Source organism: Lygodium microphyllum, chromosome 11, assembly GCF_053477565.2.
Source record: "Lygodium microphyllum isolate KBCC chromosome 11, Lygodium_microphyllum_v1.1.10, whole genome shotgun sequence".
Classification (NCBI taxonomy): Eukaryota; Viridiplantae; Streptophyta; class Polypodiopsida; order Schizaeales; family Lygodiaceae; genus Lygodium; species Lygodium microphyllum.
The window spans coordinates 29,825,848-29,970,026 of NC_141145.1; the positions used below are offsets into that span (position 1 = coordinate 29,825,848).

At 43.0% G+C, this 144,179-nt stretch overlaps 1 protein-coding gene across 1 annotated transcript; it reads left to right on the forward strand.

Annotated features, from left to right (window-relative positions):
* The first annotated feature begins 23,071 nt into the window (after window positions 1-23,071).
* On the forward strand, window positions 23,072-102,883 carry TTN1 (ARM repeat superfamily protein). The gene is made up of 17 exons (XM_087687460.1): window positions 23,072-23,521; window positions 75,223-75,764; window positions 76,537-76,639; window positions 77,606-77,782; window positions 79,610-79,843; window positions 79,978-80,094; window positions 80,514-80,618; window positions 81,158-81,328; window positions 81,897-82,112; window positions 84,756-84,954; window positions 85,136-85,341; window positions 85,471-85,698; window positions 85,798-86,379; window positions 86,633-86,920; window positions 101,491-101,535; window positions 101,650-101,835; window positions 101,956-102,883. The coding sequence occupies exons 1-17, from the start codon at window positions 23,342-23,344 to the stop codon at window positions 102,244-102,246; spliced, it is 3,870 nt and encodes a 1,289-aa protein (XP_087543586.1). The 5' UTR covers window positions 23,072-23,341; the 3' UTR covers window positions 102,247-102,883.
* Window positions 102,884-144,179: the final 41,296 nt, after the last annotated feature.

The window sequence follows — 144,179 nt, forward strand, 5'->3', positions numbered from 1 at the left end:
TTCTTGGATGTGGCTAAAGTTCTCACAGATGGAAGTTTGGCACAAAAGACTTGGCCATATGAATCAAAAAGGCCTTCAAATTCTTTCTTCTTTAGGGAGATTTGATGTAAAGGGCTCTGGTCTCAACTTTTGTAATGATTGCATATATGGAAAACATGTGAAGTCTTTGTCACTTTTATTGATGATTTCAATAGAAAGTCATGGGTGTATGTGTTAAAGAGAAAAAAGAAAGTGTTGGATGTCTTTAAAAGGTTTCGTGCTTTTGTTACCACATAGAAAGGGCTTAAGTCAAAATCTATGAGAATGGATAATGGGAACAAGTATGTCTCTAATAAGTTCAAAAGTTTTGTGAGATGCATGGCATTAAGAGGGAGTTGACAGCCTCTTACAATCTTGCATCAAATGGTGTGGCTGAAAGATCTAATCACCCATTTTGCAAAAGAGTTAGATGCATGCTATCCATTGCCAATCTCCTTTGGTAGTTTTGGGGAGAGGCTCTTAAAATAATAGTTCATGTATGCAATCACTCTCCCAAATGTGCATTGAAAAATGGCATTCCTATAGAAGAGGTTTGGTCTAGCAAACATGCTTCGTATGACCATTCACGTGTCTTTGGTTGTGATGTCTTTCTACATGTTCCTATAGATTAGACAACTAAACTAGTCATGAAATCCATCAAGGGCATCTTCATGGGATATGGAGAATGAGGTAGAGATGGGTTATAAAGTTTGGATTCCTTATGGCAAGAAGATACTACGTAGCTAAGACATAGTATTTAATGAGGCAAAGTTGCTAAAAAATGTTAGCATGAACAACTAGTCATTCTCGACAGTCAAGCTAAAGATTTTGTTCCTTTCGATGCTAAAGATGAGCAACAACCTATTGTGCTACAGCCAAAAGATAATGGATAACAAAAAGATGCACAAGATGGAATAGGACATCAAGCAGAACATGCTAAAAACAAGTTATAACAATAAGAAAATGGTGCAATTCAACCACTAGGTGATAGTGAGCACATACCCAAGAATGTAGGCCCATTGTCTAACAATACAAATCATTGGGTAATAAGGTCTGCACGTGTCATAAGGTAGCCAACAGAGGTTTCATCCATCTTTGGATTGCATTTTATTGACTGAGGAAGATGAACCTCTAACATTTAGAGAGTCACAGTCATGTGAAAATAAGAGAAAGTGGGAACTTGCTATACAAGAAGGGATGAAGTCTTTGTATGCAAATAACACATGGGAGCTTGTACCTTTGCCCAAGGATAGGAAAGCTATCCCTAACAAATGGGTTTACAAGGTGAAATGTATTGATGGGAAGTCCAAGTATAAGGCATGTTCGGTTGCTATGGGCTATACACAGAAGGAAGGCATAAACTTCTAAGAGATTTTTCACCATTGGTGAAGAAAACTGCACTTTGTGTTTTGTTTGCTCTCGCTACATCCTTGGATTTAGAGATGGATTAGATGGATGTGAAGACTACTTTTCTTCACGGTGACCTAGATGAAGAGTTGTATATGAAATAGCCCGAAGGATTTGCTATTCCAAGGAAAAAGCATTTGGTTTGTAAGCTCAAACATAGCTTATATGGGCTAAAGCAAGCCCCTTGAGAGTGGTATAAAAAGTTTGATACCTTTATGCTCAATCATGAATTTAAACGCAATCATGTAGATCACTGCTTATATACTAGAAAGGTTGATGATGGAAGCCTTAATGTGCTTGTCTTATATGTGGATGACGTTGATTGCAGAAAAGCGTAAGAGCACTTTGAATACTCTTAAAAGGTAGTTGAGTTTAGTCTTCTCAATGAAAGATTTGGGGGCAATTGAACACATTTTGGACCTGCACATTAAAAGAGATAGAGGGCAACACTTCTTATTTCTCTCATAGGATATACATCATCAAAGTACTTGGCAGGTTTAATATGGTTGATGCTAAGTCTCTTGGTGTGCCTTTACCGCCACATACAAAGCTTAGCAAAGCTAATTGCCCAAAGGATGATGTAGCTGCTAGTGCTATGAAGGGCATAGCTTATGCATCATCTTGTGGTTCTTTGATGTGTGCCATGGTTGCAACTCACCTTGACATTGCTCATGTAGTGGGAGTTGTTAGTAGATTCATGCCTAACCTTGGCAAGCCACATTGGGAAGTAGTGAAACGTATCTTTAGATACTTAAAAGGTACACAACAGAAGTGTATATGCTTTGGAAAGCGTACACTAGAGTTGCAGGGATTCTATGATTCGGACATGGAAGGAGATCTTAACACTAGAAATCTACTAGTAAATATGTCTTTACTTTGGCTACTGGGGCTATTTCTTGGTGTTCAAGGAGGTTGTAGAAGATTGTGGCACTGAGTACTATAGAGACTGCACATAAGATTCTAAGGAAGCTATTTGGCTTGGCCACTTGGTCAAGTATTTTTCTCTCTCTTCACGTACTCCATTGCTTGGTTATAATAGCCAAAGTGCCATATGTTTGGCTAAGAATGCCATGTTTCATGCACATACCAAACACATAGATGCTCAGTACCAATTCATTCAACAGGACTTGGATGATGGTCTTGCCACACTAGCTAAGGTCAAAACCCAGGATAACCCCATAGATGTTCTCAGTAGGAGTCTTGCAAAGGCTCAGCATGAGCATTGCATCCAATTAGTGGGAGTTGGCTAGTTTAAAGGTACCACTCCGGGCCTTTAAGTGAGAGGTTGTTGTGTGTAAAGTCCCTTAATGTCTGTGTGTATAAACTTATATGGGTGTGAACACACCCTTATTTGTACCCTAACATATAAATATATTTTATTCTTTGTGTACCATGACAAGCTAGTACACTCACCTTGGGATTCTCTCACTCTCACACTCAACACTGCTCTTGCTCCATTTCTAACTCACATTCCCGTTGTGCACTCATCCCAACAATTCAATCAATATATGTTCAATATCATAAATGAATCTTACTCTTTGTAGTTTCTCAAGCTCTTCTCACACATGGTGTGTGTAATAAGGATTCATGGGGTAGGGTCCTTTTTGAGTGGACCTTGCATCGGTTTTTTAAGGAGCAATATGTGTTTGCACTTGAGATAGTATACCCCTCATGTGAGAGTAATTCCAAGCAAACACATTAGGATATCCTTAGGTAAATAGAGAAGTTGATATTCATCTTCTGCACTAAGGTCCTTGGCTATCTAGATTGGTTTAGGGGGTTTTCCCTTAGTTCAACAAGGTTGACCTCCTTGACCTTTGTGAGCCCTCAAAGGGTTCACTGGTCTGCCCTTCCCTCTTTGTGCCAAGCAAGACAATGACTCAATCCCATTTTTTGTATTGCATAAATCATTTTGGGAGATCCTCGACTTCTTCTAGCTCTTCATTTTTGACTCATTTTCAAGTGTGATGTGTTTAAGGTGGTTGCATCTACTAAGACGAATTGGGAGTTTTGTTTTGCTTCATGAGACTAAGATGGTGGCAGTGTTTCAAGATCTAAATCATCGCTCCCATCTATTTATAAGTTAGTACTCTCTATCAATGGAGTGTTAAAAGCTCGATTTCTTTCCTTATCACCCAAGAGTATTTCAAAATTGGGAATCAATTCGATGGTTTGATATCCCATTCGTTCATAGCTAATATATATTGGAACTACAAAGAGAATAGAGATTACACAAAGAAGGAGAGAGAGAGAGAGAGAGAGAGAGAGAGAGAGAGAGAGAGAATGCTACGTTTGTGGTGCCTCCAATAGGTCTCTTATGAGTAGCACCTTATTGACTTGCATTAACTCAATGCATTACATTATGTTGCTACAAGTAATAAAGAAGATGGCTATGATCCCTACGCTAAGTATGGTGAAGATTATTGCATGGCAACATATGCAAACAAAAACAAATAGGGGGCAATTGTGTTGATGTATGCAATGATGAAGGTTATGTTGCTCTTGCTCCTCAAACGATGGTGTTGAAGACCATGCTACAAATGCTACTACAATTTCCCATGCTTTGTAGATAATGATGTTGATGCTAGTTATGATTTGACAATTATGATGATGACTAGGATGACAATTTTTTAGGAAATGTGGTGCACGAGAAAATACAAGGTGGTGTGATGGAAGGTAGCCAAGAATAGGGCAACCACAATAGGGCGCAACCTTGCTAATAATGCTAATGATGATGATTGTGATGGAGATTATGTTGGTCTTGTTGCTACTATTGATGTTAACCAAGATGGCATTTGTTGTGTTGCCAAAGATGATGATGAACATGATGACAAATTCACAAGGTAGTGTGTGCATAGCAAGGTGGCTTGCAATAAGGCGGTGTGGGGCAAGGTGACAAGATGCACAACATGATGCTAATGAGGATGTTTATGATGATGATTACGAGTAGTGACAATTATGCTCATAATGATGATAGTTATGATGGTGTTGTTATTATGCCCTATGCTGAAGGTGATTATCATATTGTTGTAGATGGTGCATATGAACAAGGCACTTTGAAGGGCATGATAATGATGATAAATAGGAAAGCACTTCAAAAAGCATGCATATGCTTTTTTTATTTCCTACATTTTCATTCTATTTTCCTCTTTTTCTACAATAGAAGAATTTGAAAAAACTAATTTGGAAGAACTCTATGTTTATCTTTCAAGCTCTCAAGCTCGTCTCCCATGGTGGAAGCATTGGATGTGATTGTAATCCATTAAAAAATGCAATATATATTTCTTCAATTTTATCCACTATTACTTTATTTGTGCACATTATCATTCTCCATAAATATATTTATTGCTCTTTTATCTCACTTTTATTTATTCAAGTAGCATGAATAACATTTTGAAACATGAAAATCTAAGGCTATGACAATCTAAGGCTATGACAGTTCCCATGTTTTGAACTTAGCACGTAAGTACCATATCATATTTTGTGGTTTGATGCACATGAGTGACTTTTTCATCGAACTGCCTAAGGTTTGGGCAATGGAGCCAAAATGTCATGCTATGTGAGCTTGATTTCATGACCATTGGCTAGCAAGGCATGCTCCACAATCCATTTATGGGTCCTTCTATCTCTCTTGCCTCCTTGCTTCTAATGTAGCTTAGGTGCTTGAGAGGAGTATCACAAATGAGAGGAGACGAAGAGATGAAGAAGAGATTTGCATTGTGCATCCCTCACTCCCTTACAAGTTGACACTACACAATCTAGCTAAATATCTCAACTCACAATGAAGGGATGGACATGAAAAGGAAAGAAGAGAATGGATGAAGCTTCACAATCTAGAAGTCCCTCACTTCACACAAATGTTAAGTGGTAGCACTTACTATTATGCAATGCTACATTAGATGGGTAAAAATATTAAAGGTAACACCTCACTCAAGAGGGGATGTTGAGAAAGTAAGCTCAATGTTTGTGGATGTGGGTGACAACACCCCAAAGATGCAAGGTGAGTGGATAATTATTGATTATGGAAAAGTCAAGATAAGGATGCCACCTAAGATGGGTAATTGTATGAGTGAAAGGGCAAAATGCTATCTATTAAAGAAGCCTTGTATTGTATCATTGTGGAGTGTGGAATATCAATTATCCTTATTGAGTGTGCAATCTATTTATCCTCTTCCATCATTAATCATGGAGTTCCTTGTCTATCACAATCCACCATGATTATATGCTATATTTGTCATACACCATGATTAACCCCACATTGGGTTTGTTAATATAGTAGTAGAATGGGTATGGGTTCTTAATCATGGTGTATTTATGTAGGTAGGCTATATCATTTATGTTCTTTTATTAGATTCAATATTAGTGTGATATAGCTTTAAAAAATAACTACATCCTCGTTATCATTATGATTGCATATGAGGTATTTTTCATTGGATTCAATATCAGTATGATTTAACATCCTTGCTTTAAAAAACAATCGCACTCTCATTATCATTATGATTGCATATAAGGGAGTTGAAATCGTTTGAGGACTATGGAGAGGCCATCAACATCAAGTGAATGAACTTTGTATTATGGAAGCTGAAAATGGAGTTGTTTAGCAAGTATAAGAAGTTATTGTTATCAAAACTAATGTCATGGAGTTAAAGAAACTATAATTTTTATCTCAGACTTTGATTTCTCAACTAGTAAACGAAAACTATGTGTGGTGACATTATGAATCCGATGGCTCTTGCAAGGTCAGGTACGAAGATACAAATGCTTATTACCATCAAACCACAAAAGTAGAGTAAGAAAGTCAACGTTGTGATTAACATATGATAGCTATGTACCTCATCACTATGCATACATGGCTAGGGTTATGTAAGATGTGGAACCCACTTGTTTTGAGGATGCAGTGGGTAATAAGTATTAAGATTATGCTATGGATGAAGAAATGGCTACACTTATGGATAATGACACATGGGAGTTAGTACCCTTACTTGAAGGCAAGAAAGCTATTAGCTGCAAATGGGTTTACAATGTCAAGCATAAATCAAATGGATCTATTGAGTGTCATAAGGCATGGCTCATTGCCAAAGGGTGTACGCTGTCGGAGGGGTTTTTGTCGAAAGGTCGAATCCACCAGGGATCAGAAGTAGAAGGAAGTAGAGATAAGAGATGGAAGAGAAGATAGAGAATATCCAAGTGGTAAACACTACAAAAACAAATTACAATGAATTGAAACAATATGTATTGAAAGAACATGGAATCTTTGCACTACTCTGAAGCAATCTCCAGGCATTAGTTCTCTTAGAGCTCCTTCGTAGACCAAAAACGTGGATCAGAAAAATCAGCTCTTTCTCTGCTGCTGGTAACCCAAATTTGATGGCTCCGTTGGCTCCGAAAGGGGGGTAAAACCCGAGGACACCTAATCACGGATCTCCCAAATCACTTCTTCTTCTTCTTCTTTCAATTCAATCTGCAGTTTTCAGCTTGTTTACAGCAATCGTGACGCGCGTGATTTCGTCCATCTGTCCTTCTTGTGAAAATCCCCTAATTGGCTGAAAAAGCAATTAGCTTTTTGCATGCCATCCTAATCTAAAAGCTTTTCTAACTTTTGTGGATTTTTACAATAATTAATATCAAAATTAGACTAAAATTATCCAAAAATCTAGTATTTTCGGATAATCCATGCAACTCACACTAGTACTAATGGCTCAGATCACATTGACTCTCTAGATCAATAGAGAAGTCGGATGATGATGCATTCCATACTTTTTCACACTGTGTCCTCATAACATCACAACATTCACCCCCTTTAAACCTGCACATCCTCCGGTATGTGCCAAAATCCTAGTTGTCACCGGATTCTGAGTCCTCCTCATCCTCTGCAACCATATCCTTTACTTCTTTATCTTCCTGGCTAGCCCTTGTATCATGGCCACTATTTTCTTCCAATTCTGGCAACTCATAGGTAGTAGATTCCTGCCTTTTGAATAATTTGATTCTTTTCCCTACTCTACCAAAAGTTTTATGGCTGTCCCATCTAGCTCATTTAATGCATAAGTAGCATTATCAAACACCTATCTTACCACATAGGGTCCAAACCATCTTTTGGAAACTTTACGCATGGCACTATGATGGTTATCTAAACTGCTATCATAAACCAATACCCAATCCCCATCTTGTATGGTTCTTGGTCTTCGTCTATGTCTTTTGTCAAACCGTTTCTTGATCTGTATCCTTGCTGCCCTTAACTTTGCAATTGTTGCCTCTATGTCTTCTGACTTTCTTTCCAACTGTCTAATGCGTAAGGCCAACAACTCCTCTCGATTCAACTCAACACACTCCATGTGACTGTCATCTCTTCTATCTACATGATAGGTTTTTGACTATATATCAATTCTGCAGACATATATCCTATAACAGCACTATGAGTTGTTCTGTCAGCCCACAAAGCATAAGGGAGCAATCGTGGCCACTCTTTTATCTTCTCTCCACATGCTTTTGTCAATGCCTTCATAATAGGTGGATGACCTCTTTCACTTTTGCCATTTCCTTCAGGGTTATAGGCTGAAGTTAAAGCAAGCTTTATCCCCAATCGTGCAAAGAAATCATGAGCTTCATCTACATCCAACTCACCCCTATCTGCTGTAATTTTTCCCACATAGCCATATCAACAAAAGATCTCTTTTAAGAGAAAAGTACATACGGCACTTGTCGTCTTAGTACGTAGAGCTCTCCCTTCCACTTGATTAGTCAAGTCTTCACGAGCAAGCACAAGATACCTCATTTGCCAAAGACCTATAGGCATTGTGACCAAGTCCACCACCCACTTAAAATGAAGAGACCATGGATATGTGGGTTCCATCCCGATATCTCACAGTTGAATACATTTGACATGTCGTACATGTTTCCAGAAAGTGAGCAACATCCTTATACATACCCTACCACCAATATCTTTCTTTGATCTTTGTAAAAGTACCCCAAACGCCTCTATGACCAGCCCACAAGCTTTCATGAAATTCTTGCATTAATTTTACTTGTGAAGCTCTGTCACCCAAAACTCGCAATGGCATACCCTGTTTCTTTTTAGCATGTTTCCATAAGTATCCATCTTTTAAGAAAAATCCATAGGCTTTCCTCTTGATCTTCTTAAACTCCTCATCTGACCATTCATCTCTCTTTGTTAATGTACTGAGATATTGACCAATTCTCAGCCACTCTCCTGCATATTTGTCTTCCAGAAACACTTCTACACAAGATGCAAAACATCTAAAGTGTCTTCTCTTTGTTGTCCAAGCTTCTGTTAATGTTGTAGCAACACCTTGCATTACTAAATTCACTCTTGCAACATCATTTTCAGCCATAAGAAAGTCATCTTCTTCCTCCTCATCCATCATCCCATCTTCATTCTCATAGCGTGCTCGAGATAACATGTCTGCCACTGGGTTATCTCTTCCTGCAATATGCTAAAATTCAGGGTTCAAAGATTTGATGTATGCAATCCACCGAAGCATAGCAATGTCCGGGGTAGCACAACTAGTAACCATACCCAATACTGGCAACAATCAGTCTTAATGACTACATGAGCACCCATAAAATACTCCTTATCACATTTAAGGGTTATCACAATTCCCCATAATTCTCTTTTTACTTGTGGATATCTTCTCTGTCGTTCAATCAATACTTTTGCACCAAAGCGTATTGCATATCTTTGCCCTTCCTCATCATCTTGCCCAATTGCCCATCCAATCCTGATTAGGCTTGTATCAACAATAATAATGATAGGCTTTCCATGTGAATAGTTAGCCTTTCTCAACATAGAAGCAGATTTTAAGAGTTGCTTCAATTTCTTCATTGCTTTCTCATGCTTCCTTTCCCAATGAAATTTTTTTACCTTTTCTTAGAAGCTAATAAAGAACATCGGCTACATGTGCAAAGTGAGGAATCCATATCAAATAAAACACACATGCACCCAAGAATCTACGCACCTCTGATACATTCGTGCATACATCTTGCATTCTATCAAGACCATCTATTTTTTCTGGTGATGGCCTTCGCCCATAAGACCCACACATATGCCCAACAATCAAAGCCTCTTCAACTCCAAAGACAGACTTTTGTCCTAAATGCACCTCTTCTAGACGTGTCAAAATCCTCTCACAATCCACAATATGATCTGCAACAAACTGTCTGCATCCATCTCTTCATTCTTTCATCCTCTGCACACCCTTTGATTGGAACATCATCCAAGAAGGGCATAGTCAATTGTGGTATAAAATCCATGAGTACCCTATTCATAGCATTTGTCATGTGTGCCACTGAGCTTGTTGCACCCTGTGGGAGAATACACATCCGTACTAACCCTAAAGAAGTCTTCATGGTTGTGATATCCCTGCTTTCAATTGCAAGCTGAAATTGATCATAACCCGAGTAAAGATCACCCAAAGAATAGATCGCTCTGCCTGTAAAAGCCTCTGCAAATTCAGCAAGCACACAGGACCTGCACCCACATTTCTTATGGTCACTTTATTGACTGGTTGCATGTCTTGAATAAATCTCAAAGCCCCATTCTTTTTGGGCACAGTAAACCAACGATTTGAGTACGGGGCTAAAGAAGGCTCCAAGATCTTCATGCGAATCTTTTCATTTAGCAAATCCATCAGCTTTGGCAAGTAAGCTTTAGGCACTGGAATAGGCCTCAAGTTCCATGGTACATGTGGCACAGTAAATATGACCATAGGAGAGACAACATTTGGATCCACACAACCTATTTCACTTGGTTGAAATGTAAATGCCTTCCCATGTCTAGACAACATCTGCATAAAACAGTTTCTCTCAGCAGGCAAAAGAAACCCTTCTGCACCAAACTGTCAATTCCTGTAATGTTTCTGATATAAACTGATGACCTATATCTTTAGATCCCGTAAGCTTGGTTGCCTTGACACTTTTTCATACATACCCTCACTCTTTGGTGGAAGTGGCAAAGCAATTGGTTTCACCTTTTTGTCAATTGTCTTATACTTTGTCTCCACAAGTGCTTCAGCCCATTGTAATCCTTCCTGCTGAGCAAACAATGCTATAACATCATACATATCCAAAGAACATACTGACAACACTCTGTTTTCAACCTCATTTTCTGCATGTATAGTTGCTGAAATTTCAGCCATAGTGAGTAATATTCAGCCCATAAAAGATGCCTGATATGCCATCATTTTCAGCTAACAACCCCAATGATCTCAGTTTCTTAATAGCCCGTTTCATAGATATGCGTTCAGCCCTACACATAGCTTCCATAGGCTTAAACCAACATGAACTGTTTGCTGTAAACTGAGAATTACCAATAGTAAATACATGCTTCATTTCATCAAGAGGCAAGTACACCCTCTGAATAGCACTACTGTAGCCCCGCATTACAGCAGTGCTTAATGAAAATCCAGGTCTTTGAATTCCATTGCATTTGGAACCAAAGGAGACTCTCGAAGCGTATCACGATTTCTAGGATGATTAACACAAACAGTAAAAAATTGGATTGCTTTCCTCCCATCTTTGCTTCTGACTTCCATAAGCAGAACCATCATCAAGTACCTTTGTTTCCATACGCACTCCTGTAATATAGGGCTATCCCAAAATCATTGCATATGAGGAATTATCTTACACAAAGAAGTGTTGCTCTTCCTATACATCACTAATTGTCACTTTTACATTAAGACATGCAGCATAGAGCTCCCCTGAAGAATTATTTGCAGCCCTCATATGCCAACCATAATCAGTGTCCAGGCCATGTACCATTTTCATACAATCCCCGTTCAATGACATTTATCTCAGACCCATGGTCAAGTAAAGCAACACAAGGAGTTTCACGCTCCCCTATTTTCACAACCGTTTCAATGGTAGCTCTAGCCTAATGATTTCTTGTGTAGTGCCTTCAAGGAATAAATCCTAGAGTCTCTTCTCCATATTGTTGCATTTGCCTTACTCCACTATGCATATTGCTACAAGACAATGCATTTTCAACCACTTTCTTCTCTTTTCCACATGTTGTCCACTGATTAGTAGCATCCTGCATAGATAATCCAGTACTTACTTCATGCTCATATTTAGCCCAAATACCCAACAAACCAGTTTCCTCTTCAAATTGCAGCAATGCACTAGTGGTATCACCAAGAAACTGACGCTTCCTTTTATGTCAATGATCTCATCATGAAATTCTCTCTTGGCAATGCCAAGCACCTCTCCCAAGGTAAATTCCACCCGACTATTTAAGATCCGTTCTTCAAGAACCTTCTTAAGATCTATGGCTGTCTCAATGTCAGATTGCAACTTATATCCTGGCTACTTGCCCTTCTTTTTGCCCTCTTGTTTGTTATCCTGTTTTTGCTTCTGAATGACCTCTTCCATAACATGCTCGGGAGGTGGCTGATTTGTAGCTTTAGGCTGATCCACACTTCTTCCTATCATTCTTTTAGATGTCCCTGCAATATCTTCATCTCTTTTTCGTTTTTCTTCCACAAGTACATCCGTGTTTTGTACCTTTGCTAAATATGCATACACTGAATATGCATCTGCTGGTGATTCCCAACCAGTTATGCCACGAATGTCTTGCCCTACATGAGACATTTCACTATCAGTGACCTTTCTCTTTTCAGCTGCATGTAAAGCATGTGTCCATATTTCATCCTTTGGACAAATTATCACTTGGCCATGCATTCTATCCAACTGTAGACCAAAAGTAGAAGCATGTACTGCCGCATAAGCATTTCGGACAGCCAAGTCTTCCAACAACTTCTGCATACATCTCTTTCCAAAATTCAAAGCAAGAGGCAATCCCGTTTCTTGTGCATGGATCTTGCCATCTTTCCAAAAGATAAGCTGTCGTGCCAAGGCCTCCTGATAGCCTGCACAATCCTTTCTCTCGTGCTGCAAACTGCCACACCATATACATCTTTTTCCAAGCTTAGGGGCTGTTGTCCCCGTCCCCTTTCCTCTTGTCCTTTTTCATCAAATTTTGCAACCTTCAATTGAATATCCCGCATCCCTTTGACCAATTCATCTAAGACCTCTTCCCTAGCAGAGGGAACAATAGCAGGTACAGCCATAGGGTTAGCCACAGAAGTAGATGGCTTACTGCAAGTGTAATTCAGTAATCCATGCTTTCAATTCATGAACAGTAACACGTACAAAATACTGGCTCCATGCAAATTGAGCCACTCCAAAGAATTCCATCTTCTGAGCATAGGTATGTACATATACAGATACATTCCTAGCATTGAATAACTTCACCTCACGCTCAACTGCTTGCAAAGCATTCATCACAACACTTTCTGTTTGAGCTGAAGCTTGCATCACCTGTTGTTGTTGTTGTACCTGCATAAGCATATTCATATTTTGCACCAACTGTTGCAAAACATCACTAGAGATTGTATTCGAAGGTTCTCCCATATTATCTTTCCTTCTTATATGACGACCTTTCACGTCAGGTTCACCAATGTCGGAGGTTTTTATGTCGAAATGTCAAACCCACAGGGGATCAGAAGTAGAAGGAAGTAGAGATACGAGATGGAAGAGAAGATAGTGAATATCCAAGTGGTAAACACTACAAAAACAAATCACAATGAATTGAAACAATATATATTGAAAGAACCTGGAATCTTTGCACTACTCAGAAGTAATCTCCAAGCATTAGTTCTCCAGGAGCTCCTTCGTAGACCAAAAACATGGATTAGAAAAATCAGCTCTTTCTATGCTACCCGACACCCAAATCTAATGGCTCCGTTGGCTCCGAAAGGGGGGTAAAAACGTAGCACACCTGGTCACATATCTCCCAAATCACTCCTTATTTTTCTTTCAGTTCAATCTGCAGTTTTCAGCTTGTTTACAACGATCGTGACGCGCGCGATTTCGTCCATCTATCCTTCTTGTGAAAATCCTCTAATTGGCTGAAAAAGTAACTAGCTTTTTGCATGCCATCCTAATCTAGAAGCTTTTTCTAACTTTTTCAAATTTTTACAATAAATAATATAAAAATAGACTAAAATTATCCAAAAATCTAGTATTTTTGGATAATCCATGCAACTCACACTAGTACTAATGGCTCAGATCACATTGACTCTCTAGATCAATAGAGAAGTCGGATGATGATGCATTCCATACTTTTTCACACTGTGTCCTCATAACATCATGACAACGCAGACTCGTAGTATTGATTATGAGGAGACCTTTGCTCTAGTGGCTAAAATGGCCACTACAAGGGATGTCATAGCAGTGGCTACAAAAGGTTGGATCATGCATCAAATAGACATTAAGAATGTCTTCTTGCAGGGGGTGTTGCAAGAGTAAGGTTATGTGGAGCAATCACCTAGTTATGTGAACGAGAATCATCCAAATTATGTATGTCAACTTCGTAAGGCCTTGTATGTGCCAAAGCAAGCACCTAGGGCATGGCATGTCATGATTGTAGAATACCTTATCGATATTGGATTTCGCAGAGCACAAGCTGATCACTCACTCTATATATGTGAGAGTGATGTATGTATTGTGGTCTTTACTATATATGTGGATGATTTGATCATTGTGGGTGATATTGAGATAGAGATTGACAATGTGAAGGGTCTTGTCAAGGTTGAATTTGAGATGAAGGATCTATGCTCTTTTCTTGACATAGAGATCATTAGGATTCCAAAGGATATATGGTTGTGACATAGGCAATATGCATTGGATATGTTGAAGAAGTATGACATGGCTAGTTGCAAGCCTATTTCTATACCTTTGGATATTAATGCTAGGCTTAGTACACATGAGGGTGACTTGATTGAGGATGTCAATATGTATGGAAAGATTATGGGCAGCCTTATCCATTCAATGATCACTAGGCCAAACCTATACTAGACATTTGTTTTGGAGAGTCAATTTATGGAGCTTCCACAAAAGCTACATTCAGATGTAGTGTGGTGCACATTGTGCTATGTCAAGTCCACATTAGACTATGCCTTATTCTATGATACAAGTGTACCATTGGACTTACATGGTTACATAGATGCAAATTAGGCTGGTAGTATTTTAGACAGGAGATCCACTAGTGGTTTTATGCTATTGTAGCCTCAAGAGGGTGTGACAACTATGCTTTGTGATATTGTTGATGAAGTGAGGTTGCTTTAGGGAGATGTGCACGTAACTAGGCAAACTCAAGGAGAAGATCACACAAATATGTTTATTTAAGATTGGCTTTTAGCCATTATTCATTTAGATTCATAAGGTGTGTGCCAATGTCTACAAATTCCACATGTTGTTGATTGATTTGTATGGATGATTTTCCTCTCCCCAAGAGGTTGGTACATTGGGATAATACATTGGTGATGGACTTCTTGCACCATGAGTTAGTGTGAAAGTCTCATCTTGACGAGGGAAAAATGTTGTTTTAGTGATCACTAAACTTAAACACACATAAGATAAAGAGGTTAATAGATTAACATGCTCCAAAAATAAAAATCCCACTTCCATTCAAGGAAACTTTTGCACGAAAGATGTATCATTTATATCACTTCAAGCTATGATAATACTCCTTATGTGAATATAGGCTCAATGACACTATTTTATGATTTAGAATTATAAAACCTTAAAATGCGAGTGTCACGTATATGTGTTCTATATATGCGTGTACACATATGTATCTATCTATCTATTCTATATATTATTTAGAGGTTTGCCTTGGGGATTCCGAACCAACCAAAAGCCACCCAAGCCTATGTGGCACAGGGAGAAGAAGTTTGATATTTAAGAAATAAAGATGCCTTTTTCTTGAAGGTTGAGTGTGGGTTATATTTATTTTCTATCATCTCTCAATTGAATACATGTACATACACATGCTCTTTTAATTGAACACACATACATATTTTCACTCTCTCTTTCTCTTTTTAAATTGAATGTAGGATGTGATTATGGAAAGGGAAAAGGTGGAGTATTTGAAAAATGGTTTGTGGCTCTCTCTCTCTCTCTCTCTCTCTCTCTCTCTCTCTCTCTCTCTCTCTCTCTCTCTCTCTCTCTCTCTCTCTCTCTCTCTCTCTCTCTCTCTCTCTCTCTCTCTCTCATGATATGATATTTTAATGGTTGAACATGTGTATGCAATGTGTACATACTCTTAAAACATTCACAAATGCACATATACTATAAAAAAAGAGATAAAATTTTAAGAAATTAAACAAGTGGAATGAGATACTAATTATAATAGTTGACCATATTCATACAATGTATAGAAAATGTATATGAGAGAGAAAAAATGGAGAGAAAGAGAGCATAGGAGACAATGGATATACACTTAGAAAATACACACTTACATACATGTATATATATGTGTATTATATACACACACATGTACAAGATCATACAGATAGACACACACATTAAACACACACATACATACATACATAAATATGTATGTATGTATGTATGTATGTATGTATGTATGTATACACACACTCACATATAAGTGCATGTGTGCACACAACATTGGGAAAACAATAAGTGGCAAAAAGAAAAATTGTGCGTGTGTGTGATTTGGATACATACATACAAACACATGCATGTATGTGTGTGTGTGGGTGAAAAAAAATAGAGAGAGAGAGTAGAGGAGAGAGAATGTATATACACTCATGAAACACATACTTACATGTATGCACACACACATGCATACATATATATACACATGCACTGTCGTGTCATTACGCGGACACATTGTGAAAAAACATGGAATGCATCATCATTCGGCTTTCTGATTGATGTAGAGAGTCAATGTCATCTTAGTCATCAGTTCTAATGTCCATGGTATGGATGGTTCAAAAATACTAGATTTTTGGATAATTTTAGCCTATTTTTTATATTTTGGATATTACTTCTTGTAAATATCCTTAAAAACTATGGAAACTTCTAGAATATGGTGACATGCAAAAAGTAAGCTGCTTTTTCAGCTATTTTAGAGATTTCATGAAAAAAAAAAGATGGGTGAAATCACGCGGGTTGTGATTGCAGTTTACAAGCAGTAAAGAACACTCCGAATGGGAAAAAGAATGAGTGATTTGGGAGAATTCTGATCCAGCGTCCTAGGGTTTCACCCCCTTTTCGAAGCCAACAGAACCATCAAATTTGCGGTCTAAGTAGCAAAGAAGAGGCTAGTGTTTGATGCACATTTTTGGTCTACAAAGGAGCTCTAGGAGATCTAATGCTTGGAGATTGCTTCTGAGTAATGCCAAACAAGGAATTTGTTTATCTTCTCAGATTCTATCAATACATGGTGCTTTGATTCATTGGGCATTGTCTTTAACTTGTGTACCTCTTGTCTATTCTTTTTTTTCTCTTCCATCTCCTTTTCTCTACTTATTTCTATCTCCGATCCCTAGTGGATATGACCTTTCGACTAAAACCCCTTCGGCATTGCACATTCCTTGTCTGGCACTACTCAAAAGCAATCTCCAAGCATTAGATCTCTTGGAGCTCCTTTGTAGACCAAAAATGTGCATCAAACACTAGCTTCTTCTTTGCTACTCAGACCACAAATTTGATGGTTTCGTTGGCTCCAAAAGGGGATTCAAACCCCAAGACGTCGGGTCAAAATTCTCCCAGATCATTCCTTCTTCTTTTCCGCATTTGGAGTGCTCTTTGTTGCCTATAAAGTGCGATCGCGACTCGTGCGATTTTGCCCATCCTTCTTTTTTCATGAAGTCTCCAAAACTGGCTGAAAAAGCAACCTGATTTTTGCATGTCACCCTATTTTAGAAGTTTCCATAGCTTTTTAGGATATTTATAAGAAATAATATCCAAAATATCAAAGTAGGCTAAATTTGTCCAAAAATCTAGTATTTTTGAACCATCCATACCATGGACATTAGCACTAATGACTAAGATGCCATTGACTCTCTAGATCAATAAGAAAGTCATACAATGATGCATTCCATGTTTTTTCACACTATGTTCATGTAGTGACACAACATCCACCCCTCTAAACCTACACATCCTCTGATATGTGCCATCGATGCACCACCTGGGTCAAATACCCATAGCACCAACTTGTTGCTCATCATGCACATAAGAAGGCATCCCCTTGGATTGTAGATCAAAATACTTAGTATCTGTAGAACTCTTGAACCACACCTAGTACCCCCTCTAGGGTCATAACACCTTGGGTGCATATCATACACTAGAGGTTGTTAAATCTCCATATACATGCTATCAATGCATCCATCAATAAATGCATAGCAACATGCTTGCTCTTTCAAAGTCGAGCGCATGGGAAGTTGCTTCTGATAACCTTTTTGCTCCATATCCAACATAAACTGAGCCTTACTTGCATTCAACACATTCTAACCATCACCAAAAATAGTAAAGCATTCCATATCTTGAAGCATCTTAGAATTGCCTATTAAGGCCTTTGATAAAGCATCTAAAATAGTTTCCAATTGTGGAGCATCATATCTAACATCCTTGAAAGGTGTATCCTCGAGCTCATGAATTGTCTCAAAAATGATAACTATATCCTGCAAATCATGTGCATCCAACACTTCATCAATCTCCCTTTGATTCCCTGCATCAAGTAAAACATGATCTTCACAAACCTTTTTAGATGCATTAAGAAAATCTATAGATACAATGGTTGACTCTTCCAGTACATGATCTTCCAAGGCATTTGTGGTTGTCTCAATATCAAACTGCAGCTTATATATTGGCTGCTTGCCCTTCTTTTTGCCCTCTTGTGTTTGCTATCCTGTTTTTGCTCCTAGTTGACCTCTTCCATAACACGCTTGAGAGGTGGCTAATTTGCACCTTTAGGATGATCCACACTTCTTCTTGTCAGTCTCTCAGATATCCTTGCAGTATCTTCATTTCTCTTCTGTTTCTCTTCCACAAGTACATCCGTGTTTTGCCCTTTTGCTGAATATGCATGCACTGAATATGCATCTACCAGTGATTCCCAACTAGTTATGCCATGAATGTCTTGCTCTTCATGAGACATTTCTCTTTCAAAAACTTTCCTCTTTTCAGCTACATATAAAGCATGTGTCCATATTGTAGCCCTCGGACCAACCATCACTTGGTCAGGCATTCTATGCAACTATAGACCAAAAGTAGAAGCATGTACAGTCGCATAAGCATTTCAGACAACCAAGTCTTCCAACAACTTTTGCATACCTCCCTTTGTAAAATTCAAAGCAAGAGGAAATCCCGTTTCTTGTGCATGGATCTTGCCATCTTTCCAAAAGATGAGCTGTCGTGCCAAGGCCTCCTGATAAGTAGCACAATCCTTCCTTTCATACTGCAAACTATCACACCACAAACATCTTTTCCTTGCTTTAGGAATTGTTGCCCATCCCCTTTCCTCTTATCCTTTCTCATCCAATTTTGCGACCTTCAACTGAAGATCCCACATGCCTTTGACCAATTCATCTAATACATCTTTCTTCCTAACATTTGGAATAGTAGGTGCAGCCATAGGATTACCCATAGAAGTGGATGGCTTACTAGATACATCAACTGTATTTTCCGTAACAGTGGGCAAGCTAGATACATGCAATCTTTCTCTTCTTCTATGCTTTTCACCAGTGTAGTAACAACTTCCTTAACATACCTCCACTATGTTTTAAGCCATGTCTCTGTAGTTTAATCCTCTAACAAATCATTAAGCTTCTCTTGAAGCTCGCGATCTGCTGCTTGTAGAAACAATTCAAATTTTTGACTTGCAAGAGCTTATTGTTTTGCAAGTTCTAGTTGCTTAAACCAACTTTCAAATTCTCTTAATAACTATGTAGCCATGCAAGACCCTTATTGGGTTGTAGAACCCACTCTTAGAAAGTCTTACGAGTAATCAAACTAGTGTCCTCAATATAAAATTCTTCCTTGAGTATGTTCTTAAAAGCTACCCAGTCAACAGCATCTTGCATGTAGAATTCAATAACTCGGGCTTTCAATTCACGTACAGTGACTTGTACAAAATACTAGCTCCATGCAAGTTGAGCCACCCCAAAGAACTCCATCTTTCCTTACTACAATTACTTGCCCATGCATGAAAAGACTGGTGGTGAGCATGCCAAGGTTGAGATTAGGCGTAATGTTTGAGTTATCACACAAGTTGAAAAGAGGAAGTTTCTGTGCATATGGCCTAAGAACTTGAGGCTGGAAAAAGAGAAAAAAGTGTGGAAAAGAAAACAAGGGTAGCAACATCAAAAAAATGTAATTGAGTTTTGGAGCTATTGGAGAGGCCTTCATAGCTCATGAGAAAGCTGAAACAAGAGAGAAACTCAATGAAAGTGGACCACACCCAACGACATATATGGGAGTTGTTTGATGCTTAGAAGTTGGATCTTGGATAGTATATGTTGCTGTAATAACAATAACAGTAGGGTATTTGCTATTGTAAAGCATTCACAGGGTGATTCTATGTTTTCCAAGGCATCTCCTTTATGTATATGATGCTCTACTACTGTTAGATCATTGATAGAATAAGAATCTATGGCTTTATGAAGGATTGGAGGAGCAAAGACTTGCATTTTCACTACTATAATAACAACGATCAATAGGGTATCTATTGTAACAATGGTTTCTTAGGGTGTTCCAAGGCCTTTAGAGGCATCTCCTTCATGCATCTAGTGCTCTAGGGATGATAGAACGTTGTTACAATAAGAGTACACAGCTTTATGAAGATATTAGATAGCATAGGGATTCTTTTTTTATGTTGTAATAAAACTATCATAATAGGGCTAAAGCATTAATTTGGTCCCCGTCATGGTTTTAGCAAGATCTAATGTACGCTTAAGCTTGGCAGTATGTGCAATTGATAGGGGTTGCCATATATGACATTGTTTTATAGTTTATGCATAGTTTTGGAGCCAAAATCATTTGACTAAGCCTATATAATGCAAGGTTATGTCAGTGAACTAGGTGTTTTTTGAGTCAAACTTTGGGAACTTGGGATATGTGCTTCTACTTGAGTGCATGCAATGTTTGCATCTAACAAAATCTATTATACAAAGATTGAATCAAAGGATTTTTAGAGGGTTCCTATCTTGATATTCTACGTCTGAACTTGATTTCGTTCCTCTCTTTTCTTATTCTTTTCAATCTTAAATATTTGTACCCTTCTTGTCGTAACCCTTGCAGTTAAGGCCTTTGACAGTATATGCTCCGATAGCACACTTATATATATTATGCATATACGTCCATACGTATGTTTATATATATATTACGTATATGTGTGTCCTTGTGATCCATTCAAAATAGAATCTCCATACATCTTTTCACACACACACACACACACACACACACACACACACACACACACACACACACACACACACACACACACACACACACACACACACACACACACACACACACACACACACACACACACACACACACACACACACACACACACACACACACACACACACACACACACACACACGCATCATTGCCTTGACTCCTCCAACCAACCTCATTGAGCTTCCATGGCCTATGCTTCCCCTTTCTTTTTGATACCTCTAATCAAGTAGCCCTCTCTATTCCTTTTTTCCACCTCAGATCTTTGTCCAACCAAACTCATTGAGCTTCCATGGCATGTGCTCCCTCTTCCTTTTTGCCATGTCTAGTCAAGTAGCCCTCCCTCTTCCTTTTTGTCCAACCAAACTCATTGAGCTTCCCCTCTTCCTTTTTGCCATATCTAGTCAAGTAGCCCTCCCTCTAACTTTTCTATGCTTATGATTTGTCATCATTAGGCCTGAGTAGGAGTTGATGGTGGCTGCTAGTGTGCCATCAGAGAGATAACGTTGTAAAAAGAAGGAGGTGGTCATAGGAAGTTATAGCCATAGAAATTTTCTACTCTTCATAACCCAAGACATACATTAACAATAGAAATTATAGCCATAGAACATGCATCACAAACAACATCCTAATGCGATGCTTAAGACTATCCCATATATAGTTCAAATGGGATGGCTAATGTTCTATTTGCATTGCACATTTATATACAAGTATGCCTCAAGTGGTGACATCGTAAGAGATATACATTTAGGCTTTCATGCGTTATTAAGAGATTTGTGTATTTGTGCATATGTTATGCTTACACATATTCTTTGTGTATGCGTGTAGTGAAAAGAGCATGGGAAATTATAGTTAACACATTGAAAATATGATATTGATCATGGGCTTACACTTAAAAATCTTAATGTAAACCACATTGTGGGTAAAGATATATTTGTAAGGTTTGTTTGAAAAAATAGGAGGCAAAATGATACATCAATTGTTTATGAGAGAGAGAGAGAGAGAGAGAGAGAGAGAGAGAGAGAGAGAGAGAGAGAGAGAGAGAGAGAGAGAGAGAGAGAGAGAGAGAGAGAGAGAGAGAGAGAGAGAGAGAGAGTGTGTGTGTGTGTGTGTGTGTGAGTGAGTGAGTGAGTGAGTGAGTGTGTAGCGAAGAGCCATTGCTAAATCTAATGCCATTGCATCTACATGGTTGTTATATTTGCTCTAGTTATGATGATTATAGTTGAGACTTTGATATAAAATATCCATAGTCATGAGGGAATTTATAAAATATCCATAGTCAAGTATTGGCATCAAACTAAGTTATCTATTTCCATGACACACTTTTCATGTTGACTTTGGCAAGTAGAGACATTTGCAACATTGATGGTAGACACATTGCAAGGCATTGAACATTAGCCTCATTTGGTTCTTGGTTAGGGCAATAGTATTCTAGTCTATCTTACATTTTTTGGAAAATGTGAAAATCAAGAAAGGGGAAAATATGGTGGTCATTTTTTAGCTTTAGGTGATCCTTTACCTCTTCTTAATAGGAGGTTTTCAATGAAGTCATAGTTCTTGAGAGTTATAATTTTCCATAGATATCATTGGCAATAAACCATAAAGTACATTGAGCCTAATCTAAGTGGCATACATGGTTTACTTTTTTTGAAATGAAACTTAGATAATTTACCTTTTCTCTTGCAAAATGCATGATATTTTTATGCTAAATAATGAGAAAAGGTAATACGCTATTTTTATATTGGAAGAAGTAAGTTCAAGGTATAGTTAATAGGGAAGGTGTTTAGAGAGAGGAGGGAGGGGGTTTAAACACAATTGCTTTACATGCATCCTAATGACTTGCGCTTGTGCAAGTCCTAGTGGGAAGTGCTAGTTCACACACATACACACATAATATTGGAGAATGACCACCAATAATAAAATATTGCTTGGTGTTGTCGGGGCCTATAAGAAAACAATTTTTGGTCAGTAAAAACACATAAATGTGTGAGGGGTAAGTGGTTAACTGCAATTGGCTACCCTGTTGAGTGGGGATGTGGGTTCAAAATCATGTTTCATCACTCGGTCACCATGTCGAATGATTGGCCTACTTGCGCTTCAAGATAAAGGGCTTGTTTTTTTTTTTTACAGGGAATTCATATTTGATGCGCGATGCAGTATGATTTGCCATCGTGAGAGTGAAAAATTGTTTTGCTACTTCCCCTTCATTACGCGATCACTTGCGAAGCAACACACATATTTGATGCGCGATGTAGCATCATTTGTAGAGAATTGTTTTGCTACTTCCCCTTCATCATGTGATCACTTGCGAAGCAACATGGCTACGAAACTTTCATCGTAGAGAGAGAGGTCGTCGTGCATCAAGTTAGATGTTCCACGACTGGCCCCTTTACCCTACACACAAACTACCAAAAGTGGTATGTGAACGAACTGAATATTCAAGAGCAAGTGACTTTACCATGAAAGCTAATGCTCACTTAGGACTGCTGCACTCCTCGTTCGCTTCATGCTCCAAGACAGAGGGTTACCGAACGATGAGTAGATAGATCTTGAACCTCGGAGACGCGGGAATAAGCTCAGCGAACGAAGAACACCACGGAGGGAGAGGACGATCGCGTGCACCGAAATGCTGGACCTATCGGATGAAGCAGTCTCTCAGGCGGAAGCCGCCGAGCCTGATGAATGTTACAAGGTCTTGCAGCGCCACTTTGTTCAGGAATGGAAGATCCTCGAAAGCCTGATCCAAGCTATGGTTTCCTCCAATGGTGACGCTCCAATGCCGGACATCAAGAAAGCACAGTTGATTGTAAGCCTATCACCTTTTCGACTTTGCTGTAATATGTCTCATACTGTGTGCTTGATATCATGAACGTACAATGTGTTAACTCCAGTCACAAGAGAAAATACAAAAGAAAGAAGCACGCGTCTTCCTTCACTTCCACACACTTCCTTTTGTCTATGTTTTGTCAGGACCTCTGCTCATAACCTTATGTGGAATGCTAGAAAAAATATTAGAGACGGTGCAAAAACACAGCTTTGCCGATAATCATAACGAGATTTTACAATTCGAAGATTAATATGCAATGTGGATTATCTTCAACTGAGAATTATCAGAAATAATATGTGGAGCATTGTTAAAACACAGTGACTTGGGAATTAATATTCTCCAGCTGGTAAAATTCATATAAGATTGCTGCATTACACGCCTTAAAGAAGCTGAAATTGTTATAAAGACATTGCCGGGCTAACACACTCAGGCTTCTTCAGTTCAACTTGCTCCTACCCATATTTGGCAGTTTTGATTATAGCGTTTTAGTTGGTTTCTGTTGCAGTTGTTTGCATTGTAAGCATTTGTGTGTGTGTGTGTGTGTGTGTGTGTTGCATGCCCAACAACAACAACACCACCCAGACTGACCCCCACAAGGCACTTGCTGTTTTGCAAGGCTGCCAAAGTGTTGAGAGGGTCCTCCTTGATGGATGGTGCCATTAGTGACCTATCCATATCTGCAATACAACTTTGTGATGCTTTGTCATACTGCCTCTATAGCTACCTCATGACCTGGTGGCCTGGTTGTGGACCCCAACAAAGAAGGTGTTATAGTATAATACTTAGTAGCCATCTCTCCCACCTCTAATGGGTTTTAGCAATGGTGCTTTCTGCCCTCCTCAAGCATTTTCACTTGCTCTTTGTAGTATATGGAGTCTATGGTGTGACGAGTCCCCAATAGTCTTGTCTTATTGTTCTAGAGGAGGTTCTACTATGCTATTTGAACTCCCATCCAAAATCATGCATAATCCTAGAGAGCATATCCCAAGTGATGATGCACTTTTTTGCTAGTGGTCATGGTCATCTCTTGTATATGAGCCCTATTTTGAGTTAGTGGGGGACATTAGAAGCTTTGTATAGTTCTAACTTCTATCTAGTTTGGTACATGCTGTTCATTCTTCTTTAGCTCTATGATGCTTCATGTTCTTTTCACTTGTTCTTGCTTTTGTGCACATTCTACTATGGTATCATTGCCATACCTGTGTTCAAAGTGCTGAAGGCCTACATTTTCTTCTACAGACACAATTGCAATTTTGGTGCCTGATCAGGTTGCTCCAATAGGATGCATGGGGGAGAGCAATTTTAGGCTAGGCAAGGTGTTAGGATACTGAAACGCACCCCCTTCAGCTATACCTTCACAATTTTGAAGCTTGCTATTGCTGTTTTGGCCAGTATCTTGCTGTGCTTGGCAGATTTGCACACTTGCATATTAGGCCTTGATCAAGCTGGAGCAGCTGTGTCTCAGTCTTGTGGACATCCCTATTTGCAAGGTGTCTACTTTCTTTACTTGTCAATACTTTTTTATTGTTTCTAGCCTTGGAGGACTCTGAAATTCTTGATATTTGGTTGACCACAAACCAATATTAGCTAGAGACATCTATGTTTTAGTTTAAGCCACTTGTGCTTTCGTTTTTGCATTTTGGTGGATATCCACTGGCAGCAGCCCAACATTTTTGGGGTTTGATAGGACAATTTACAGAGTGCAGCTTTGTAGAAGCAAATGCATTGGTTGAGAGAGAGAGAGAGAGAGAGAGAGAGAGAGAGAGTTATATTAACGTCTACGAAAGGCCAAGTTGGCCTATGAGACCAAAACGTTACATACAAAATGTCTGGGAAACTTTCCAGGTCCCAGTAAAGCTACCATCTAATGCTATGATAAACTTATTGTGCAGGTATAAAATTGTAGAGAGAGAGAGAGAGAGAAAATAGCTGTCATCTAATCCTATTACTAAGTGGAGAATAAGCAATACGTAGTTGATGAATAGAAAATAATGTCTAAACTATATATTGTAAAGAAAAATACCCTAACACAGAAACATAAACAGAAACTGTACGACAAAGCACAGACTGATAAAAAGAGCACGGTTACGGTTAGGGTTAGAGTAACTCAGAGACAATGAACACAGTGAATAAATGAAATGATATGACTACTAATAATACGATGCTCATGCAGCAAACACACTATGTAGTGAATGAACATTGAACCTCGAACTCCTGTATCTCTAGAATCAAGGCAGGGGTAATGAGCTGGAGAGAGTGTCGTATTCCGAACAGATCCTGAATCGTAGTAAGGCAGCCTCCGGATGTCGAATACTAGCAAACGTAGCAGTGAGAAGCTGGATCTGATGTAGACAGCAGTGAGGAGAGAGAAAGACAAAAAACGGAGCCTGCAGGAGAGAGAAAGACTAAAAATAGAGCCTGCAGGAGAGAGAGATTGAAAACGTAGGCAAGACAGCTTGCAAGAGAGAGAAATGTGAGAGTGCGTAACGTAAGAAGAAACACGAACAGAGAGAGAGAGAAAGAAAGAAGAAAGAAGAAAGTTATATTAACATCTACAATAGGCCAAGTTGGCCTATGAGACCAAAATGTTGCATACAAAATGTCTAGGAGATTTCAAAAGTTCCAGTGAAGCCAACATTTATGCTATGTTGAACTAAATTGAGTAGGTACAAAATGATATCTAGACTAGATACAATCTAGAGGTACTCCCAGTGCGGTGTGGAACTGCTCCTGGAGTGTTCATCCTAGGATGTTTCGCATGGGTCGGTCTAACATGGAGAGACTAAAGCAGTGGGGCAGGGCCCTCCGATGGTGGTGTAGTATCCCTTGTATCTTCGACATGTGTCTTTTGCGGGGACGGGGGCCGGCGGGGCGTGGGCGCCGGGCTTTGCCTCTCGCTGTGGCTATTTCTAAGGTGGTCCCCCGGGGTCAGGAGGCCGGTTGGGCTGGTGGGGGCTCGGTGGTGGGGAGAGTAGTTGGTATTTGGTAGAATTCGTTGAGTGTGCGTTGGTTGGTGGCTCCTTGTCTTTGCTCCGTGGTTCGTAGGAGATGGTCTCTGTGGCGTCGTATTTCCAGTAAAAAGAGCCCCAGGCATCTCTGGTCTTTGAATTTCATCACCTTGGAGAGTGGTCCGAATCCTTCGCTGAATAGGCAGTGGAAGCGTCTTGGATTTCGTAGTATACTGGGCATCTACAGAGAGAAAGCAGAAAATGAAGGAAGAAAATCTGCACTGACTGTAATGAATGCTGAATACAAAACTGTGGACTGATCAGTCCCTGCACGCAGCCCGAAGCGTCAGTGAGGGCACCTGATCAGGCTGATGATGACGGCAGCACCGAAGACGGAGGAAGATGACGGAGTCGGAGTGTGCACGTGCCAAGGAAGGAGGGAAGATGATAATACAATTGACTGGCAAGTGGGAAATGGCTATAAATAGCCAAAAAACCCAAAAATTGGCCGACCTGAAATTTGAGGCCATAAATATGTCCGACCAGCATTTAATGTTGGTAAAAATGCCAGGAATGCTTAGAAAAATCCCGGAAAGGGTGGAGAATATCCGGCAGGTGAGGCAGGCTGAAGAATGAAGAAACTGCCCCGGGAAATGCACATAAAATCCCGACTGGAGGAGAAAATGCACTGAAATGCAATAAATTGAGTGTTCTAGAATGAGCTACCTCCTCCGTCAAAACAAGTGATAGACAAGTCAAAGCTCCTAAAGTCCTCGTCTGACTTAGTACGAGGGAACCGCCGGAGGAGAGGGTGGGGGATGGGAAGGAACCTGTGGAAAAGAGGGTGCACAAGTGGGAACGGGTGTAGCAATAGACAATTGCCTCGGAGGTCCCTGCATAAGAGAAGGGGAATGGAGCTTATAAAGCCCGCTCTCCTGCCAACCTGTCGCAATAACAGCCCCTGTAGAAGAATCCTCAATACAAACGGCCTGCTCGATGAAGACAACCCGGGTACCAAGCCTAGTAAGGCCATAGACTGAGAGGAGTGGAAAGCCCAAGTCAGGAACATAAAGAGCCTCGGAAAGGGAGCTCGATGCACGGTCGGGAAATAAAGGCAAAGTGCCAACACCACAAATAGGCACTGAAACAATGTCACCAACAGTGACTGAACCCTCAGAAGGGCATAGATCCTGCAACAAATCACCTTGGGGAGTCATATGACTAGAAGCTCCACTATCAACCAGCCAAGGTCTCTCAGAAGATGAGGCAACCACTGAAGAAGGCTCCTCCAAGTCAACAATATGAAGGAACACTAACTCATGGGTAACCGCTGGAATAGAGGTAGAAGGCTCAGATGTTTTAGCTCCATTCTTCGCTCCTGGACGAAGGTGAGGGTACTTCTTCCAACATTTCTCCTTTGGATGTGTCCCCTTCCCACAATATGGGCATTTAGGCTTCTCCGAGTCGGAGTCAGAACTTGAAGAACTCTCCTGTCTTTTAGCCCGTGACTTCCCTTTCTTTTGTGTCCCCCCTCTCAAACCTGCAAACGAAAGCTTTGATGGAGGTGGATCCACTGGCTACCTCTTTGGCGCGCTCGTCATGCTCCAAAACAAGTGGGGCAAGCTCCTCCCATAGAAGCTTCTCACGGGTCCTCGATGTAAGAAGGCTGGTGTAGAAGACATCAAAACGGGGAGATGGCAGCTGAGTCAAAAGAATCATGGCCATATCCTCGGAAGAGATCATCCTGTCAAGGGATGCAAGCTCATCCCTCATGTCCTCCAACCTGTTGATATGATTCTTCATGGAAGAAGAATCATTAACAACGAGCATCCGTAATTTTTTCTCGAGAGTAATCCGATGGGCAAAAGTCTTCTGATGGTACAAAGAAGCAAGCTTTGTCCACACTTCCGCTGCTTTCCGCAACCTGCGCACATGCACTAGGACAGAATCCTGTAAGCTCATAAAGAGGAAAGATCGAGCTCGTGAGTTGAGCCGATCCCATAAGGCCGCACGATCCATCGATGATCCAACAGTGGGATCCTCCACTGGACGGGATATAGGGTGGGTAACAAACTCCCAAAGATCGAAGGTATCAAGGATACTCTCCACCTTACACGACCAAAGCGAGTAGTTGGAACCATCAAGCTGGTCTTCTTTGGGCAAAGAAGGGAGTATGGGCACCTGTATAGAGGGTGCCATGGACGGCATATGAAGGCCAGCAGAACGAGCCTTCTGTGAAACATGGAGAGAATGGGGAATAGAGGGATCTCGGTCAAATGGGCTAGGTGACCTCCGGTCGTCGCGTGAACTAGCACGAAAGTTTCTCCGTCTCTTAGAGGAAGGAATAGAGACCTCATCCTCTGAATCAGCAAAGAACTGGTGATAAGACATCTTTGTATATATCTGCAATCACCAAACAATCTGCAACCAACAAACAGTCAAGATGGAGCCGCCTATGTCAAAAAAGACCCAGAAGATGCTGTTGCTTGCAAGAGGAGAAAGAAAATGCTGCCGCCTGGAGAAAAAAACTGTCACCTTCCAGATGATGACGCCTTCTCCTCTGCTGATGTTGACCACCTCCTGTTGGCTGCGTTTGATGCAAACGCAGGCTGCAAACACCTAGAAAACTGTTGCCTACTCCTCCTAATGCTGCAAAACAACAAAACACAGGTATGGAAGGCTGCGTTTCAGCCTGGACAGCACTGCCAAGGGCTGGAAAGGAGGGAAGAAAGGCTGCACTTGATGGTGTCCTCTGCAATGGAAGCTCTCCTCTGTGCTCTCACTTAGGCTCTGATACCATGTGAGAGTGCGCAACGGAAGAAGAAACACGAACACAGAGGGAGAGAGAGAGAAAGCAGAAAATGAAGGAAGAAAATCTGCACTGACTGTAATGAATGCTGAATACAAAACTGTGGACTGATCAGTCCTTGCACGCAGCCCGAAGCGTCAATGAGGGCACCAGATCAGGTTGATGATGACGGCAGCACCGAAGACGGAGGAAGATGACGGAGTCGGAGTGTGCACGTGCCAAGGAAGGAGGGAAGATGATAATACAATTGACTGCCAAGTGGGAAATGGCTATAAATAGCCAAAAAACCCAAAAATTGGCCGACCTGAAATTTGAGGCCATAAATATGTCGGACCAGCATTTAATGTTGGTAAAAATGCCAAGAATGCTCAGAAAAATCCCGGAAAGGGTGGAGAATGTCCGGCAGGTGAGGCAGGCTGAAGAATGCAGAAACTGCCCCGGGAAATGCACATAAAATCCCGACTGTGCAATAAACTGAGTGCTCTAGAATGAGCTACCTTCTCCGTCAAAACAAGTGATAGACAAGTTAGAGCTCCTAAAGTCCTCGTCTGACTCAGACTGAGGCTCACAGGCAGGAGATGACAAAGACATGATAAACATGACGGCTAACAAGAAAGACTAGAAATGCAGGTAGGACAGCGTGCAGGAGAGAGAAAGACTTGAGCGGCTGCAGACAGGAGAGAGAAAACTGTCAGGGTGGTAGCTAGAGCCTGCAAACGCAGCAGTTTGTTGGCATGGCAGGTTGTACGACAATAATGCGGATGAACAGCAGTCAGTCGCCAGGCAGAAACAATAACAATCAGCGTGTGGAGGGCTGGAAACAAGTGCCGGACTGTAGGGAACAGTGATGGACAACAAGGGTTGAGATGTCCTTCGTGACTGGATTGTAAAAGAGTGGAGGACTGGCTGCCAATTTATAGAAAATTAGGGTTCTAGATCCTCTCCCACTTAACTTTCTCGATCTGCTCCCCGTTTTAGGGTTTTGGCTAAAATAAGCCTAAAATAAGCACGTTTTGGGGTTGTTTAAGTGGCTAAGTGCATTTCTTAGCACAATATCCCCTCTCAGGCCCAAAATAAGCCGAGAAAAGTAGGCCAGTCTAAATTTTGATTTACCCCAAGGCGTCCCATCCGAAAGCAGCTAGGGCATTGGACAAAAGGTGCATGTTGGCTGCCCAGTGGCCTACCAAGACTATAGAGGCGATGGATATCTTACCAAGGGAGCCCAAGTGATCACCCTAGAGAGGTCAGGGCATCGGACCAAGGGTGCTCGTCGGCTGCCCAAGGGCCTACCAAGGCTTACAAAGGCGGATGGAATCAACAATGGATTTGCTTGTTTTGTTTTGTTTTTTTTTTTTTTTGAAAGTGTTTTGAAAATACATAAGTAATATAGGGGTAGCGGCCGATTATGTGACATATAGGAAAAGATAAAGAGAGTTTTAAACCCAAGTTATTCACAAAACTAGCAAGCCAATCCCTCGCACTGACGAGGATAAGTGCCTAAGGATGATAAAAGTGAGTGTATGTGCCAATCATGTGTTGAATATGTGAGAGGAAAAAAAACGGTGGGCTTAGCAAGACAAGCAAACCAAGCAAGCAAGCAAGGGTAGGGAAACTGCTTTTAGGAGAACTGCCATGTGTTATGCTACGAATATGGTGGATCCTAGAGTCGACCACTCCAAAAGACCGAAAATGGATAAATGTGCACCGATGCATGTTGACATGAACAGAATGTGAATGCATAGGGTAATGCAAAGGGAGATGCAAGATGTCATGCTCATGCAATATGCTGTGCAACGGTGCCACTGGGACAGTGCCCTCGCAGGGGAAATGTTCGCTTGTCAAAGTGCCCTTTTACAATCAGGTCATCCTGATAGTGCGGATAAAGTTACAAATGTCCATAATACAATACAAAAGAATAAGTGAATGTAATGTGTAAAAAACTGTAAGTATCATCACTGTCACGATCAAGAGTAGGAGCCGCCCCCTCTCAAACTGTAAGGGAAAGCAAGAGGAAAGCACCCTCTCCCCGTCAAGCTGAAGAGGTAGGGGAGGGTGTACCTAAGCCGATCCTGGGTAGCAGGTACTGAAGAACCGGCCGGTTGACCGCTTTGGTCAAGATATTTGTAAAATTATCTGATGAAGGCTCAAACTCTAGGCGAATAGTACCTAGCTCAACTTGCTCTCTGGAAAAGTGGAAGTGGACTCCCACATGTCATGTCCATGGTGTGATGATCGGATTGCCCGCAAGGGCAATGGCACTCTGGTTGTCGCAGTAGACAACTATGGGAGAGTCACATGGAAAATGAAGCGCCGCCAGTAAACTCCTCAAATAGATGGCCTCAGTGGTGCCATCGAAGAGAGCCCAGTACTCAGTCTCGACCGTGGAAGCCGCCACCGTCTCTTGCTTATAGTTGGACCAAGAAATGGGAGCCGTGCTCAAGGTAAAGAGGTAGCCGCCATGGGAACACCGGGTGTCAGGATCTCCTGCCCAATCAGAATCATTGTATCCCTGCAAACATAAACCAGAACCATATGTCAAGCCATAAGAAAAAGTACACTGCAAATAATGCAACACACGAAGACATGCAATCCAATGTGACATCCTAGGTGCTGTGAAATACTGACTGAGTAAGCTAAATCTAGCCTAGTGTGAATTAACCAAAGAAGTTTTCCTACAACAGAACGATAGGTGTGTGCATTGAAGGGCTGTCCTAGGGTATCCTTCGACAAGTGGACAGTAGGATCAAGAGGCATGGCCAGTGGCCGTGTGTACGCATGACACCCGAAGACTCTGAAATGGGAAATAACATGCCGAGAGCCAAAAAATGTCTCATACGGGGTCTTCTGAGGAAGAGCCGCAGTCGGGCACCGGTTGAGGATATACATCGAAGTGTTAACAGCCTTGACCCAAATGCGCTCAGGAAGCTTTGCTGCGAATATTATAGAGCGTGCCATTTCCATGACTGTGCAGTTCCTATGCTCTACGACTCCATTCTGAGAGGGGGAGTTGGTAGAGGTGAGCTGGCGAGAAATGCCATGCTTTTGTAGAAACTCGAAAAACTCGTGGAAGATAAACTCACCACCGCTATCACTCCTCATGCACCCAACACGATGACCGGTTTGGTTATGAACCAACAACATCCAAGCAGAAAAATATGTGAAAGCATCTGACTTATGCTTGAGGAAGTACACCCACATGTATCAAGAATGATCATCCACTATCAAAAAGAAGTACAACGCACCGTTCAAAGCAGTTGTGGATGTCGGCCCACAAAGATCAATGTGAATCAGTCTAAGAGGATCCTCAGCTCTATGTGTAGACTTCTGAGGAAATGGGATATGGTGCTGCTTCCTGAGCTGACAGGCTTTACAGACATCTCGAGCTAGCTTCAGGCGTGGAAGGCCCTCAACCAGCGCACGGCGTGACAACTCATAAAGTGAGTCATAACCAAGATGCCCTAAGCGAAAATGCCAAAGATGCTCATTGTGCGTAGGCTCCTGAGATGTGGCTAAGACCTAGAAGCTATGGAACAGGGAGCCTTCGGCGGTCGGCTCAGTCAGAAAGTGTGTCATGTGGTATAGACCATTAGACTGTGCCTCATCGCGAGCAATCACTAAACCAATCAGAGAGTCAAGGACCTTGACTGTGGTCGCTATAAAGAAAACTGCTCGCCCCAACCGGCAAAGCTGCTGAACAGATAACATGATATACATTGTCCAGTGAAGCCAGATCCGAACCCTTGTCAGTGGCAAAACTGACGCAACCTTGAGCCTGAATCTTGACCGAGGAGTTGTTTCCTACACGGACCCGCTCGGCTGCAGGGGCTCGGGTACAGAAAATGTCCTCTATAGGAGTCGTGTGATGTGTAGCTCCATTGTCCACAATCCAAACTTGAGCTGAAGTGCTCGGCTATGACGAGTGGTGTAAACGCCCCGAACAACGTAGTATACTTAACAATTATGATATTCGCTTGTTTTCAAGATTTAATATAAAAGAGAATGAACACTTAAAGCTGAAAATGAAAATTACTCACAAAATTACAGCCATGAAAATGTAAAAGTAATGGAGACAAGATTGAGGGTTGAAGATGGGCAACCCCCCCCGAAGGATTGTATTTCTGCTCAACCCAAGTCCCTTAGGGAAGAGCTCAGTTACAATCAACCTGAGAGTGAGAAGAAGTAATTCTCACTCTCACAAGATCATGCAAAGATGTACAAACACACATGCATTATCTATTATGCAATGATAGGAACTGATTTCTTTACAGTATGAGAGAAGAAAAAAGGAAATTCAGCCTTTCTCCATCGTTGATCAGCAGTACATGGATAGGGCTTGCTTCTTGTAGCTAAAATGGAAGAAAGAGCTCGAGAAGGAGGTGCTGTAATGAATTTACAGGCTTGCTGTCCTGTAAAACAGCAGTGATAGAAGAGGGAATATGGAGGAATTTGATAATGGAGAAGTGGGGGATGATGATGGGGATGGATGGGGCCAGTTTCTGGCTATCTGTGGGTGCTGTACATGAGTTTACACCAAAGAAAAATGATGTTGAATGAAGAAAAACGAGCTCTTATTTATAGGAGAGGGGAGAGCTAGTACAAAAGGGGAAAGTGGAGTAGCACAAGACAAGTGTCCAGCCACATATCATGAGATGTGACAAGTGGTGGGACACTTGGAAACTTGTGTGACAAGTGTCTTGACACTTGTCTCTTCTCTATGGCCTTCCTTTTAGGGTTGAATACTGTCAAGAATAGAAACAACCAAATTTAGTAAGCACAGTCAGAGTACAGAACTTACTATTTTTAGAATGACATCCCTATTTTTTAGGACTAGCATTTTTAGGCTAATTCGAGGCTCCTAAATTTTAGGGACCTTCTAAAATTTAGGGACCTCCCAATATGGGTGTCATATGAAAGCTTTTTCCATGTACATCGCAAAAATGGTATCTGAATCTTCATGTGACTTTCCTATGCAAAGAAATGTGCATTTCAAGCTTTCAGCCCACACATGCACATTATACAAGCATTTCATGATCATGCCATCTTGTTGATTGTAACTGTCTGTTCTGGTGGATCTAGCCCACACTTCAAGGCATCAATCCTTTCTTTGTGCGAGTCTAACCCTGATATGCGTGAGTTCTAGTCACAGGCGCCCAATCGGGCCATATAGGTGGAAGTGTGAACTATCTTTTCTCTAACCCACTGCGTGGGTCCACCATAACCTGTGACCACTCATCAGTGGCCAGCTCCAATGCACTTTTCTTTATATCTAATTAGTGCAAAGAAAATAAATTTAATAAATCATTATATAGACAAATTAATGAAAAAGGATACAAATTCTGTTTGTAAAGAGTTGTGACAGCCCTCTGGCTTTTATTCAGCTGTCCTCAGCTGAAAAGCTTCTTGATATTGCTGTAGAATATTTGGGTAATCCTTCATGAATTTTTCATCTACCCACTGTGCATCTGTTGTGGGTAGATTCTTGAATTTTAGTAAGAATTTTCGTGTCACAAGGCCACTTCTCGTGGTTCGATCCTTGAGAAACAAAATCTTTTCAGGTTCCAAGAGTTGCTCTGTTTCTTCAACTTCTGGGGGATCTTCAGTAATGGGTTCCTTTGGTTCTGGTCCTATGTAAGGTTTTAGCAAACTTACATGAAAAGCATTGTGTATTTTCCAATGAGTAGGAAGCTCAAGTCGATAAGAAACTTCATTTATTTTCTCAATCACTTTGAAGGGTCCAAAGTATCTACTGGAGAGCTTTGGAAAAGATGAATTTTGACCAGAACCTTGTTTGAGCCTGCTTTTATCAAACTTTAGCAAGACATATTGACCTTTTTCAAAAGCCAAAGGTATTCTTCGTTTATCTGCTTGCTTCTTTTGTCACTCTTGGGCAACTTTGATAGTGGCTCGAACTTGATCCATTGCGGTTTTTAAATCTGAAGCAAACTCATCAGCAGCAAAAATCTTATCTTTAGTGCGAATAATTGGAGGAGGAATCACTTTACCCTGTACTATTTCATTTGGAGCTTTCCCTATGGATGAGTGCACTGTATTGTTGTAAGCAAACTCCAATAATGGAAGATATTTCTTCCATTGTGACTTATGTTCACTAACATAAGCTTTCAACATATCCAAAAGAGTGAGATTCATCACCTCTGTTTGGCCGTCAGTTTGAGGATGAAAAGCTGAGGAGAACTTTAAAGTGGTTCCCAAATTCTCAAATAAAGCACGCCAAAAGTTACTTGTGAATTTGGAGTCTCTATCTGAAATGATCTCAGAAGGCATACCATGTAATCTGAAGATATGTTGAATGAAAAGTCTTGCAGCTTGTGCGGATTTCAATGTTTTATGACATGGAATAAAATGTGATTGTTTGCTGAATCTATCAATTATGACCCAAATCATATCATGACCTTGAGGTGTTCTTGGAATACCTGAGATGAAATCCATTGTGATAGATTCCCATGGATCTTTGGGCACTGGAAGAGGTTGCAACAATCCTGGAATCTTCTGCCTATCATATTTGGATTTTTGGCATACCAGACAAGCCTCAATGAAGTTATGTGTATCTTTTCGTAATGTTGGCCAATAAAAGTAGCGCTCAATTGCACTTAGAGTGGGTGCCCTCCCTCTATGCCCTGCATAAGGAGGTTCATGACTTTCTTTAAGCACCTTTTGTCGAACAGGAAGAGTGACACAAAGGCGATTGTTCATGAGAAGGTAACTGTCTTTGATGGAATAATCTGGATGAGAACCTCCTTGCTGTAAATTTGACCAAATTGCTGCAAAATCAGTATCTTCATCATAAGTATTCTTCATCGTTTGAAAATCTTCATGATGAGCCACTGTAATAGTTGCAATGCGAGGCACTCTAGAAAGTGCATCAGCAACTACATTTTGTTTCCCTGGAGTGTACATAATTTGAAAATGAAACATAGACAAGAAATTTTCCCATCTTGCATGTTTCTCTTGCAAATGGTTTTGAGTCTTGAAATACTTCAAGCTTTGATGATCGGTTTTAATAAGGAATTCATTGCCTAAAAGATAATGTTTCCATATCTTTAAAGCATGAACCACTGCTAAGAGCTCCTTTTCATAAATGTCATACCTTTTCTCCACATCATTTAGACGGCGGCTTTCAAAGGCTACGGCATGGCCTTCTTGATTTAGCACTGCACCAATACAATCACCGCAAGCATCTGCTTCCACCACAAATGGTTTTACCAGATCTGGAATGATAAGAATAGGTCCAGAAGTAAGAGCTGTTTTCAGCCTTGTGAAGGCTGCCTTCTCTTTTTCCTTCCATTGGAAAGAGATCTTTTTCTTTGTAAGGTCATGAAGTGGAGAAGCCATATGTGCAAAATGCTTGATGAAGCGGCGGTAATAAGAACATAAGCCAAGAAACGATCGCACCTCATGTACATCACGAAGATGAGGCCATTCTTGGATTATCCTGATCTTTTCAGGATCCATCTGAATCCCTTCAGAAGAGATGACATGCCCAAGGTAATTTATTTTATGCATGAAAAATTCACTCTTTTTACCATTTACCAAGAGTTGATTTTGTTGTAGTAATTGTAGAACAATTTCCAAGTGTTGATGATGCTCCTCTTCATTCTTGCTAAAGACAAGAATATCATCAAAGAAAGTACCGACATATTATCGATGCTCTCTAAAGATGCGCTCCATCATTCAATTAAAGGTGGCTGGTGCATTGGTTAATCCGAAAGGAACCACCAAGAATTCATAAAGACCGTATGAAGTGCGGAAAGCAGTTTTGTGTACATCTTGTGGTATTACCCTAATTTGATGATAACCACTCTTGAGATCAATGCGGCTGAAAACCTTTGAGCCTCCTAGACGATCCAAAATGTCGTCAATTCTGGGAATAGGAAACCGATTCTTCACAGTGATTTTGTTGAGGGCTCGATAATCAATGCACATCCTGAATGTGCCATCTTTCTTTTGAACAAGAAGAACCGGTGAACAAAATGGTGAGCTACTTGGCCTAATTAGCCCACGGTTGAGTAGGTCTTCGACTTGCTTTCTGATTTCTTCTTGTTGAGGACGGCTCATACGGTATGGTGCTATATTAGGAGGAGAACTGCCCGGGATAATATCAATATGATGGTCTTCTGGCCTTTCTGGGGGAAGCTGATAAGGAAGATCTTCCGAAAAACAATCTTTATACTTTTCCAAGAGCTGAAGTTGCTCTTGGTTTTCAGCATTCATATTATCTTTTACATCAGTGACATAAAGCAGACAACATTGAACACAATCCTTAATTGCTCTAGAGACTTGCATATGGCTTACCATAGGTATGGTGTCTCCAGAAACTCCAGCTTGGATCTCGTACTTCTTGCCTTTGTTGGTGAGTTCTACCTTCTTTTTCTGAGAGAAGATGGTTGAATCTACTCTATGATTCCAGGGCATGCCAAGAATCACATCGCAACCATCAAGGTCTCCGATACAGAAGGTATCTTCGTCACTGTAGCCTTGAATTTGAAACTTGAGCTTGCCAATGTAGGGAATCACAGTCTTCACTGTGTCACCTTCATCAGCATTTAAAGCTTGGCGAACTTCTGCTGGAGTGTCTATCTCTTCATTCTTTAATCCAAGCTCTTTAGCTAATTGCAAGGAAATAATATTTTCATTCGCCCCAAGATCTATCAAGAATAGTGCTTCCTTACCTTGCAGCTGTCCCCAAGCTTTTAATAATTTGCGCGTCTCTGGAGTGTGAGTTGTGTTTGCAACTACATCACTGATAGCATTGATTTTCACTGGCGACTTAGGCTTGTTGTCAGAAACCTTGCTTTGTCCCTTGTTTGGACATTGCTTCGCTATGTGGCCTGTTTGTCCACATTTAAAGCACTTCCCTTCTTTCATGAAGCGTTGCTTTTTTTCTTCGGAAAATTGCTTTGCTTGTGGGTATAGATTGGAGCGAAATTGAGGAGCATTAGGAGGTGCATAGGGCTTCATCTTCTTTTGATTTGATGGCTGCTTTTGCCACTGTTTTTGTCCTTCATTTGGGGCTGAATACTCCTCATCATCAGCTACTCTCTTATTATTATTCTTTTGGAATGATTTATTGCCATTGTGCTCCATTTCCCATGTCTCAGCATGGTCAATGAGTTCCCTGAGACTAGAACAATGATAATGATTAAGAGCAGTACGAAGTTTAAAATGCAAACCTCCTTGAAACTTCCTAAGCTTTTCCGAACTGCTGATCTTCTTGAAATGTTGGACCTTCAAAAGTAGCTCCCAAAATCTCTTGGTATAGTCACCAAGTGACTCATTTTTCCTTTGCCAAAGCCGATCCCATTCCATTTTTACATCTCTTTTGAAATGAACAGGAATAAATTGGCTTTGTATCAGGCGAACAAAGGACCGCCATGATTTTGGGGTAGCATGATCATATTCCAACCCCGTCCACCAAGTTTGGGCTAAGTCGGTTAAATGTAAAGCTGCAAACTTAATCTTTTCTTTTTCTTTATACTTGTTACGACCATACAAAATTTGAAATTGACGAATAAACTTCAGAAGAAGATCAGGATTTCGGGAACCATCATACATACTGAACTTGATCTTCTTTTCAAGTTGAGATAGTGACTTAGTCTTCTTCTTCTTCTTATGCCTTCGTCCATGCTCGGATCTTGAGGTTGAAGATGATGAAGTGCTTGATGGGGATGAAGATGGAGACGAGGGTGAAGAATGTCGACGCCTTTGATGATGATGAGGTCTTCCACAAGAAGGGTGTGACTCTTCGTTACTAGAAGAGGGTCCATCAGAGTAGGCGCCAGATGACTTTGAAGAAGAGGATGAGCTTCGACGCGATCTCTTTCTTTTTCTTGAAGTAGAATGGGACTGCCTCTTAGAAGTAGTTGGACTTCTTGATCGGCTCCTTTCATTGGTATGGCTTTGTCTCCTTGAAGTAGATGGGCTTCTTTCCTTGAATTCTTTGGGATTCTCAACTTTCTCTAGTTTGAGAAGTTGGTCACGAATTTGCTGATTCTCCTCTCTAAGACTTTGAATGGCTTGAAGGATAGCACTCGACTGATCCATTGAGACTCTTAAGGAAAAAAAATATGCTCAAGCACTCAATGCAAGGGCTGAAAACAACAAACTTATAATTGTAAGCACTACCAGTGTTGGGGTGAGGACCGAGCCAAAGCTCTGATACCACTGTAAACGCCCCGAACAACGTAGTATGCTTAACAATTATGATATTCGCTTGTTTTCAAGATTTAATATAAAAGAGAATGAACACTTAAAGCTGAAAATGAAAATTACTCACAAAATTACAGCCATGAAAATGTAAAAGTAATGGAGACAAGATTGAGGGTTGAAGATGGGCAACCCCCCCCGAAGGATTGTATTTCTGCTCAACCCAAGTCCCTTAGGGAAGAGCTCAGTTACAATCAATCTGAGAGTGAGAAGAAGTAATTCTCACTCTCACAAGATCATGCAAAGATGTACATGCATTATCTATTATGCAATGATAGGAACTGATTTCTTTACAGTATGAGAGAAGAAAAAAGGAAATTCAGCCTTTCTCCATCGTTGATCAGCAATACATGGATAGGGCTTGCTTCTTGTAGCTAAAATGGAAGAAAGAGCTCGAGAAGGAGGTGCTGTAATGAATTTACAGGCTTGCTGTCCTGTAAAACAGCAGTGATAGAAGAGGGAATATGGAGGAATTTGATAATGGAGAAGTGGGGGATGATGATGGGGATGGATGGGGCCAGTTTCTGGCTATCTGTGGATGCTGTACATGAGTTTACACCAAAGAAAAATGATGTTGAATGAAGAAAAACGAGCTCTTATTTATAGGAGAGGGGAGAGCTAGTACAAAAGGGGAAAGTGGAGTAGCACAAGACAAGTGTCCAGCCACATGTCATGAGATGTGACAAGTGGTGGGACACTTGGAAACTTGTGTGACAAGTGTCTTGACACTTGTCTCTTCTCTATGGCCTTCCTTTTAGGGTTGAATACTGTCAAGAATAGAAACAATCAAATTTAGTAAGCACAGTCAGAGTACAGAACTTACTATTTTTAGAATGACATCCCTATTTTTTAGGACTAGCATTTTTAGGCTAATTCGAGGCTCCTAAATTTTAGGGACCTCCTAAAATTTAGGGACCTCCCAATATGGGTGTCATATGAAAGCTTTTTCCATGTACATCGCAAAAATGGTATCCGAATCTTCATGTGACTTTCCTATGCAAAGAAATGTGCATTTCAAGCTTTCAGCCCACACATGCACATTATACAAGCATTTCATGATCATGCCATCTTGTTGATTGTAACTGTTTGTTCTGGTGGATCTAGCCCACACTTCAAGGCATCAATCCTTTCTTTGTGCGAGTCTAACCCTAATATGCGTGAGTTCTAGTCACAGGCGCCCAATCGGGCCATATAGGTGGAAGTGTGAACTATCTTTTCTCTAACCCATTGCGTGGGTCCACCATAACCTGTGACCACTCATCAGTGGCCAGCTCCAATGCACTTTTCTTTATATCTAATTAGTGCAAAGGAAATAAATTTAATAAATCATTATATAGACAAATTAATGAAAAAGGATACAGATTCTGTTTGTAAAGAGTTGTGACAAGTGGGCCTCTGCAGTAACCTCCTCGGGAGGCAACTCACAGATGTGGATGAGACTTGCATCTGATGTCTCTATGGAGACGATATGGGCCTCTGCAGACTAGTTAGACAAGCCCTCTGGAGTTGAGAACGTTATCGACTAAGATGACAGTGCGGTGGCAATGTGAGTCTGACCTTTAAATTGCCCCTTGCCATCACCCTGTCTCCCCTGCTGGGGGTTGCCTGACTGAGGGGTGGGGGTCTGAGACTTAGGTTTTGGTGCTGTGTCTCGTGCCTTTGATCAACACTTGTCGTCAAAATGGCCAGCCTTTTGACAATGTTGACAATACCTATTCTTTTTAGGTACATTCTGCCACCCAGGTTTGAGTTGTGACTAGGAGTTTCCTTGAGAATCCCCAGATTGATTTAGCTTTTGAGTTTGATTTTGATTTTGAGTGGAGGTTTGGTTTGGTTTGCCCTTCCTTTGTTGCCCTTTCTGAGAATGAGCAAGAAGAGCCCCCCTCTGAAGAGGAATTCATAGGAAACTGACCGAACTACCGTGCATAACGCAATGACTGACACTCAAATTCATAGAATGTAGGCATGGTAGGCTTTGAAACTATTCCTTTCACAAAATTGAAGTATTTCTTGGGGAGTTTATTTAGGAACAATGTGACTTGATCGTCAGAGGACTTGGGAGTCCCCGTAGTGGAGAATTCAGTGAGGAGACGTCGATACTTAGGCAACTTGACTCTCAAGTCATCCCGGTTAGTGATTTTGAAAAGTTGAAGCTCATGGTCAAGATTAATACGATGGATCCTATCTCGAGCCGCATAGCGATCAGTCAAGTGTGCCCATCGCTCTGACGCTAAGTCAAAATGTTGAACCTGAGAATGAAACTCTAGCAATAAGTCCTGCATTAGCTCGACAATAGCGGAGGCATTCCTAGCCTTCCATGAGTGGACGACCTCGTATGGAACAAATGCGGGATCGGGTTGGGGTTCCAACCCCTGCACTAAATCCCATAGGTTTTGTGAATCAAGGACATGTCTCATCAAATTCGACCAAGTCATAAAGTTTGACCCGTTAAAACGAGTCTTGTCATTAAACGCATTCTTGGCAGAAGATGAGCTAGAACCATGAGGTGTCGGGTGGGTGGAGTAAGATGATGGTGGGAAAGATGGTGGAGGTGAGAGTGTCTGATAAGAGTAAAAAGGAGGGGGAAGAGGTGGGTAGGCAGAAGTAGGCTGTGAATGTCCAATGAGTGCCGATTGATGTGGAGGCACTGGAACATGAATGTTTCCATAAGGTGCCGGTGTAGGTGGAGGCACTGGGACACAGTAGCCTTGTTCAAAGTAAGGCTGCGACACAGCATTATGACCAGAAGGTCCACTAGGCAATGCCATGGAGGCAAACTGTGGAGGCAACTGATCCACACTCCGGAGAGACTAAGTGGGATACCTAGGCTGCAATGATCCCGAAAGTGTGTATGAGGTAGGTGGAACACCACCTGGTTGAGGGAAGGATGAGGTCCTAAAGGATGTGCCTATGTTTCCATAACCCCCCAGTGTGATGTGCGGTGCGACATGAGGTGTCTGAAATGGAAATGTAAATGGTGTAAATGGAAGTGGTGAAGTAGCGGAAGAATGTGGTGGGATGGGTGGGTTTTGAAAGTGAGGTGTATGAGGTGCATATTCTTTTTGTTCATTTTTATCATTTAAAGATTGAAAATGAAACTGTAAAGATGATGATACTGTTAGCAGTCATGTTTGTCATGCCTTGTCATCTCCTGCCTGTGAACCTCAGTCTGAGTCAGACGAGGACATTAGGAGCTCTGACATGTCTATCATGTGTTATGATGGGGGAGGCTAGTCACTCTCGACTGGCTATCTTAGGTTGTGTATTTCTTTTTGGCCTCTTTTAGTGGGCAGCCACTGGCTGTCCGGCCACTTTTTGGTCACTGTTGTGGGGCGCCCAGTTTAGGGCATTTTTAGGGTTTGCGCCCATTTTAGGGTTAGGGTTAGGGTTTGTCCGTTGCCTATTTATAGGCAAGCCCCCTCCCCACTTGATCACTTGTCTTCTTGCAGATTCCGACACTCCTCCTCCGTGGTGGTGCTGCCATCATCATCAGCCTGATCTGGTGCCCTCACTGACGCTTCGGGCTGCGTGCAGGGATTGATCATTCCACAGTTTTGTATTCAGCATTCATTACAGTCAGTGCAGATTTTCTTCCTTCATTTTCTGCTTTCTCTCTCTCTCTCTCCCTCCTTGTTCGTATTCCCTCTTCCGCAGCGCACTCTCACATGGTATCAGAGCCGAAGGAGAGTACACGGAGCTGAGCTTTACGCGGGAGAACACCCACAACTTTGCGTTTGCTGGTCAAGACGTCTCCAACAGCTGAGGTGTCACCTTCTGCACCATCTTCTTGATCAAGGCGGCCTGTTTTGGTGTCACCTCTTTGCGTTTGCTGCTGGCGTCATCCCCAACAGCCAAGGCGGCCCTTCCAGGAGGTCCCAAATATTTGCGTTTGCTGCTGGCGCCTTCTCCAGTGGCTGCCACGTCATCACCAACCTCTACCTGCTTGCGTTTTCAGCCAGGCAGCCTCCCCAACAGCTGGGCGACATCTTCCTTACTGGCGTTTTGAGGCAGGAGGCTGTTTTTCTGTGGTGATTGCATTGTTAGCATTTGCGTTTGACATCATCCTTGCGTTCTGTGCAAGACGGCCAGCTCAGGAGCTTCTGGTGTTTGTGTTTCGGCACCAGCAACCTTCCCTTGTTGTGTTTTGGTGTGTTTGCAGATATCGAAGATGTCTTCTCATCAGTTTACGGGCTTTGATGACTCAGATGACGAGCTTTTGTCTCGACACTCATCTGAACGGAGGCGTGATTTCTATCACGAGGACCGTCGTCCGGAGTCTATTCCTCTTTCCCGTCCCCCTTCTATTCATGTATCTCGGCGAGCCCCTTCCAGTGGGCCGAAGATGCAGCCTTTGGTACCCCCTGTACAGGTACCCGTACTTCCTCAGCTGCCCAAAGAGGACCGGTTGGATGGCTCCAACTTTTCTCTATGGTCCTGCAAGGTGGAGTGTATCTTGGACTCCTTCGATCTTTGGGAGCTTGTTTCTGTTCCTATTCCCCTGCCTAAGGTGGATCCCGCAGATGGGACATCTATGGATCGTGCAACCTTATGGGATCGGCTTAATTCTAGAGCCAGATCTTTCCTCTTTCTGAGTTTGCAGGATTCTGTCCTTGTTCATGTTCACAGGTTGAAGACTGCAGCAGACGTGTGGAGAAAGCTCGCGTCTCTCTATCAACAGAAGACGTTTGCCCACCGGATCTCTCTCGAAAAGAAGTTGCGGATGCTCGCTATTGATGATAGTCCTTCCATGAAGGACCACATCAACAGATTACAGGATATGAGGGATGAGCTTGCATCCCTCGGTCGGACGATATCTTCTGAAGGCATGGCTATGATTGTTTTGACTCAGCTGCCATCGCCTCGTTTTGATGTCTTCTACACCAGCCTTCTTACATCAAGGACCCGTGAGAAGCTTCTATGGGAGGAGCTATCCCCGCTTGTCTTGGAGCATGACGAGCGGCTCAGAGAGGTCAGTGCTAGTGGATCCGACTCCACTAGAGCCTTTGTTGCAGGTTCGGGAGGACAGAAGAAGAAGAAAAAGTCAAAGGCTAAGAAGATGGATAGTTCTTCAGGCTCTGACTCAGATTCAGAGAGACCGAAGTGCCCACACTGTGGGAAAGGGACACATCCCGAGGAGAAATGCTGGAAGAAGTACCCTCACCTTCGTCCCGGAGCGAAGGGTGGATCTACATCGGAGCCTTCTTCTACCTCTACACCCGCTGTTACCCATGAGTCAGTGTTCCTTCATATCCATGCTTTGGAGGAGGATCCTTCTTCTGTGGCTGCAGTGTCTTCTGCGCAGCCTTGGTTAGTGGACAGTGGTGCTTCGAGTCATACGACTCCCCGAGGTGATTTGTTACAGGATCTCCGTCCATCAGAGGGTTCAGTCACTGTTGGTGACATTTTATCGGTGCCTATTAGTGGTGTTGGCACATTGTCTTTGTTTACTGACTGACCTTCGAGCTCCTTTTCACAGGTCCTACATGTTCCGGATTTGGGCCTTCCCCTCCTCTCAGTTTATGGCCTTACGAGGCTTGGCACACGAGTGATCTTCACCGAGCATGCCGTTGTTATTGAGGATTCTCTTACCGGAGCTGTCTTATCTACAGGTTGGCAGGAGAGCGGGCTTTACAGGCTCCATTCCCCTTCTTTGATGCAGGGTCCTCCGCGGCAGTCTATTGCTACACCCGTTCCCGCTTGTGCACCTTCTATTCCACAGGTTCCTTCCCATCCCCCACCCTCTCCTCCGGTGGTTCCCTCGTACCTCCCATCCCTTTCAGAGGGGGACGATCTCGGTGATGCGGCTGTGGATTCCCTGGCCCCTAGTGTTTTAGAGGGGGCTTTCTAGGATCGTGAGGAGCTCCTTCAGCGGGGCAGTCTACATCGACGGACTTCATCAACCTTGGCATTCCTCTTGCCACCCAAGGATCCGTTTCTCCCTTGGCCTTCAGCCACATCCAGGATCTGAGAGGGGGTGTTAGCAGTCATGTTTGTCATGCTTTGTCATCTCCTGCCTGTGAGCCTCAGTCTGAGTCAGACGAGGACATTAGGAGCTCTGACATGTCTGTCATGTGTTATGATGGGGGCGGCTAGTCACTCTCGACTGGCTATCTTAGGTTGTGTATTTCTTTTTGGCCTCTTTTAGTGGGCAGCCACTGGCTGTCCGGCCACTTTTTGGTCACTGTTGTGGGGCGCCCATTTTAGGGAATTTTTAGGGTTTGCGCCCATTTTAGGGTTTGCGCCCATTTTAGGGTTAGGGGTAGGGTTTGTCCGTTGCCTATTTATAGGCAGCTCCCCTCCCCACTTGATCACTTGTCTTCTTGCAGATTCCGACACTCCTTCTCCCCCGTGGTGGTGCTGCCATCATCATCAGCCTGATCTGGTGCCCTCACTGATGCTTCGGGCTGCATGCAGGGACTGATCAGTCCACAGTTTTGTATTCAGCATTCATTACAGTCAGTGCAGATTTTCTTCCTTCATTTTCTGCTTTCTCTTTCTCTCTCTCCCTCCGTGTTCGTATTTCCTCTTCCGCAGCGCACTCTCACAGATACACCATGTAATGAAGTGAAAGGAACACCAAATTCAATCTGATTATGTGAAGTAGACGGAAAAGAAGGAAGGACAGAAGAAGAGTTACCTGGCTTTTTCTTATAATCGCCGCGACGTGTGTTAGCATACAAGAATTGGTCCTCTAGAGGACCTTTTCCGTAGTCAACAGACTAGACTCTTTCTTCCACATGATCTCTAGCAGTATATTGTAAAACAGAAGAGGTAAAAGAAGAAGGCACAAAAGACGAATCAAAAGTACCTTGCATTGGAGAGGACAGAAGAGTCTGAAAAAATGGAACATACTTCGGATCTTGCTCTCCAAGAGGGGGGCCTATCCTTGATGGAGGTCTCGACGGCCCTGCAACATCATCAGACTTACGTGCAACATCTGAAAAGTGAAATCCATGCATACCTTCATTTAGAAGCTTTTCTTGAAGGGCAATCCTTCGGTCGAGCTCCTCAATCTTCTTTTGTCGATAGGCTATGACCAGTTTATATTCCTTAGAGGTCAGCTTGCCTATCTTTTCTTCCATGTACTCAGATGTTTCTTCCACCATGTCGGAACTTTGTGGAGCAAGCTGATCGGCCCACTCTCGCTCGGTTCTCGGCATAGGCTGATCTGGAGACTGAATCGGTGTTGATGTGTTCGAAGTCATTTGAACCTACTGTTGTTCTTGCTTCTTGCGAAGAGCTTTCAAATCAAAGGCCTAGGTTGCTCAGAGAGTACTAGGCTCTGATACCATGTAAAGAAAAATACCCTAACACAGAAACATAAACAGAAACCGTACGACAAAGCACAGATTGATAAAAAGAACACAGTTAGGGTTAGGGTTAGAGTAACTCAGAGACAATGAACACAGTGAATAAATGAAATGATATGGCTACTAATAATACGATGCTCATGCAGCAAACACACTATGCAGTGAATGAATATTGAACCTCGAGTTCCTATATCTCTATGATCAAGGCAGGGGTAATGAGCTGGAGAGTGTGTCGTTCTCCGAACGGATCCCGAATCGCAGCAAGGCAGCCTCTGGATGTCGAACACCAGCAAATGCAATAGTGAGAAGCTGGATCTGATGCAGACAGTAGTGAGGAGAGAGAAAGACAAAAAACGGAGCTTGCAAGAGAGAAATATTAAAAACTCAGGCAGGACAGCTTGTAGGAGAGAGAAAGACTAAAAACGGAGCTTGCAGGAGAGAGAAAGGCTGAAAATGCAGGTAGGACAGCCTGCGGGAGAGAGAAAGACTAAAAATGCAGGCAGGACAGCTTGCAGGAGAGAGAATGACCGCAGCGACTGTAGACAGGAGAGAGAAAACTGTCAGGGCGGCAGCTTGAGCCTGCAAACGCAGCAGTTTGCTGGCGTGATAGGCTGTACGACAGCAATGCACATGAACAGGAGTCAGTTGCCAGGCAGAAATAGTTGCAATCAGCATGTGGAGGGCTGGAAACACGCGCCAGACTGTAGGGAACAATGATGGACAGCAAGGGTTGAGATGTCTTCCGTGACCGGGGTGTGGGCAGCAAGCTGGTAGCACCTAAAACCTGCAAAAACGAGATTGTACAGGAGTGGAGGGCTGGCTGCCCAAATCGCAAAAGCCCCAAATTGCACGGGGTCCAATGTGCCTCAATGTCGAGAAATTGAGTCAATTTCAGCCCAATTTGTGCATGTACATGAAAAGCCCCAAATGTCGGGGACAAAATGTCACAAATTCTTGCAATTTTTGAGACAAATATCATTGTTGCATCTTGCGCGCCTAAAATCTGGACAAATCCCCAAATTTTCAAAGTCCTGCGTGCACTAATTTCAATGAAATTGAAAGAATTTCACTAAAAATGTGAAAAGCCCCAAAATACCCGGACAAATGTGCACCAACTTTGCAATTTGTGAGTCAGATTGTCCAATTCTGTGCTGAGATCCCTAGATTCGAGAAAAGCCCCAAATTTTTGAGCCAATTTTGCACAGATCTGAAGTCTTATGCTTACGCGCGCGAAGCCCCATCAGTGGGTGAAGCAAATTTCAGAGAAAAAAAAAGATTGAATTTTTAAAGAAAAAAAATAACAGGAACGGGTCCGTTGACCCGTTAGGCGTCGCCTGACAGTTATGCCCGCCGGCTGGTCGCATTCGTCAGCGCCCAATGTAGTCCCGTTGCGTGCAGTTGTTGCGCCCTGCTATAGGTCCTGTTGCGCTGCCTGTTGTAACCGACTGCCATTTGTTGTCGGTGAGTCTGTGACCTCGTTGGTCCGTGCCTTCAGCGCCACTCTGCCACGTCTACAGTCGTCCATGCGTTAGACGTCCATTACGCCTGTACCTAACCAGTCGCTTGGCACATTATGACTGTTGCTACCCTTCGCACTTCTACAGCAGTCGACTGTATCCTTTGCTCACGAGCCTACCTGCTGCAACCGACTGCTCGACTCTGACAACTCCTGCTCATCGAGTCCACTTAGGACTCCTGCAACACCTGAGCTGTCTCTTGCCAGCTCTGATACCAGTTTGAAGGAATCGATTAGGCACAGAGATCGAGGTAGACAGTCATTACGCGCAGTGAAAGAGACAGGGAGAGTGCAAGAGAGCAGAATATAGAGTGAACACGTTTTTGGTACAATGACGAGTGTATCACTTTAGGTTTTAGATAGATATATGTATGAAAGTACAATGTGCTAAGGGTGTGTTCACACCCATGCACATATAAAAGGCACGATGACCCTTTATTTCCAACAGGGGGAATGAGCTGGAGAGTGTGTCGTACTCTGAACGGATCTCGAATCGCAACAAGGCAGCCTCCGGATGTCGAACACTAGCAAACGCAGTAGTGAGAAGTTGGATCTGATGCAGACAGCACTGAGGAGAGAGAAAGACAAAAAACGGAGTCTGCAGGAGAGAAAGATTAAAAACGCAGGCAGGACAGCCTGCAAGAGAGAGAAAGACTAAAAACGGAGCTTGCAGGAGAGAGAAAGGCTGAAAACGCAGGCAAGACAGCCTGGATGATGCCAGGAGGCATAATCCACCTGGTGCACAGATCGGATGTCATTAAGTGCGTGTAGTGAGCGTTGGAAGGTTCCCACGAACAAAAGAACTCTACTTTTTGCACAAAACTCAAGGTAGAAAGCATGCATGACATAAACAAGAGACCAATTGGGTGCAATCTCCCCCCATGCCTTGTGTGAGCACTCCACAAAGCATGTATTTTATGTATTAATCATTTTCAAGCTCAAATAATAGCCCAAATTACAAAATAGCACGCTTTTGGCTTTTGAGTTTGCTTTAGTGCTAAATAGAAATAAAGCTAATGGGCGGGTGCCCAAGAAGTCAGGCATACCCAATACAATGTCCAAATACAAATATCATAATCGTGCACCCATGCGCATACAAAAATAATAAATAAATATCCAACGCCTTAATAAATAGGCGCGACAAAATATAGGATCCATGCCTAAGGTATGCGCCCATCAAAATATAGGTGATAACTCGAATACACGCTATCCTCCAATGCTTTCCTCCGCCACTGCTGCTATCTCTAGACATCAACTGAAGCATTCACAATGGTTAGTAAAATAATACAATTAAATCGACAAAAGTGAATACCTAGCAGTCTTCAGCTACATAAATAAATCAATTGGTTAGAAATCAATCCTAATCTTAATTTATCACGAGTGCGCACTCTAAACTCATAAACGTTTATTAATTTAATATGTATTTTGCGGAATCACCCGTTATGGAATCACCCATGTACACACTAAATTAAAGAAACGTCCGAAAAGGATAGGCGTCCCCATCGACTTCTCGCACAAAGAATCCACTTTGTGTATGAGCCCCGGTAAACAAAGTTTACGGAATCCATCGTAAACCTCATGAAATCCACTGTGTAATATGCCTCCTGGCATCATACCCCCGGGGTGGGATAGCAATTGTTCTCAATTGCTATTAGCTCAATGTGGAGCTAACAGAGTGGGGAAAGCATTTAGGTCTCTAGCGCACATCCATTGGGCCTCTTCAACAGGATGGTTTTTAAACTTGACCAAATATCTAGAATATCTACGGCTAATTCTAGTGGTCTTAAAGTCAGTATCTATGATAGCTTCAGACTCAAGGATTTCAGTCTCTTCATCTAGCAAAGGTGAGTTTTCATAAACAGGGTATACAAGTAAGTGGCCTCTAAAGGGTCGTAATAAACTAATATGAAAGGTGGTGAGAATTTTCCAATGTGGTGGTAGTTCTAACTTAAATGCATTGTCATTGATTTTGTAAATGATCTTAAATAGTACATAGAATCTAGGTGCTAATTTCACAACTGGGTGTTTATCTACACTTTGTAATTTACGTTTTTCTATTCTTAACCAAACATAGTCATTAACTTTGAAATTCATGGCCTGTATTTTCTTATTTGCTTGCTTTGTATATGATTGCTGGGCTTTAGCAATCATATCTTTAATTTCATAAAAAATAGTAGCGTGCATGTTAGCAATATCATCAGCAGTCTGAATCTTATTTGATAAAGATGCAAGAGATGTAGACAATCTATAACCATAAATCACTTCAAATGGTGCTTTCTTTGTAGCTGTGTGTGGTGTATTGTTATATGCAAACTGAAGTAAATGTAGATGTGTATTCCATGTCTGTGGTTTAGAAATAGTGTAAGCACGTAAAAGATCTAAGATAGTACTGTTAGTGGCTTCTGTTTGTCCATTAGTTTCAGGATGAAATGCAGATGAGAAATCAATCTTTATTCCTAAGTTAGAAAACAAAGTAATCAAAAAATTATTACAGAATCTAGAATCACGATCAGAAATAATAACTTTTGGTAAAACCATGATTAGTGAAAACAGTTTTAAAAAACAATTGAGCTGCTTGAGATGCTGTTAAAGTTTTTTTGCATGGAATGAAATATGCTTGTTTACTAAACCTGTCTACAACAGTCCAAATCGTATCATGATTAGCTTTAGTGTTAGGTAAACTAGTAATAAAATCCATAGAAATCTGTTCCCATGGTCATGATGGAATAGATAAAGGCATTAGTAAACCATATTGTTTACCATGATGTCTCTTAACTCTTTAACAAACTAAACATTCAGAAACAAAGTTAGATACATCAGTGTCCATATGTGGCCAATAAAAATCTTCAGTCAATGTACGTAAAGTAGATATAATACCTCTATGACCTTGATATAGAGAACAATGAATCTCATTCAAAACAAAAGATCTAAATGGAATTGTAACACATAATCTCTTTTCATAAAACATGAATCTATCATTGTAAGACAGTGAATCAATAGGAATCCAGTTATTTCCAACTAATTTATTCCAATTAGCTTGAAAAGTAATATCCTGATGATAAGTATCTTTCATAGGGGTAAGAGAATCAAATGATATGAGAGAGATATTGTGAATGGTCGGTTTTCTACTTAAAGCATCGGCTACTACATTCTTTTTATCTGGTTGATATTGGATAAGGGGATGAAAACTCTGAATGAAAGCTGCCCATTTGATATGTCGGTCAGATATTTGGGGTTGACTAAGGAGATGTCTAATACTTTATTGGTCAGTCTTAATCATAAACTCAGAATCCATTAGGTAATGTTTCCATTGTCTTAAAGCTTGTACTACAGCTAACAATTCTTTATCATATGTAGAATATTTAAGTTCGGATGGTTTCAGTTTACAGCTAGAATAGGCTATGGGATGATTATCTTGCATAAGTACAGCTCCTATTCCAAATCCACTAGCATCAGTAACCACTAAAAAGAATGGTCTATTGAAATCAAGTAGTTGTAATACAAGAGCATGGATTAATGCATGTTTTAATAAATCAAAAGATTTTTGTTGATTTTCAGACCAATGATAAACAATACATTTCTTTAAAAGTTTAGTCAGAGGCAAAGCAAGTAATGAAAAATTTCGCACAAACTTTCTATAAAAACTAGCAAGACCTAGAAAAGTACGTAACTCATGCACATTTTTGGGTACGGGCCAATTCAATATTGCTTTTATCTTTTTAGGGTCAACCTTAATACCTTGTGATGACAGAATATAATCTAAATATTCAATTTCTGTTTGAAAGAACTCACTCTTTTCTGAATTATCATACAATTGATTATCTTTCAACAACTTGAAAACCAAAGACAGATGTTCATAATGCTCTTTTTCATTTTTACTGAATACCAATATATCATCAAAGAATACTATAACACAATGCTGATATTTCAAAAATATGCGATTCATCATTCGACTAAATGTAGTAGGTGCATTAGTCAATCCAAAAGGCATCACTAGAAATTCATAATGTCCAAATTGTATTCTAAATGCAGTTTTGAATATATAAGATTTATCTAATCTCACTTGATGATAACCAGATTTAAGATCTATTTTATTGAATATGGCAGAACCTTGTAGTTTATCCATAAGATTATCTACCCTAGGAATTGGATATCTATTCTTAATAGTAATCTTATTCAGGGCACGATAATCAATGCACATGCGATAAGTATTATTATTATTCTTTACCAATAAAACATGTGCGCCGAATGGAGAACTACTAGGTCTAATTAATCCTCTATTTAACAATTCTTCTATTTGATTTTGAATTTCTTTCTGTTCAATCTGGTTATGCCTATATGGTGCTTTACATGGTGGTTGTCTACTAGGAATTAAATCTATTTTGTGATCTTTAGGTCGTGAAGGTGGTAGTCCATGTGGTAAATCTTCAGCAAAACAATCTTTAAATTGAGCAAGAAATTGTGTATGCCTAGGATGCATATGTTTTTCTTTAGCTTGAAGTTCATTTACCCAAATTAAATAAGATTTGCTACATTTACGTAATGCACGTTTAGCTTGAGTATGAGTAAGCAGTGGAAAATTATTAAAAGCATGCATACCATGCAATGTGATTTGTTTTTTCCTTGAAAATAAATTTTAATTGAATGCGTAGAATAATATATGTCAGGATTATATTGATGACGCCAAGGCATACCTAAAATTATATCACTAGACTGCAAAGGTACAACGAGGAAATTCTTTCGTTCAGTATATTCACCAATTTGAATTTCTAAATCATGTACCTTTTGTGTTTCATTATATCGTGCCTAAGAATGCTGCTTTAATGCGATAATGCGTAGAAACAGTTTTTAATTTCAATTCTTTCTCTAACTTTGCATAAATAAAATCATGTGTACTACCATCATCATGCAAAATAATCTTTCCTTTTCCATACGATAATACGTAGAAACAGTTTTTAATTTCAATTCATTCACTAACTTTGCAGAAATAAAATCATGTGTACTAGCATCATCATGCAAAATAATCTTTTCTTTTCCATGCACTAAACATTTCATTGTCAACAAAAAATGTGGAGTTGGCATACTTGGTAAAATATCCGAAGGAGTAGCAATGTCGTCTTCATTTTTCGTAAAGTCAAGCATTTCCTCACATTTTTCATCTTCCATTGCTCCAAGATAATTCATATGGACAGGTGGTTTCTTTGATTGGCAATTGACTGCTAGTTGTCTAGGTTGATGGCATTTGTAACAAACTATAGGTTTGACTTTAGCTACATTGCTGGCAATGGCAGGAAGTCTAGGAATATTAGGATTTGGCTATGAGGATGGCTTAGGATTTTGATTGGTATTTGATGGCAAAGCAGGTGGTTTTGCCCAAGTCTTACGTAAAGATGATGAAGGAAAACGACTTTGATTGAATCTTCTAAAATTTGAATTAAATTGCTTGGAAATTCTGAGTTGCAGTAAGGCATTCCAAAAACGTTCGGTGTACTGGGAAATAGGCTCACGATCTCTTTGCTGAAGAAGATCCCACTGCTTTATGTTTTTTCATGGAATTGTGGAGGAAGGAAATTCTGCAGAAACTTCTTTTTGAAACTCTCCCAGGTAGTGGGACAATCAATGCTCTTACGAACCATGGTCCACCAAAGAGATGCTCGATCAACTAAATGATTAGAGACACATTTAATTTTGTCTTTTTCAGTGTATGTCTCTTCATAAAAGTAATCATCAAACTGACTGATGAATGCAAAGACAGTCTTTCCATCTTGAGTTCCATTGAAAGTACGGAATTTGAAATTTCTTTTATTTATATTTGTTTCTTTGCAGATGGATTGAGCTTTAAGAGTCGCATCGATGGTACGTCAGATAAGATCTTCGAGTTGTGGTCCATCTTTGTCGGTGGTAGATCGTTACAAATTGGCCAATTGAACTTGCAAAGCTTATCGCGCTCTTCGTTCTTCATCAAGCTGTATCATAATAAAATCCAATTTTTGTTCCATCGTAGGTTCGGGAAGATCGCCTTCAGCCATTAAATCGTCCATGTTTTGTTCCGTCATCCTGTAAAAATTCAAAAGATCTCATACTCTCAAAATCCAATTAGCGGGATGAGCGTAGCTCAAAGTCAGGTATACAAGGCTTATAGATTTTTGTTTGGCTTTTACGGTCTTCGACTTTTGCGGTTGCGGAATTTGTAGTCTTTTTAGAAACTGCATATGACCTTTTGCGTGTGCTGAAACTGGTTTAGTAAGTCTGCGTATGCGAACAGAGTCTTCCAGGGAACAATTTTGTAGTTCTGTGCTTCTGCGCAGGAAAAGTCCTTATGGGAATAATTGAGGTAAGTCGATTTTGATCTCTGTAGACTTGCAGGACTATAGAGTAAGTTTGAAATTGAGGAGTTAGAGAGCCTTTGTAAACTTGGATTACTAAGAAGCTTTAAGCTTCTCAACTTGTCGTCGATTTTTTAGGACATATTCATGTCCTCGGCGGATTTATTGCCGCCCAGTACGTCCTCTTGCCGTTTGATGACGATTTTTAGTTTTAAGCTTCTTAAAGTTTAATACTAGGGTTTCTAACCTTTAATTTTAAGCTTTTAAGCTTTTTGAAAAATATGAAGCTCATCTGTTTTCTCTGTTTCAAATGACTTGGAGAGAGAGATATAGGAGTGGTCCTTCGCTTCCTCAGGCCGGTCCTTTGCGATCGGAGGCTGTAGACAGAGGTTCTTGACCGCTAGAAATCCAGCTGTATTGACCGTTCCAGGAGCTCCGCCTTCGCGCAAGATGGGTAGCGATTGGAAGCTCTCGATCTCAGCTTCGCTCTGATACCACTGGTACACAGATCGGATGCCATAAGCGTGCGTAGTGAGCGTTGGAAGGTCCCCAAGAACAAAAGAACTCTACTTTTTGCATAAAACTCAAGGTAGAAAGCATGTGGAGCGCTCACACAAGGCATGGGGAGAGATTGCATCCAATTGGTCTTTTGTTTATGTCGTGCATGCTTTCTACCTTGAGTTTTGTGCAAAAAGTAGAGTTCTTTTGTTCTTGGGGACCTTCCGACGCTCACTACGCGCACTTTCGGCATCTGATCTGTACACCAGTGGTATTAGAGCGAAGCTGAGATCGAGAGCTTTCAATCTCTACCCATCTTGCATGAAGGCGGAGCTCTTGGAACGATTGAGCTCTACAGTGAGTTTCATCGCGAACGGTCGATATGGGTGGATTCCTAACAGTCAAGAACCTCTGTTTACAGCCTTTGATCGCGAATTTCAGCGCAAAAAACGGCTATCCTCCCCCTCTCCCCCCAAAAAAATTCGTCGACAATCAGTCAGTTACTTCCAAGCTTAATCACCTAAGCTACAAGTAAAAAATCTTCCTAGTCTACCAAGTTTTGCAAGTTGTTTTACTCTGTAAGTCCTACAAGTCCATAGAGATCAAATCCGACTTATCTCAATTACTCCCATAAGGACTGTTCCTGCGCAGAAGCACAGAACTACAAAACTGTTCCCGGGAAGACTCTGTTCACATACGTAGACTTGCTGAACCAGTTTCAGCACACGCAGAAGGTCATATGCAGTTTCTACGAAGACTACAAATCCCGCAACTGCAAAAGACGAAGACCATAAAAGCCAAACAAAAATCTATAAGCCTTGTATACTTGACTTTGAGCTACGCTCATCCCGCTAATTGGATTTTGAGAGTGTGAGGTCTTTTGGATTTTTATAGGATGACGGAACAAAATATGGATGATTTAATGGTTGAAGGCGATCTTCCCGAACCTACGATGGAACAAAAATTGGATTTTATTATGATGCAGCTTGATGAAGAACGAAGAGCGCGATAAGCTTTGCAAGTTCAATTGGCCAATTTGCAATGATCTACCACCGACAACGATGGACCACAACTTGAAGATCTTATCCGACGTACCATCGATACGACGCTCGAAGCTCAATCCATCCACAAAGTAACAAAGATAAGTAAAAGAAATTTCAAATTCCGTACTTTCAATGGAACTCGAGATGGAAAGACCGTACTTGCATTTATCAGTGAGTCTAATGATTGCTTTCATGAAGAGACATACGCTGAAAAAGACAAAATTAAATGTGTTACTAATCATTTAGTCGATTGAGCATCTCTTTGGTGGACCGTGGTTCGTAAGAGCATTGATTGTCCCACTACCTGGGAGAGTTTCAAAAAGAAGTTTATGCAGAATTTCCTTCCTCCTCAATTTCATGAAAAAGTCATAAAGCAATGGGATCTTCTTCAGCAAAGAGATCGTGAGCCTATTTTTCAGTACACCGAACGCTTTTGGAATGCCCTATTTCAACTCCGAATGCTTGAAGATATACCTGAAGCGACTCACAAACGCAAGTTTATGTCTGGATTACTTGGACATTACTACGCTGAAGTCAATATATTCAAGTCTACAACCCTTGAAGATGCAATTTCTTTGGCTCATGACACTGAAGACAAGATTCGAGGAAGAGACAAGCGTCCACAACAATTTCAAGCAAATGGTAACTATGGTTCCAAGCAATTCAATTCAAATTTCGGAAGATTCAATCAAAGTTGTTTTCCTTCATTATCTTTCCGTAAGTCTTGGACAAAACCACCTGCTTTGCTATCAAATACCAATCAAAACCCTAAGCCATCCTCACAGCCAAATCCTAATATTCCTAGACTTTCTGCCATTGCCAACAATGTATCTAAAGCCAAAGCTATAGTTTGTTACAAATGCCATCAACCTGGACATCTAGCAGCCAATTGCCAATCGAAGAAGCCACCTGTCCATATGAATTATCTTGGAGCAATGGAAGAAGAAGAACGTGAAAAAATGCCTGACTTTACAGAAGATGACGACGACATTAGTACTCCTTCAGACACTTTATCAGTTATGTCAACTTCACATTCTTTATTGACAATGAAATGTTTAGTGTATGGAAAAGAAAAGATTATTTTGCATGATGATAGTAGTACACATGAATTTATTTCTGCAAAGTTAGTGAAAGAATTGAAATTACAAACTGTTTCTATACATTATCGCATTAAAGCATCATTCTTAGGCACAAGATATAATGGAACACAAGAGGTGCATGACTTAGAAATTAAAATTGGTGAATACACTGAACGAAGGAATTTTCTACTTGTACCTTTGCAGTCAAGTGATATTATCCTAGGTATGCCTTGGCGTCATCAGCATAACCCTGACATAGATTATTCCACACATTCAATTAAAATTTATTTTCAAGGAAAACAAATTATATTGCATGGTATGCACGCTTCTAATAATTTACCACTTCTTACTCATACTCAAGCTAAACGTGCTTTACATAAAAGTAGTAAATCTTATTTAATTTGGATGAATGAACTTCAAGCTAAAGAAAAACATATGCATCCTAGGCATAAACAATTCCTTGCATAATTTAAAGATTGTTTTGCTGATGATTTACCACCTGGACTATCTCCTTCATGTCCTGAAGATCAGAAAATAGATTTAATTCCTGGTACACAATCACCATGTAAAGTACCATATAGGCATAATCAGATTGAACAGAAAGAAATTCAAAATCAAGTAGAAGAATTGTTAAATAGAGGATTAATTAGACCTATTGGTAAAGAAGAAGAATAATACTTATTGCATGTGCATTGATTATCGTGTCCTGAATAAGATTACTGTTAAGAATAGATATCCGATTCCTAAGGTAGATGATCTTATGGATAAACTACAAGGTTCTGCCATATTCAGTAAAATAGATCTTAAATCTGGTTATCATCAAGTGAGATTAGATAAATGCGATATATTCAAAACTGCATTTAGAACATAATTTGGACATTATAAATTTCTAGTGATGCCTTTTGGATTGACTAATGCACTTGCTACATTTAGTCGAATGATGAATCGCATATTTTTGAAATATCAGCATTGTGTTATATTATTCTTTGATGATATCTTGGTATTCAGTAAAAATAAGAAAGAGCATTATGAACATTTGTCTTTGGTTTTCAAGTTGTTGAAAAATAATCAATTGTATGCTAATCCATAATCCAGAAAAGAGTGAATTATTTCAAACAGAAATTGAATATCTAGGTCATTTTGTGTCATCAGAAGGTATTAAGGTTGACCCCAAGAAGATAGAAGCAATATTGAACAGGTCCATATCTAAAAATGTGCATGAGTTACGTTCTTTTCTTGGTCTTGCTGGTTTTTACAAGAAGTTTGTGCGAAAATTTTTATTATTTGCTTTGTCTTTGACTAAACTTTTAAAGAAAGGTATTATTTATCATTGGTCTGATAATCAATAAAAATCTTTTGATTTACTGAAACATGCATTAACCCATGCTCCTGTATTACAACTACCTGATTTCAATAGACCATTCTTTTTAGTAGTTACTGATGCTAGCGGATCTGGAATAGGAGCTGTACTTATGCAAGATGATCATACCATAGCCTATTCTAGCTGCAAACTGAAACCATCCGAACTTAAATATTCCACTTATGATAAAGAATTATTAGCTGTAGTACAAACCCTACGACAATGGAAACATTACTTCATGGGTTCTGAGTTTATGATTAAGACTGACCAACAAAGCATTAGACAGCTCCTTAGTCAACCCCAAATATCTGACCGACATATCAAATGGGTAGCTTTCATTCAGAGTTTTCATCCCCTTATCCAATATCAACCAGGTAAAGAGAATATAGTAGCCGATGCTTTAAGTAGAAGACCGACCATTCATAATATCTCTCTTATATCATTTGATTCTTTTACCTCTATGAAAGATACTTATCATCAGGATATTACTTTTCAAGTTGATTGGAATAAATTAGTTGGAAATAACTGGATTCCTATTGATTCAGTCTTACAATGATGGATTCATGTTTTATGAAAAGAGATTATGTGTTACGATTCCATTTAGATATTTTGTTTTGAATGAGATTCATTGTCCTCCATATCAAGGTCATAGAGGTATTATATCTACTTTGCGTATATTGACTGAAGATTTTTATTGGCCACATATGGACACTGATGTATCTAGCTTTGTTTTTGAATGTTTAGTTTGCCAAAGAGTTAAGAGACATCATGGTAAACAGTATTGTTTACTAATGATTATTTTGGTTAAGAATAGAGAAACGTAGATTACAAAGTGTAGATAAACATCCAGTTGTGAAATTAGCACCTAGATTGTATGGACCATTTAAGATCATTCACAAAATCAATGACAATGCATTTAAGTTAAAACTACCACCACATTGGAAAATTCACAACACTTTTCATATTAGTTTATTACGACCCTTTAGAGGCCAATTACTTGTACACCCTGTTTATGAAAACCTACCTTTGCTAGATGAAGAAACTGAAATCCTTGAGCCTGAAGCTATCATAGATACTGACTTTATGACCACTAGAATTGGCCGTAGATATTCTAGATATTTGGTCAAGTTTAAAAACCATCCTATTGAAGAGGCCCAATGAATGCATGCTAGAGACGTAAATGCTTTCCCCACTCTGTTAGCTTCACATTGAGCTAATAGCAATTGAAAACAATTGCTATCCCACCCCGGGAGTATGATGCCAGGAGGCATATTACACGGTGGATTTCGTGAGGTTTTACGGTGGATTCCGTAAACTTTGTTTACCGGGGCTCATACACAAAGTGGATTCTTTGTGCGAGAAGTCGATGGGGACGCCTATCCTTTTCGGGCGTTTCATTAATTTAGTGTGTATATGGGTGATTCCATAGTGGATGATTCCGTAAAATACATATTAAATTAATAAACATTTATGAGTTTAGAGTGTGCACTTGTGATAAATTAAGGTTAGGATTGATTTCTAACCAATTGATTTATTTATGTAGCTGAAGATTGCTAGGTATTCACTTTTGTTGGTTTAATTGTATTATTTTATTAACGATTGTGAATGCTTCAGTTGATGTGTAGAGATAGTAGCAGTGTCAGAGGAAAGCATTGGAGGATAGCGTGCATTTGAGTTATCACCTATATTTTGATGGGCGTATACCTTAGGCATGGCTCCTATATTTTGTCGCACCTATTTATCAAGGCGTTGGATATTTATTTATTATTTTTGTATGCGCATGGGCGCACGATTATGATATTTGTATTTGGACATTGTATTGGGTATGCCTGACTCCTTGGGCGCCCGCCCATTAGCTTTATTTCTATTTGGTACTAATGCAAACTCAAAAGCCAAAAGCGTGTTATTTTGTAATTTGGGCTATTATTTGAGCTTGAAGATGATTAATACATAAAAATACATGCTTTGTGGAGTGCTCACACAAGGCATGGGGGGAGATTGCACCCAATTGGTCTCTTGTTCATGTCGTGCATGTTTTCTACCTTGAGTTTTGTGCAAAAAGTAGAGTTCTTTTATTCTTGGGGACATTCCGATGGTCACTACGTGCGCTTTCGGCATCCGATCTATGCACCACTGCAGGAGAGAGAAAGACTAAAAATGCAGGCAGGACAGCTTGCAGGAGAGAGAAAGACTGCAGCGACTGCAGACAGGAGAGAGAAAACTGTCAGGGCGGCAGCTGGAGCCTGCAAACGCAGCAGTTTGCTGGCGTGGCAGGCTGTACGACAGCAGTGCAGATGAACAACAATTGCTAGGCAGAAACAGCAGCAATCAGCGTGTGGAGGGCTGGAAACAGGTGCCAGACTGTTGGGAACAGTGATGGACAGCAAGGACTGAGATGTATTCCGTGACTGGGGTGTGGGCAGCAAGTTGGTAGCACCTGAAACCTGCAAAAACGAGATTGTAAAGGAGTGGAGGGCTGGCTGCCAATTTATAGAAAATTAGGGTTCTAGATCCTCTCCCACTTAACTTTCTTGATCCGCTCCCCGTTTTAGGGTTTTGGCTAAAATAAGCCTAAAATAAGCATGTTTTGGGGCTGTTTAAGTGGCTAAGTGCATTTCTTAGCACAACATATACAATGTGGAATTGCTTTGGGGGTACTCTCATCCCAATATCTCTCATGGTTCTATCTAGCATAGAGAGGCTGAAGCAGTGAGGTATGGTTCCCAAATGACGAAGCTCTTGCGGGGGTGGATAGGTTGGGTACAGATGATGGGCTCTACATCGCTTGGTGGTTGTGTCTAGGGTGACTCCTTGGGGTGGAGCCATGAGTTGGTCGCTATGCGGTTGTATTTTTACTCTTTGGATGAAGAGATAGTTTGATCTATAGATTTGGTCAAATGTTTAACATTTTCTATGATTTTTTTTCCTTTAGGTAATCAAGGAAAATTTTTAAATGGAAGAAATATCACCAATATGTTAATATCAATTGAGTTAATGTTATTGGTTATTGATTCCTAGTATTTTTTTAAAATTTAGATGATATGATGGGTTGAATATTTGTTTCATTAGTGTCTATGTTGGCAGTTGTGGAATCTGTGATTGGGCATGTCATTTTAATGATAACTTTTTGAATTTGTGGAGCTATTGCTGGGGACTTTGTGGTAGAGGGAGTGGTTGATGCTTTGTAGAACTCTATGGGTATATATTGGTGTATGTCTCCATGTGCTTGCTTTTGAGTTTATAAGAGGTGCTCTCTATGTTAGTGTAGCTCTAGTAAGAAGAGCTCGAGACATCTTTAATCGCGCAAATCCATCACCTCGGATAATGGCTTGAATCCCTCTCTTAGTAGGTAATGAAAGCGTCCTCTGATCTCATAATACCTTCCCCTCCATCCCCTCCTCCCCCTTCAGCTCCCCCTTTAACTTCCATTTCACCCCCAACGGGTCCTATTCCTTCTTCTTTGGGTATTTTTGCTCCTTCTCTATCTCCTTGTGTGTCTTTATGGGGTGTTGAGCTATTTGAGAGGGAGGCCTCTTTCTCTGATGAGGGGGATATACCTTTATTTAGTGAGGGGGAGTCTCTATCCCAAACAAGTGCATTATAGGTACTGAAGGCCTCTCAGTTCCCATCATAGTAGGATGAGCCTATTCTTATTCCATGGTGGCACATATAGCTTATGGAGGATGCATGTGTTTCTCATCGTCCCCCTACATCGAGAGGCCTGTGTAGATTAGCTAGGCTACCTACCTATTTGAAGATACAATACTTGGTTCTTCCATAGAGGAGAAGCTTCTTCCATAGAGGAGAAGCCATGGCTCGTTGACAATGGAGCCTCTTCATATATAACCTACCAATAGGATTGGCTTTCGGATCTTCGTTCCTTGTGACCATTGGTGACAACTCTTTCCAACCCATTCATATAGTGGGGGCTATTTCCCTTTTGCCTTATAGATGGCTTCATTTGCCAAAGTTCTTTATGTATTGACTTTAGGTTTTAACCTTCTTTCTGTCCATGGTTTGACATAGCTTGGGCTGCTTTGGCATGCGCGTTATGGGCTCTTGAATTTTGACTCTATAAGATAGACTTCTTGAAAGGAGTGGATGGAATGACTTTCAGATTTTCTTCTCGTTCACAATTTATATCCTAGTTACTCATGGGTAAGCAATATATGCAACCTCATCCATAGGTTGCTACTCACAGGGCTACTACTCTGCTTGACTTGGTGCACATCAACTTGAGCAGATCTATGGACAAGTCAGGCAATGTCATGATAAAAAATATCACCCTCAACTTATCATCAAAATCCAAACTTACATCCTTGAGCTGATTTAAAATGCCAATAAATGCACTCAAGTGCTCAGCTCTAGGCTAGCCGCATATTCACCAACTTGCGCATTAAATGCACCTGATTAACAGGTATGGTGATCTCATAGGTAGTTTTCAACTTCTCCCATATCGCATGACCAATGTCTAAACCCTTGATGTCTGTCAAAATGTCATCAGTGACACCCATCTTTATATAAGCCACAGCCCTTTTGTTGACTTTGGCCCAATCCGCCTTAGACATTTGTGCGGGTTTATCCATTTGCAAAGCATCCTCACAATCCTTTAAGAACAGCATGCCTTGCATACGATCTTTCCAAAGATCAAAGCCCTGACCATCAAATTGCTTGATTTCCATCAAACTTTTAATGTCAGAACGGGAAGAAGTTGCAGCCATTTTATCACAAGTACAAGTGTAAAAGCACTGAACTGCAAGAGCACAAGCTAAATCAGCAAATACACTGCTGTTCTTGCATAACCAGCAATAATCCTCTGCTGTTTTGACATAAACCAGCCACTGCACAGGCAAATAATGCAGAAATTTATCAAATTCTGCACAAAATTCCAAATTTCCAGGTCCAAATGTGCGCAAATGTCAGCCAAACTGACTCAGCTGAGCAAGATTACATCAATACATGAAAAGCCCCAATTTTTCTTGGTCCAATGCCAAGAAATTTTACTCGGATGAGCAAAATTTCAACAAATTTTGAAAAATCCCCAAATTAATTGAGGTCAATGCGCACAATGTCTGCAATTTCTGACACAGATGTCACTGTCAAGCATAAACAACATCAAATCTGGGAAAAGCCCCAAATTTCCAGGTTCAAATTTGCCCAAATCTGAGAACTGTGCTTGCGCGCGCGAACTCCCGTCAGTGGCAAAGGGGCTGCTTGTAGTAAACCTTAGAAAAATTTAAAAGATTTCTGGAAGAAAAAATGTGTCGAATCTGCAGCCGTAGACCTTGCGCTGCCCGTCAGATGCCACACAGCCTTGCGTGAGCTGTCGCCTGCAGTCGTTGACCTTGCGCTGCCCGTCAGATGCCACGCAGCCTTGTTGCCTGCCCGTCAGATGCCACGCACTCTTGTATGAGCTGTCGCCTGCAGTCGCTGCCCTCGCCTGGTCAGAAAGTGACGAACGAGCCCTGTCGCTTGCTACACGAGCTGTCGCCTGTGTTGGAGAAACTGTCGCCTGCACTCCTGTGAGCTGTCGCGCGCGAACACTGAAGGTGTCTCGCACGGACTCCAAGGAGCACGAGCACCTTAACCTCAGCTCTGATACCAGTTGTTGGAGTGCGCGGGTAGCGGAAGCGTGAAGATTTGCAGCAGAGGAAGTGAGCAGGTGAGTGAGAGTGAGAGTAAGAGTGACGAATCGATTTGGGTGTACCAACAATGTGTTGGTACACAAAGAATAAAATGTATTTATACTTGGGGCCCGTAAAGGTGCATTCACATGTACAACATAATACACGTGTAAAATACACGGAGGTGAATAAAGGACCTTTACATCCCAACACTGCTTAGGTATCCATGGTTCTACTTGGTGGTTCTATGTTGTATGGTTTATGATTCATTCTCATTGTACCATTGTATTGTATCAGATCACCCATGATCTGAGAGAGGGTGTTAGCAGATATGTCAGCTCACGTGTGAGTTTGAGCTACAGAGGTTGGGCACATTATTTAGGTTATTTAGGCATATTTTTTATTGTGTCATTTCATGGTCATACTGGGCATTTATTGTTGGCTGACCTGACATATTTTATGGCATTATTTGTGCCTATTTATTCTCGGCTCCTCCTCCTCAATTGGTCAGTTCACCACCTGGAGGTCCCGTGGAGAGAGGTGCCGGTGCCCACGCAGTCAGTGACTCACTATTGTATGCGACAGTCTCGTGTTTGATATATGGATTCTATTTCCCAAGCATACATCTGAGTTCTCATCTGTATTGTGTGCTTTCTTTCCCTTTCTCTTTTGTCTTGTGTTTCAGCAATTTATTATAGCTTATGTTTACGCTTCCATTGCTGCACCACTTCTGCCGGGGGGGATTTTCAACTGATGACGAAAAAACCACATGCAATAGAAGCACCATCAATTGGATCATCTAAGGCTACGACCTCATCAAATATCACATCCTTGCTCCTCAATCTTGCATTTCATCGCATCATAGAGCTTATGGCCCTTTAGGGTTGTACTATAACCAACAAAGAAAAACTTTTTTAACTTTAGATCCAACTTGCTACATTTTTTCTTGTCCACATGAACATAGGCATCACACCCAAAGATGCGAAAATGAGACAAAGAAGGCTCCTTCCCAAAGAAAGCCTCATACAAAGTCATGTCCGATAAAGCCGAAGTCGGAGACCTATTGCGAATATATACCACTATAGCAACTGCCTCACCCCAAAGGGATGAGGAAGAGCTTGATGCTCCAACATCAAACAGACTATCTCAAGCATGCTCTTGTTGGCGTGCTCCAACACACTATTCTCAGATGGTGTGTTCAGATGAGAATACTCCATGCAAATCACATGCTCTTTGCAAAAACCTGTCAAAAGTCTTGGAGCAAAACTCTCCTCCATGATCTGTTCTTATGAACTCTGAAAGAAGTTTGCATTTCCACAAACATCTTCCAATCAAAAAATTTGGAGTATACCTCACTCTTGTACTGGAGAAAATACAACCACATGTACCTGCTTAAGTCATCAACAAATCTTGGGAGACTTTGGTTGTTTCTCTCAGCAATAACCCCAATCTCACATATGATGGTGTGAGGGGTTCGATCTTGAATGAAGAAATTAGACGTAAGTCTAGTGGAGAAGGCAGCAACTCAGCTTATAATGTTAGAGGCAGGGCTGAAAAGAAAAATGCAAATGTTGGATAGAGAAGCAGGAGCAAGAGCAAAGAAAAAGAAAAGAGTGATGCTACATGCTATCAGTGTGGTCGGAAGGGCCACAAGAAACCTGATTGCAGGTATTACAAGAAGGAATAAGAGAGAAAGAAGAATGCAGGAGACAAAAAGAAGAAAGAGGAAAAGACAGATGCATCTGAGGCAGGTAAAGGCAAGGAAAATGCCAATGTGGCCTCCAGTGTTGTCATAGAGGAGCTCTCAGATGCAGAGGCTGATGTATTATGTGCAGTGGATTATGATGCCCTTGTATGTCACATGCAGGATATGGAGATCACCAAGGCTGATGTGATTGATGCACTTTTGTCAGTTGGTGATGTTGTCACTCAGACTTGGATTGTAGACTCTGGTGCCTCTTTCCATGTGACTCCATGCTTGGAGTGCTTTGCTACTTTTGATGCAGGCTGTTATGGCAAGGTTTACCTTGGAAATAATCATGCTTGTAGCATTGATGGGATTGGCACCATACACTTGTCTTTGGATAATGGGCAAGAACTTGTGTTGAAAGATGTCAGATATGTGCCTGGCATCAAGAAGAGTTTACTATCTGTTGGACAGCTTGACTTGCATGGTTACACCACACTGTTTGGTGGTGGTTTGTGGAAATTAAAAAGGGGTTCCATGCTGATTGCTAAAGGAACCAAGAAGGGCACTTTGTATTGTTTGCACTGTAAAGCTTTGAATGGCAAGTTTCTTGCAGTTGCTGAAATTGGCTGTCATTTGGAGTTATGGCATAAGAGATTAGGCCATATGAGCCAGAAAGGTCTTGATGTCCTTACCTCTTTGAAGAGGGTTGATGGAAATGGCTCTAAACTTGATTTTTGTAATGACTGTTAGTTTGGAAAGCAAATGAAAAATTCATTTTACTCTGGTGTCTCCCGTAAGTCAAATGTATTGGACTTAGTGCATTCTGATGTATGTAGCATGCCTTTGAAATCGTTGGGTGGTGTTGCATACTTTGCCTCTTTTATTGATGATTGTTCCAGGAAGATTTGGGTTTATTTGTTGAAAAAGAAAAGTGAAGTGTTTGCTGTTTTTAAAACTTTTCATGCATTCGTGACCACTCAGACAGGTAGAAAGTTGAAATGCTTGAGAACTAATAATGGAGGTGAGTTCACATCTAATGAATTTAAGTCCTTTTGTGACTTGCATGGGATCAAGAGGGAGCTTACAGCCCCTTATAGCCCTTCTTCAAATGGTGTGGCTGAAAGATACAATAGGACTCTATGTGAGAGAGTGCGGTGCATGTTGTCCACTGCTAATCTCCCTCATGAATTTTGGGGAGAGGCACTCATTTAAATGGCGGTTCACATTTGCAACCGCTCTCCAAACAGGTCCTTAAATAATGACATCCCTGAGGAGGTTTGGTCTGGCAAACCGGCCTCATATGACCATTTACGAATATTTGGCTGTGATTCTTTTGTGCATGTTAGAGATGAGCTGAGGAATAAACTTGACCCGAAATCCACCAAAGGCATTTTCATGGGCTATGGTAATGAGGGTGAATTTGGCTATAGAGTGTGGCTACCTCAGTCCAAGAAAATTGTTCGCAGCTGTAATGTTGTGTTTAATGAGGCAAAGTTGCTGAAAAGTACTTTAGCCTCTGATGACATGAAAAAGGTCAAATTTCAGAATTCGCAGCCACCTATTACTTCAAATGATGAGCCTCATGGTGCTGTACCACAGGCTGAAACTGATGATCAGCCGGTTATCTTTGAGCCAGATGATGATGGACAGCAAATAGAAGCACGGGGAGGTCATGGACAGCAAGATAGACTTGCTGATTATGAAAATGCAGGTGCTGGAAATGAAAATGAAGGTGCTGTACAGCATGAACAGCATGCTGAAAATGGCTTACAGTAGCCAATAAATGCTGAAAATAACATGCCTCCAGATGTAGATCCGATTCCTGAGAATGTAGATCATTGGGTACGCAGGTCTACACGCCTAAGAAGGCAGCCACATAGGTATGACCCCTCTTTGCATTATGTGATGCTTACTGATGAGGGTGAGCCTCTGACATATAAAGAGGCTAAGTCATGCAAACTCAGCAATAAGTGGGAGCTAGCTATGCAGGAAGAGATTAAATCTCTGTATGCTAATGATACTTGGGATCTTGTGTCGTTGCCCAAAGGAAGAAAGCCTCTTCCAAACAAATGGGTTTACAAAGTAAATACAGTTGATGGGAAACCCAAGTACAAGGCAAGATTGGTTGCCAAAGGGTATGCACAGAAGGAAGGGATTGACTTCCAGGAGGTCTTTTCACCTGTTGTGAAGATGACCACACTACGTGTGCTTTTTGCTCTCACTGCTGTATTGGATTTAGAGCTGTACCAAATGGATGTGAAAACAGCTTTTCTGCATGGTGACATTGATGAGGAGATCTACATGAAACAGCCCGAGGGTTTTGTAGTTCCTAGAAAAGAGCAGTTGGTGTGTAAACTAAAATACAGCTTATATGGGCTGAAACAAGCACCACGGCAGTGGTACAAAAAGTTTGACACTTTTATGCTCTCTCATGGGTTTACGCGCAGCCATGCAGATCATTGTTTGTATATGAAAAAGGATACAGATGGCAGCCCTACCATACTTGTTTTATATGTGGATGCTATGTTGCTAGCTGGGAAGAGAAAGACTAGCTTGGATGCCCTCAAAGATCGGCTGAAATCAGCTTTTTCCATGAAAGATTTGGGGAATGCAGAGCATATATTGGGCATGAGGATTTGTAGGGATAGAATGCAGAAATTGCTGTTCTTATCTCAAGAAAAGTACATTGAAAAGGTACTGGACAGATTTAACATGGCTGAAGCTAAGCCTCTCAGAGTACCCTTACCTCCATACCTTAAGCTTAGTAAAGCCAACAGCCCAAAAGATGACATGGAAGCCAATGCTATGAAGGGAGTCCCTTATGCATCAGCTTGTGGCTCTCTCATGTATGCTATGGTGGCTACTCGTCCAGACATTGCTTATACAGTGGGAGTTGTCAGCAGGTTTATGTCAAACCCTGGCAAACCACATTGGGAGGCTATCAAGTGTATTCTTAGATATCTGAAGGATACACAAAGAAAGTGTATTTGCTATGGGAAGGGTGCACTTATTCTGCAGGGTTATTGTGATGTAGACATGGCAGGTGACTTAGACACTCGCAGGTCCACTAGCGGGTATGTCTTTACAGTTGCTGGAGGGGCCGTCTCTTGGTGCTCCAGGTTGCAGAACATCGTAGCACTGAGTACTATTGAAGCTGAATACATATCAGCTACTGAAGCTTCTAAGGAAGCTATATGGTTGAGGAGACTCGCAGAGGATCTCAGCATGTCTATGAGTACTCCAGTGTTGGGATGTGATAGCCAGAGTGCTGTGTATCTGGCTAAAAATGCCATGTATCATTCACGCACAAAGCATATTGATGTGCGATATCACTTTATCAGACAGATTCTGGAGGATGGTCTAATCACATTGACCAAGATCAAAACACAGGACAACCCTGCAGATGTTCTCACTAAAAGTTTAGGCAAGGCTCAGTACGAGCATTGCATACGACTAGTGGGAGTTGGTTAAAGGTTCACTCCGGACCTTTAAGTGGGAGGTTGTTGGGATGTAAAGGTCCTTTATTCACCTCCGTGTATTTTACACGTGTATTATGTTATACATGTGAATGCACCCTTACGGGCCCTAAGTATAAATACATTTTATTCTTTGTGTACCAACACATTGTTGGTACACCCAAATCGATTCGTCACTCTTACTCTCACTCTCACTCACCTGCTCACTTCCTCTGTTGCAAATCTTCACGCTTCCGCTACCCGCGCACTCCAACAAGCAGTGGGTGATCAAGCCACCACCAAGGTGCCTCGGAGAGAACTTGATGTTGATGTCAATGTCGACTGTACCAGCTCTGGAAAATAGAGAAGATCATAGTAGCTCTCAATGTCTGTCAACAATGCCGCTGATGTAGCACACGTGACTATCTTGCCATCAATGCCACATCACATAAATGACCATGGATCCCCTCCTTTGGCCAAACTGCCAAAGTCTCCCCGCATGTGAGCTCTAGACGAAAGCCAACCGTTCTCTGTCAAAGAACCAGCCCATCATGAACCTAGATGTCAATCCTAGCTCTAGGATTTGTACCTGCGAGACTTCGGTCTTTGCGTCAGGGACGTCCCTTTCTGGATCTTGTGCATTTGTATAGAAATATAGATGAGGTGCAGCTGCCCCATCTCACCACCCTCTCACACTCCCTCTTTGGCACTGGAGTCATGAGGGATGACCTCATCACCACTACTAGAAAGTTGCTGAGGAAGGGGCCACCAAGCCCTTCCCACGATTTGAAGAAGAGGATCCCTTCCGCGCCTTGGACTTTGCCTTGGCCGAAGGATCCGAATCGGAATCTGAGGCAGATGATGACTCGTAGGGGGAGGCCGCATCCCGCTTCGTCTTCTGCTCCTTTTTCTTCTTGGAAGCTGCTAATGCTTTGCAGTCCTTTCGCAAGTGGCCCTTCTTGCCACAGTGATAACACTCGGCCTTGGACTTCTTCATCTTCAAACCCCTCTGTGAAGCTGCAAGAGCCTCACCTAAACCTCCATAATGTGACGGAAGTCACCCTTGTGGTTGCAAAGTTGCCTCATGCTTAAGTAGCATCGAAGACGTGTGAAGAAAACTGATAGGAGTCGTAGATGTTTGCACCAGTAAAGCATTCGCCACTCCATCAAACTCCTGAGGAAGCTTGTAGAGTACCGTACCAACAAGATGTGTCTTTGATAGGGTAGACTACATAGTGTGAAGCTAGTCCTAGATTTGGGTAATTCGAAGTAGGAATGATTGGATTGTATCTTTGGTTTCAAACTTAAATGGTTGGAGCTAGCCATAGAGAGTAATTGCCCTCATGGTGGAAGGAGCCTCGTACATCAACTGCAACTTCGACTATATGTCTGAAGCTGTCCTGTAGGAGGTGATTGCCGGTAGGACTTCTTTGGAAATACACCGAAGTAAGGCCAAATAAGCACGGGCATCATCTGAGAATCCCATGTAAGCACTGCTTCCTCATGGTTGTCTTCATCAAAATCAGTTGGAACAGAAGAATGCTATTGAGGGTGTGCAAGAGCTCCGCCGACCACATACCATAACCGCTTCTGGATAAACCAGGTCTTCATCACTGTACTCCATGTGTAATAATTAGGTCCATGTAGCGAGTCATCAGTGGATGTGCATGGAGGAGCCATCTGTAGAGGATTTAGAAGAGAAGTAGAGAACAGAAGTTATTTGGAGAGGGAACATAGCCAAAACATGAGCACAGACTGCAAAAAACAAGAGTTCTCATACAGTATAACCCAAAATCTGACCAAAAGAAGACACAAGCTGTTGCAAAGAGTCAAAAAATCAATCAAAAACTGCCAAAAACAGCAAAAACGGCCTGAAGGTACAATTGCCCATCCAGGAAGGAGGCAGGAAAACCAAAACATAGGTTGAGTACTGCCACAAATAGGCTGAAAAACTGTCGCAGCAGCCTGAAAACTGAAAATGCAAGGGGCAGAGGGGCCGTGGACAGCAGGTGATGGCAAATCTGTAGAGGAAAACGAGCACTTTTGACTAGACGGACATGCAATTGACTGGCAGTCACGTAATAGGGGACCTATTTGATGGATCCGGACGGGATCGGCGGACGGATCGTACTGGGCGGTACAAATTGGATGGATTGACCCATTCGTAGACAACCATGAGTGCAGGGGTTGGAATCCCCACGTGATCCCGCACTTGTTTCATACAAGGTCTTCCGCTCATGGAAGGCTTGTAATGCCTTTGCTATTGTTGAGCTTATGTAGGGCTTATTGCGCGAGTTTCACTCTTAGCTTTAGCATCTTAACTTACCATTTGAGCATTGGGCACACTTAATTGACCGCTATGTAGCTCGGGATAGGATCCGTTGCATCAATTTGGATCATGAGCTCCAAAACTTTAAAAGCACAAACAAGGATGACTTGAAAGTCATGTTGGTGGAGTATCAATATTTTCTCTTTGAGTTCTCAAGCATTGGAGTACAAAATGAAGGTTGAAGTCTGAAATTTGAAAACAGAGTGTTCGACTGCCCTTTCTTGCCTGCTGCTTGTCCAGGGGATGATCCTCTAACACCCCCTCAGATTCTAGATGGTTCATAATATCAAGAAACAGTAGAGTTTGTAGGGAGAAACACAGAGTCTATGATAAACACTGAGATAGAGAAACTCATAAACAGTGAAGAAGAAGATGAACACCGAATCATATTGAATGAATCATGTTGATACAATGAAGAAGCTCAGAGATAAGGGCGCCATTCTGGTTGATCAAGTGGCAACATCCAGAAGGAATCTACATTTTGAAGGGAGCAAAACACAGTCCTTTGAGCAAAAGTGTGGATGATGAGGAAAATAATTGCTTTATGGACGGAGTGAACCGTAGTCCTACAAATAGTGGAATGTCGAACTAGACACAAGAAGATGGACAATAGTAGATGGAGTCAAGCATAGTCCTCAAGAGTTGTGGAAGATAAAGTATATGTTAAAATCTCTCTGGGATGATGGTGGTTGTTATGGCAATTGTTGGGCAACCCTCTTGGAGTGGAGAAAACACAAAAAGTCAGATACCAAATGTAGGGCTGATAAAGAGGGTGCAACTTACTCTAGATGGATTGAATCTATTGCAAATGAAGCCTTCATAAAGTGGTTGATGGTTGGCAATCGTCACTTGGCTATTGGGGTGGTAGTAGGAGCTAGAAGCACATAATAATGATGTAGATGATCTGGTGTACCAGTCTAGGGAGAGTGAAACTAGCAAATGCAAAAATGGAAATGATGAAGAACAAGTCATCAGGCTGTGTGGATTCAAAATGTGCCAATATGGAGTGTCTAGAGCTCATGGCAATGTAAAGAAGACGTCTAGAATGAAATCACATGTTGGTAAGATGTCATGAAGAACACTGTCAAAAAGGTGGTATCCAACAGTCTCTGTCTCTTGGTGGAGCGGACTACAAAATTGCAGGTAGTGGAAGCCATTGGACCCGAAAGTAGGCTGGGAAACTTTTGTAGTGTGTTGAAATGGTCTCTTGGATGGCTCATTGCCTTGTGAGGTGTTAGAGCCTCCTTTTGCTTGAAGGGCTTAGTGTGCATCATATACATCTTATTGCCTTGAGTATGAAACTCTGGTAGTCAAATTAGAATGAACTTTGTCACCCAAAATGGTGAGGTGGTACGAGTGCTAGGAGATAGACACATATACTCTGATGGGGTAGGGAGTAGAGGTTGATGATGAGAATCTACAATGGAATGACCGTTCTTGTCGCAATAGGAGCACCTAGTGGTTCTTGTGTTTGGAGAATCCATAAGACCTGTGTGTAAAACTTGTAAAGAGAGGGTGGGAGGGAGAAGATAATGGTATCCCTTGATGATGTAACAAAAATGAATGATTTGGAATTTGAGAGTGTTGCCGATCTCGCAACCTTTCTTCACTCAATGAAGAATGACGATCTTTAGCTCTTGGAGTATCTCTAGTTTGATACTATATCGAGAAATGGTAGGGTTTGCGGGGAGAAGATAGTGTGTATGGCAAACAGTGAGACAAAGAAACTAAGAAATGTTAAAGAAAAACATGAATGATGAATGATGGACTCTGAATCATGTTGAATGAATCATGCTAATACAATGGAGTGGAGTCTTGGGTGTAATAGCACCTACAAGGAATCTGCACTATGAAGGGAGCAAAATGCAGTCCTCCAAGGAATCATGCTAATACAATGGAGTGGAGTCGCAGGCTGTAGTTGATTGCAGGCGTCAGGTCACAGGTCAGGCATCAAACAGGTTGCAGGTCTGCAGATGAGTGCAGGCACCTGACAGTCAGGCAGCAACATTGTGCCAGTTGTTTGTCGATCTGTGTCACAATCTCTATTTTGAAGCCAACGGTGATCCATACAGTCACAATTTCAGAACGTTGATCTTCTCGGTCTCAATCATCACTTTGATGGTCCTCATGGTCCTAATCCACATGATCTTGCCAGTGCTATTGGTCTACCATGTGTATCCTTCAAGAAAACTTGCAAGAAACAAGAAAATGTTGCTGTTGACGTGGAACTACCTGTAGGATGATAACATCAGCCTGTTTGGGGTTCTGTGTTTGCTGTTCAGCAGTATTCTGGTGTGCACTAGGGTTCCAAGGCTAGAAATGCCCAAATGCAGCTGATTGAGGGTAATATCCTGGAAAATGCAAAGTGGCACGAGGTTGGGACAGAAAACACAGGATGGCCTGAGCAAAAAGCAGATCCGGTGTTCTCCTCAGCTACAAAAGGTGGTCACTTGGCAGCAAATGCTTTAGCCCAGCACACAGGATGTGCTGTCTTGACAAAATGCAGCAAGCTGATGGATGTTTGGAGGGTAACAAGGGCTGGAGCAGACAGAAAACAGGCCACTCTTACTGAATACCCAGGTTTGCAGCATGTAGAAGAAGTTGCCCAGCTTGACTATGAACAGATGCTCCTCTTCAAGTGTGTCCCAACTCCCAACAAGTTGATTGATACCATGTGAGAGTGTCCAGCAGAAAGGGAAGTGAGCACAGTGAAAAGAGAGAAGAGAGAGACAAGAAAGACATGAAAGAATGAAGGAACAAAACTGATAGTAGACTGAATGATACAAGGCTGCAACTGTCAGCCCCAACACGCAGCTTGGAGCATCAATGTCGGCGCTAGATGGAGGTAGGATGATGAGACACAAAACTGAGCAGGGGGTGACAAGAAAGACAACTGAAGAATGAAGGAGCATAACCGATAGTAGACTGAATGATACAAGGCTGCATCTGTCAGCCCCAACACACAGCTTGGAGCATGAATGCGGGGGCTAGATGGAGGTAGGACAATGAGACACAAAACTGAGCAGGGATGGCTGAATGAGAGTGAACAACTGTGGAGGAGACAGGCAACCTATAATAGGCAAAAGGTGCAGCAGTTGGAGCAGCTGGCCAACCTGCATTGAATTGGACCAGCAAAAAGTGCAATTTATGCTAAATTAAATGCACTAAATGCTGCCCAGAAGCTGCAGTCATGTCACGGTGAACCTATGCAGTTGCTGTCAGTTCTAAAATTTTCTAATCAGCCAATCCATTTTCTCAATACTTGCATACCGATGACCGTTGCTTTCAAGTTTCTTGTGTCCTTGTGATGTCATGACACTGTCTATATGAATTCCATGCTATATTATATACATTTCTTCGGCACTTCAGTACGAGAAACGTGAAGTTTGGCTGATGATTTATATTCTTGTTTTGTAAGTAGTCTCCTGGATGATTTATTCTGTATAATAACAGTGTGACTGTGGGTTTACAGATGGAAAAATATCAAGAGCAAGGTCAACTGCTAGAGCCTTACTTAGAACGCATGGTGTGTCCTTTAATGGACATCCTAAGAAATCAAGTAGATGATGCAGGAAATCCCCGGATTGGGCCGGTGAAGAAGGTCTGCAGTATCATTCATACTCTGGTTACAGTTTGTGGGTATAAAACAGTGGTGAAATTCTTTCCACATCATGCCTCTGACTTGGAGCTGGCAGTTGCACTTCTACAAGTGTGTCATGAGGAAGTTGAAGAAACTAGCATATTACGTGAGGAAAGCACTGGTCAATGGGAAACAAAGTGCTGCCTCCTCCTATGGCTATCTATCCTTGTTCTCATTCCTTTTGATATAGCGTCTGTAGATACATCTCTTGCTGAATGTGATCCTACATTGTCCAGTGGGATTCCTCCTTTAGTTGAAAGAATTCTGATGATCTGCAAAGATTACCTTGCCAGTCCTGGTCCCATGCGGGAAATGGCTGGAGTACTTCTTTCACGGCTTTTAACTCGCCCAGACATGCAAGTTGCCCTTCAAAGGTAAGCCAGTTGAGCATGATACATGATATCATGTTTGTAATGTTTTTACTCAGCAGATTTCTCAAAGTACACTTAAAGAGTGTTGTTATCCTTTGCATTGATTGTAAAGTAGAATGGGCGTTTTCCATTTAAAATGTGGGTTCCTGCTATTAACATGCTGAACGTATCACTGGCTGCCTTTTTCCAATTTGCTACTGTGCATTCTTATGGGTTTAACATTGTATCTATATCATTGTATAAAGTTAGTGCCTAAAGTTGATGATTTTGGAGTGAGTATTCAAAAATGTTCTAAGAGTGCTGCAAACTCAAGCAACAGAGGTAAGCAGGGCGAGTGCATCAAAGTCTAACTCACCGTCCATCTTCCTCCTAGTTGGTGGTCATAATGGTGACTTGGCACACATACCTTGCAATTGGTGGCATTCTAAAATTGAGAACCAATGCAGTAGTGCCGAGTTCTTGCAAATATTCATATGAGGATCATGTGATAGATTTGGGAGGGTGGTAACAATGGTGAAAATGACTATGGTTGGCATATGTTTTTTTGTAAATATTATTTTCCAAATACCGTGACTCTTAAATATCGTTTCTACCAAGGTTCACATTGAATTGGGCTGCATTGCTCTTAAGATTAGGCTTATAGAGTTGATTGGTATTGTCTATTCATTAAATGCGTTTTGGATTTGTAATGCATGTAATATGGAAAGGCATATTGATTTGATTGATTCTAATGAAAGGAGGTTTTGCCACAATTTTACAACATTTTGGCCTGCAGTTTCATGCAATGGAGCGAAGGGGCTATACTAGCAGCCTTGGATAATTCAACTGCAGATTTTTTGGTGCCTGGATTAATTGGAGCAGTTGCCGCTATTTTTAAGGTGATGCTCAAGATAATATTCTTGTTTTTGTCATTATGATAGAGAAAGTTTTGCAACATCATGTAGCCCTCTTTCAAAATTGGAGAGGTTCTATCATCATCCACTTGGCCTCTTGCTAGGCCTCCATGAAGGTACCATTCTTAACACTTTTCCATCATGCAGGTCCTCTCATGAAGCCACTTTTCTTTATGCCAGGTGCTCATATGTACTGGTCTTATTAAGAAAAGCAAACTTGGCACATATGCGTTAGGCCTAGGTGCTTCCTTTTAAATCCTAAATTATGTAACTATGCTACATATGCACATCGTCACAATTATCCATATGCATAGGGCATTGTCATGTGCACTATCTTCCTAGGCTAGGCCAGTGGCCACTGGTTATATATGCACATCTAGAATATATATATTAACATCTTTAGGCTGCATTTACTTGCTGAAATTAATTTGAGTAGCCTATTTACAGGGCCCATGGTAAAGAAGTCATACAGACGTCGCACTTGAGGCTGCCGTAGAATCGGCCTACAATGCATTGTATAAGCAGTAGTAGGGTATTCCATGGCTCTACACTTGACCTGAAGACCACAATTTTTTCTAGAAGATGCTAACTTTGGGGTGTAGGATTAATAAACTCCAAACGCACTTCAAAAGGGGGCTAATAATATTACCTCATCTAGACACATAATATCCTAACCAACTTACTGAGATAGCGCAATTCTAACATGTGCATGTTTAAAATAGGTGTAGTATAAGTTGCAAGAATGGATGAGGAAGAGTAGTTGGAAATAGAATACTCCTTTATATGCCTACCAATGGCGGTGTTTACTTGCAAGCACTTACCTCAACAAAAGAGAGTTCTTTTGCTTTGCTTCTCTTCTTAAGTGAATGCTAAATGTTGTTAGATCATATTACTGTATTGTAATATCTTCAGTAATGATTGCAATGTTTTCTATCTTGTTTCTTGCTTCAGGTGGGAGGTAGTGACATCCTTATCCAGGTGACATCAACAGCATGGGAGGAAGCGAGACAACTTTTTAAATCTACAATAGCTTCTCGAAGTTTGCTGCTAAGGAAATTCCTGGTTAAGCTAATTCAACGCATTGGTCTTGTGTATTTGCATCCTAGAACCACATGGTGGCGATATAAGGTAATGGTTCTGATAGTATTTACCCTAGTTTATGCCTTTTCAATGTTCTTTTTTTTGTTCTGGGTCACTTCCAGGACAACATGAGGTTGTTGGTCATTTTGATTTTCAAGACCAGAGTATTGCCATTCTAACTGGTGGATGGACCACTATGCCAGGTAGAGATTAGCAGCAGTAGCAATTTCCTTGGACTGACCACAAGAGAAAAGGTGTGGGCAAACTGTAAGAGCAGCAAATGATGGATATGATATTTACTTGCCAACCAAATTGGTCCTCAATTCTCCTCCTCAATAAGTGATGAAGAGATTTGGTGCAAGTTCATGGACAGTCTTTCATAATCATTTTGGCTGATGATGTGGTATAGAAGTGAAGACTTTGGAGTTGACCAGGATCTGTAAGAACTTGGAACAGTGGTGGTTTCAGATGGGCATGTGCTCACAAGATTTGAAGAAAAGTGGGGGACTCCAAATCCATGGGGATAGTTCAACTAGATGCAATTGTGGACTAGGGGTAGGGTTGGGGGCAAGCTAGTTCAGACCTTGCACAACAAGGGTGACAAAGGCCAAGCCGAAGCTAGCATTGGCATAATCAGGGTGGTGAAAGCCGAGCCATGCTAAAGCTGTGGCTTTGAGCTTGCCCTTCTGCTTTCTCTTTTCCCTCTTATTTTGTTTGGGATGATGTGAACATGTGCTTCTGCAGGAGAAGCAGAGGGAGTGCTGAGCTTAGAAACAGACAGCATCAAAATGATCTTAACTGCCCGAATGTGGAGAGAACAATGTAAAGTTAGAGATAAGCTAGAGATACTGTCAATGCACCACAGACAAAGTGGTCTGCCTTCTTTTAGGGCCTTAGGCTCTTCCAGCTCAAGATGAAAATTGGGTCAGATTGGTTTTCTCAGAACTGATCCAATTGTAGTGCAAGCAGTTTGGCTTACAACCATCACTTCTGGTGCTCATGTTTTTGCCATGTGGCACTAGAGTGTTGCTCACCTGTCTATCTAAGTCCTGCGAGGGTAGCCCACTCAGCCATCGTTATGTCCTTTGATGATGAGAATTATCTGCTATGTAGCAAACCATATTCCATGATCAACTGATGATACATTGCCTTCAATATGTCATATTGAGGCTGCAATCTTTATCAGATGTGGTATGCCATCCTATAGAGAGTAGTCAAAATAAAGGCCCATCTGTTGAGCTATAGATTGAACATGCCACAAAATGAGTCCTTATGAATTGCTCTCACCACATATGAGATGCATTTAAGCACCTTGTATAGCATATGCCAGTAGTTATGCCCTTTTTTGGATTGGGGGGGGCTTGCTGGAGAAGGTGAATGAGGCTGCAGAACGAGGGAGGAGGAGGAGCTGGAGATGGGGTAGCAGGGGCAGATGGTTAATGAACTGGATGAGGACACACTCTAACAATTTTCTTGTATTCTATATATGATAGCATGGCACTATTAGGTAGTGACTCAGGTAAATATCTCTTATAATTAGCAAGATGAATCCATGTTAGATTTCTTATTTAATAGGAATCCCATTTAAAGCAAGTTGGCCATAGTTTCTGGAGGAGCTAGCTGCTACCCTCAGTGGGCTTGTAGGTGAGCTGGCTCCTGCTTTTCCTGTGGGTCACTACTTGTATACATGCTGCCTTGTTTACGCTGGTCTTGCTTGATGTCAAATTTCATAAGCAAACTGTTAATCAAACCCCCCTGCAGCTTCATCTACATGTTTCTGTGGCAGACAATAAGGCTTTTTGAACTGTTGAAAGTTTGAAATGTGTTCCTTGGCTGAAGGTACGTTTATATTGAAGTATTTTTTGAATTTACCAGGGTACTGACAGTTTGATAGTCCAGAACCTTTCATTCATTCCTGAAAATAAACTTGATGACATATCTAGAGGAGAAGTGCAGCAGGCATTTCTCAGTGCAGATATTGTCTCCAGTGGCAAGGTTAGTAAGTTGCAACTGAATAATGTGGATCATCCGAAGGAGGATGAGGAAATTGATGTTCCTGACATAGTGGAAGAAATCATTGATCATCTGTTGACAAGCTTGAAGGATAAGGTACAAGAAAGAACCATGACAACTTATTGTAATGCCAGAACTTTGTTTTTACATTTCTTTAATTTAGTCAAATCAATTTCTGCAAGAAGAAACTATTTGGGTGATTCTGATCTTCTGGTTCTTGAGCTTTTCAGGACACAGTTGTACGATGGTCTGCAGCCAAGGGGATTGGAAGGATCACTGGTCGTCTAACTTCTAGTCTGGCTGATGATGTGGTTGCTTCAGTCTTACAGCTCCTCAATCCACTAGAGGTAACATTTTTTCCTAATGCATGAAAATCCCAAGGATTGTCAGATTGCAAGTTGCAACAAAACAGTTAGTCTGCATTTACTAGTGAAGATAGGAACATGCATATGGGATCAATAAAGGATTGTATCAGACATCATGCTTTTCAAGCGTGCCCAAAATATCTGTCAATGAACAAGCTAAGTGGTGGAAAGAGTGATTTTGAGCTACTTAAGTTGTGACTAGGCAGAGCTAGCCTCGTGGGATTTGTTGGGTTAAACAAATGCATTTTAGCTGCTTGATACAGGTATGCTGGTAGACTCACTAATTGATATCCTGAATTCTGTTCTTCCCGTGCCATTGTGTATTCAAATGCTAGAGGATGGACGGCCTGCCTATGTTTGTGGATTATCCACCATGTGATCATCAATTTATGAAATTTCAGGGAGATGGTGCTTGGCATGGAGGATGTTTAGCATTGGCTGAGCTTGCACGTAGGGGCCTTTTGATACCAAATCGTCTTAAGGATGTGGTGCCACTGATTATTCAGGTATTTGATAATCTCTCTCTTCCCAATCATTGTAAAGGGATGAGGTTTTTTCCTCGAATTGGATGATTTTATGCTTACTTATAAATAACTATTGCACATCAGTAACCACACACACTCCCTGTCTTGGGGCACATTCATCACTTCGACCCTTGGGGACTCATGGTGATAAACTAGGGCCGTTCATCATTATCCTTGATAGATGTCAAGGCAAAGTATCATGAGGTTTTCGTGTTGGAACATGTTAAAGCATCATGAAGAGTTTATTTGGAACCTAAAGATGTGGAGGATTGCATGGTTTTATGTAGAATTGCTTGTTGCTTTGGCTTCTTCTGTTGCTAAAACTCAGTACTGGCGCAACAAACTGTGTTGACTATGTTATGTCAAAATCCTTATCTTTGGCACTGTTTTAGTTTTCATTTTCTGCAGGTCTTATTAGCTTAGGTTACTTATGTGCATATGTGCTCCTAGGATGCAATGTTTCTCCCCTTATCAAATGGGCTCTAAATTATGATTGTCTATGTTTTATGTTTGCAAGGAAGGCTTTGCATTATGATGTGAGACGAGGTTCGCATAGCGTTGGAGCACATGTGCGGGATGCAGCGGCATATGTCTGTTGGGCTTTTGCTCGAGCTTATTCACCAGTAATCATGAAAAAGCATCTTGAAAAGCTTGCGCCAGTGTTGCTCACTGTTACATGCTATGACCGTGAGGTGTGTCTTACTTACTTTTTAGGTTGGCAAGTGCAAATTTCTGCAAGGAGATAACAGACATAGTTAGCTACTGACAGAATTTGATAATGCATAGAATGAATGGTCATCGATTCGTATGACTCTGCTGCTTTATGTCTTATTGTGTAGTCTTTTTAAGTTATCTGACTAGGCTTATTTTTCTTGTACTACAGTTGAGAGATTGTAATATCAGCTCCATGTTGCTTTAATGGCCATGATATGTGTGAAAGGGTGTATTTTATGCTCGTCTTGAACAGTTTTTGTTGTTTTGGTAGAAACAAATAGAGATAGTTTGCTTGTTTGATTTGTGTGGTGTTTCAAGGCTGCTTCATATTAGGTTTTTGTCCAGTGCATGAAATTTCACAGTTTTCAAAGTTTGGTTGGTGTTTGAAGTAAGCCTGCAGACATCATATATGAATTTCTTTTGCTCTTGTAACAACTTAGTAGCATGATGAACTTTGATGATTTGTAGCTTTCAAGATATTGAGTGGCTTTTCATGAATTTGTAAACGTTTGTTAATTTCTGGCTTATTAGATTGAGTAAAAGCAGGTGAACTGCAGGAGAGCTGCATCAGCTGCTTTTCAAGAGAACGTGGGCAGACAAGGGGATTATCCGCATGGAATAGACCTTGTTAATGCAGCAGATTATTTCTCTCTTGCATCTCGTTCAACATCCTACTGCTCTGTTGCTGTATATGTTGCACAGTTTTCAGAATATCGGCTCTCTCTGGTTCAGGAACTAGTGGAGACGAAGATATGCCATTGGGTAATGAGACAGTTGAGCCATCTTTTTATTTTTCTGCTCTTATGGTAGTCTATATAATTTATACAAAGATTCTTAAGAAGTGTTACGTTGATGGTCTTATCTTTTCTTATGATGCACTATTCTCTTCAGCATAATTTCTGAACATTTACATACAAAAAGATGCACCTCAAAACACGATTATTTATACTCCATTGTCAAGTATTGGGCAGTTTGCAAAGGAGATCTGTGAGGCCCCACAAACAGCATGCTATTCAAGCAGTCAGGCATGGCAATACCAACAAATTTTAGGAGATACGTGTCAAGGAGACTTGCAGGAACATTAATATTTAGAGGGGTTAGTAAGCTGCTGGTGGCTGTTGAGCTCTCTCTCCTAGAAGCAATTCACTTATGCCCAGTCCACTTCAAAATATGAGGGAAAAGACTAGAGCATGCAGGCTGGCTTCAGCAAATGTGAGACCTTTAGTTTTAAACGAGAAGGCCTCCATTATCTTGCCCCTTATGAGGGTCCAGGAATCTCTTGCTGTACTCTTTGAAACTTAATAGGCAATGTGCTTCTATATGCTCTCGCTCTATCATCTGTGAAGAAAAACACTGCCTGGAAACTCTGGGTAGTGATTGGTGGCAATGCTTATAATCTGTCCACTAGTGTTTGAGTAACTGCTGCAGCATCCTTGATGCTCCGCATTTGCTCTTGTGCATGCTGAGTTTCCCTTTCTTTGCTGCAGAAAGAGGGAACTTGGAGGTTAGCTTGTTGCTACCATGGCTGTGTCCTTTGAAGAAGCCAGCTCAGGTGTAGCCTCTTCCCCTCCTTAGTCTCACCAGACTGATGCCTTGCTGGCTTCTGATTTTTTCTTTAGCCGAATCCTCTTCTACCTCTCTAGAACTCTCTTTCTCATTGATGAAATTTTGAATATAAAAAATTCTTGAACAAGTGCATGAATGATTGTCCACCAATATGGACCTTGGAATGAATGTTGTTCAGCTACTTGCACATGAGACCAAGGCATCAACAGAGATAATTTCTAATTGATGTTGAATCTTGCCTTCATGGTGATTATGGACTCAAGGCAACCAGAGGCTATGCTAATATCTCAAGAAGACCTGATATTTCCAATGATAAATCATATGACAGGCAGTCAAACTTAAATGCCACACTTTTTGCTCATTGTTACACAAATCCTTAGATGCCAGGCTCCCTTGCTTGCGATCAGAAGCTGTGTTGAGGTTGAAAATCTCAGCCCAAAATCTGTGACTCCATCTCTAGGACCAAAACCTCTACTACATACTGTGTACTCAGGTAGGTATCTGACTCTCTCCAGGCTTGACCTAGCCACTCCTTTTGTATAAGCGCCAACTAATCCACCAAATGACTTGGCTAAAGCTAAGGGCTTAATTCAAAATTGTCCAGGTGAAGGATAGCCAAAAGTGAAACAAAGGGCAACATCTGTCTGGTACCAGCCAAAGCCTGAGCCTGCAATCCTTGAGTTCCTTGCACTATATAATAGATCTTTGTAAGAAAGGGAATCCAAATGGCCAGCCCAATGCAAAGGGCGTTTTGTGGAATCAATTCCATGAGCCTCAAAGTTGTTATGACCCCTCTGCTTACCAGCTTTGAGCATTTGGAGAAGATTTTCAGGTTGATTCCTCGTCTTCATGAGACTGCTGGCTCAGCAAGACACTGATGGTGCTCAGGCTGAACTCTTGTCATCCAGTTGATCTCTTTGGCATTGACCTTTTCTTCCTTGAATTTTAGCATCTGACCCTACTTGCGGGTTGTACCGCACAACTCTGTTCAACCATCCTAATGTTGTGGAAGAGTTTTGGGAGAGTGCCTCTCCTTGAACTAAATCTTCTCCTCCAATGTCAACTCCACCGTTGGCCATGTATGACACTCTTTTATCATACTTTAAACTCACAGTAGCAAAGACACTGGATGACTGAACTTGTATCAATAATTGTCTATCTCATTACCTCTCTAGATTAGACACATGATAAGAGTGGACCTCATTTGCATTACTCATCCAAGGTTCACCTTGTACTGGGGCAATTCTATCTTCTCCAGTGGGAAGCCAGCATATACTCTGATCACATGGGCAAGGTTTGTAAGCTGTGTAACCACTCCTGGAAAGTGGACTGTAATAATACGTCAGGATGTTCGGTTACTGGCATAAAGGAAAGAGAGCTATAGCAGCAGCAGAGTCTGGGTGGGGAGGGGGCAATGGAGGGAGGGAGAAAAGTAGAGTGGATAGGGATGGGAGTGAAGGAGGCACAAGGAGCAAGGAAGGAAATGCAGTAGCAAGAGTGGGAACAGGTGCAAGGTAGGTGAGCCAAGGAGGGAGAGGTTCAGGAATAGACAGAGAGGAGGGGCAGAGAACATGATGGGTACTGGAGGTGAGGACAGTGAATGGGGAGAGGATGGTCACAAGGAGGAAGAGAAGGGGAAAAGGATGTAGGCAAACAGGTAGCAGTGAGATGTGCAAGGAGGGCAGGGGAGGTGTTGAATGGGCTTTAGGCCTCCCATCAGATAGATCAAAGAGTGACTCAAATTATTTGTTTCAACTTATTTGATCTGATTCTTTCTATTTTATTTTAGTTAAGTCCAATAGCATTTCCTTGCAATGACTTGTGACCAGCTTTGTGCAGGACAAGGGTTTAAGAGAACTTGCAGCAGAAGCACTTGCTTTGCTCGTGAAATATGAGCCTATCTACTTTGGAGAACATGTTCTTGATTCTTTGTTGCCATCGGTCTTGTCACCAGACCTGAATCTTCGGCATGGAGCAACATTGGCTATAGCTGAGACAATACTGTCATTGAAGAACAACAGTTTTATTTTCTCCACAGGTAATTTGTTCTACTTGTGCTTCTTATTTGTCTTGAAACTGTTTTTTCAACCTTTAATGTGCGCTAGTTACATCGCTAGTTACATGCTATTATGCACAAAAAGCTACCTGTTGTCTGAAATGGGAAGTTGTAAAGCTATCCAGGCTGTGAATTGACTTTTATTTGCATGAGCAAAGTGCAGATAAGGAGAAGGCCCTGGCAAATATTGTGCCTTCAATTGAAAAAGCACGCTTGTATCGAGGCAAAGGGGGTGAAATCATGCGTGCTGCAGTTTCACGGCTCATTGAATGTGAAGCATTGGTGCAAATACCCCTGCCAACAAAAGTGCTCAAGGCTAACTTAGAGACTATTAATGAAAACTTGAAACATCCGAATGGCCAGATCCAGGTGAACTACATATCTACATCTGGACACACATAGGTGAAGTTTATGTCTTTAGTTTTGAGAACCTCTAACTCTGCAAATAATTAGATTGCACTGTGTCTAGTTGCTGAATGATATTCTTATTCTTGTCAGGCTTGTGCTGTAGCAGCCCTACGAGCCTTTCTACAAAGTTATATGCTACCATCAAATGAAAGTACTATCCAGCAAATCACTATGAAACATTTACACATTCTGCGCCAAGATGTGAATTCTGCAGCAAAGAGGGGTTCTGCACTGGCCTTAGGCAGTTTGCCTCCATGCTTTTTGGTGCCTGTCTGGAAGGACATCATTGGCACACTATGCAATGCTTGTATGGTGGAGGTTGTCTCTCACTAGCTAAACTACAAAATACTTGATGTCTGGTTTTATGCTTGCGCATTGCTTGACACTATGGTTGTGACTTAGACAAATTGCTTACAGGAAAATCCAGAGGAAAGGGATGCAGAGACACGGGTCAATGCTGTTCGGGGATTAGTAGCAGTGTGCAAAAACCTGTTTGAAGCTAAGGATAAACTTTTGCAAAGCACTGCAAATAACAAGGATTCTTTAGTATCTGTGATGAAAGAGAAAGTGATGGATTCTCTCTTCAAAGCCCTAGATGATTATTCTGTTGACAACAGGGGTGATGTTGGATCTTGGGTGCGAGAGGCTGCAATTATGGGTCTGGAACAAATCGTAGGTCTACTTTGTAGAAGTTTGAAGGTGCTCCCTGATAGTTCCAAACAATTGCCAACTAACCAGATGGATGTAAGGGATTCTGAAGATATCCAGGAGCTTGTGCTAGGGGATAACAAAAATGATATTGCTTTCAATCGTGACCTTGCCATAAGACTTATTGGAGGTCTTGTTAAACAAGGCTTGGAAAAGATAAATCGTGTTAGAGATACGGCAGGACAATCGCTTCGAAGAATTCTCCACAACAAGGCAGTTACTGTGCCCTTTGTACCTCATAAAGAGGAATTGCAGCTACTGGTCCCAGAAGATACAAGCATCAACTGGGGTGTATGTTATCTTTGTGTTGTGTAAATAGGTTTTCTTTTGTTTCTCCTTTTTGTGAGACAGTTTTTGTATATGGACTATATTGAGTGGTCTGTTAAAAAGTATTTAGAAAAACCACACTTTCCAGATGGCCGCAAGAAGAGAATTCACTGGGCTTGAAATACTTAGATAAAAATGTGTCTACCACTAACAAAAATGAGAGTACTGTAACAAGCCAACAACTTGCTAAAAGTATGATTGGTTGTTGCATGTGTAGGCTCCCGATGATGCATTTCCACGGCTTGTTCCTTTGCTCAAATTTACGGAGTACACAATGTATGTAATGTCTGGTTTAGTCATCTCTGTGGGAGGGCTTGCTGACTCCCTCGGCAAAATTTCTCTCAAATGTCTGCTGGAAGTTTTGCAAGAGGATGACCATCTTACTGCTATGAAAGAGTCAGCTATTGAGGAGGGTGTTCATGCATCAAATTGGCTGGGCGGCGCCCTTGTTTCAGTTCTGAAAACATATGCAGGGGTGGAAAGGGTTATCACTCCTGCATTCAAGGTACCATTCACTTGTCATTGTCTATCAATTTTTGTCTACATCATGATGTTCTTCTTGAACTTTTCTAACTGAAATTTTTGTGGTTTGATTTATTCTGGCCACAAAGTAACGATCCTGACTATATCAAACAGCCAGGCTTAAGAAACAATTTATTTGTTAATTATGAGTTGATTGAAGAGGAATCGATTAGTCATTGCTAACATAATGAAGAAATCATGTGGGACATCGCATATTTTAGCTATTATAGGGGCTGTGGATTCGTGAACCATTAGTGAAGGTCTTTTCATTCCCATTGGAGAAAATGGGATTATCATTTTCAGCTTTATGAAGGCTGCCTTTTCTTTCTCCCTTGATTGGAAGGAGCTTTTCTTCTTTGTGAGGTCATGAAGGGGAGAAGTCATGTGTGCAAAATGCTTGATGAAGTGGTGATAGTAGGAGCATAAATTAGGAAAAGATTGGAACCGATGTGCATGATGAAGATTAGTCCATTCTTGGATTATCTTGGCCTTTTTAGGAACCATTTGAATCTCTTTAAAGAGATGACATGCCTAAGATATGTCATTTTATGAATGAAAGTTTCTTTCTTTTTACCATTTATCAGGAGTGTCGAAGTAGTTGTAGAACACTCTACAAGTGTTGATGATGCCACTCTTTATTCTTGGTAAACACGAATTTTATCAAACAAAGTACATGTATATTGTTGACGATCTCTAATCATGCACTTCATCATTTGATTGAAGGTGGCTGGCATGATAGTTAATCCAAAAGGAACCACTAGGAAATCATGAAGAGCAAATAAAGTGTGGAAAGCAATTTTGTATACATCTTGTGGTATGAACTTGATTGGTGTTAATTTGTTGAACATACTTTATCTCAACATGGCTGAAAATCTTTGAGCCTCCTAGATGATCCATTGTTCATTTTGTGAATAGGAAAGATTCTTCATAGTGGTTTTGTTGAGGGCTCGATAATCAATGCATATCTTGAATGTGCCATTCTTTTTTCCAATGAGAAATTGGTGAACAAAATGGTGAGCTACTTGGCCTAATTAGTCCATGATTAGGTAGATCTTTCACTTGCGTTTTGGTTTCTACAAAAGCCCTCTAGGACTCATTTTGCTGCCATGTTGTTGCCTCTTGAGCAACTATCTGATGTGAAAAACAAAATTCTCCAAACCATGGTGTCGTAGGATGTCAAGGCACAGATGGAGGAGCTACTCTCTAGTGTGGAAGAGGCAAAAGCCATTCAATGGCCTTGCTTAAGATAGTCCTTTTGGTATGATGTGGTCATAGAGTTTATCCCCTTGGATAGGGTATTGTGCATGACAATTATGAAGGGTGCTACCTTGGGATTTCTTTTTGACTTTATGAGAGAAACCATTGAGGAGATCAAGGCGTGTAAAGTTCTTGATTTTGATGCTTCAAGTTGAGTAAACTTGTATCGTAGATTTGTTCTCTTTTTATTCTTCAAAGTTTTAATCCAAATCCTAATATGTATTTGTGTTTTTTGAGAACATGAATGTTGATATATTGGATATCACGCCCAAGTGTGATGGATACATTTATCTTGTGAATAATAAGGTGGAAGTGGATGAAGTGTAACAAAATACTCCAGCACCAAAGACAAACACAAATGTATGACAAAATAGAAAGTAACAACAATAGAACTCAAGGTGAAGAATCACTCAGAGATAGTGAAGAATGAATAAAGAATAACACAATGCAACCAATGTCTAGGATGGGATACTCAGCAATCGTCACGTCGCAAGCTCCCCCTCTCGCTCCGTCAGATCGCGCCAGCCCCCCAGATCGATCGCGCCTCCCCCCCACTCTGTTTGATCACCCCTCCCTCATTCCGCCTAATCGCGGCCAGCCCCCAGACCAAGTACGCTATCAGCGCTCCCTCTTCCCCCCCCCCCCCCCCCCCACCCTTCTCGATAGTTCGCTGCCCCCCCACTCCTCGCGATTGATCCCCCCACTCCTCGCGAGGAGTGGGGGGGCAGCGAACTATCATACAGCCACGCCAACGCTGTGCAAACAGTGCTAGTCCTTCTTCTCCCATCCACTAGGAGATGTGGTCCACCACCTGACTCTTTAACTCCTCCTCTACCTGTGTAATCGTCCACTCCCCTAAGTGAGAGGATTGAAGAAAAAAGGCATAGTTTGGTCCATCCAATAGTGCTAGTAGATGGATCTTGCCCCTCCTTGACTTACGAACCACGAAGATCCACACCTCTAGCGGCAGTGGGAACTCTCCGTGCTCCGTAACTCTCAAGTAGGACCATGGGCCACTACGGAAGAACTCCTATGGCAACAACTGTGCCTGTCTCAAGAAAGTGTGATGGGCGGTAGGGGCAGATGAGCTGGTAGCTGTATGGGAGGGGGAAGTCTGCTGGTGCGAGGAGGATGTAGGTGTGTGTGCCTCATCACCACCTGTGGGAGGAAGGGGAGTGGGTCTAGGAAAGGTCACCTGAACCGGGTGCAGGTCAGGAGAAAAGCTCGATAGGGGAGACGGTTGGGGAAGTCAGGCGAGGTAGTCTGTGGCGTGGGTGGTGGATGTGGGGGGCTGCGATCCTGCCGGGTGGGGCGGGCAAGGGGGGGCTATGGAGTGCTCTGCCGAAGGGGCGTCGCACGCCCACTTGCTCCCTGTTGCCGAGGCTGGGACTGAGGAGCTGGCTACGCCCCCCCCTGCCGTCTCCCTCTCTGTCGTCTTTGGACCCGTGTGAAGCCATCAGCGTCCACCTGCGGGCCAATGGGTGGAGCCGCCTTGGCACCGAAGCGCATACAAATTGCTGCCTAATGCCCAAAGTCGTGGCAGCGCAGACACTACCCTAGTTGCCCTATCACAATGACATGCTGCCTAAAGGATTACCTACCCACCTCAATCTCTAAGAACTGTGGGATATTCTTTACCTCTTTCATTGCCACAAGTACCTTTGGGACTCCTGCTGCTGTCACTATATCCGCGAAAGACGTAGGAAGGAGAGTGCCAAAGAGACGTCCATAATCTTCCACGAACTGGCGATACTCTATCGCCAGGCAGGGGAAAGGAAGGGTGACCAGGTGCCGAAGAAACCTGTTATGGATTGCAAATGCTCCACAGTAAAGCCACTGTACCAGGGGACCATGTATATGACCCCCTTTGTGGACGCATATGGTGAACTAGCAAGTAACTCGCAAGTTGCATCTGCCGAACTGAGCCGAACCGTGAATATCCCTTGGCCCGGTAGGACCGCCTCCACGATCTGCGTTGTACCGATACGCAGCATGGAGTGAAGCCAGTCCCAAAGCTGGGCCTTGGCTGGAGAATGTCCTACTACCTGACCATAAATCGTTGTTTCCTTTAGCTCCAGCTCCTTAGCTTGGACGGCTAAGAGCTGCTCCTCAAAGAGAACGACGCGCAAGGTGTTTGATTGGGGAGCACTCACTGAGTGCGTCGGTGTCTGACCAGAGGTTTCCATTACGCGTCCCTTCTGCGAGAACAATCAATCACGTCACGGTGCTACCTAGTGGAGGGGGACAGTCTGCAGATAGAGGGAACAACTGGAAGGTGGGGGGATCAATCGCGAGGAGTGGGGGGGGAGGGAAAAACTGCTGATTTTCAGTGATAGGGCAACTAGGGTAGTGTCTGCGCTGCCACGACTTTGGGCATTAGGCAGCAATTTGTATGCGCTTCGGTGCCAAGGCGGCTCCACCCATTGGCCCGCAGGTGGACGCTGATGGCTTCACACGGGTCCAAAGACGACAGAGAGGGAGACGGCAGGGGGGGGCGTAGCCAGCTCCTCAGTCCCAGCCTCGGCAACAGGGAGCAAGTGGGCGTGCGACGCCCCTTCGGCAGAGCACTCCATAGCCCCCCCTTGCCCGCCCCACCCGGCAGGATCGCAGCCCCCCACATCCACCACCCACGCCACAGACTACCTCGCCTGACTTCCCCAACCGTCTCCCCTATCGAGCTTTTCTCCTGACCTGCACCCGGTTCAGGTGACCTTTCCTAGACCCACTCCCCTTCCTCCCACAGGTGGTGATGAGGCACACACACCTACATCCTCCTCGCACCAGCAGACTTCCCCCTCCCATACAGCTACCAGCTCATCTGCCCCTACCGCCCATCACACTTTCTTGAGACAGGCACAGTTGTTGCCATAGGAGTTCTTCCGTAGTGGCCCATGGTCCTACTTGAGAGTTACGGAGCACGGAGAGTTCCCACTGCCGCTAGAGGTGTGGATCTTCGTGGTTCGTAAGTCAAGGAGGGGCAAGATCCATCTACTAGCACTATTGGATGGACCAAACTATGCCTTTTTTCTTCAATCCTCTCACTTAGGGGAGTGGACGATTACACAGGTAGAGGAGGAGTTAAAGAGTCAGGTGGTGGACCACATCTCCTAGTGGATGGGAGAAGAAGGACTAGCACTGTTTGCACAGCGTTGGCGTGGCTGTATGATGGACATTAACTGGTGGGTTGGCGCCGAGGTTCCTCACTTGAGCATCATCTTTCGAGCCCCTCCTCAGTGGAGAGCTCCGAAGGATGTGATCGAGTGGCCCTTGGCACAGGCGACCCGACTCTACCAGTGTATAGAGTCACGACTCTCAGCATGGCGATAGATGCATTGATAGTACCACCTGGAGCATCTATCATCCCTATGGTCCGGCCGAAGGCTACCATGGGGGATTGGAGCTCACCGTCCAGACCGGCGGCAAAGTGTACTTGCATGCCTCATAGTTTCTTCTCCTCATTAGTTGCCTCCACCCCGAACAGATGCCTGTTCGGTCAGTCACAGGTTTCCCCATGAGTCTACACCTTGCACCTTGGAATGTGAATAGTCTCCACTACAGTGGGGCATGTGGTTCCAGGAAGTTGATTGTTTGGCAGGAGCTGCAGCCTGTCCTTGCGGAATGGATCGACATCTTACTTCTACAGGAGCACAAGCTCACTTCCACCCAGGCCCAGTGGATAGGGAAGGTACTTTTGGGCAGCTCACACACTTACTGGGTGCATGCTATAGATTCCACGGCAGGAGTGGAGGCGTATGCACCTCTATGGGTCCGAGTCTCACTGCCTGTGTATGAGACCACGGGACGATCGTGGCAGGGGGGTTCTTTGGATCAGATTAGATATTCGGGACTCGTGCCTTGGAGTCCTCAATGTCTATGCCCCTACAGAGGTTAGGACATGCAACAGGTTCTGGGTGGAGATCGCGGATGGACTCCCAGAGGTGGACTCCTAGATTGTTGGAGGAGACTTCAACAACCTGGAGGCTTTGGAGGACCAATAGGGCAGAGGTAGAAACTACTAGGGCATGGATGGGGAGGAGCAGGAGGCATGGGAGGTCTTTTTGCTGGCAATAGAAGCACATGACGCTTGGAGAGACCCTGCTTTCCATAGGAGGGAGAGGTCGTTGGATTTCTCTTGGGGATATAGGCGGCTTGGAGGAGTCTTGCTGGAGCGATTGGATAGGTTCTATATGGGAGAGTGGCGAGGCTCTCGTGGAGGCCAGATTGAGCAGTTGGCAGGCACCACGTTGTCCGATCATTGCCCGGTCCTCCTAATACTTGATCCCCTAGCATTTGCCTTAGACGCACGCTCCTGTCGGATCCCTGACTCGATCTATAGGAGGGAGGAGGTGACGAGATAGATAGAGCAGATTTGGTCTAGTGAGTGGGGCGGGAGGGACTGGATAGTAGAGGAGGTTGCAGAGGTCCTAGCCGAGTCGAGCAGAATCTGCTAAGAGGTAGCCATACAGCCAGGCAACAGAGCTGGGAGGAGGAGAGAGCACTCCGGCGGGACCTCACAGCCATGTAGAGACTGTTACAGGAGGCACCAGGGGATCCCACCCTCCACGCGCAAGAGGTGCGCGCGCGACCAGCCATTGTTGGCCTAGAGGACAGGCGCTTAGAGTTCTCTTTCCGAACCTCAGCAACTTTCTGGGCGTGGAAGGGGGACATGATATGCAGGGAGTTCTTCCAGGTGCACTAGCCTCTCACCGTAGGAGAGCAGATACACAGCAGACTTGTTCTAGCCCAGACGAGGTGATGGAGATTTCCACCGACTACTACACGTGCCTCTTCCAGCAGGAGAGAGCTTCAGCTAGAGGACAGAGGTGTAGACAGCAGGTCTGGGATCACATCCGTCCCTCATCACAAAGGAGACGGGATGCTCCCTCCTAGTCCCCTTCACAGAGAAGGAACTAGAGGAGGCTTTCCACACACAGGATGGGCAGAAATGCCCGGGGGAGGATGGCCTATCTAAGGCCTTCTTCACTACCTACTAGGAAGTGGTGAAGGACCCCCTATTATTGGCTTTCTAGGAGATTTTCACTTCAGGACAGATGCCTTAGAGTCTCTTGGCAGGCCTTATTAGCCTTCTTCCCAAAGGGGGAGACCGGCTGGAGCTTTCCCAGTGGAGACCGATCACCTTGTTGTCAGTGGCCTACAAGGCACTGGCAAAGATGATTGCTAGGCGACTATGCCCCGTGCTTCCAGACATCATCCACGACACACAGACAGGCTTTGTCTAGGATAGGAGCATCCTAGACAATGTATTTACCTTCTTTGAGGTGATTGAGTGGGCTCAGCATAGTGGGTAGAGATTGTCTGTAGTTCTCCTAGATTTCGAGAAAGCTTATGATAGGGTGGACTGGGATTTCCTAGAGGGTACCATGGTGATGTTAGGATTTCCTCAGGTTTGGATTCGCGGGGTCTCTGCCCTTTACAGATCGGCCACCAGCAGGGTTCTCATAGGCGGAAGGCAAGGGGAGGAGTTTCAGCTGGAGAGATCAGTTCGACAGGGCTGCCCCCTGGCCCCATATCTGTTTCTACTCTTTGCAGAGGCGATGTCTCATTTCCTCAGCTCACGTGTGAGTGGACTACGCAGCCTCCGACTTCCAGTGAGAGATGAGATTAAGTTGTTAGACTGAGAGTATGCAGATAACACAACACTCTACATAGAGGACGATGAGTTGATGCTGAAGAGAGTGAGGCTGGCTCTTGACGTGTTCTGTTCAGTAGCAGGAACGAAAATCAACTAGCGAAAGTCGGTTGGTTTCCTCACAGACCCGGACTCAAGCACGGAGTGGAGTGTCCACTTGGGATTTAGATGGGTGAGCAGAGGGTAGACTGTCCGGTATCTTGGGTTCCAGGTGGGACTTAACATCACTCTTGCCCAGTAGTTTCTTCCTGTCCTTGATTCTATTCGGAGAAAACTGATCTACTAGAGCATGGCTCGCCTCTCACTAGCCGGTCGAGCCTTGGTGGTCAACCAGGTACTTCTGGCGACAGCCTGGTACATCGCCTCGTGTTGGTGCTTGTCCTTATCTTGTGTAGTGCAGCTCCGCTGCCTAGTGCGGAATTTCCTCTGGTCAGGGTCAGATGGTTCTAGGGACTCCAGGGCCAAGGTGGCGTGGGCGACCATTATACGGCATCGGTCAGAGGGAGGGCTCAGGATCATAGATCCAGAATATCAGAGTATGGCCCTCTTGGGCAAGCTAGTTGTCCGCGGCCTCACACCAGGCGGGGCAGGCCTGGAAGGTCTTATTGCAGGAGGGTTTTTCAGGATTGTAGATCGAGGCTTGGCGGTGAGTGGAGGCCGTCCTTGAGATGGATTTTCACGTCAGCCCAGATCACCTTTCCTACGGAGCCTACTCCGCATGTGGCAGGGCCTCTGCAAGGCCCTAACACAAAGCCCCCAAGGCTGCCAGGAGGAGATAGACCGTCAACCCGGTGATCTGAAACCCCCATGTCAAAAATCGGGAAGGAGCAGAGATCAGCGAGCGTACCCACATCTAGTGGGTTGGTTGGGAGGCCGGCCCAACTCGTACCATTAGGACATGGCGGGAGGTGTACAGGATGGCAGAAGAGGAGGTGCTGCAGAGAGCATTAGGCTATCAGAGGGGAGTGGAGTTGAGGAGATGGGAGATAGACGCAACAATACCTTTGGAGTGACTTGCTCCCTCGATACGAGAGCCGATAGAGCCTAGGGAGGTATGGGCAGCTAGGTTCTCACCAGCAGGCACCCCCCTACAGGTGGCAGGAAGAGTGGGTGACGCCCCACACGGGACTTTCTTCGTAGTGCATGAGGGGGGATGTCTGGCCCTTGACAGAGGGCATCAGGATGAGGGGATAGCCGCCCTCTTGTGGAGAAGGATTCGGGTGGTGGGCCTTCAGGGGAAGACATGGTAATTGGACCCCTACGTCTTTTGGGAGGAGCTCAAGGAGTGGCGCATTTGGATATGGGAGGGCAGACCATTTGATGAGCTGGAGTGGGATCCAGGAGAGTGGCTATGGCCGGCCATGGCGGTTGCCAAAAAGCCACCTAGGTTCTTTGAGTACACTGCCAGGATTGGTAGACACGTACTGATGCAGGAGGATATGGAGTGGGCGCCGTCACGTAGCAGGCACTGGGCGGAGCACAACATCATGGAGCCATTCCGACAGTCCTTCTGGCGCTGCCTATGGGATAGTTGGAGGCTGAGGAGGGTGTCATATTTCTTATGGTTGGTGGCACATGGAGGCTTGGCGGTGGGAAGCTGGCTTGCCCAGATGCAGGAGGGAGGTTGTAAGCGTTGCACACGGCAGCCTTTGGAAACCCCAAAGCATTGCCTTTGGTTATGTGAGGAGGCGCAGCTCTTGTGGAGAGGAGCTTGCCGCATCCTTCGCCGTATAGCACCCAACCTTGGATGTATCTCATGGGAAGCATTCTGTTGGCAGGCAGTCAACCAGGGCCGTCACCTTCTGTATGAGGTCGGGATGCAAGACACGATATTCATTATCGAGACAGGGTCGTACGCAGTGGTCGGTTTGGAGGCTCTACCCATCCGACAGGTACTTGAGCCCACAGCAGACCGCTCGGAGGTATGGGAGATCATAGGGAGCCTTACATGATGGCATATCTGGAAGGCGCGGTGTCAGGAGGCTTTCGGCGGAGAGAGACTGTCAGTACAGGCAACCTTAGCAGAGCTCTGGACCTCCATCATCCACTCCCTCCACGGCCGATGGGATCAAGTGCAGGGTGAGTCCAGGGCTCGTCAGGAGCTCCGTGGTCATTTCATGCGCACTTGGGGCTGCCAGGATATGTTTTTCGTGATGCAGGCAGGCAGCCCCAGTTGGCAATACAACACAAACCCAACTTGCGCGCCCCCTCCCCCCCCCCCCCCCCCCCCAATGGCTTCTTACCCCCAGACCGCCTTGAGAGGCTTGTATACATGATGTATTTGTGACTTTGCATCAGCTCCAGCTTGTCTAGCTTGTCTGTTGAGCATGAACATTCCGTTGTAATCAGCTTTTTGGAGTAATATAATCAGCCACATTTTACTTGCAAAAAAAAAAGTATAGGATGGACATGACACTCCTTATGCAGGAATCCGTCAGGATAAGGTGTTTTACTGGGTGAAGGTTAGGGTTATCCTCTCCCAAGTCTTGGACTACTTGGGCCCCTCCATGGGTTGCTTAGTGCACCTACCCCTGCCAGTGCAATGCTGGTCTTCTTGGAGCTATCAATTGAAGGAAGTGGAATTACGCGGATACATCTAATGAAACTAGGGGTGTAAGGGTTTGGCCTTGTGCTAGTGCTTGCACAATTTATTGTGCATACCCAACTTACAAGACAAAATAGACAAAATAATACGATGGTCAATGCAATAAACACACTATGCAAGATTGAATACAACACACTATGCAAGAGTGAATACAAATTACAAGATCTTGAACTTGTGTGTCTCAAAAAGGACTAGGGAAGAGATGAGTTGGAGATTGTGTAGCAGTTAGAATGCAAGACTGAATACAAATTACAAGATCTTGAACTCGTGTCTCAAAAGGGACCAGGGCAGAGATGAGTTGGAGATTATGTTGTACTTAGAACAGATGCTCAATCATAGTAGGCAGCCTTTGGAAGTGCTTAGCAGCTGCAAATGCAGATTTGAAAGCATGTTTTAGGCTAGGGCGGCCTGCACAATGATGAAAGTGTTAGGGCAGTAGCTCAGAAACTGAGGGCAGGATGCTGCAGATGATGCAGGTGGCTGCTGGAACAGCAAAACACAGCCTTCTGCTGCCTAGAAAGATGATGGTGATAACTGATCTGATGATGTCAGCTGGCAGGCAGGTCCGGACAGCAGTAAGTGCAACCTTTGGGGCTAATGTCAGCTGGCTGGCTGCATAGAACAGGTTGAAAAGCTGTTGCTTGCAGCAAACACAGCAATGGGGATGGCATGGACAGATTGCTCGGGGCTGAGGAAGAGCTAGTTGCACCACAAATCGAGGTATTTGCCAAAGGAAGGATGTAGATGTCAAAAATAATAGGTATGCTCTGATACCATGTCAAAATAAGCGACCGTGCAGAGAGAGAGTAGGGTTTGAGGGGAGTAACACAGAATGTGTACAGAAAACACTGAGAGAGAAGAGAAACTAAAAAACACAAGAACATGATGAGGATGCATTGAATCATGCTATGAGAAGAAAAGTTGATACAGTGGAGCCGAAGCTCAAAAGATAACTGCAATGTCTTGTCTGAGTTAAGTGGCAGCACCTATGGGAAATCTACATAGTGAAGGGGGCAAAACACAATCCTTTGGGTAGTGGGCTATTGAAGTAATAACTGGAAGGTGAGGGACAGCTGCTGAGGGAGCAAGCCGTAGTCCTCTGATGCCATGGGGGATGTGGAAGACGATCACTTGTTGTCGAGGGAGCGAACCGTAGTCCTCTGATGTCGAGGAGTGACCTAGGCAACAAAACGCAAATCCTAGAGTGTCGGAGCTGTCAAACACAGGGAGAGCAGCCCAGGTGTTGATGCTAGGTAGATAATGATGATGCTAGATCAGCCGGGCTGCAAAAACGCAGGTCCTAGCAGCCCCTGTGATAGACGAGTGATGCCAAGTGATGGAGGAGGATCCAGGCTGCAAAAACGCAGGCCCCAACAGCCCCTGTTATAGACAAGTAATGAAGTCATTGACGCTCGGTGATGTAAACTGTTGCTAGCAGCTAGGATGCTAACGCCAAGCTAGAGATGATGACTCTAGGAAAGGAGAAGATCTTCACACTGAAAAATGCAGGTGAGGTAGGCAGGTTTGGATTATTCAAAGACCTTTGCTCCAATGGCTCGTGTCTACTATTTAGGGTATCTTGGTCAACTTGTATTTTGGTCTCAATAAATGCTAGCTGACCTGGTCAGCATTTTTTATAATCATGCCTCTTTATAGGCTGCCTCTCCTCCATCTCATATTCGTTTGATACATTCACACTGCATCCTATTGGAGAGAGGGAGACTGGGAGCACTTTGCTGGTTGCCCATAGGAACATCAGATTCTTAAGAGAAGGATGATATACCTTCTCAAGATAATGACAAGTTTGGAAATTAAATGCCTTTGTACACAGTTTTGTGCTTGGGTATATTGATTTTGTTTCCCGAGTTCATTATTTTTGAGTTCTTGTGTTCTTGTGTTTTTGTGTTCTTGTTCTTTTGTTTAGCTCTTTCTGTTTACAGCAACTCTTTATCTTTTTGCTTCCATTGCCCCACATCATTTTGACATTGTATTGGAGCCCCAACATCTTGGTTCTGATGATGTCCTTTGTTTTCGACTGCTGTTCCAAGTCTGGTCGGCTCTTCATAGCTGCTGAAGCTTTTCGTTTTACTGCTGTTCACATTCAGGTGGCTTGGGCATCATCCTATAGCTAGGCAACAACATCTAGAAGCTGGGCAGCAGGCTTTCATTGTTGGGTGGCTTGTCCGTCAGCATTTTCTCACTGTTGTGCCTATGTTTTGATATTCTTAGCCTGTGTACTACTTAGCCAAGCTATCCTTTATGATCAGCTACCACATTTTCATGATTTTGCAGTTGGCTTTCATCTTTTTTGCCATATCTCCTTTTTGCATTTTTAGCCTGATCTACACACTAAAGGGAAGGGACACGTCCATTGTCATGCCTCTATTCGCTACACCCGTTCACATTTTGCTCCTCTGTTATCTTACATATGACCCGTTCTTTCTTTGCTTGAACTCTTGAACTTTTAGTGTTGGTCTTATTAACTATAAGTCCGTTTGTCAGGCTGAAACAGGTTTTTGGTTACTATGGATGGAGAGGAGGTTGGAGAATGTTGACACTTTTGTCGGTGATGAACATCTTCCACAAAAGGGTTATGCTCCTGGCCCCATGCTTAGAAAATAAGCCAGTTTGGCACTATGATTGGGAGTATGAATCTTATTCCTATGTTTCACTATTGAGTATTGTGCGCTCTCTCTCTCTCTCTCTCTCGTGCGTGCTGTGTCTCGTGTAGGCTAAATCTAGGTGGGCATGCCATAGCAGCAATTTGCTTTTATTTGCGATACAATGACATGCACAAAACAACTAGGAGCTCACAACTCAACCAATGTCCGGGCTCACATTTGGCTTCTCCTCATAATGGGGGCCTTACAACTTTGAGCACCATGGATGCACTCACTTTTCTATCAAATGGGGTGGTACGGGGGGACTGCTAGAAAAAGTGGTGGACAATGGGGGCATGTGCAACAAGTAACTGGTGGGTATCACGAGAGATTCTTGCACACTACTTGTGCTTGGAACGCTTGACACTTGCTGTAAATTAATTGTGGTAGACAGGATGGTGTACAATCTCCAAGTTTAGATATCAGGGATGGGGAGCTGCCACTCCAACCATAACAGACCTTTGTAGACATGATCATTGCCAAGTGGAGTATGAATATGTAGATTAATCATTAAAATGTTTAGTTTTTTATCCCCTTTGCCCAAAACAACTAGGAGCTCACACAATTGCAATGGTGTACTGTGCACATTTGATGCACTCACTTTTCTATCAAATGGGGTGGTATGGGGGATTGCTAGAAAAAGTGGTGGACAATAGGGGCATGTGCAACAAGAAACTGGCGGGTATCACGAGAGATTCTTGCACAATACTTGTGCTTGGAACGCTCGACACTCGCTGTAAATTAATTGTGGTAGACAGGATGGTGTACAATCTCCAAGTTTAGATATCAGGGATGGGGAGCTGCCACTCCAACCATAACAGACCTTTGTAGACATGATGATTGCCAAGTGGAGTATGAATATGCAGATTAATCATTAAAATGTTTAGTTTTTTATGAATATGCAGATTAATCATTAAAATGTTTAGTTTTTTCTCCCCTTGCTTCTATCTTCTGAAAAGAAAACATAGCTATAATGATCGATGCCACTATGCAAACTTCCAAATGAACTCTACTTGCTCAGCAATGGCTATGTATGTGTAGTGTTTTGATCATCTCAAGTCAATGAGGTGGGGCAATATGGTGCTTAGTTTGTTGAATGTTTTTGTCCCGTTTGAAGCACTCCAATGAAATGTCTCCGAAGAAATAGTATATTAACTAACATGTTCATCCACACATAGACAGCATCAAATATGCCTGTGAATCTGAATACGAGACGTTATTCCATGCAAAGAAAGTTCATGACAACTGGGAATGTTATATTCAATTTCCCAATCCTTTAGTCGGTCTATTCATAGAGTTGAGGGACGTCCTTTTTTTTGGGTGAAACCAGTGTTTATAAACAATAGGCGATGTTGCCAAGACAGCCAACATCAATTGATATAGATCCATAATGTTGACTAGTTTATACTTAAATTTCCACTCTTCTACTTTCGTCTCATCTAGTGCATGTTCCACTGTTACTTACACACATTTGAGTCTAACGCTCTACAAAGAATTTCAGAAATATTGGGAGAACACAAAGAACAACGGCTATTATCGTCCTCACCAACAAAAATTAATGGTCAAAAGATTGTTGTAGTGTCATATGAAAGAAATACAATGCTGAAATTGTGCACACTGGAAGAAAGCACTATTACCCCCTGCGGGGGCGGGGCCCTCTCTAGATGGTTCAAAACCTGAAAATCTAGTCGGAGGCTTGAGCAAGAGAAAAAAAGAAGATTCTAGACCTTTATTGCCATGATATATATTGTCAGATATAAATGTATTTATCTTGATATCATCAAATTAGTGGTAGGAAAAATCATGTGCATGCTGTCAAATTGATCGGACAAGTTTAAGTCATACACATAATGGCTGCGTTGATGGGTCGTGGTCTGCAAGGTGACCTCATTTCCCAGCCATATCATGCTGACTACATTCTGCCAAGAAACAATGTGTGGCTGCATATGTGAGTAGTAGTTCCGAATCTTGTGCCACTTTGTGACATCACCAAGACCTTGCAGAAAACGAATATACATTTCAGTGGCAGATACAAGATGAATAACAAGTTTATATGGCTTCCACAAGTGTGGGACCGCATGGCACAATTATCATCATTGCACAAACTCTTTCATCATTTCCAAGCAGGACACACAATTCAAAACTTGGGAGCTTTCAAGCATACATTTTTTCCAGTGTGTGGATAAGTTCTGCAGCACACCTCAATGACAATAAGGTGAGAAAACATTTAATGCCTTCTGAAGAAGGGTGAGATAGAGTTACCATCTGTGTGTCTGAGCAAACACTTCTGGTTTAGAAAGTTGTTACGAACGTTAAAAGCTGTGCCAGTGTTATTTCATTCCATCTGTTACTGTACTTATAAAAGAGCTGCTTGCCTGCAGACGATTGATATATTGTTTAGCAAAGGTGCCTTCCAAAGTATTCAGGTAACACATGCTTATCGAAGGCGTAAGTTTACTTTTACTCAGTATTATAAGCACTTTATCTTTCCTTCTCCATTGCTATGACTGAACCTGGCTCCCTGTGTTGTGGGTTGCTAGACTTTACAGGCAAGCCACGCTGCAGAAATCCTGGCGTCAATCAAACTTGAGTTGAAAGGCTCAAAAGATATAGTTAAGATTATGGCTGGCATAAGTGTGCTTGGTCATCTGGCATTGTTGCCTGGATCGGTTGGATTGCAAGCTATCTCGCAGTTGTTAATGTTTCTAGGGCATCGGTATCCCAAGGTATCACACTGCTGTCTGATTTCTTGTATTATTCGGTATCTTGGTTGGTAAGAAAAGATGTGTGCTTTTGTTGTTTGTCTTCTTGTACGCGTAAGCACTGTGTCGATGTTATGCTGCAAGGTACGGAAAGCATGCTCAGAGCAGGTTTATCTCTTGCTGGTTCAACGAGGAGAAGAGCTTCTCCAGCCAGATGATCTGGAGGCTGCTCAAGAGCTGGTCAGTGAGTCCTGCTGGGATGGGCCATTAGAAAACCTAAGCAAGGAGAGACAAGTACTGGCTAGTATGTTTAAGTTACAGAACGAAGTTAAAGAACTAACGGAATCTGATGATCCCGGTAAGCTTGTAAGCAGAAGGTGGGCTGTTCGTGATGAGAATGCCTCTTACGCTGCTTTAGTAAGTGAGAATAGGTGACGTCTCTGACATTATCTTCATCCTCAAGTTTCCAATGTTGGTGTATTTAAATTTTCATGTACTGGAGCTTTCCTAGAGGCAGAATTTTTTGTGTAGTATTCGCCAATCCTACCAAGAGATCCTGTAAGATCTTCTTTCGAAGAATTAAGGCGATGTACGATCAATCACTAGGAATAGGAAAGTGTGAAGATATACAAATCAAACTGTTACAGTGACATAGAGATGTAGTAGTTGCTCATGGAAAATGTGATGTGCACAGTCAATATACGCGGAGAATACAACACCGCATAATGAGATCAACTAAAACAAACACGGGTGTTCTAGATTTTACCCAAATACAAATCACAATCGGAGAAGTTTCACCATGCGGCACCATACAGATATCAAGCATGGAAGCTTGAATGAAATTGATTGCAAGTACAATGCCGTCACAAAAACTGCATGCTGTAGCTCATGTGGAGAGTGTAAAAGGTTGTCTCTAAATGGATAAGCCTGCTGGAAACTCAAAGCAAGCCTTGAACATGTCTATGTCACGGTATACACCCAAGTAGAAAAGAGCCTTGCTTCAAAGGAGGGGATGTTCTCGGGACCCTAGTTGCCAATAATGTTACTGTCTTTAAATGACCTTCTCAAGAAAGTGTTTACGATAGATATGGTAGCATAAAGAGATGCCAACTTAAAGGCTTCAACTAGCTTAGAGTGTCTAGTCACGTTTATGAAAAATTTCCACAGAAGTATTTAGACTTAGAGAATCAAAAGTATAATAGATAATAAAACCATACCAAGTATGTATCTCTATGAAAAAGTAGTGTGTTTACGCTCAACAAATGGAACTTTAATATGACTCTTAATTTCAGGAGTTTTTTGCCTTCTTCCCAAAGGTTTTAGACTCTTTTTCACATAGGCGGTTCGCACTCTAGCTCAAATAGGCTATTCCTCACCACTCAATCCCCATGAATGAAAGAAAGCACAAATGGTTGAAAGATTGTAGTAAGCTCACTAATCTCATGTTTCTTGTTATGGTCTTATTGTTCAAAGGAAGCTTGATAGTCTTACAATTGGAGTATAGTCTCGTCCAGCTTTGAAGCCATTGATTCGTTTTGCTTCAATATCACCAATAGAGTAGGAACGTAAAAAAGAAGAAACTTCTTCTTAGTCTCACTCTACCCTACTCTTTGTTTCTTTCAATAGTTGTGGATGCTTGAAGAATCTATGTGGTTTAGTATATGAGAAGAAGAAGAAAAGTAGTGAGAAGGCTTCACTCTCTGGATTCTCTCTCCTAAAGAGAAAAACACACCCACATACATGAAAGGTGGAGCAAATGTGAAAGCACAAGTAGAAGCAAGAGAGATGCATGATCTATGGAGATTGAAGTAAGAGAAAGCTACACTTTTTATTGTTATTGTAAAAATGAAAGAAAAAGTGACAATGATGGGTGACTGTCACCTGTAGCAAGCACATGTGTGGGTGGTAAGTACAAGTAAATTTACGGAGCTAGGCACATGCGACTTTTAATTTCCAACAATCTCTTACTTAAAGGCGAATTTGTCAAGTGTGGAGAAAATAAAATAAAAGTGATAAAGTATATACTAAAGTATAATAGGATGAGTAATTGTCATCTCATCCTATGCCATCATTTTTCGAAGGAAGGCATAACGTTTCATTGGGAAACTTTTAGTGACTAGATTTGTTCTATTCTTGATAGACAATATCTTAATAAGTTCTATCTAAATGTCCTTAATCACCTCTCTGATGAAGTGAGATGATAATGAACTTTAATGTACTTGATCTTCACATGAAATACTTGATTATGTGTCAATTGAATGGCACTCAAAGTTCGAATGTTATGTAGAAGTCATAGTCATACCAAGGTTTGTTACCACATGGCCTAATCACAATGCCTCCTTGCAGCCCTCTATGGTTGTAATGGAGATATCCCAAACGTCGAGTTATATGAAACGAGTAACAAGAAAAATGAGTGACTTCATAGCACTAAAGAATTAAAGATTTGGCCAAAGTAGCATAACAAATATAACAAAATGATTGCACAATGTGCAAAGAATCGGTGTTGAAGTTGTTAACTTTATTAAGAATATATCCAAAGTTAATTTTTTTAGAATATATAATGTCATAGGCATCCTTATTATCAATCTAAACAAAATCTTTGCCTTTCGCCCTCCCATTGTTCGAGAGTATGCATTTTCTTCGATGAAGCTCCTTGGTTTGTTGGTTGCAAAGTGGATCTTGAGTCATATTTCTTGCTAGTCTTTATGTACTTTGGCAAAACACCACAGACAAATGTCACTCACATTCACTTCAATGGAATGCCAAACAAACAATCTATGAGCAAACAACTCTAATTCATAATTGGCTTTGCTCATGCCTTCCAAACAAACCAAAACACCAAAAAGTGTCCATTGACTCCAAATCACAACAAATCTCAATCCATAGACTCCAAATCATCATTATCGACAGGCCAAACCAAGCATAGATACTTAGTCATAAGAGCAACATCAAAGTAGACTAGATGCTCACTAGTCATCATATATAGAGAGACTCATGCTAAAATATCCATTCCATCATTGCTTGTCTACAAGCTCCTAGCAACCTCCTCAACCTAGCTCTTTCTAGGACGAAGAAGAGGTAAAACATACGATAAGACTAATACCCCATCACCATCCATTGAAACATAGAGATGTCTTGGGGTTGTACCACAATCCAAGTCGAGGGTGATCTCCCCATGATAACAAAGAAGCTTCAAGTAACTTGCCACAAATGTGCGGCTCCTTTACATTGGCCCCCTCAAATCATTCCAACCTACAATTGCGTGCTTTGCTCTTGGGAGGTAAGTGGTGGTAGACAACTAAGTCTTAAGGGTCCAAGTTGAAGTGCCTCAAACGGAGGATGCTTGAGATCCAAATACATAGGTGGCTCGTATCCATGTCTTTGTACAAAAAATGACATGGAGGTAGAAACTACATTGCAACAAGGAAATCATTAACCCATTGCCTCATGCTATAAAGATATTGTCAAATCACATATTCCTAGTGTGAATAGCTCTTGCGCCCTAGCACTGTAGCCATAAGGTGAATGATGCAACACTAGGATACGATGCCATATCTTCAAACCGGAGATGTATGCATATCTCTCTACCCATTTCACAAAAGGTTCTACAAAAACATAAAGTTGTTATAAGTAAGCACATAGTTAATTGCATCATTGCATCCTGCGAAGCCTTATAGAAACACAACACCTACAATAGAAGACGTTACCAATAACCATCCATAATCTAATAATGAGGTAGCAATCGCATATATACTAAAATGCACATGGTCCTCTAAGCCTATCCCATGGTGGATGTGATGGGGATCTATGAAGCATGTCGCCAAATGGAAAACCCAAGAAAACCATGTTTATAGGCCAACCAAGAGACTTTCCATTGTGGCTATACTCTCTACTCCTTGGACAATTAGCGCTTATGTGCTTGTGGACTTGTGTATACGTTGGATTCTTCATCCCACATAAAGTTCCTCACAATCATGACATAATCACCCACAATGGCAAAGCAGTGTGGTGACCACTATCAGATGGCACAAAAGCATAGTCGCGTTTCAAAAAAAAAAAGAGGTAGTGGTCTTTCTAGCTATTCATGTGCTTGCTCCAGACTTATATACTTATTGGTCAACAACCTTGCATCTATAAACAAGCTAGAAAAAGCAAACATTCCAACCCACAATGGAGATGTCCAATCACTTGCAATGAAGTCATCCTCATTTAGTGATGGTGTTGCTTCTATCATGTAAAACCCTTGACTATGATTTTGTTGCCTTGACACTCCACATGTGGCACAACATAGCACTAAAACTACAAGGATTCTCAGACTGTCCTCCCAAAGCCAAGTGACAACATGCAGAAGTAACAACAAACCCAAGTTACCTCTCAAAGCTGAGGTCATCTCCTCATCATTTTCTCCATGAGCATCTTGTTGCACATGTGCATGAAGCCCTCTTTTTGTCTCCAAAAACTCCCCTTTGCTCATATCAATCCACCACGGGCAGTTCTCTAGCTCCCACTACAAGAGAAACTGCATATCAGGAGTGTACATTGTCATCGCTGTTGAGATATTTGCAATCACACCTACTTTAGTCCCTTTGTGAGAAGCAGTGAGGGCTCAGGACCAGAATCCCATATACACAGTAGAAGAAAGCACCACCACTCAATTCCTATAAAGCATTGTACTTGCACTCTTTTTCTAATGCAATGATAATACTCTTTTCTTTCGAGTAAAGTATCATGTCAGTGTCAATACTCAAGATTGTGTTTATGAGTCCAAGTCTCAACCTTGGAACCTAATTCACTCGTGTAACAATTTGTTCTAGTCAAGGTCAATGTCTTCATGAGTTTCTTTTTCCTCTTTCAACCTCCATAGCTTCCGCATCTGCCATGCTCTAGATCCTGCGTATTTCACATGGTATCAGAGGAGAGTTGAGCATGGCCCAACTCTCCTTTCACTCCTCTCTGCTTCTTTCCATCTTTTCTTAGCTCAGTTTGAGTAATGGACCCTATCTCCAACTTCATTTGCATTCCTACCTTCAATGAAGCTTCCATGGCAGCCATAGACAGCAGTACCCTGTCAGTTTGAAGCTTTCATATCTCTCTCCACATGCCAAATCTCTCTGAAATTCCTTCTGGAGAAGTGTTTCTCTACTTCCAAAGCTCCTTCTTGCCACCTCAATCATTGAGATTGGGCAACTATAGCTTCAGTATTGCCTCTTTTTAGAGTTGCTGCCATAACTGTGGAGATTGATGCACACCATACCCGACATTTGCATTTTCCCAAATCTGGGCGCAGTTTTGATAGCGACCACTTTGAAGGCTTAAATCTCTCAACTCGAACATAATAAGTACAAACCCTCTTAGAGGGAGTTAGACCCATCAGTGAGGGTCCTCCATCTCAAAGGGTTTGAGTAGATTCAACCTGTGGAGCGTGTGGGAGCTCATTTACCTATGGCTGGTCTCTATTTTGATGGGATAGCCATAGCCACTTACCTTTAAGCTCATTTTTCCTTCATTTTTTCTCTCCTGCCACTTAAACCAAGTCAAGGCCACTCTAATCTGAATTTTTCAGCAAGTATTCAACCATCAAATCAGCAAGGAGGGAAAGCTACGAAGAGTTTTTGAAGATCATCAAGTCAAACTCAAGCAATAAACATCAAATTTCAAACTAGTACCTTTTGATACTTCACTGCCATTGCTTGTGTCTTTTGACACATACAAAGATAAACTCATTCCTGGTCAGTCATTTGAAGCTAATTTACTGTTGGTCTCTCAAGTCAAATATGGGCAAAGACTCTTCAACTGCCCGTTTCAAAGGAGTCGCGTTTCATACCTGGCAGGCCCGCATCAAATTGATCCTAATGAAGAACTGGGCCATTACCACTGGCCTCGTGATGCGGATCTTGCTGTCACTTGGCAAAAGGGCGATAATAAGGCTCAGGCCATTATCAAACTGGAGCTAGATGACAGCTATATCCACCATGTGGACAACTATGAGACCTCACTAGATACCTGGAAGAGACTTGATACCTTGTTCGGTGCATAGTCTAAATCATCAAAGAATGGTCTCCTAATTGAGTTTTTCACGCTTGAAATGAAATCCAGCACATCACTTGCCACATCTAAATTACATGGAAGGACTTCTAACCCAACTTGCAGGAATCAATATTAAAATGGAAGAAGATGTTTGCATCAATGTTCTACTTAAGAGTTTGCCTCCTAAATATAATAATGTATCAACAACTTTAATCAACATGCCAAATCTTGAACTTGTTGATATCCACGCATCACTGTTAGAGGAGGAAAAGAAGTTAAAAACTAAGGAATAACCAAGTACCTCTAGAGATGAGCATGCATTATATGTTGGCAACATGTACAAAGGCAAGAAGGATCAGCTCTTCTGTGACTTCTGCAAAAGGATCGGACACACCGAGAAGTTCTGCCATGCCAGAAAGAGGTCCCAAAAGGCCTATCTAGTTGCAGTCAAAGAAGAAGAAGAAAATGGAGCAAAGGAAGAAGAAGAAGAAGAAGAAGAAGAAGAAGAAGACCACCAGGAGAAGGACAAACCTCATTAGTCCTTCTATTCAGATAGACTTTTTTAGTTTTGTATTTCCTAGCCCTAGTGCCTCAAACATAAATTTGTAAACTCCTCAGTTATCCTTGTACTACAGCCTCTGTACACTTTGTGAGGTCCCTGCTACAGCCTTTGGATGTCCATCATGTTTGTGGTACCCACACTTAGCCTTTTCTATGACAGCCTCTGGTGTTTTTGCCATGTTTATGGTGTGCCCTCACTTTGCAGGTGTTGCTTTCACTAAAGCCTCTACACACTTTGTACTTTGGTTGTGATTGAGGAGAGGTGTTGAGATATTTGCAATCACACCTACTTTAGTTCCTTTGTAAGAAGCAGTGAGAGCCCAGGACCAGAATCCCATATGCACAGTAGGAGAAAGTACCACCACTCAATTCCTATAAAGCATTGTACTTGCACTCTTTTTCTAATGCAATGATAGTACTCTTTTCTTTCCAGTAAAGTGTCATGTCACTGTCAATACACAAGATTGTGTTTATGAGTCCAAGTCTCAACCTTGGAACCTAATTCACTCGTGTAACAATTTGTCCTACTCAAGGTCAATGTCTTCATGAGTTTCTTTTTTCTCTTTCAACCTCCATAGCTTCCGCATTTGCCATGCTCTAGATCCCGTGTATTTCACAATTACTTCATTGGCAAAAGTGACACCCAAGTCTTACATGCCACTGGAAGGGAAGGTAAGTGGCCACCTTCCCTCAAGAATATAAAAAAACTACCACAAAGAAGATCTCAATAGTGGTCTCAACAAAAACCAAAACCAAGTTACCACGTCAAAAGTGACATCCAAGTCTTACATGCCACTGGAAGGGAAGGTAAGTGGACAACTTCCCTCAAGAATATAAAAATACTACCACAAAGAAGATCTCAATAGCAGTCTTACATGCCAGTGGAAGGGAAGGTAAGCAACTACCTCGCTCGAGCATATAAATAAAATTTCATAAAGAAGATCTCAATAATGGTCTCAACAAAAACCAAAACCAAGTTATCACAACAAATATAAACTCTCACTTGTATAACACTTTTTGGGTAGCCATTTGAATAAGATAAAAAATTTTCAAGTTTTTAATCTTGTTACTCCTCTCTTGCACCTCAAGGTGCACAAGGATAGGGAAAATATATTTTCTCTTCTCATTGCGAACCTCATCCTAGTATATCCTCAAAGAATGCTTAGTAGGTACAATCATACCATTTTCTTGCTCAACAAAGTCCTTGAGGATCTCAATTGCCCTTAGAAGCACCCTTTCATGAGAGCCTTCGTCTATAGCCATCTATTAGTGAAAAGGAAACAATCATTCCAACAAACCATAGCATAGAAAACTTAAACTAAACTTACTAGGACTATGCGCTATGGGTGAAAGTCATGGTCCCCTCTTGGCACTCCATACATTGCTCTTGTCGCCTTGTTTGTCTCCAACAATGACAACCACAAAATCTTCATTTCCATAGGCACTTGATAGCAAATAGCAATTGGGTCCATCTTCTCTAGTGTGGCAAAGCTCTCAACATTCCATCTCAATGATAGAACTTTTCACCCTTACCAAATATCATCAAGGCTTGGGTCCACAATATTTAAGATCTTCATTGCAAAAAAACAATATCCAAACATCAACATGGAAAGAAAGTTTTTGACAAGCAAGCTTCTTTTAGAAGCTAATCCTAGTGTAGATTTATTGCAAGCTTTTTTCGAATCTAGTGCAAGTGGAGATTTATTGTGGCAAACACTCAAATGAAAAGCAAGCTTGAAAAGTAAGAGCAACGGACCATGAAGGACAATGCATAGTCTCACCTTCCCAATTCTATCACTATATTTTCGAGACAACTCTTTTGTCTCTTTTGCCTCTAGTTTTTGAAATTTAGCAGGTGCCATAGAGGAAATGAAAGGGGTCCAACTTCTTTTGAAGGTCCTTGTTCATTTGGATTTGTAGGGTACTTCCTTGTCAAGGGGAACCAAGGCTCAACACCTTTTGTGTGCCTCATTCGTATCCTACCAATTAGAGCAACATCCTCCAATGGACAAGTCATTAAGATAATCATCTATGTTGGATGTGCATATATGGCAGGTGAAGTGCATGTGTGTTGAGGCTACACAACCACCAAAGCATGTGATGTCATTTTATAAGAAACATCAAAGTACATTGCATTAAGCATAGGACTCACAAGTTTATCCTCTGAAAGCATGAAAGAAGGGCAAATGATCATTGTGGAGAGCACTCACACATGTTTTTCTATTCGCAAAAGGAACTGCTCAGAGATGGCATGTGTCCAAGCAACATTGTGGTGATTACCTTCCCACACATAAAACATATGATTGGATATCCAATCTAAGCGAGGGCCTCTCAAAAGCCCTAAACTACTTCGCACCGGTGTGGGAAGGTAATCACCACAATGTTTAGCTCCTATTATTGATGTCATGGGGTCACAATTGCAAATTGTGCCTTATGTGGTGCACCCTAAGGTGGTAAATTAGGAGAACACAAAAAGAAAATCTGGTGTGAGTATGTTCTAGGGCAAGGACATATTGAAGAAGACACGGATAATTAGTTGTTATGATTGCCCTCATATATCCTTATGTAGACTTATTCCCTATGCTAAGGTCCATGGTCTAAGGGATGATGTTTCAAGACTAAAGATAGCCTTTGAGAAGGATAATTATGTCCTTGAGAAGGGGGTGTTGATTGTCACTATTTTCACCCATGCTAGCGAGGTGACATTGATGACTGATGAGATTATAGTAGGATGGGATCCTATTTGGAAGGAATTGATAAAGCAAAAGACCTAAACTACTTCGCACTAGTGTTGAGTAGTTTAGCTCTTAGAATGAGGATGTCCGCTAAAGCTCAACCACAAAGCTAAACTACTCCGTTCATGGCAAAATAGAGATGCTCTAAACTACTCTGTGCTGGCATGGATTAGCTTAGGTTTTGACCAACAAGTACACATATGATAACTATCAATAGTCTTGACCCTTGATGCATTGCAGGCTACTTAATCATACAATCACATAAATGAACAAAGCATGCAAGCTTGACATCGTTGCATGAGCAACATGTTTTGAGGTGGAAGGTTGAAGATGGGCTTGCTCTGTTAGATATGATCAATGCCCCACCCTCATTAGGTGCTACCAATGATCCATGGTGCTCAAAGTTGTAAGGCCCCCATTATGAGGAGAAGCCAAATGTGAGCCCGGACATTGGTTGAGTCCTGACTTGTATATCAGATGAGGTCTATGTGACTGGATGGAAAAAAGGTGACTGTTGTGGGTCTAATCTTTGGGTTAGACGGAGTGGTTAAGCTGGTAGCAACTCGAGGCACATTGCATTGAGTTGCATGGTAAGGGAGTTAAAAGGGGCCCCTATTGTGGGGTCTGGGGGCCGCGGAAGCGGCCCCTGGCTGGGGGGTGAATATTCCCTGGCCTACTAGTGGAGGCTCATATGGTAGGTCGGTCAGCAGGCCGACCTAACGACCTTCGCGGGCTATAAAAGCTAAACCCCTTCGCAGCCATCTCACACTCATCTTTCACCCAGTCAGAGTTGTTGTTCCAGCTAGCCTTAAACTCTTCACCTATCTTCTGTCTAGATCGCCATCTAAGCTTCACACAGTGGAAGTGCACGGGTGGACAGAGCCATCTTTGTATCAGTTGTTTGAAGTTAAAGAATTTACTGATTCTCCTCTTATCTGTTGTGTACTCTCTATCTCTTTCTCAGATTCTGTTCGCTGCGCCGTGTAATATTTTACATGCTCCTACCTTTCTCTCTCCCTTTTGAGATAGTAGTTATTCCCTTAAGCTTGAGAATCTCTCTCTCAAAAGAGTAAATCTCCCTCCCCCCTCTCTCTCCCTCCTCTCTCTCTTTTCAAAGGAGTCCATTGGCATTCTAATGATAGTAGGATTTTCAAAGGTACATCGACATTCTAATAGGGTAGAGGAGCCATTTCCCAAGAAGTTTAAAAAATCAAACGTGTTGTAGTTAGCACTGTGATTAGACTTTTAATGATTTGTTGAAAGGTATCATATCACTAGCCCACCCATATATTGAAATATATATAGCCCAACAAAAAATTGTAAATTATTTTGCATTGACTAGAATGAGGTAATTGTAGTGCATGCTTGTCATGACTCCCCCTAATTGTATTAAGGGTGTGGACCTCTATGTGAATCAAGGTCGTTATTTTTTGTGATTGAAAGGCTTATTTATGGCTTGGTGCGAACTAATCTCTTTTTGCATTCCATTGTTTCCTGGCCTACCACATACTTGTGTGATCTTGCATCATCCTGTTTGTCTCTTTGCAACCTTAAGGTTGTCGTATATCTCATAGTTTGATCTTGCATTGCTTTGAAATTATGTTTAAGAGTGTAACTATATTGGCCCATCAGTCGGTTCTAAGCTTGTCATTCGCTCCATTAATAGATTCATTGAAGTAGGAAGACATGAAATTATTAAGCACTTTGAGGTCTCAAGGATTCCATTTTCTTTGCTTCATGTCATGCCAAAATTTGAGTGTATTAAGCTAAACCAGTGACTCTAAAGGATGGTTCTAAGGGTTTGTTATAGATGTTGAAAGTGCATCTTTCTTTAAGTACATTTGGCACCCAAAAATATCCTGGCCATGAAGGATGAAGATGTTGTATCAAGACTCAAAGTTATTCCACAAGTAGAGGCCTCCTTGGTAGCTTCATCGAGACTCTTTGACCTTATCCAACTTTAGCAAAAATGCAGTAGTCTCCGTGATGCATTCTAGAGCGCACAAAATATTGTGTTTGTTGACGAGCCTTTGGCAACCTATGATGGTTACATTGCTTTTAAGTTGCCATGTGTTAGAAGCTTGTCTCTAATGATTGGATTCGAGTAGAGATATGATGGGCATGTTTGAGCTAACTATGTAACTTGTGATTGTTTTCTAGGAACTATCTTTCTTAGTTGTGCTTGCTATTTGCACTATCAAAATTTGGATTGTCCACATCTGTTGTCTCGATCAATTGTTAACGAAACTCATTGGGTTGGGGAATTGAGAAAATGTCCATGGTTTGGAAATGTTGGGTGGATAGGGGGGCCGTTGGTTTGTAGCCATTGCAAATTTCCTCTAGAGTGTGTTTAACAATGTCCTTTAGTGATACATTACTATGTTTCCATAGATCGAGAGCACTATACAAGTTGTGCAATACACATGGGTCTTCATGACCATCCTCATACAGAGGGAGTGAGTCGTGGAAGAAAAAAAATTCTTGAGAATAAAGTTCTCTTTAAGGCTATGGCTTGTCCACAATCCGCACCTAAACAAGTCAAAGTATATGTTGCCCAATAGATGGTGCTTGGTATGCTAAAGAGAGAATATCACTCAAAAGGTGCAAGGTTTGGTGAGCATAAGTTGAATGAGTTGCTTAAAGTTGTCATGCCCTTAAATAACAAAAAGAGGATAGAACAATGTATTCAAGAGGCTAGAGGAATAAGTGGGTATGGCTGCAAAGGGCTTGAGGCAATCCTCAATTGGAATAATAAGATTGGTTATCCTTTTATACATAGTATTCTCTTTCTTGGTCAGTTAGGCCTCAACATGCAATCACATGTCTTGAAGATCTCGACATTTGGGGATGGCTACAAAGGGCTTGAGGCAATCCTCAATTTGAATAAGTTTTTTATCATTTTATACATAGCATTCTCTTTCTTGGTTAGTTAGGCCTCAACATGTAGCCACATGCCTTTAAGATGTCGACATTGAGCCATAGTGAGTGGTGTGGATCTTGTAAATCGAATGTAGCTAGGTGGCAATTTGCAAGATATGTGGGCCCACTTTGACCATCTGCATCATGTGTTAGGATGGTCAACCATGGGAGCTCATGTTTACGATCCATTTCTTTAGGAGCTACTAACCATTGCGACATGTGAGTTCAAAGTTGAGGACAAGAATGCTCAAATTTTTTTTTGGAGGATGTGGAACGACATGTTGTTGGGAAAGGGTTAGGGGAGAACTAGAGTTTTAGGGGTTTTATAGCAGACAAAGCTAGTGCAAATTGGAATGCAATGCGTTCAATTCATTTCAATGGTAAGCGTCAGCCTCACAAGGAGAGATCTTGCTCCTTCCATCATTTGGAACAAAGTATGGTGAAACACACGAAGTGTTGTGTCAGAGAACCTCTTCTCCAGAAGGAGCACAAAGTGCTTTGTTGAAGATGGAGAGATGTAGATTTTGAGGTTGCAGTAAGGAATTGCAAGCATGCTTTGGAATAGTGGTGGAGGAAGGGCCATACAATTGAGGGTGAGTTGCTAGCCCTTGAGACTTGGCTTGTTTGGTGGGAAGTTTGATCATCCCATTGGAGCTCATGGTTTTTAGTTCAATAAGAGAATGGCCCATTTCTTCCCATAACAAATTTGGTAGAGATGAAGCATTCCAATATGAGAGCAACTGTTGGGCATACAAAGCACTTGAGTCTATATGAGGCAATGGTAGTTGATCTCACCATGGCTGTGCTACAAAGTGCATATGCTAACATGCACTTGGTGGGGGGATATACTAGGACTAGGCCAAGCCTAAAAATAAATAAAAAATCACTTTCTCTCCAAAAAAGAAGAACCATCTGCAACCAAGTGACTCATTGAATTGATGCATAGTGCAATGAATGAGGTTGGAATTTCCAAACATAGGATTGTTGAAGAGGAGAGGTTTGTAAGAGGTAAGCGGAGTGCTTTCTAGAGTGAGAGTTTTGCTAGATGATGATAGTTACAAATCAGAGAATGTAACAACCATAGTGAGCAAGGAGGAAACATCAAGGGTAGTTGATGGACTAGCATCTTCAACGTTAGCCACCATCAAAGAAAAGGAGATAGCCAAGACTATGTAGGTAATTAGAAGGACAAACTCAAAATTGAAAGTCACTTTTGCCATGGGTTTCTTGAGGAGTCCAAATAATGATGTGTGCTTATATTAGTCCCCAGATTGCTTCACAACATGTCAGCGTGCTAACACCATGTTTTTGGGGTCGGTGTGCATTTTCACCATCTACAAGTGTCCTTGGGGGTGTCCATCACGAGGGATTCATATGGTTTTGTGCTTTTGTTGTTTCACATTTTTGGAGCGTAGACAACACTTGGTGATTTGACCGCTTGGACTAGCTCTTGGTGTATGGCCTATTGTCATGGGTATACAGATCTATAATTGAAAGACTTGGTAGATTTGGAGAGGATGGGATCCTTGTTGGAGAGGGATATGGTGTCCCCTATGACATCTCCTGCTATACTAGGGGCGTGCCCTCCTCAGTGAGGCATAAGTTCTTTTAAGCCTAAGTGTTGAGGTGAAAAATCTTTTCATTGGCATTCCAAGCTGACCAAAGAGTTTAGAGACAATATAGATAAATATCGCTCTATTATTTACTTTGTTTTGAGAGAGGAGGTCGTCATTTGCAATGAGTGCCACATGTTTCATATTAATAGGAGGGATCTTAGGTAGTAGGGATGCATCACATTGTGATGTTATCAATGTTTTTGAAGTTGCTCTTGCCTAGATTTTTAAAAGAAAGAAGCAAGGCATGCATTGTATATCCCCTGCAAACACATATACTACATCTTCTTGCAAGTTTTTAACTTTGATGAGGTTTTCCACGATTTCATGCATTAGTAAGATGCTCTGACCAACGTTCTTATGAATGTATGGTAGTGGTAGAGCATGAGGTTTAGCCTCATTTTTTCTGATCTCTTTGTCAAAGTTTGTGATTTATTGCTTTTCCTACATCAAAACATGACAAAATGAACCCTTACACCTATGCAATGGAAGCACTGCCTAAACGTAGGGGGTGGGGTGTTTGAATGATGCAATTCGAGTGTTGTTTGTTATTGATTTTGCTGATGCATATCATGATATAGGGTTCGTTAAATTTTAATTAAGAGGATAGTAGCATGAGCGTTGTCTCGGTGCTATCTTTACATCGCTGCAACGAGTTAGTGAATGAGCATTGGAAAGCCTAGTTGTGCACGGCATGTTTCTGATTGCAAATTATGTTTGAGCACATTAGGATCATCCACTTTTGCATGTGCATATCAACCATGGTATTGAGATATGAAGAATTGGATAGATAACACCTGTTTTCCGTTATGATGACCTATGCTTGAGAGTGTGAGGGACGACCTAATCCGTAGGCTAGTTGATCGGGTTTTTTTGGGAGTTATTTTGTAAGAACACATGGTATCTCTTGGAATATGTTCAAAATGAAAGAGTGGAGTTTGTATCGTTTGTACTTTATGTTGAAGCAACGCATCTTGGGGCCAATGCCCTTGATGTAGGAGAGTCGTAGTGGAGCCGCGGCAATGAGCCGAGAGGAGCTTCCTTATGTTTGTGTTACGAGTCACTATGCCTATATGTTATGGGTTCTCCCTCTGAAGAGAAGAGATGGTAAATGTTGGACTATGACTCAATATAAACACATAATCGATTAGTGTAGAGTGAGGCTTAGACGCTCCTAGCCCGCGAGGCCGTGTGGTGGGGTTGTCTATTGTGTGCATGAGGTTCGGCTAGTGCCATAGCCAATGTCGGTCCATTTTAGGTCCCATCAGAGCTTGATGAGTTATGCAAGTCCACCCTTATCTTGTCTCTCATTGAACAGGTGCATTAGAATGTGGTTGAGGAAGCACATAGTGCTTGGCAGCTTTGGGATAAAATTAAGAACCTCTATGACAAGAAAAGTCCAGCAAGTCAGACGTATTAGCTGATGAAGCAGCTAATGGACCTATGCATGAAGGAGAATATGACAATGTCTACTCATTTGAGCCAGTTCCATGCTATTCTCAAGAACTTGACTTCATAGGGCATTACCTTCAATGATGAGGTTACTCCGTTGTTTTTGCTTGGGAGTCTGAGTGAGTCATGGGATGTATTCCGTAGTGCCTTATGTGCTCCTGCTATTATTTTGAACTTGCCTGATGTAGAGAGTGCTCTTCTCTGCATGAAGAGATTAACCGTAAGAACTTGGATGCCTCTTGTGTGTCACATGCTTTGATTGTTAGAGGCAGAGATGGTAATGGAAAGAATGACCGTGGGTATGGATGTGGCAGAGACTTGCAGAAGTCTAGGTCTAAGTCGCGTGGCAAGTCACGTAGCAAGTCTCGTCGAAGAAATGCTAATGTGACATGTCATCATTGCGGCAAGAAGGGACATATACGCACATAGTGTCATGAGTTGAGCAATGAGAAGTGCAAAGAGAAGGGAAAATATAAAGTATAGAAAAATTATTCTAATCATAGCATTATGCCTGTGAAATTTGGTGTGAAAATCGAGGAGATAAATGTCATGCAAACTAATGACTCCGCTGGGGAGTACATACTTGTAGCTAGTTCTTGTGATGCTACACCGTTGACCAAGGTTCACTCTATGTATGCGCAGTTTTGGATTTTGGATTCTGGTGCTTCATTTCATGTTACACCATGCTGTGAGTGGTTCCATTTCTATCGCATTGTCTATGGTTTAGTTCGCTTGGGTGATGACATGTCACTTGCTATTGTTGGCATTGGGAATGTACGATTGCAGTTCTCTATTGGGAGTACTTTTCTGTTACAGGATGTACGTCATGTGTCTGTGCTTACACACAGTCTTATGTCTGCAGGGCAGCTTGATGATGCTTGGTTTCATGTCTCTTTTGGGGATTCTTCCTGGAAGATCACACTGGGCAGACTTGTGCTTGCTAGAGGTGCCAAGGCTGGTAGCCTCTATCCTCTTGAAGTTGATGGATCCTGTGTTGATCATGTTTTGTCTATGGGTTTCATCCCACATGTATCTCTTAGGCATGCCCGTTTGGGCCATATATCCTTGAAGGGAATGAAAATGATTTCTGGTTTGTAGTACTTATCGCCCCTTAGCTATGCATATTTTGATTCATGTGAGCATTGTCGTTATGGTAGACAGACTAGGACTATGCATAAGAAGTCTAGTAGAACATGCATGAGTGAGCCCCTAGCATTGGTACATTCAGATGTCTATGGGCCCATGCCCTGTCAGTCTATGGGTGGTGCATAGTATTTTGTGACGTTCATCGATAATTTTTGGTGTAAAGTCTAGGCTTACCCCATTAAGCTTAAGTCAGATGTATTGGCTATGTTTCAGAGATGGCTTGCATTGGTTGAGAACTAGACTAGGCATAGGCTAAAATGCCTTGAAACTGACAATGGGGGAGAATATATGTCACGTGCCTTTGAGAAGCTATGTGATGAGAGGGGTAGTTGACCACCCCCTATACCCCACCCTAGAATGGTTTGGTTAGGTAGATGAATAGAACCATCTAGGAGTGTGTATGCAGTATGCTTAGCCATGCAGGCCTACCACAGAGCTTTTGGGCTGCTGAGGTAGTCAGTACAGTTGTGCATATAATAAATAGATCACCTTCCAGCGGTTTGGATTTCCAAGTTGTAGAGGAGATATGGACGGCCCAACCATATGGACTCCTTGCAAACCTCAGTGTCTGCAACATACTCGGCCTTAGTGGTAGAGAGAGTCATACACTTATGAACCCAAGACATCCAAGAGATGGCACCTCCAGCATAGGTGAATACATAGCTAGAAGTGGACTTCCTACTATCTGCATGTCCTGCATAATCGGAGTCTATGTACCCCACAACTCTTGTATCCTGGCTGCCACAGTAATTACACATATCCTTTGTGCCCTTCAGGTATCTCATGATACCCTTCACGGCATCCCAATCCTTCTTGACAATTTCAACCATATAGCGTGCCACAACGCCAACTGCAAAGGCAATATCTGGACGAGTGGCTATCAAGGCATACATCAAATTTCCCACAGCTAATGCATAAGGGATCTTGGCCATCTCGGCCCTGTGCTCATCTATCTCTATGGATAATCGGTCTGTGAAACCTTCACATAAGAAGGTAATGGATAGCCAATAGGCTTCACGTCCTACATGCGGAAGCGATCAAGGAATTTATGAATGTACTCCCTCTGTGAGAGGTAGAGTAGTCCCTAATGCTTGTCACGCTTGATGTGCATACCAAGAATGTGAGAGGCCTGCCCCAAATCCTTCATCTCAAAGATCTTCTTCACCTAAGATTTAAGAGCATTCAACTCATCATGAGCTTTCCTTGCTATCAACATATCATGCACATAAAGTACCAAAATAAGAAATGATCAATCACAGACTTTCTTTGTGTAAAGATACGGATCCTAGCACTCTTGCTATAGCCCTATGATTGCATAAAGACATCAAACTTATGATACCACTTCCTAGGTTCCTACTTTAAGCCATAAAGACTTTTTTTCAACTTGCATACTAGGTGCTCCTTGCCAGGTTCTCCAAAGCCCTTAGGCTGCTCCACATATATCTCATTATGCAAATCCCCATGTAAGAATGCATTCTTGACATCCATCTAATACATGTTCAAGTTAAGCTACGTGACTAAGGTCAAAACCAAGTGTAGGGTGGTTGTCTTGGCCATAGGAGAAAATACTTCATCAAAGTCAACTCCATGCTCTTGTTTAAAACCCTTAGCAACAAGTCTTGCCTTATAAGTCGGCTTGGGGTGCCCAGGGGTAATTTTCAACTTGTACACCCATTTGCATGGCAAAGCCTTCTTGTTGTGAGACAGTGCAACCAAATCCCAAGCCATATTCTTATGCAAGGAGTCCATCTTAGATTGCATAGCCATCTCCCAAGAGTTACTATCACCCGTACACATAGCTTCATCACAGGTGAGAGACTCTCCTACATCTGTAATCAAGACATCATGCATCGAGGGCTCAAATTGATCAGGTGGACGTCTAGCGTTAGTAGATTGTCTCATACAGGCTCTGTTGCATATCTACCATGTTGTCCAACACCTTGGCCATATGTACAACTACTGGTGTAGGTTGTCTAACTGGTTGTGCAAAAGCACGTGGCTCCTCCTGGAATATAACCCTACATATCTCTACCACCTTCTCAGGTTGCCTATGCATCTTGTCTTCATGGAAGACTACATCATGACTGCAAATGACTTTTTGTGCTTGCAGATGTGGGAGCTTTCGCTCAACTACCAACACCCATGGACCGTTTATTGCTTCAAGCATTCCAAGCGAGCTCTAATGGCTATCTCTGACCTAGCCGATGCGCCATCAATCCTACGAGTGTAGTGAGCTTACCTTAGTGCCGATATGAGTTGCCTCCTCTCTTCCACACACTGATAGCTCCATGATCCTAGATGCTAGCTCAAGCATCCTCAAGCCTCCTCCACCTCCAAGCTCCATCCTCCATAGCCGTGCGCGTAAGAAGAGAGAAGGAAAGAGAAGAAGAAGAAGAGTAGATGGTGAAGAGATTCACCCTCTTGATCCCTCACTCTCACACACACTCACTCCCTCACACTCTCACACTCCCTCTCTCAAGAGCACACACAAGCAAGAAGGTGAGAAGGAGAGAAGAAGAAGAAGACTCCTTTTGCCACACACCAAAGAATGATCTCTTATTCATTTTTTGAACTTTATATATACAAACCCTAAAATCCCATGGGCACCCATCCCTTTTTTACATGACCGGCCATTGTGGCAAGGTCCTTTTTCCATTTTTCTCTTTTAGCCTTGTGCCTCTAGCCTACACCCATCTAATATTTTACAAGGGTGATTGCACCTAGTGAATTGGCTGTCGCTCATATCCTCTAGGAGAGCTAGGCAGAATGAAGGTAGTAGGCTAGCCCTCATCATTAAGCGGGTCATAGTGCAACTATCAATAGCATTAGGATCAAAAAAGAGGGGAGGCAAGCCGTTTTCTTGCAGTGCCAGATCTTGCGTAAGTAGGAGTTTAAGGAGTCTAAGGTAATTACAGGTGGTTATGAATGTAGGATCTGGGCAGGAGGAGAACTCAGCGAGGAAGCGCGTCATGGAGCCGGGCAGGCTTCCTAGATCAAAAAGTAGAGCATCCTCAAAGGAAGTGGCATTGGCATTGTAGATGACCGGAAAATCATGCCTCCCATGGAGGGTGGCGAAAAAATCCATGCCTACCCTACGGGGATACGCCATAAACGTGGGGTCATTTTGCTCGTAGGGTAGGGTGTTACAAAATGCCATCTAGGCAAGCATGTTGGTATTACATATTCGCCTCCTCCAGAGGGGTTGGCATTCGTAGCCCCTTAATGTGTGTGGCACTTCGTATATTTTGTTTTGCCAAAATTCGGCCTCCTCCGTGCCCTACAAAGTGGGAGTCCTTGCCCTGTCCTACAGCCATCTTTGGCCTAGTTGGTTGCCAGCCGTGATCACCTCCTCCATCACTTTGATCGGCAGGACCCTTCTCAGGGTATCAGCCATAAGGAAACCGAAAGAGAAAGGATCCTTTTCCATTTCTTGCCGTTCCCAGACCACTAGTTCTGCATGGAATTGCATTGGGAGGTCTTCAGGGCATGGTGGGAGGGGTGCGGATGGCTGCACGACTGGCTTGGCCTGTAGCCTTTTTTTGGCTTCTTCCACCAGATTTTTCCGTTGCTCCTTGAGGGTGGCCTGTCATGCAGTGAGGGGGGCTGCGGGATTACATCTTCTCTGAATCTGTTCATGTCGAGAACTTCCTCCCCTTGCCGATTTTCTTGTAGTGCTCTTTCTTCAAAGTCGAGGGCATCTGCCTCTTGGGGGGTTAGGCCGGCCAGTAGTAGATACTTTTGCTGCTCCTCTAGGCCCAGCCTTACCTCCGCAGGTTGTGGTGGCATCTGCAGCCCCGCATGCAGGGCTCTGCATGCGATGCTTAATTTCTTCTTTACCACCTCCAACGGCTCCGTTCCCTCTGGTTGAGTTGTATCCGGCAGTGTATTGAGGAAGGCCTGTTTGTTGGGTAGTGAAGGCTGTCTGGGCGGCGTCCGCTTTGCTTTCTGCCAAGATCTTTTCCTTCTCCACCAAGGCGAGGCACCGCGCCAGTGCCTTCATCTGTGCCTTGTTCTGCGTAGCCCATTCCTCGGCCCTTTTGCTCATTCCTTCCATGCTCTCCCCCTGACTTTGAGCTAGGGTTACGAGCTTCTGCTCCTGGGCCCTGAGCTCTTTGCTCATGTTGTCTTGTTCTTTCTTCCCGAGGCGTAGCTGATCGGTCATAGACTGGATCTCCTTTCGTTGTTGCTCCCTCTCTTGGCTCCTCTCCTCTTCCTTGGCGCTCAGCTCCTCTATCATCTGCTCATCAATGGTGGTGGTCTTTGACTCCAGTTCTCTATACTTTTACTCCAGTTCCTCATATTGCATCAGGAGGAGCTTGTACTCCCACTGCATTTGCACGAGTTCTTGATTCTCATCCTCCAGTGCTTGTAGCTTTCTTCCCTGTCCTCTTTGGCTTTCAACTCTTGCTTGAGTTAGAATATTTGGCATTGCTGCATGGCGATGATGCGGGTTTTTTCCAATTGGAAAGCCGCCACTGACTCTTTTTCTATCACCAACTCAGCCACCATCGCCATCCTTTTTTCCTCCGCTCTCTCCAGTTGGGAGAGCAGCTCAGTGACGTATTTGTCGTAACTGGCTGGTGGCGTCATTGTTGTGTGGGTGGGGGTGGTTGAGGCCTCCATACACGGACACTTTTGGTCCTGCCTCGATTCAACATCTGCAGCTGGCCTTTTTGGTCCCGTGGTAATAGTTTCCGTGCTTTTCCCTTGGGCCATTTCCTTACTGATGAAGTATTGCATCCAGGCCACCAGGTTGGACGCTTCAAAGCTGGTGGGGATGCTAGGGGTGGGCGTAGTGGATTTGGCGGGGGGTGCCATGAGGGTGGGGATAGGATGCAGGGGTGCTTTGCCTTTTTCTTCTGGAACTGTGGGGGGCGCGGGTTCTGGTGCCTGCATGCTGGAGCTAGGCCTCTCTTCCCTTGGCTGATTCCAGGCTTTTGGGTCATCCGCCCTGCACTACTGCTCGATGGACTGGCATGTAGCTTCGGCCAGGTCCTCCTCCTCTTTTCTTCTTAACTCCTCTTCCTCCTCCGCGACTCTTCTTTTCCTTTCCTCCTCGGCCTTTTTGCATTCTTCCTCTAGTTTTTCTTTTTCCTCCTGCTCTTCTTTTCTTCTCCTTTTAGCCTCTTGCTTGGACGCCTTTTTAGCATGCCTAACTTGCTCCGTTATTTCTTCTTCTTCTCGCTTCCTTTTCCTTTCTCTCTCCTCTGCCTCCCTAAGGGATTGTCTTTTCGCTTTCTCCAAGTCTTCCCTCTCCTTTCTATGGCCTTCATCCTGTTTCTTTTTCTTCTGCGCTGCTTTTTTCTTAGTCTCCTTAACCTGCTTTTTGCTCTTCTGCTCTTCCCCTTCTTCCTCGGTCTCCGTCCTATCACTGGACCTCTCCTGGTGTTGATGGGGAGGTGATCAGTCGGGTGTTTCTCCATCCCCCTCTTCTGCTTCCTTCACGGCCTTTTGGATAAGCGCCATTAAGATGCCCCCGTATTCGATGAACGAGGCTTTGGAGGAGGCCCTTTTTCTTTCTGCGCCCTTCGACATCGAGGATTCTCTTCCTGCTGGCATGCTTCCTAAGGCTAGTGCTCGGGCTGCTTGGTCGATAGTCTTGCGCACGTAGCCATTCCAGTCGACTTCGTGTAGGGTATGGGCCACTACATTTTCCAGTATTGGTACGCTGATCCAGTGCATCAATGCATTGTAGCAGTGGCTGGAAAAGAGCGTATGTATGAGCTTCGCATGTAGCCTAGTCTCTGCATTGGGGATGTCCTGGATACTGATGCCATCATTTGTCAGCACATCCTCCTTTCTCATCCCCAGCATGGCGTATATGTCCCTCTTTGCTTATTTTCCATCTTTGGTTCCAGTCCCAGTGCCTTCTCCACCAAGGCTGGGGTTAGACGAACCAATACTTGCTTAGCATTTTGTCCTCTTTCCACTGTGACATTGCTGCATTCACTGTCGGGGTTGTAGGACTTGAGAAATTCCACACAACTCGTGTGCTCAGGTTCTTGTGCGAAACTTTCCAGGTACTTCTTGAGGTTGCAGCTTTCCATGACGCTCTTGGCCGCCTCTTCCTTGGCCACTAATTCTTCCAAATTGTGAATAGTTTGGAATTTCAATTGATTATAGGCGCGGCTCTCCAGGTTGATGTTGTACTGCGTTCTCTCCTCCTCCGCGAAGGGGAGTCGGTGGGCTCGGTCCTGCTGCGACATTTTTTGTTCTTGTCATAAATCTTAATTTTCATTAGTGCTTGCGACATAATAATCGTTGAAAAAGAAAAAACTCTATGCTTTTGAATGAATTTATTAAGGTCTAGTAGAGATTCCCTTTTCAGACTTTGACTTTTTGCCTTTTAATTCAAAGTTTTCATGCCCTTTTCCTACCCCATCCGTTTTTCACAATGTATGTCTACGTACTTCACCAACTTTGATTTGATTTACTGCTTCTAATCTGATTCACCTTACCCCCTCCCCTTCTAGTTTGAGAAGAATCCTCCCTAGGATTGAGGGTTAGAAGGTGAAGGGCTTTCGGCATGGAGGTGTAGGGGCTACTTGTGAAGGAGCCAAGTATAGAAATTGGGGTTGTATTCCAAATGGGCTTCGCGGTCCAGGTCGGAGGGTTTAATCCCCACTTGGGTGATGTATGTGAGAACGTCAGTTAGGAAGTCGCCCGAGTTGACTCAGTTAGCAATGTGTAACTCCTCTTCGGTCAACAACGGATCAAGGTAGGGGTGTCCCTTGATGTGTTCTTTTATAGGACGGCCCCACAGTGTGGTTAACACTCGATATGATATTGGCGCAACGTATGTGGGGTCGTACTCTGTTGTTTTGATAGCGCGTCACTGCTTAGCGTTGGTCATTACTCGGCATCCTTCAACTTTCCATTGCAGCCTAAGAGAGTACCAATGCCTTAAGAATTGGGATTTTGTCTCAGCAAGTTTTGACAGCTCTGCCACTTCTTGGTCAATGATGGCAGAGGTGGTTCGCTAATCATACGATGTGATGAGGCGTTGTTTGATTGCTTGCTCTTTTGAGATCTCACCGTTGAGCAACTTAGCAGTGGAGGTAGTGGCTTTTGCAAATGCAAATTCAAACATTTCCCAAGAACAAGGCATTGTTTGAACTTCGGTTGCGAAGGATTCATTCAATAGGCCTAAGTCGAGGCGATCGTAGCTCAAAGCTAGCGACACAAAAGTGGCGTCCAGCCGCTTAATGCAATCCACCACGTCATCCCCTGTTTCCTCAGCTAAATCAGTTGCTAGTGAGAAAGGATTTCCTCTCGTAAGAGGGCCTAAGGCTTGCGGGTGGTTGGGGTTTGGTAGGACTTAAGCCTTTGGCGATGGAAAGTTGATGTGGTAGGACTTCAGGAGCTTGCGATTGGGTTGCTGGGACGGAGGCTAGGTTAGCAGCGGCCTCGAGTGACGGCCTATTGCTTTCAGGCTGGATTTGGAAAGTTGGATCGTTTCCTGCTTGTGATGATGCTTGAGCTGGCGGTTGTTGCCTGGTTCGATAGGCTTGGGCGACTCACATAGGTTCGTGCATGGATGAAGTTGATGGTTGCGGGTCGGGGAAGCTCTGCGGCTTGTGGTTTCGAGGTCCTACGATTTTTGGGATGATCGAGCTTGAGGTTGGCATACGAGTGGTGCCTCTGGCCATATGGGCCTTAGGTATCCATAGCCAAGCATCTCCCTCATAGTAGCCTTGTGCGTGCAAGAGAGCCTTGGGGACCCATCTTTGACTGATTACATGTCTACTCTTGTAACTACGTTTGGGCCTCCTAGGTTTAGAGTTTTTGGTCTTATGAGGGTAGGAGCGTCCACTCCTAGGCATCTGTTGCGGTTGTTTAGGCACCCATGGAAGGCGAGGCTGTGGGGCCTTAGCTTTGGCTGGTATGGGTGGCTGGGTGGCCCGTGATGAGGTTGCGCAGTCCTTGCTGAAAGCTGTAACAATGCGAACGTTGCCTATTGCTAGGTGGATGCGCTGCGATGCGTAGTCGACATTGTAGTGGGTCTGCTTTTTGAAGGTGCGCCCTAGCAGTGACTTTGTGCCTACGTTTTTAGCATTTGGCAACACATAAAAAATCACTGGAACAGTCTCAGACTCGATAGAAACGGCTGCCTTGCACTTGTCGAGTAGTGCATAGGAATGAGCCCCATATGGGCTTAATTTTGCAGTGGTGGGTTGAAGTTGTAGCTAGCCAAGTTGAGTCCAATGATCGTAGGTCAGGATGTTGAAGTCTACTCCCTCGTCGATCAAGGCGGTGAAAGCACATGTTTGTTTTTTCGTGACCGTGATACGAAGGTATGCGGGTTCCACGGCTTCCTCGTCCTCATCGTCGATTTCAGTGATTGTGGCTACTCATACCTTGACAGACGGTTCTAACATCGGTGGCTCGTGCAAAGGATGCATAGGAGGGTAGTACTTCTTGACACAACTGCCATTGAAGAAGCCTATTCCTTCACCGTTTAGGGTCTCGAGTTCAATGTTGCCTGTTTGGTTGATTGCACGAACTTTGAAGGGTCCAAGACCTCTAAATTTCATCTTTTGCTTATGCCCTTTAACCGAGTAGAGGAGCACTAAGTCACCCTGTTCAAACTCGCACTGCTTGACGTGCTTGTGAAACCAGCTCTTGCGTCGGGCTTTCTCACAGATTAGTGCATGGGTGGCAAGAAGACGAGCCTCCGAGAGATGTTCGAGCTCAACTAGTCGTTGCGTCCATGCCTCCTTCCCTTCCCATCGCTCTTGAAGCGCTATTCTCAAGCTAGGAACGAAGAACTCTAATGGTAGAATCGCTTCTGTCCCATATGTCAATCTAAAGGGGGTTTGACCGACACCCATTTTATAAGAGGTTCGATAAGCCCACAGAGCTGCCACCATCAACTTGTTGTCCTAGTCGTTGCGTGAAGCAGAGACAACCTTGGTTAGGACATTGACAAGAATCTTATTCGTTCATTCAGCCTGGCCGTTTGTCTGAGGGTAGTATGGCGAGGATTTGTGATGGATGATGAGGAAGGTGGACAGGAGATGCGCGATCACTTCATTGATGAAGTGCGTGCCTTGGTCACTGACCAGTTCGATGGTGCAACCGAATTGTGAGATTACTTGCTCCCATAAGAACTTAGTCGTTGTTCTATCATCGTTTTTTCGTGTGGCTCGCTCTTCTGCGCACTTAGTGAGGTAATCCGTAGCCACAATGATGTACTTAGCCTGCGAATACTATGCCGCAGTGAAGGGTTGTCGAGCAATAACCGGGGTTAATTCCATTCGATCTTTGTGAATTGGGACCTTCGTCCTACTGGCACTCGTCACAATGCCTGACAAACAGTGCTGTGTCGCGGAAAAGCGTGTGCCACCACAGTTGAGATTGCAACACTTTTCGTGCTGTCATGTCTCCGATAAAGTGCCCTCTGGCAATGCCGCTGTGCGCTTCTGTGAGCACATCGTGCATCTCATATTCGCATACGCATCTGCACAACAATCCGTCCTGCTGCAGCCTATAGAGTTGGCCTGCAATTAGCTGATAGGGCTGGATCTTAAGGATTAATCGCCTAAGCCAGGATTTTTCTATTGGTCGGAGGCAGTCCATGCTCAAGCACTTGGACTATGTCATCTGCCCAATACGGCATTAGATCAGCCTTAAATAGGTCTCTCTTACTAGAGAGGTTAAACAGATGGGCGTCGGGCAATTCATCAATAACACCTTGTCCAGCGGCTTCTTCGGTGGGAATGTGCGGCATATGATCAGCCATGTAATGCTATTTTCCCTTCCTTACCACTATGGAGAAGTCAAACTCTAACACCAGAAGGAGCCATCGAGCTATGCATCCTGTAGCACAAGGTTTGTTGACTAGATAAAGCAAGGCTTGATGGTCCACAAAGAAGGTGAAGGGTGTGGCCAAAAGGTAATGCGGGAATTTCTTCACTGCGAATACCATGGCTAATTTTTCTCTTTCTGTCGTCGAGCAATTCATTTCTGTCTTCGTGAGTTGTCTGTTAGCAAAGCTCACTAGATAGTCTAGATTGTGTTCACCAGGCTGGCACAACACTGCCCCCATGGCAAACTTAGAAGCATCGATATGCACGTGGAAGGTGATGGTCCAATCTGGGGCTCGTAGAATTGGTGCTGTGGTTAGAGCCTTCTTCAACTCTTCGTATGCCCATTGTCATGCTTCAGTCCATTCGAAGACAATAAGCAGCTTGCACAATGGTCTGGCGATCAACGCATAATTGAGTACAAACAGCCGGTAGTACCCAATATGGCCTAGGAAGCATTGAACTCCTTTGTAGTTGCTCAGGGGTGGTAGGTCAACAATGACCCTAATCTTCGAGAAGTCAGTGGCAATGTCGTTCTTTGACACCACGTGCCCTAGAATGCATCCATGCTTCATCCAAAACTGGCACTTTAAAGGGTTCAAGGAGAGACGGTATAAACGACACCGCTTAAAGACTGCTCGGAGTTTGTCTAAGTGTTCGATCCAAGTCGAGTGGACACAGAGGTCGTTGACAAAGACTTCTAACTCCTTGCAAAGCATGTCCTTAAAGATGGTGTACATGAGGTGTTGGAAAGTGGCAGGGGCATTAGTCAACCCGAAGGGCATGACTATGTAAGCAAAGACGCCCCACTCAGTGGCGAAGACAGTCTTATGCCTGTCCGCCGCCGCAGGATGCACTTGCACCTGGTTGTACCTTGAGAAGCCGTCCAGGAAACTGTAGGCTTCCTTGCCTGCCACTCTCTCAAGCATGTGCTCGGTGTACGGCAACGGATAGTTGTCTCTCTTGGTGGCAGCGTTTACCTTCTTGTAATTGACGTACACTCGGATTTTTCCATTCTTCTTCATCACGATGACTATGGGCGATACCCAGTCTGTGTGCTCAATTTCATAAATGAATCCTACTCTCATCAGCTTATCAATCTCCTCCTTGACAGCATGAGCATGTTTTGGATTCATAGGGTACGGTCGCTGCTTGATCGGTATTACGTCTAGCATTATGGGTATATTGTGAGTCACGACACTCGGACCTACCCCCTTAAGCTCTCCTAAGGACTAGGTGAACATGTCTATGTACTCTCGCAAGAGAGCGACAAGACTCATTTCTTCTTCATTAGTCAAGTCATCAGCAATGAAGACTGGTTGGGGTGGTTCCCCTTCTTAGGCTAGGTCCACCTCCTTGACCTTGGCTGGTCGCTCGATTGGTTCGCTTGTCTGTGCTTGACGTTTGGCACCTAACAGAACTACCACCCTATCCCCCTTTTTGAATTTCGTAAATCGTTCAGGGAGGTCCTGCAGTTTTTGCTGTTCTTTCGTTCGAGTATCCCTGGGTTGTTTTGCCTTTTCCTGTCTCAATCGTTTGCACCTCAGGTGGACAGGTAGGTCCCCCCTGGTGCGTCTGGTTGTGGGCGGCTTAGGAATCTCTAGATCACTATCCGAACTAACCTCTGATTCAGAGTCGAATCTCCCTCCTTCGCTAGAAGAGGTGGTCTCCCCTGGTGGGCACAATTCAGATGGTGATTAAATTCTAAATACTGATGTCATTCCTGGCTGGGCTAGTCTCGCTTGCTTGAGGTCTATGACTCCTATGTGTTCCAACCAGGCGTGGTCACATTCCACGCTCATGACTCATCACTTCGTCCGGAAGATACTCTTTCTCTACAGCTTGGAGTTTGCTCGTATTTGCTCTATTTCTTGTTTTTCAATGTCGTATTCCACGGTATCTACCTCACCCTCACTTTCATCATTGAAGGATTGGCAGTCTTCATATTCGTCGTTCAAATTCCCTTCATCAAATTGCTCGTCGTCTCCTAGGACTCGGTCTATCCCTGGTTGTTGGTCAGGCACGAGGGCCCAATTATACATGAGGTTTAAGTCATGCATTCTGGTCCATTACCACTTGGATTCATCCAAGAGATCCTGGAGTGGTTTGAGATTTGCAACTGGATTGCCAGCAAGCTTGTTCGATAGACATTCCAGTATCTCCTGGAGTTCCCTTTTGTTGGTTGGGATGTGGGAGTTGACGGGCTTCGGCTTCCCATGAAGGCTTCCTGCCATCATGCAGACTGGCACGGAGGGTGTGTCATCAGCCTTGCCGATTGTTTTGATGGCTTGCTTATATGCCTCGTGATCAGAGAACGGTAGGTCGATTGTAGCAAGGACATGATCCAATCCCGCTCGTCCTCTGGGCATGGGATATACCTGGTCAAGGGCCCGTAGAACTTTTTGACCTGAGCATTACCCTTGAGTATAGCAGAGATGGCATCTAAGTCGACGGATGAGGTCTTCCAGGTGTCCATCTCTACTCTCACAGCATCCGTCCTATTGCCAAGGAAGATTAAGCTGTTACCCCAATCTTTGATGACCCTAGCGTTGCGCATCCAAGGGCGGCATAATAGGATGTCGTAGTCCACTCCCTTCATAACTATAAAGTCAACTGAGAACTGGACACCTGCGATCTTCACTGGCTGATTCTTAAGCACCCCGAATGGCTTGACTCTCATACCATTTGCTAGTGTGATATTAAACCTAGCAGTCTCGATAGGTGGGTTTCCCCAAGTTTGAAGCACTGCGTGGCTAAGCACACTAACCCCGGCCCCCATGTCTACGATTCCCTTCCTCGTTGTATCGCCTAGGGCTAAGACTGGTAAGACTACATGCATCTCGGAGCCTTCCCAAAAGGCATTGACATGCAAGGACTTAGGTGTAGAGTGCAGCGTCAAACTCAGTATTTTCATTTTTGCCTCATGGTCATGAGGGTCTGTTGTGACCTGCTCTTGTGACCCTTCAACCCACTGCCTAAGATCTTGCCATAGGGTGGGGTGCTGCCTAAGCAGATCTCCCAGGCTAAGTTTTATAGGGGTAGTCACACTGTGATGGTGCCTCTATTCCTATTGAAGGTGCGCAAGAAGTCAGCACACTGGGTGTAGTCCACCCTCCGGCCCACTACGTCTAGGTACTTCTGCAGGTGGCACTGATCTATGATTTGGCGCATTGCCGGCTCTTCGCTGGCCACATCTTCAAGGTTGAAGACGTGACAGAACTTCAACTGGTTGAAGGCTCTCATCTTCACTGTGAGGGCGTACTTCGCTTGCTCCTCCTCCGAGAAGGGGAGCTTGCCCGCTTTGTCCTGGCTTGCCATGATCGCTACCTGCAAGTTCAGCCATTTCCACTTTTAGTGCTTTTTGACAACTAATTTGCTGGAAGAATAAAAGCGTAGCAGATTTTATTGAACATAGTCTTAACTTTTCTTTTTAGACTTTTACCATTACATCTTATCCTTGCATTTCATTACATCTTACCCTTGCATTTCAAATTTAACTAACGTTTCATACTTGGTTTACTTTTTAGATTCCACCTTGTTTATTTTTTACATTCCACCTTATTACCCCTTCCCCCTTTGGAACGAGAAGAATCCGGCCCAATATTGGAGGTTGAGAGGCCAAGGGCATTCATCATAAAGGGCGTTGGTCTATTTATGCAGGAGCTAGGCGTAGAAGTTGGGGTTATACTCTAGCTGAGCTTCCCTGTCTAATACGAATGGACAGATACCAATATGTGTGATGTATGTCAGAACGTCAGTTTGCCAGAAGCGACCCCACTTGCAATGTGGAGCTCTTTCTCTGTTAAGAGGCGATCAAGGTAGGGATGCCCCTTGATGTGCTCGTCCATGGATTGGCCACGGAGAGTGGTCAATACTCGATACGAGGTTGGCGCAACATAGGTGGGGTCATACTCTGTTGTTTTGATTGCGCGGCGTTGCTCAGCATGTCAAGAATCGCGTGGTGGGGGGAGTTGCTCAAGATGCTGCACCGAACACACACAGAATGCACAAGGAGAAGCTCACTCAAGAGACAAGAAGAGAGATGGAGGCCAAAACGTTTTCTTGCTGATTTCTTCTTCTTCTTTCACACTCTTTACAATGTACACAAAGTATAGATAAGATACAACATAAAAGGAAAGTGGCCTACTAAGTCAAACAATGCATAACCGACTACACTAGTCGACTGGCGCTATAACTATGCCAGCTATAAATAGGTGTAACGACCTGAATATAATAAGTAATGAGTCAGTGGCCATGTGAGATGCATAATGACCACTGACGTGCTAGGTGTAGACGTGTGGACCCATCTAACCAGGCGGTCCATCATCAATGTCCGCATGTGTTGAGCTTGTCATCTCAACACTCCCCCTCAAGCTCAACTGCATCTCTGCAACTCCAAGTAAGCTTCGAAACTTTTGAAGCTTCTCTGTACCCAATGCCTTCGTGAAGATGTCAGCTATCTGATCCTGTGTGCTGACATACACCAAGTCAATCTCACCTGCTAGTACCTTCTCTCTCACAAAGTGGTAGTGTACCTCAATATGTTTTATCCTGGCATGGAACACAGGGTTCCTAGCCAACTGTATACTGCTCATGTTGTCACAATAAATGACAACTGGACCTTCCACCTGCACATCCAAATCAGCCAATAGCTTTTGCAGCCATACTACCTCACATGCTGCAACAGCAGCACCTCTATACTCAGCCTCTGTACTCGACAAAGCAACTGTAGATTGCTTTTTGCTGCTCCATGCAACTGCTGCACTACCAAGAGAGAACATGTATCCGCTGGTAGATCTTCTATCAGACATACTACCAGCCCAATCTGCATCTGTGTATCCAAACACCTGTACATCTGTACCTGCCTCATAGAAAAGTCCGTAATGTAATGTGGACTTCACATATCTCAATATGCGTCTGACTGCATCTAAATGTGGCTTTCTAGGTACTTGCATAAACTGACTCACAAGACCAACAGCGTAGCTCAAGTCTGGCCTTGTAATGGTCATGTAGATCGAACTCCCCACTATCCTCCTGAACATAGTAGGGTCTTCTATCTCATCCCCAACATCAGCACTCAACTTTACATTCTGCTCCAACGAGACTGAAAGTGGTTTGCATGCAGTCATACCATACGTGGACAACATATCCAAGCCATACTGTCTTTGGGACAGCCATATACCATCATCACATCTGATCACCTCAATGCCAAGGAAGTACCTTAGCTCACCTAAATCCTTCATCTCAAACTTCATCTTCAAACAGCCCTTGACTTCAGCAATCCCACTATCACTATCACCTGTAATAATCAAGTCATCCACATAGATGACTATGATGACCAAACCTGCTTCTCCCTTTCTCACATAAAGTGAGTGATCAGCATCAGAAACATAAAAGCCAATATTGACAAGATACTCTCTGATCTTGTCAGACCATGCTCTAGGTGCTTGCTTGAGCCCATAGAGTGCCTTCTTCAACCTGCACACATACGTGGGATGCTCTAAATCTTCATAACCTGCTGACTGATCCATATACACTTCTTCCTGCAAATCACCATGCAAGAAGGCATTCTTTACATCCATTTGCTGCAACCTCCAACCTTTGGCTGCTGCCAAAGCAATCACACATCTGACAGTTGCCATCCTAGCAACTGGACTGAAGATTTCATCATAATCTATGCCATATGTCTGGGCATAGCCTTTTGCAACCAGCCTAGCTTTGTACCTGCTAATAGAACCATTTGCATTGTGCTTAATCTTATAAACCCACTTACATCCAATAGCTTTCTTTCCCTTCGGCAATGATACTAGATCCCAAGTCTTATTGGCCTCTAATGCAGCCATCTCCTCATCCATTGCTGCATCCCAATGAGCATGACCAATAGCCTCCTCAAAACATGTGGGCTCAACATCCTCAACTAGTTTCACCATATAAGCATAATGGTGAGTTGCATAACCTTCAAAACCAAATCTTTTAACAGGGTATATCACCTTGCTAGACCTGCGTACCACTGGATCACTCAATGGAGTCTTTGCATTAACGCGTGCTCTTTGCACACCTGGAGTCCTCACTGAAGGAATGCCAAGCTCATCATCCAAGCTCTCTGAGCCACTGGAGTCTCCATCAAGAACTGCATCAATGCCTTCTGACACCTTATTCTTTCCTTTGCCTTTACCTGTAGTGCTACTAGATGCACTCGAAGATGTAGAGGTACTCCTTAGCCTTCCAGACCAAGGACTACCAGATGATGTCTCTGGTCCACTAAGAGTCCGTGATTCTTGCTTTTCAGCCTGCACATGAGTGTCATGATCATCATCATCATCCAATGCATCACCACTAGATGCATACCAACTGTTCATTTCATCAAAGATGACATCCCTGCTCACTCTGAACTTACATGTGACAGGGTTGTAACAGCGATACCCTTTCTGCTCTAAAGAGTATCCAATAAAGACACACTTTTCAGCCTTTGGATCTAGTTTCTTCCGCAACTCATCTGGCACATGAACATACACAATGCAGCCAAATACTTTCAAGTGTGAAACATCAGGCTTCTTACCTGTAAAACATTCTTCGGGGGTCATACCATGAACTGCAGCTGTGGGAGTTCTGTTCATAATATAAACAGCAGTATGAACAGCCTCAGACCAAAAATGCTTAGGCATATTCTTTTCAGCTATCAAGGTGCGTGCAACTTCTGCAATATGCCTGTTTTTCCTTTCTGCAACCCCATTTTGCTGTGGGGTATACCTGCATGTGAACTATCTCTTTATCCCATGAGACCTCAGAAAATCACTGAACTCATTTGAGAGGTACTCTCCCCCTCCATCTGACCTCAAGCACTTTACTTTCAAGCATGTTTCTCTTTCAACTGCAGCCTTGAAAGTTCTAAAGTGCTCAAATGCTTCACTCTTTTCCTTCATAAAATATACCCACACCTTTCTAGAACAATCATCAATGAATGTGACAAAGTATGAACTGCCTCCAAGAGATACATTTTGTGTAGGCCCCCAAATGTCTGTATGCACAACATCAAGGATATTTCTGCTTATATCTCTATCATGTGAAAAAGGTTGTCTTGCCTGCTTACCAAACTGACATGCTTCACATACCTTCTGAAATTCTGCAACTCTAAATGTAGGCAAACCTGTAACCAACCCTTTGGACTGCATTAATTTTAGCCTTTGTACATTTTCATGTCCAATGCGTTTGTGCCAAATTTCAATGTCTGCAACAATACATTTTCCTTTGGCATACATAGCAGCATTCATAGTAGGAATTCCAGCGTCCAGAGTAAACATACGTCCAACTCTACTTCCCTTTGCTACCAACCTGCACTTGTCATTGAAATCTTCTACAAAGCAGCCCTTTGCATAAAATCTGACTTGCAGCCCTTGCTCTACCATTTGACCGACTGACACCAAGTTCTTTGTAATAGATGGCACATGTAATACATCTGAAAGACTCTTTGTCTTACCATCATGCAAGGACAAGGGAACTTTTCCAATGTGTGAAATTGGGTGGCATGAGTCATCACCCGTCTGCACATAACCTGCATTCTGCATCTCTCCAAACCATTCTGCATGGCTGGTCATATGATTGGATGCACCTGAATCAACATACCAAACATCATCATGTGCTCCCTTTCCTGTAACAGCATTCAGCATATGCTGCATAACAAACAGACGTTCATTTTTGTCTTTATTCTGTCGTGAAGACGATGCATAGTTTCCTTGCTGCAACTTACCACTGCGGATCTCATCTCTCTTAGCATAACATTGGGCTGCAATATGACCTGTTTTGCCACAGTAGTGGCACACAATACCAGAGTTGTTAGAACCTCTGTTCTGCCATCCACCTCTTCCTCTAAAGCTCCCCCTGCCTCTAAAGTTACCACGACCTCCTGAAACCTGCATATCGCCAAATTGCTGATTCAATCTATTTTGTTGGTTGTCACTACCACGTCCTGTACCACGGCCTCTTGAAGAGAACCTGCCACGTCCCCTTCCTGAACTGGAGTAGAAAGCTTGGACCTGTTCACCGCTTCTTTCAGATGTCTCACTCTGCATGTTGATCTCTTCAGTGATCATAAGGGAGACCAACTCATCAAAATCTGGAAATGGCTTTCTGACATATACGGAAGTTACAAAAGACTTCCAAGCCTTTTCATTATTAAGTCCACCCAAGGTAGACGACACCAAATCATCATAATCGGGCATTGCATCAATTGCTGCCAAGGCATCTGCAATTCTCCTTACCTTCAATGCATACTCATTGATAGACATCGTCCCTTTCTTCAATGTATTCAACTCTTGCTTGAGTTGAATCTTTCATGCCTTTGTATTTACAGGAAACATACTTTCAAGTATGGTCCAAGCTGCATATGCATTCTCTGCATTTCTAATGTATCCCAACATATTATTGTCAATTACTGCAGACAACCAATACATGACCTTCTTGTCTTTTGCATTCCATTCCTTTCGTGCCTTTGTCTCTTCTGCAGTTGGAGGATCACTCACCTCCGGCTCCTTTTCTTCACCTGAAATGAACTCGTAGAGGCCTTTTCCAATAAGAAAGTTCGTGACACGGAACTTCCATGAAGGGTAGTTGTTCTTGTCGAGCTTCTCAATGATGGGGCTTCCACTATTCTCTGCCATTATCACAAGAATAATACCAAATAGCAAGTAAATCTTCTACAACCCTCGACCTGTAGTGCACAGCAATACACCAGACAGCCTTTTTCACTATCTGCTCAACAATACATGCAATCTGCAACCAGTTTGCAGATAAACCTTGTGTTTACTCACTGGTAAACACCTTTGATCTTACAGATCTGAAATCTGTAACATGCACACCCACTTTCGGTCAATATAGCCGAAGTCACAGCGTACCCTGAAACTGCTGTCCGCAACCTCGCGGCTCTAAAACGGGCCCTGAAACGGCCTCAAATGCCCAAAATAACTGCGGCAAAGCCCTAAAGGGCATATCTGCAGAATATACAGCACTCTCCGTGCACACTAAATCTCACTGCAATCTGATATTTTTGCTCTGCCCTGCTTCCGGTGCCTCCACAGGCACTATCCAAGAGAAAGAGTGGAAGGATGGGAGAGCTTCTTACCCGTGGCTTGCTTGCTTGAACCTTGCTTCTTCTCCTTTGCTTCAACCTTCGAAATCAGCCTCTCTTAGTGGTGCGGCTCTGATACCATGTCAAGAATCGCGTGGTGGGGGGAGTTGCTCAAGATGCTGCGCCGAACACACACAGAATGCACAAGGAGAAGCTCACTCAAGAGACAAGAAGAGAGATGGAGGCCAAAACGTTTTGTTGCTGATTTCTTCTTCTTCTTCTACACTCTTTACAATGTACACAAAGTATAGATAAGATACAACATAAAAGGAAAGTGGCCTACTAAGTCAAACAATGCATAACCGACTACACTAGTCGACTGGCGCTATAACTATGCCAGCTGTAAATAGGTGTAACGACCTGAATATAATAAGTAATGAGTCAGTGGCCATGTGAGATGCATAATGACCACTGACGTGCTAGGTGTAGACGTGTGGACCCATCTAACCAGGCGGTCCATCATCAATGTCCGCATGTGTTGAGCTTGTCATCTCAACACAGCATAGGTCATTATCCGGCACCCCTCAACTTCCCATTGCAGCCGAAGAGTGTACCAACGCTTCAAAAACGTGGAGTCCGTATCAGCGAGCTTGGATAACTCAGTGATTTCCTGATCAGTGATAGCCGAAGTGGTTCATTGATCGTAGGATGTGATGAGACGTTGTTTAATGGATTGCTCTTTGGAGATCTCGCTGTTGAGCAACTCAGCAGCAGAGCGAGAAGCTTTTGCAAATGCGAATTCAAAAGTCTCCCAAGAGCAAGGCATATTGCGCACTTCCATTGCAAAGGGTTCTTCTAATAGACCCAAGTCCAAGCGGTCATAGCTGAGGGCTAGTGACACAAAGGTGGCATCGAGCCATTTAATGCAGTCCACCACATCATCGCCAGTGTCCTCAGCAAGGTCAGCAGAGCTAGCACTAGAAATGACTTCCATTCGTAGGAGGGCGTAAGGCCGACGGGTTGTCAAGGTTTGCTAGATCTAGAGGCCTTGACAATACATTGTTGCGGTTGGGAGTTTCCGTGAGCCTGTAGTTGGGCTGTTTGGAAGATGGGCGGATTAGGGTCAGTCACCACAGCTAGGCTGCTACAGTCAACTTTGCTGTGGAGAGTCAGATTGACTCGGTCAATGATGCCACCTGTGACGGTGGCTGTTGCTTGGGCCGATAGGTTGGTGTGACTCTCTTGGGCCGAAGCATAGATGAGTCAGATGGTTGGGGCTCTAGAGAGCACTGCAGCCTATGGTTTCGAGGTGTTGGGGGATGTGGGCTGATTAAGCTTGAGGGTGGTGTATGACTAGTGCCTTTGGTCGTGGGGGCCTTAGGGATCCACAATGAGGCATTTCCCTCATAGTAGCCTTGCGCATGCAAGAGGGCTTTAGAAACCCATCTTTGTTTAACCACGCGGCTCTTCCTGTGATTGCGTCTTGGCCTCCTAGGTTTAGAGACTTGGGTCTTATGCGGATAGGCGCGTCGACTCCTAGGCGATTGTTGCGGTTGTTTAGGCACCCATTGAAGGCGAGGTTGTTGGGCCCTTGCTTTGGTTGCTGCGGGTTGCGATTTATGGAAGTCGGGGAGCGACAGCCGTGCACTACCCCCCTCCTTAGTCTTGCCTATGGATGTTTCTACCGGTGGCTTTGCGGCCGGTGATGGTGTCGCGCAGCCCTTGCCGAAAGCTGTGACAATGCGCACGTTGCCTATTGCTAGGTGGATGCGCTGTGACTCATAATCAACATTGCAGTGAGTTTGCTTTTTAAAGGTTCGCCCCAGCAGTGACTCCGTGCCTGCGTCTGTAGTACTTGGCAACACGTAAAAAAGCATTGGAATAGTCGCAGACTCGATAGAAACGGCGACTCTGCACTTGCCGAGAAGTGCGTATGATGGAGCTCCATATGGGCTTAGCTTGGCAGTTGTGGGTTGAAGTAGGGGTTTACCAAGTTGGGTTCAATGATTGTGGGTTAAGACATTGAAGTCTGCTCCCTCGTCGATCAAGGCCTTGAAAGCGCATGTTTGCTTGGCAGTGACCGTGACCCTGAGGTAAGCGGGTGCTACGGCTTCCTCAACATCTTCGTTGATTTCAGTGATTGTAGCTGCTCATATTTTGACCGGCGATTCTAACATTGGTGGCTCATGCAAAGGATGAGTGGGAGGGAAGTACTTCTTGACATGATTGCCATTGAAGAAGCCTATTCCCGTCTAGGGTCTCAAGCTCGACATTGCCGGTTCGATTGATTGCCCAAACCTTGAAGGGTTCGAGATCTCTGAGTTTCATTTTTTGCTTGTGCCCTTTAACTGAGTAAAGGAGCACTAAGTCACCCTGTTCAAACTTGCGCTGTTTGACATGTTTGTCAAACTAGCTCTTGCATCGGGATTTCTCACAGATAAGCGCGTGGGTGGCTAGAAGATGAGTTTTTGATAGGCGTTCCAGCTCGACCAGGCATTGTGTCCATGCCTCCTTCCCTTCCCATCATTCTTGGAGTGCTATTCTCAGGCTAGGAATGAAGAATTCTAACGGTAGAATTGCCTCAGTTCCATAGGTCAGCCTAAAGGGGGTTTGGTCGACAGCCGTTTTATAAGTTGTGCGGTAGGCCCACAAGGCTGCCATCAACTTGTTGTCCCAGTCACTTCGTGAGGCTGAGACTACTTTAGTCAGGACGTTGATAAGAATTTTGTTAGTTGATTCTGCCTGGCCATTAGCCTGAGGGTAGTATGGTGAGGATTTGCGATGGATGATGAGAAAGGTGGATAGGAGATGTGTTATCACTTCGTTGATGAAGTGAGTGCCTTGGTCGCTAACCAGTTAGATGGGGCAATCGAAGCGCGAGATCACCTGCTCCCATAAGAACTTGGCGGTCGTCCTAGCGTCATTTTTTCGTGTGGCTCTTGCCTCTTCCCATTTTGTGAGGTAATCTGTGGCCACTACAATGTACTTGGCTTGTGAGTACTGCGCCGCAGGACTGATGGGTCCTATGAAGTCAATTCCCCATTTTTCGAAGGGTTGGCGAGCAATAATTGGGGTCAACTCCATTTGATCTTTATGAATCGGGACTTTTGTCCATTGGCACTCGTCACAATGCTTGACGAATCGCTTGGCATCACAGAAAAGTGTGGGCCACCATAGTTGAGACTGCAGCACCTTCCGTGCTGCCATGTCTCCGCTAAAGTGTTCTCCCGCAATGCCGATGTGCGCCTCCGAGAGCACATCGTGAATCTCAAGCTCACACACGCACCTACGTAGCAATCGGTCTTGCCCCAGCCTATAGAGTTGGCCTGCAATCAGCTGGTAGGGCTGGATCTTCAGGATCAAGCGTCTAAGTCGGGCCTTTTCTATTGGTTGCTCAGGTAGTCCATGCTCGAGCACTTGGACTATGTTGTCTGCCCAGTATGGCATTAGATCATCATTAAATAGATCTCTCTTGCTGGACAGGTGGAATAAGTGGGCGTCAAGTAACTCGTCAATGATGCCTTGTCCAGCGGCTTCTCCTGTGGGTATGTGGGACATGTGGTCAGCCATGTAATGCTATTTTCCCTTTCGTACCACCATGGAGAAATCAAACTCTAGGAGCAGGAGGAGCCATCAAGCTATGCACCTTGTAGCACAAGGTTTGTTCACTAAATAGAGCAGGGTTTGATGGTCTACGAAAAAGATGAAGGGTGTGGCCAATAGATAATGCCAGAATTTCTTCACAGCAAACACCATGGCTAATCCCTCCCTTTCTGTTGTCGAGTAATTCATCTCCATCTCAATGAGTTGTCTGCTAGCAAAGCTCACTGGGTAATCTAAGTTATGCTCACTAGGTTGGCACAACACTACCCCCATGGCAAACTTAGAAGCATCGATGTGCACGTGGAAGGTAATGGTCCAATCTGGGGCTCGCAAAATTGGTGCTGTTGTTAGAGTCTTTTTCAATTCTTCATATGCTCGTTGGCATGCCTCGGTCCACTCGAAGACAATCAGCAGCTTGTACAATGGTCTGGCGATCAATGCGTAGTTCAGCACAAACCGCCGATAGTATCCTGTATGGCCTAAGAAGCATTGAACTCCCTTGTAATTAATTGGGGGTGGAAGGTCAACAATAACCTTGACCTTCGAGAAGTCAGTGGCAATGTCGTTCTTTGACACCACGTGTCCTAAGATGCATTCGTGCTTCACCTAAAACTGACACTTCAAGGGGTTCAAGGAGAGATGATATAAGTGGCACCGTTCAAAGACTGCACGGAGTTTGTCTAAGTGTTCGATCCAGGTCGAATGGATACAGAGGTCGTCGACAAAGTCCTCTAACTCCTTGCGAAGCATGTCCTTAAAGATGGTGCACATGAGGCGTTGGAAAGTGCTAGGGGCATTGGTCAACCCGAAGGGCATGACTATGTATGCAAAGACGCCCCACTCAGTGGCAAAGGCCGTCTTGTGCCTGTCTGCAAGATGCACTTGCACCTGGTTGTACCCTGAGAAGCCATCCAGAAAATTGTAGGCTTTCTTGCCTGCCACCCTTTCGAGCATGTGCTCGATATACGGCAATGGATAGTTGTCTCTCTTCGTAGTAGCGTTCACTTTCTTGTAATTGACGCACACTCGGATTTTTCCGTTCTTCTTCATCACAATGACTATGGGTGATACCTAGTCTGTGTGCTCAATTTCGTAAATGAATCCAGCTCTCATCAGCTTGTCAATTTCTTCTTTGATAGCATGAGCATGTTTTGGATTCATAGGGTACGATCGCTGCTTGATCAGCGTTGCGTCCGTCGTCATGGGTATGTTGTGAGTCACAACACTCGGATCTACCCCCCGTAGCTCTTCTAAGGACCAGGCAAACACGTCTATGTACTCCCACAAGAGAGCGACAAGACTCATTTCTTCTTAACCAGTCAAGTCATCGGCAATGAACACTGGTCGGGGTGTTTCCCCTTCTTGGGCTAGGTCTACCTCCTTGACCTTGGCTGGTCCTTCGATTGGTTCGCTCGTCTGCTCTTGACGTTTGGCACCTAACAGAACTACTACCCTATCCCCTTTTTTGAATTTCGTGAAGCGTTTAGGGAGGTCCTGCGGCTTTCACTTTTCTTCTGATCGTGTATCCCTAGGGTTCCTTGCCTTATCCTGCCTTAACTGTCTATGCCTCAGGTAGACGGGTAAGTCCTCCTTGGTGCGTCTGGTCACGGCCTAGGGATCTCTGGATCACTATCCGAAGTGACTTCCGATTCAGAGTCAAACCCTCCATCTTTGCTAGAAGAGGCAGTCTCCCTTGGTGGCCGTAGTTGAGATGGCGATTCGGTCCTAAGTATTGATGTTGTTCCCGGCTGGGCCAGGCCTGCTTGCTCAAGGTCTATGGCTCCTATGCATTCCAACCAAGCGCGATCACATTCCATGTGCATGACTCCTTGCTCTACTCTCAGGGCCTGCATTTTCTGCGGCTTGGCATCTGCTCGTATTTGCTCAATTTCTCGTCCTTCAGTGTCGTATTCTATGGTATCTATTTCACCCTTGCTCTCATCACTGAAGGATTGACAGTCTTCGTATTCGTCGTCGGAATCTTCGTCATTCGACTGCTCGTCGTCTCCTAGGGCTTGGTATGCCTCGCGTCGTCGGTCAAGAACTAGGGCCCAGTTGTACATGAGGTTTAAATCGTGCATCCTGGTCCATTGCCACTTGGAATCCTCTAAGAGGTCCTGGAGTGGTTTGAAATTTGCAGCTGGGTTGCCAGCTAGCTTGTCCATTAGGTATTCCAGTACCCCCTGGAGTTCCCTTTGGTTGGATGGTACTTGGAAGGTGACAGGCTTAGGCTTTCCCAGGCGACTTCCTGCCATCATACAGACTGGTGTAGAGAGTGCTTCGTTGGTCTTGCCGATCGTTTGGATGGCTTGCTCGTACGCCTCATGGTCTGAGAATGGAAGGTCGATTGTAGCGAGAACGTGCATCCAATCTCGCCCATCCTCGGGGCATGGGATATACTTGGTTAAGGGCCCATAGGGCTTCTTGACCTGAGTGTTCCCTTTGAGCATAGCAGAGATGGCGTCTAGGTTGACTGGAGAACTCTTCCAAGTGTCCATCTCTATGTTGAGATATCGAGCTCCACTCGTGATATGCCAGGGTGACCGTTGTGCATTTATGTCACCGACTTGTCAGTTGTAGATGCGGTTGGTACACCGCCCATGAATAATAGCTACATGATAGCTATCCTTATCTACTCTAGTTCATGGCTCAGTTAGTATGCCACCTTAGTTAGTTGAGTTTGGTTTGAGACCCATATATAGGGTTCTTCTATTTCTTTGTACCAGAGTTCTTTTTGGCTTACACAACTAAGAAGAGGAAAACTGTTTTCAGCCTCCACCCTTGTGTGTATTCCCCCATTGTGCAAGCAAGAAAGCTACAAGTGAGACTCCTTCCTTCTCTCCCACAATCTTGACATGGTATCAGAGCCTTGTTTGTGGTAAGGAGCTCAAGAAAGCAAGCCAAGCTCGCGGTGTTCTGGTAAGAGGAGTAGTGTTGCTTTCATTTTCTGTTTTGGGAGCAGTTCTCTGCAGGTAGCACAGCCAGAAAGTGCAGGAGTGCATTGTCTCAGATTGAGAAGCCCTTCGCGGTGAAGCAAGAGGGTAGTATATGCTGCGGATAAGGGCTTTAGCCCTTGGCGACCCTGTTTTTTTGATTTGAGGCCATTTCCGGGCCTGTTTTGGAGGCGGAAGTTTTCTGCATGCACTCAGGAAAAGGCCCAGTTTTATGCTGTGCAGCCACTGTTCTACAAGTCGGTGAAAAGTTACTGTAGAAATTGCATCGTATGCTTGTGCGCAGAGACATTGGGAGTTACAGAATCATCCCTGTTACCTGTTGATGCAAAATCGTCACTAGGAAGTGACTGTGTGGTCAAATATCACTTTCACCAGTTTTGCAGATTTGCCGTGTTCTTTGCAGTGACAGAATTTTTTGCAGTGTTCTGTAATGGCGTCTGATTCTCTTTCATAGATTGTCACTGAAAAGCTTGACAAGAACAACTTCC

What these genes read in the sequence shown, in the direction of transcription:
- TTN1 (XM_087687460.1), top strand. Translation starts at nt 23,342, where the DNA reads ATGCTGGACCTATCGGATGAAGCAGTCTCTCAGGCGGAAGCCGCCGAG. An exon ending in TCAAGAAAGCACAGTTGATT is followed by an intron (nt 23,522 to 75,222) that starts GTAAGCCTATCA and finishes GTGGGTTTACAG; the next exon opens with ATGGAAAAATATCAAGAGCA. An exon ending in CAGTTGCCGCTATTTTTAAG is followed by an intron (nt 76,640 to 77,605) that starts GTGATGCTCAAG and finishes TTCTTGCTTCAG; the next exon opens with GTGGGAGGTAGTGACATCCT.